Source organism: Miscanthus floridulus, chromosome 11, assembly GCF_019320115.1.
Source record: "Miscanthus floridulus cultivar M001 chromosome 11, ASM1932011v1, whole genome shotgun sequence".
NCBI lineage: Eukaryota > Viridiplantae > Streptophyta > Magnoliopsida > Poales > Poaceae > Miscanthus > Miscanthus floridulus.
Genome location: NC_089590.1, coordinates 22,247,132 through 22,391,310, shown reverse-complemented (window position 1 = coordinate 22,391,310; position 144,179 = coordinate 22,247,132). Strand labels below are relative to the sequence as shown.

Sequence of the window (144,179 nt, the reverse complement as noted above, 5' to 3'; positions counted from 1 at the left end):
GTAGAGCATTAGAAGAGGAGCAACTTTGCTATAGGCGCCAAGGTCCAAACTTGCATGGAATATGCCAAAAATGGTCTCCAAGTCGGGCTCGTTCGCGCATGTGGCATGTTTGACAGAATGCCTACGTGGTGACCATGCAGCAAAGTGCACCCCACCATTGCTATTGCGCATCCCACCTCTGCGCCATGCACCCCTACCTTCCACTCATGTCAATGCGGTGGCAGACGCTCCCTCCTCACTCACGCTGAGCTTCCCCCTCTCCCTCCTTCGCTCTCTGGCGTCGTGCGTGCACTCCTGGACGCGGCAGCCATGGACGCCACCGCCGAGCTCCACGGCCACTCCTCCACTCGTACTTCAAGCTCCCTCTATCTCTACCATCCACCGCGGTGCCTTCGCCATCGTGCGCCACTCATCCTCGCACGTGTCTGCTCACTCATAGGTGGCCAAGCCACCTAGGGCCACCTTGGGCCAAGCCGAGCGGTCCCCTAGATGCTCGTGGGCTCGCTGGTGCTCGCGCTGCTCTTCTCCATCGCCGCCGGCCCTCCTCCAGCTAGGTTCTAGCCTCCCCACCGGCCATCCCCTGCTCTCTATTGTAGGAAGAAGATGAAGGACGGCGGGCTTGAATAAGGGAAAAGGAAGGGGGTTAAGTGAAGAATCCGTGACTCAAATGAATAGTGCCTTAATGGATCTATTTGTTCGAGTTTAATTTGTGGCAACTACAGGTTCCCCGATGCAAGATCTACATCCCTTTTCTTTGGTTTTTTGCAGATTTGAATGATCAAATTTGGAAAATCATAGTAAATTGTAGAAAAATCCAAAAATAGAAAATTAGGACTTTTTTGAATCCTTGGGAAATTTTCTATGTATTAGATCTATAATATGGCATGCTTTAGTTTAAAGATTTTTCTATAAAAATCAATTTATGCAGTTAAGTTTTTAATACTAGTTGTGTCTTGTCTTTTTCATAACTGCAGTTGTTGTGCTCAAATAAATGTGAAATTTTTATAGAGTGCGACTCAGGTGATGGTTGATATCTAGTAAAAATTGTAGGATTTTCAGCTTGATAGTTTAAGAGCTATAAAAATAACAAATGCCCTGTGTTGCTTTGCTCCTATTCTGAATAGGCCTGCATTTTTGTATTAATTGACTCAGTTAAGTTATGAATCATGCCTTGATGACAGTACAAGAGTTATAGTACTTTTATTAATATTTTCAAAAAGCTAAATAGCATAATTTTTGGTTAAGGAGATTTTTAGTTAAAGTTACTTAAATTTCGGTGGCTGTTTCTGCCCGAACCCAAACAAGGTTTCCTTGTTGGTTCTGAGGGGCCTTTATAATAGTGGAATTAGCTCTAGATGTTAATAACAAAGTTGTTTATAATTTTCTAGGCTTTCTAAAAAGTCTAGAAACACATTTATTGGACATGTAGAACTTTAGTAATAGCTGTTTAAAATAGCATGTCAGATTATGTCCTTGTTTTGGACATAGATGCATTCATCGGATTAATTAACCTTGTTAGCTGTAGAATCATCTTAAGATGATAATAAGAAAGTTGTAGGTAACTTCATAAGATTTTCAAAAAGTTATAATTCATGTTTTTTTGGAGGTCTTGATCTCCTATTACGCTTCTCTGAAGTTCCTATCAGTTTTCTGTACCACTCCTGTTTGGCTGCATGTGCAGTTTTGCTTCTGCAATTATTTTCATGGTGTAAATGATGTTCTATGTGGTTATAGTGAATACCAAAGTTGTATATAATTTCATAATCTAGCTTGTGATAAATTTTTATGTCCATAGGCCTGATAATTTAGGAGCTATAGATTTTACAACTTCATTGTCAGATTTTAAATGCTCTCTGTATAGATCTAAAGGATTGTGTTGTTTGACTTAGCTAAACTTTGAATCATGTCTTGGAGATAATATAAGAATTGTAGTGATTTTCATGAGCTTTCCAAATTGTTAAAGATCACACCTTTTGGCGGACTAAATCTCTAGTTATAAGCTTGAGAATTTGCATGGCAGAATCTGTCCAAGTTTGGACAGAGGTGCTCAATTGTGATTGATTGGCCTTGTTAATTGTGGAATCACCTTCTGATGATAATAAACATGTTTTGATAATTTAATATGCTTTGTATAAAGTTATGGTTCATGCCTGTTTGATGTCTATAACTCCAGTTATATATTTTTGAAACTACTACTACTTCTCTGTCCTAGTTCTATGTAGATCTGAAACATTGGCATGTTTGACCTCGTTAGCTTTGGAATAAGCTTTTGGTGATAATAACAATATTGTAGCCAATTTCATTAGCTTTCCAGAAAGTCAGGGTCACCCTTGTTGGATGCTTATGTCTCTAGTTATGGTCAAAATAAGTGACTGTTGTGCTGCTGTTCAGATTTCTATACATGCGCTAGGTGATTGCTTTAGCTTACTCTTGTTTGGCTAAACAGGTTGGTTAGTTCTTGATCGATGCATGGGTGCAATATCTGAACTTAAGTTCACTTGTGTGCCATGCCTAAAGTGACCCCAATTTCCGCGAAGGAAAATCCACAGCATCGAAGTGTAATAAGATCGTTATAGATCATATTACCCAAATTCCAGTCGAATATCACATCCATACAACGATAATATCAGAGTACAAATAGTGCGGAATTACATAATTTTTTACATCGCCGCATTGGCGGAATCAAAAGTAGCATTCATTCAGAATAGCTTGAAGATAAGATCACCAAACTCGAGCGTAGGCACAAACCCCTCATCCATCAAACTCCTCGGAGCTATACTCCTCAGCAGAACCTGTGTGCCAAAATTTATCAGTATGATTTGTACTGGCCACTCCCATCCCTATGAGCATTGCTTTGTGGAAATTGGATGCAAGTGGGACATAGTCAAAGGAACCTATAAAGCCGGGGTTTCCTATGCAATAGCATATCAAGTAAATAGTATTAGTTTGTTAAGTTTTAACACCATTCCCACACATTCCACTCCATTCCCTTTTCTGAGCCAGGTTTCAATCCTGGGATCGACATACCTCCATCTCCATACCATAACCATACCATACTATCACTCAGTCAACAGGCCAACTCCCTCTTGGCACTGTCTCAAGGCCCGTAGCCCCTGGCTATGACCGACACTCTCTCACGGAGGAAGAAGAGAAGGACTCATCTCACTATCTAGTTTAAGCGAAACCCAGGAAAGGTCCATAGCCGACAAGTCAGCACATGTATCGATCGATCAACCATACACTATGCAGAGGTTTTACATAACCACAAGATCCACCTTCCTCACTGACAGTCGTCAACTAGGCTGATTCTAGCCGCTTGCTAGCCTAGGATAATGCCAATCTACCATTCAGCCCTAGTTCACCCCAAGTCAAGTCTGGGGTGGCTGAAACTGTGAGTCATGAGCCGGGTCTACAAGGTCTCCATGAAGTCTCGGAAGGGTGTGGGGGGAAATCCTCCATGCCCCGTACCTCCTTACACTGTCCGCTATCAACCTAGCAGTAGTGGTAGTATTCTACCAAGTAGTCCAGCCGTCCCGCACCATATAGGGCGAGTGGTACGTAAGGCTTCTCGGTGAATCTGAGTACTAGTAAGTACTTAGGGATGACCAAGCTAGAATGTCTCCATCAGGGTTTTCATTTACCGTGCCACCACAGCACCTCCATCCCGGGCTCCACCCGTCACAGGTTCACACCCAGGTCCACCTCATAGACCATTTTACCCACCACAGGTATCCATTCCAGGGGTGCCCAGGTAGCACCCCGTGGCAAGACTTGCCCTAGGCTCGTCGTATACTCCAACTTGGTCGACACAACCCTCACCCTCCACACACTCGAGTCACACACGCAGCACTCTCCCCATGGTCTAGATAACACCAGTATCCACCACACACGTAGTATAAGCATAGTAGAAGTATAAGTAATGAAATGTATAGCAGTAAGTGTGTGTCTAGCCTAATAGCAGGGTATGCAGGGGTAAGGTTGCATCAAGGTAAAGGCTTTCAAGCAAGCATACTACCATGCAAGTCCTAGCATAATATAATTGTAGCAGTAAAGTAAAGCGATAGCAGTTCTATATTAGCCATGCGTAATAGGTGCTACGAGATTGGGTGGGATGTGGCACCTTCAGTGTAGTCATCTCTATTCTCCTCACAGTACTCACGGTCCTCATCCGTTTGGTTCTCCTCCGAGTCTGCAAACGACCGCATTATAATCGCGTTAGCGACGTCTATAGAATAGCACAAAGAAGCAATGAAAATTCAAAAGAACCAAATGCACTCAAACATGGGTCCATTGCGTAGAGCTTGATTTTAGATGAATCTTGGTCCTAGTTTCGTATTTTTCTAAGGTCGTATGAATTAGTTATGAATTTCTGAAGATTAAATCTATTTCTGAAAATGGAAAAAGGCTGAATTAGTCCTAGGCTGACACGTGTCATGCTGGGGTTGGTCCATGTGGCTTGCTGACGTCAGCATGACATCAACATCATGGTTCTGAGCTGACTGGTGGGGTCCGGATGACGTCAGCATGATGTCAGCATGACATCATCAACGTCATGCTCACTAACAGGTGGGTCCGGTCAAAGTGGTCAAAGTCAACGGCGAGTCAATAGTCAACATCTTCGATCAACAGTCAGGGTCGCTGACATGTGGGGCCAGGGCTACTGAGGTCATCAGCTGATGTCAGCGTGACGTCAGCATGACATCACCTCGGCTGTGCTAGCTTCTGACATGTGGGTCCCGCGTGACGTTATCACGACGCTAGCATGACGTCATCATCTGACGTGTGGGTCCAGCAACACTGTGTCACTGACATGTGGGGCCAGGTCAATGGTCAACATTGATCAGTCAATGGTCAATACAGGCTGGGTCTGAACTAGGCCAGTTGGTCTTCAGGTTGGGCCAGTCTGGGCCAAGCCGGGCCGAACACGTGGCATGCTGTGACGCTGCCACATCACGGCCGTGGGCTCTTATTAGGCTATGGTCCATGGCTGCGGTCTACGGTGGACCAATTGATGCTGGTCCATGGACCACAGACCGGTCTATGGTGGACCGAGTCCATTGTCTGTTTCTCTCGGCTCGGCTCATATGCACCGAGTTCACGTAGGGGTGTCAGCGAGAGGGGGAAGGTTTCCCCTGTCTTTCTCCCACGGCGGCGCTCCTACCAGTGGCGAGCTTCGCTGATGAGCCTCCGTGGTGAGGCTGGTGCCCAACTGGGAAGGGGAAAAACTACCCTAGGCCATGGCGATCATGGTCCTAGGGCCCTAGTGGTGGCCGGGGTCTTCCAAGGCATTGGCCATGGCGGCTGGTGGCTCAGTGGTGCCCGCTGGTGGCAAGGTTGCGCACACCGGCCCTCCAGTAACTAGGCTGGGTAGACGATGGCTCCGGTGGGTTCGTGGGTGCACGACGAAGGCGTCCAGGGATCAAGCGAGGCTTCGGACTCCCCGGTGGCCGTTAGGGGCTCCCCGGTGGCCACGGCGACCATGAAGATGACGGCAAGGCATATGGGTGCGCTACAAGGCTCCAGTGGGGTGGTCACGGTGTGCGTGTGGGGGCATGTGTTCCTAGTGGCTGAGGCATGGCACTGGCCTACACGCTCCAGGCATGGAGCGCCATGGCCGGCGGTGGGGTTCGTCAGCAGAGGGAGATCGGAAGAGGGGAAAAAGAACTCACTGCGGGTGGCATGGAAGACTGGATGGCGATGCCGTGTCGATGCGAGGCCATGCAGCTCTGGTGTGGCCATGCAGTGCCGTGCCGAGCTGCGTCGGTGATGAAGCACCGATGTCGTCTTCGGCTTCGATGACCTCCCCCTCTGCGGTGGCTTCGAGGCTTTCTTCCTCTCCTTCCTTCCCCTTCTCCCTCCTCTCTCTTGGTTCTGGTGTGCAGCGTATGGCCACCAAATGGCGGCGGGTGATGGACAATCGCTAGGGCTCCGAGGCTAGGGCTCTTATAGCCGGAGCTCTGAGCTCCACGGTGGATGGCTGAGGATTGCACCGAGCGCATCGAGTGGCTTTGCGGGCATGGGCACTGCGCCAAGGGGGGGCAAGGCCATGGCCTAGGCATGACGCCCTAGCCCACCCTGCCATTGCTGTCGGGGCTCTGTCACATGGTGGTCGTGCACGGCGTGGAGAAGAGGAATAGTAGGGCTGACTTGCGGGGTCTAGCGGCAGCGGCTGCAAGCGGAGGTAGGGAGACGCGTGGGCGTGGGCGTCGTGCGGCTGACATGTGGGACCTAGTGGCAGCAACTACAAGTGGAGGTAGGGAGCGTGCAGGCGTTGCTGGGCCGCAAGCTGGGCTGCGCACGCACTGGGGTTGGCTGGGCCGAGCTGCTTGGGCTTCCGAGGCCTTCTCCTCTTCTCTTTTCTTTTCTATTTTTCATTTCTTTTCCAATGTTTAAATTCAAATTTGGTTTAGAATTCGAATTTAAAACTGAGGTAACTTGTTCATTGGAGTTTAGGGAATTTTGTTTAATAATAAACTTTATAGAATTGTTAAGCATAACATAAAGCAATGAGAATCCAAATCACAATTTAAGTTAATCATGTATGCAACTTCTAGTTAATAGAAATTAAATAATCATAATCAACATATGACATGCTATGCTTATGTGTTGACTTAGGTTGGGTTACTTCTAATGCAACTCCTGGTTGGGTTACTTTACATGACACTCATCATCACATGGAAGTTTTGAGAAAAATTTTGTAGTTGGTATTTTTTTGGTGTGTGGATTTTTGGGTTGTTACAGTCCTACCCCCTTAACAGAATCTCGTCCCCGAGATTAAAGCGTAACGTACTCTTCGAAAAGGTAGGGATATCGTAGCCGGAGGTCAGACACTTTTTCCCATGTTGCTTCTCTCTCAGTATGATTACTCCATTGAACCTTGCACATAGGAATAGTCTTGCTGTGGGTCTCTTTGGTATCTCTGCCTAGAATTCTAATAGGATGTTCTTTATACTCAAGTGTATCTTGAATGTCAAGTGTACCAGTTGGGATTGCTTCATCGGGTACTCTTAAACATTTGCGTAGCTGGGATACATGAAATACGGGATGTACACACATCAATTCCTTAGGTAACTCAAGTTTGTAGGCGAGCATTCCAATTCTCTTGCAAATCTTGTATGGGCCAACAAATCTAGGGGCAAGCTTGCCTTTCACATGGAATCTGACCGTTCCATGTAGCGAGGATACCTTGAGATAGATGAAGTCCCCCACATTGAACTCCAGTTCTCTTCTTCGTTTGTCAGCATAGCTCTTGTATCGACTTTGAGCAATTCTCAAATTCTCTCTTACTTGAGCAACTCCTTCTTCGGCATCTTGAATCTTGGCGGAGTCAAAGAATGATCTTTCTCCTAGTTGGGACCACATCAAAGGTGTCTTACAAGGTCTGCCATATAGAACTTCAAATGGCGACATCTTGATACTGGCTTGGTAGCTGTTGTTGTAAGAGAACTCTACATAGGGTAGGCATTTCTCCCAATCAGAGCCGTAATTCAGTACACTAGCGCGAAGCATGTCTTCTAAGATCTGATTTACTCGTTCTATCTGTCCATCTGTCTGTGGGTGGTAAGTGGTATTGAAATCAAGTTTGGTTCCAATAGACTTGTGTAGAGCTTCCTAGAATCGGGACACAAATTGAGGACCACAATCAGATACAATACTAGAGGGGGCTCCATGCAGTCTGAGAATATGCTCAACATATAGATCCGCTAATTTCTCGGCGTTGGTCTTGGTCTTTACTGGTACAAAGTGAGCAATCTTGGTCAAGCGATCAACAATCACCCAGATGGAATCATTGCCTTTCTGTGAATGAGGCAATCCAACTATGAAATCCATGGATATGTTCTCCCATTTCCACTCGAGTACGTCAAGAGGCTTTAGCAATCCTGCAGGTCTTTGATGTTCAGCCTTGACTCTGTTGCAGGTGTCACAATGTGCTACATGTCCTGCAATGTCCGTCTTCATGCCTTTCCACTAGAAGTGTTTCTTCAGGTCTTGGTACATCTTTGACCCTCCAGGGTGAATACAGTATTTGGAATCGTGAGCTTCCAACAGAATTTCCCCTCATAGTACTCAGTTAGATGGAACGCAGATTCTATTCTTGAACCAGATGGTTCCTTGTTCATTTTCTTGGTGGTTGGTCTTGTAGCCTAGTTTCATCAGACCATGGAGGTACTCAATCTCTTCACAACTTTTCTGAGCTTGACGGATGCAATCTGTGAGATCATACTGTATCCGAAGCTCATTCAGCAAGCCATGCAATAGTATCTCTAGTTGGAAATCATCAATCTCTTCCTTGAGCTCAGGTGGTACAGATTCAGTGATCAAAGTGTGACAGTAGCTCTTACAGCTATGAGCATCTGCGACTACACTAGCTTTCCCTAGATGATAGTGAATTTCTAGATCATAGTCCTTGATCAACTCTAGCCATCGGCGTTGCCTCATGTTTAGATCTTCTTGAGTGAAAAAGTACTTTAGGCTCTTGTGATCGGTGTAGATATCACACTTGTTGCCTATCAAGTAGTGCCTCCAAATCTTCAAAGCATGCACAACTACTGCTAACTCAAGATCATGAGTAGGGTAACGGTTCTCATGTTCTTTCAACTGTCGAGAAGCATAAGCTATCACTCTCCCATCTTGCATCAGTACACAACCAAGTCCTTGATGGGATGCATCATAATAGACCATGAAATCTTTGCTGATATCAGGCAATGCTAGCACAGGGGTTGTGGTAAGCTTCTGTTTCAATTCCTAAAAGCTTTGTTCGCTCTTGGGCGTCCATTCAAACTCCTTAGTCTTTTTCAGAAGGTTAGTCATTGCTCGGGCTATCTTGGAAAAGTTCTTGATGAATCAACGATAATATCCAGCTAGTCCCAAGAAACTTCTGACTTCTGTCACATTACGAGGTTGTTCCCATTCTTTCATAGCCTCAATCTTAGCTGGGTCAACTACAACACCTTTAGCTGATAGTACATGGCCTAGGAAGGCAACTTCCTATAGCCAAAACTCGCATTTGTTGAACTTTGCGTAGAGCTGGTGTTGGGCTAGTTTCTCAAGTACAGTTCTTAGATGATGTTCGTGTTCTTCAGCGGTAGGTGAATAGACAAGGATGTCATCAATGAATACTACCACAAACTTATCCAGATCATCCATAAAAACCTTATTCATCAGGTTCATGAAGTATGCGGGAGCATTTGTGAGTCCAAAGGATACCATAGTGAACTCAAACTGCCCATACCTAGTCACGAAGGCTATCTTCGGGATGTCACTCTCTTGAATCTTCATCTAATGATAACTAGATCTGAGATCAATCTTGGAGAAATACTTGGCACCTCTAAGCTGATCAAGCAAATCATCAATCCTTGGTAGGGGGTACTTGTTCTTGATGGTGACTACATTCAAGTTCTGGTAATCAATGCACATTCTCATCGAGCCATCCTTCTTCTTAACAAACAGAATAGGGGATCCCCAGGGTGAAGCACTGGGTCTGATATATCCCTTCGAGATGAGCTCATCAAGCTGTTTCTTGAGCTCGGCCAGTTCATCGACTGACATGTGATAGGGTCTCTTGGCAATGGGTCCTGTTCCCGGCAAAAGATCAATGATGAACTCTACATCATGGTCTAGTGGCATACCCGGTAATTCTTCAGGGAATACATCGGGATAGTCTCTGACCACAGGCACATCATGAACTGTCTTTTCCTCTTCTTGTGATTCTGAACTTGCTTTAAGGGCACATAGGATAGAGGTGGATTTTCCAGACTAGGGTTCACATCTAATAATTTGGCCTGATGGATGGGTCACTTGGATGTATCTAGGTGAACATAATATGATACCTCGGTGAATGGTTAGCCAATCCATGCCTAAGATGACATCTAGGTTTGTTGAAGGTAATAGGGTTAGGTCGGCTTTAAAGGTAAGACCCTCAATGGTAAGACTCACTCCCTTACAGATGTGGGTGCATTTTAGGTCTCCTAAAGGTGAGCTGGTGATGATAGGCTCTTCATGTGGGGTTACAGATAGGTCATGATCTCGTGCAAACTTGGATGATATGTAAGAACAAGTTGCTCCAGAGTCAAATAGAACTGATGTAGTATTGCCATTAACTAAGAACATACTATACACAACGTCAGGGGCAGCTTGTGCTTCCTCGGTGTCCAGATGGTTGAGACGTCCACGAGTAGCTGATCCCTTGAACTGAGACTTTTGTGTAGCTGAGTTCTGAGGGCACTCAGTGGCTTTGTGACCTGGTTGGCCACAAGCAAAGCAGGTGAAAGGCATACCGCCTGTAGGGGTTGACGCGGGTGCTTTCCAGTTTCCAGTGCTTGGTGCAGAGCGGTTCTGTGCTAGGCGTTCATTCACTGTGCGAGGACAGTTGAAATGGTCCTAACTGTTGCGGTCCTGAGCATAACGGTCCCGGGTGTAACGATCCTGAGCAGGGCGGGAGTATTTGGTGGTGTAGCCTCCACTTCCCCTACTCGATCCAGGGTTGTCATCCCTGTTATGGTAGGAGCATTTCCTGGATGGTGCATCTCTGTGGAACCTCTTGCGATCACGACCACGGAGAGACTCCTCAGGCTTACATTTCCTATCCCTGTACTCTTCTCTAGCTTTAGCACGGTCCTTCTCAATCTGGATGCAGCGATCCACTAGAGCACATAATGTGTTGCTCTCAATACCGCCAAACTTCAGCTTGATGTGCGGGTTAAGTCCCTTGCAGTAATAGTATAGCTTCTCCTTCTCAGAGTTCACAACATAGGAAGGGGCATAGCGAAGAAGGTTGGTGAAATGAGTAGTGTACTCAGTCACCTTGTCCTTTCCCATCTTGATGTTGCAGAACTCCTCAGCTTTGGCCTCCATGATACCCTTGGGAATGTGATACTCAGTGAATGCTTCAGCGAACTCATCCCACGAGATGTGGGCAGGGTCCTCATGGGAGTCACTAAAACTGTCCCACCAGGCACGTGCTGCACCTATGAGCTGGTGTGTGGCAGCTCCAACACACTCATCATCAGTGAAAGTAGTGAGGTCAAGCTTCTTCTCCATTTCCTTGAGCCAGTCATCGGCTACAAGTGGGTTAGGGTCGGTGCCATCATAGGTAGGTGGCCTTAGCTTCAGAAATCCCTCTAGCTTCCTTTGGAAGTCGTTTTGCTGACCTCCCTGGCGACGGTTTGCTCCTTCAACAAGAGCTGCAAGAAGCTAGGTCTGTTGTGCCATCACTTCTGCTAGGTTCGGTGGTGGTGGTGGAGGAATGTTCTCCTTAGGTGGCGGAGTATTCTCTAGGTGGAAAGGTATCCCTCCATGTCCACGACCACAGCCATGACCATGGTTGTTGCCACCACGTCCCCTATTGGGTTCAACTGGTTTAGGGGTGGGCGCACGTCCGTGGTTCATTAGGCGATTAGATCGGCGGTTCAGCATCTGCAACACGGATCATAGGAATTTTAGTGCTCATGCCGTAAGTGCTTATAGTTCAATATGATTACCTAATTTTGATAATTTAAAGGAAAAAACATTTATACTATCCAACACTCATTACAAAGAAGCAATAAGATCCAAAACATTCATTACATGGGTTTTATTACATAACATCATCTCCAGTAGCTACACTTGAAGACGTGCGAGAATCGTACTACGCATAATGTCTCATAATACATCTCATAAGGGGTACATCATGGGGTACACTTATGGAAGCCACTGACATATCTCATGACCACGCAGGGTCATCTACTCTAACTCGTACACCGCAGCTAGGATACGACTGTTCTTGATCTCGATCTCCTCGTCAGACTTGTGAAGTCAGGACATGTACTTCAAAGCCTCAGTGAGCTCCTTAGTAGGCTTGGCTCTAGGTAGGGTAGGGCAGGCGTCTAGGTTGAGGCGAGTCGGGGCTAACTCAAACTCCTCTATCCTAGGCTTCGTCTTGCTACAAATCTCCTTGGGTAGCTGATCCCACATACCCTTCATCTCCCTGAGGCGCTTCCTGTTAGACTTCTACCAAGCCTGCCATGTCCTCTCACACTTGTCCTGTAGGTACTCGGTCTGCCTGAGTGCCTCGATCAGGTGACCCTGGTTGCGAACGGCCTTCTTCCTGAACTCCTCTAGTTCCTGAGTCGGGGTCTTGTTCTAAGATTGGATCTTCAGCATATCAATCCCTTGGATCTCTCTCTGTCTCCTCTGTGGTTGAACTCAGCCTTCTTGTCATCCCACTCTCTCTGCAACTCCAAGACCTTGCTGTCAAGGTAGCAGTTCTTGTTGCCTAGGTCATCTACTTTGTCCTGTAAGTCAGTGACCTTGGCTCCATGGTCCTCCTCATGTTGGTTGAGCTCGTCCTGCAGCTTGGCAACTGTCTCCAGTAGACTAGCTCGCTCCTATGCTCCTTGCGAGTCTCACTCCTGGTACTCCCACCAGAGGGCCTGGTCCTAATGTCTCCTCTGCTCTAGCTGGGTCACATACCTGTCCTGCTCCAGTAGGTGGATAGCTGAGACACGAAGGCATCTATCCTCCTCGGCAAGGATAACTCTACCGGCTGCGAAACTCTGCTCACTAGGGGTAAGGCTGAGGTCAAGGGACTAGGGAAGTAGACAGAACTCTATGAAGTGCCTTGTGTGAGATAGCTCGCAGTCCCTCCTTGACTGTGTCCTCTATAGTCAACTCAGTGAAAGCTGGGACAGAAGGTAAGGTAGTGCTAGCTAGGAACTCCACTGAGGTGACAATCGGTCCTTCGATTCCTCCTTTCTTAGTTGGCTTCCCGGTGTAGGTGACCTTGACAAGCTCGTCGGGGACACCTAACGTGACGAGAACTCGGCAGAGGGTCTGTGCAAAACCACCGAGCTCACGTAGGTCAAAGGTAAGCTTGGCGTGGTCTAGAGGTAGCGGTCCTAGTGGCGGCCAGTCGACATTTGTTGCCATCTGCATGTTTCAAGGGGACATGTGTTAGTAGGTCAATAAATAGATAAGCCTTGCATAAAAGTAAATGCAGGGTCGGTATATAACCAAAGGAAGGGTTGTCCACATCCTATTCTATCGTCCATTTCTTAGGGTTTTGTCCTATGGTCAAGTATGGCTCTGATACCAACTAAAACGACCCCAATTTCTGTGAAGGAAAATCCACAGCGTCGAAGTGTAATAAGATCGTTATAGATCATATTACCCAAATTCCAGTCGAATATCACATCCATACAACGATAATATCAGAGTACAAATAGTGCGGAATTACATAATTTATTACATCGCCGCATTGGCGGAATCAAAAGTAGCATTCATTCAGAATAGCTTGAAGATAAGATCGCCAAACTCGAGCGTAGGCACGAACCCCTCATCCGTCAAACTCTTTGGAGCTATACTCCTCAGCAGAACCTATGTGCCAAAATTTATTAGTACGATTTGTACTAGCCACTCCCATCCCTATGAGCATTGCTTTATGGAAATTAGATGCAAGTGGGACATAGTCAAAGGAACCTATAAAGCTGGGGTTTCCTATGCAATAGCATATCAAGTAAATAGTATTAGTTTGTTAAGTTTTAACACCATTCCCACACACATTCCACTCCATTCCCATTTTTGAGCTAGGTTTTGATCCTAGGATCGACATACCTCCATCTCCATACCATAACCATACCATACCATTGCTCAGTCGATAGGCCAACTCCCTCTCGACACTATCTCAAGGCCCATAGCCCCTGGCTACGATCGACACTCTCTCACGGAGGAAGAAGAGAAGGACTCATCTCACTATCTAGTTTAAGCGAAACCCAGGAAAGGTCCATAGCCAACAAGTCAGCACATGTATCGATCGATCAACCATACACTCTACAGAGGTTTTACATAACCACAAGATCTGCCTTCCTCGCTGACCGTCGTCAACTAGGTTGATTCCGACCGCTTGCTAGCCTAGGATAATGCCACTCTACCATTCAGCCCTGGTTCACCCCAAGTCAAGTCTGGGGTGGCTAAAACTGTGAGTCATGAGCCGGGTCCACAAGGTCTCCATGAAGTCTTGGAAGGGTGTGGGGGGAAATCCTCCGCACCCCGTACCTCCTTACACTATCCGCTATCAACCTAGCAGTAGTGGCAGTATCCTACCAAGTAGTCTAGCCGTCTCGCACCATATAGGGCGAGTGGTACGTAAGGCTTCCTGGTGAATCTGAGTACTAGTAAGTCCTTAGGGATGACCAAGCCAGAATGTCTCCATCAGGGTTTCCATTTACCATGCCACCACAGCACCTCCATCCCGGGCTCCACCCATCACAGGTTCACACCTAGGTCCACCTCATATACCATTTTACCCACCACAGGTATCCATTCCAGGGGTACCTAGGTAGCACCCCATGGTAAGACTTGCCCCAGGCTCATCGTATACTCCAACTTGGTCGACACAGCCCTCACCCTCCACACACCCGAGTCACACACGCAGCACTCTCCCCATGGTCTAGATTACACCAGTATCCACCACACACGTAGTATAAGCATAGTAGAAGTATAAGTAATGAAATGTATAGCAGTAAGCATGTGTCTAGCCTAATAGCAGGGTATGCAGGGGTAAGGTTGCGTCAAGGTAAAGGCTTTCAAGCAAGCATACTACCATGCAAGTCCTAGCATAATATAATTGTAGCAGTAAAGTAAAGCGATAGCAGTTCTATATTAGCCATGCGTAATAGGTGCTACGAGATTGGGTGGGATGTGGCACCTTTAGTGTAGTCATCTCTGTTCTCCTCATGGTACTCACAGTCCTCGTCCGTCTGGTTCTCCTCTGAGTCTGCAAACGACCGCATTATAGTCACGTTAGCGACGTCTATAGAATAGCACAAAGAAGCAATGAAAATTCAAAAGAACCAAATGCACTCAAACATGGGTCCATTGCGTAGAGCTTGATTTTAGATGAATTTTGGTCCTGGTTTCATATTTTTCCGAGGTTGTATGAATTAGTTATGAATTTCCAAAGATTAAATCTATTTCTTAAAATGGAAAAAGGCTAAATTAATCCTGGGCTGACACGTGTCATGCTGGGGTTGGTCCACGTGGCTTGCTGACGTCTGCATGACATCAGCATCACGGTTTTGAGCTAACTGGTGGGGTCTGGATGACGTCAGCATGACATCATCAACGTCATGCTCACTGACAGGTGGGTCCGGTCAAAGTCAACGGCGAGTCAACAGTCAACGTCTTCGGTCAACGGTCAGGGTCGCTGATGTGTGGGGCTAGGGCTACTGACATCATCAGCTGATGTCAGCGTGACATCAGCATGACGTCACCTCGGCTGTGCTAGCTTCTGACATGTGGGTCACGCGTGACGTTATCACGACGCCAGCATGATGTCATCATCTAACGTGTGGGTCCAGCAACACTATGTCGCTGACATGTGGGGCTAGGTCAATGGTCAACATTGACCGGTCAATGGTCAATACGGGCTAGGTCCGAACTGGGCCGGTTGGTCTTCGGGTTGGGCCGGTCTAGGCCGGGTTGGGCCAAACACGTGGCACGCTGTGACGCTGCCATGTCACGGCCATGGGCTCTTATTGGGCTGTGGTCCATGGCTATGGTCTATGGTGGACCAATTGATGTTGGTCCATGGACCACAGACTGGTCTATGGTGGACCGAGTCCATTGTCTGTTTCTCTCGGCTCGGCTCATATGCACCGAGTTCACGTAGGGGTGTCAGCGAGAGGGGGAATGTTTCCCCTTGTCTTTCTCCCGCGGTGGCGCTCCTGTCGGTGGCGAGCTTCACTAATGAGCCTCCATGGCGAGGCTGGTGCCCAACTGGGAAGGGGAAAAACTACCCTAGGCCATGGCGATCATGGTCCTAGGGCCCTAGTGGTGGCCGGGGTCTTCCAAGGCGTTGGCCACGGCGGCTGGTGGCTCGGCGGTGCCCGCCGGTGGCAAGGTCACACACGCCAGCCCTCCAGTAACTAGGCTAGGCAAACGATGGCTTCGGTGGGTTCGTGGGTGCACGACGAAGGCGTCTAGGGCTCAAGCGAGGCTTCGGACTCCCCGGTGGCCGTTAGGGGCTCCCCGGTGGCCATGGCGACCATGAAGATGACGGCGAGGCATACGGGTGCACTATGAGGCTCCGGTGGGGTGGTCATGGTGTGCATGTGTTCCTAGTGGCTAAGGCATGGCACTGGCCTACGCGCTCTAGGCGTGGAGCGCCATGGCCGACGGTAGGGTCTGGCAGTAGAGGGAGACCAGAAGAGGGGAAAAAGAACTCACCATGGGTGGCATGGAAGACTGGATGGCGATGTCGTGTCGATGCGAGGCCGTGCAGCTCTAGTGTGCCCATGCAGTGCCATGCCAAGCTGCATCGGTGATGAAGCGCCGGCATTGTCTTCGGCTCCGATGACCTCCCCCTCCGTGGTGGCTTTGGCGCTTTCTTCCTCTCCTTCCTTCCCCTTCTCCCTCCTCTCTCTTGGTTCCGGTGCGCAGCGTATGGCCACCAAATGGCAGCGGGTGATGGACGATCGCTAGGGCTCTGGGGCTGGGGCTCTTATAGCCGGAGCTCTGAGCTCCACGGCAGACGGCTGAGGATTGCGCCAAGCGCATTGAGCGGCTTCGTGGGGCATGGGTGGTTGGCATGGTGTTGGCGTGGGCGCTGCGCCAAGGGGGGGCAAGGCCATGGCCTGGGCGTGACCCCCTAGCCCGCCCTACCATTGCTGTCGGGGCTCTGTCGCGCGGTGGTCGTGCACGGCGTGGAGAAGAGGAATAGTAGGGCTGACTTGCGGGGTCCAGCGGCAGCGGCTGCAAGCGGAGGCAGGGAGACACGCGGGCGTGGGCGTCGTGCGGCTAACACGCGGGGCCCAGCGGCAGTGGCTGCAAGCAGAGGCAGGGAGCGCGTAGGCGTTGATGGGCCACAAGCTAGGCCGCGCGCGCTGGGGCTGGCTGGGCCAAGCTGCCTGGGCTTCCGAGGCCTTCTCCTCTTCTCTTTTCTTTTCTATTTTTCATTTCTTTTCCAATGTTTAAATTCAAATTTGGTTTAGAATTCGAATTTAAAACTGAGGTAACTTGTTCATTGGAGTTTAGGGAATTTTGTTTAATAATAAACTTTATAGAATTGTTAAGCATAACATAAAGCAATGAGAATCCAAATCACAATTTAAGTTAATCATGTATGCAACTTCTAGTTAATAGAAATTAAATAATCATAATCAACATATGACATGCTATGCTTATGTGTTGACTTAGGTTGGGTTACTTCTAATGCAACTCCTGGTTGGGTTACTTTACATGACACTCATCATCACATGGAAGTTTTGAGAAAAATTTTGTAGTTGGTATTTTTTTGGTGTGTGGATTTTTGGGTTATTACAATGCCTAGTATGCTTGCTATCCCTCTATAATAGGTTGTGTGATGTTTAGTTAAATAACTCTAGATGCCTATGTCCTGCATGATATTAGGTTGCCTTGATTGCTATTATGTGATGCATCTCATATTACCATTCTTCATATTCATTCACTTGCATCTTGCATCTCATCTAGGTACGCTAGATGAACCACGTGAAGGTCGGGATGTTGGAGCCGAACCCAAAAACGGTGTATGGTGGACCTATCCCAAAGATGGAAGGACCCCTGGAGTACATGCCTGAATAGGAGATGCTCACCAAGCGAGTGTCTACTAACAAGCACTAACCTAGTGTTGTATCATTGGCAAGGCTCGGAGCATTCTAAGCCTCCTATGTTTTTACAAATATCACTTGAGTTATTTATGTTTGATGCATTAGGTTATAAGAGTTGATTGGAACCACTTGATGCATAGAACTACCTTGTCCAGAAATATACCTTGAACCCTATGTAGGTCTAGGTTCGAATGCATGCTTAGCAATGCTTAGATTAGTAGAAGTCGGGTGATTTCCTGTCACTTGCGAGATATAGGTGGATACCAAAGCACGGTTGGCTATATTTGCTATCGTGAAAATAACCATGTGTTAATAATGAATGGAGACTGGGCCAGATGTTGATAGAGAAGCAAAAAGACATGGAGGTCTTGGGTGTGGATCTATCCCTGTGTGTGTCGATTAAAGACCGTACCATTGTTGGTGCTTTTTGACAAGAATGAACGCATGCCTATCACTTAGCTGGCCGGATAACTCATTTCGACCACGAAGCCGAGTAGCTCAACTCAGGCGGGGTCCTGCTCTATCAAAGTGTGCCCTCTAAATGGTAGTAAGGATCTATGGGGAGCCATATGTGAGCCCAAGGGCAGGGTAGTCCTGATTGTCCTAGTAGCTGGTCATCCCTGATTGTGCGGCGTTGGGTGAACCCACAAAATGTGGACCTGAGTTGTACCAAAGGTGACTTAAGACTACCTTGGCGCAGGTATGTCTGGTTTGTGTTAGGAATAAATTCCTAGCTTTTTGAAATCGATTTGAATCGCCATCTCTCTCGGATAGTGAGAAGCATGGTTAGTCCCAACATCATAGTACTTGTATTATGAAATGTGATGGTTCAGATAAACATGAAATTACTACAATGGCTATGGTTACTATTGTATGCTATCAAATGATATACCACATGTTTGGCATAGGTTAGTTGCTAATCTAGAGATGAGTAGCTATAATTAACTTGATGACCAAAGTATAATTGTACAACCGAATTAGTCGTGTTTTATGCAAAATGTTGTCAAGCTAGCTCCACCTATAAAACCTTGCATGATCCATGGAGTCATTTTATTTTTGGTTTATGATGGGTATGTCTAGCTGAGTACATTCGAGTACTCAGGGTTGATCCCACCATGTTGTAGGTGAAGTTCTTGGCCTGCTAAAAATGGTGGCTAACCACCAGTGGGCTCGATGACTCTATATTTATTTCTCATCTATATGCTTTTATCTGAGGACGTCACTTATGCTAGCAATGTATTTGGAACTTATATTAATGTATTCATTTGAAAGCTATGTTGTTTTCACTAATCGGTTTTGAAACTCAAACTTGTACTATTATTTGTGAACCTATTTGTAATATTATTTCCACTACAACTCTACATATGTGATGTGTATTTGCTTAATCGTGCGATCTTGGTTGTGATGTTGATTTACCTTGGTCCTTCATGACACTTGGCGTACTACCAGGTTTATATACATGAAAGTATGTGCGTGTCAATGTGTTAGTAGGGATAGTCATACTTGATCTTGTATAAATTGGGTAGTTCTGTCACATGATCTACCTAAGGTATCTTATAAATTTGTATATAATGTTGGTCAAGCATGTAACTAATAAATGGTCATGTATGCATGTCGCCACAAGATGATCTTGATGCATGTTTTGCTAGAGCTTTAATTATGTTGGTGTCGTTCACCATAGCCCTAGTTCTTATTTGATGCTAGGCTTAATTAGTTCTTGACTGTTAAATTCTTGTAATAGTTTGACTTGAGTTAACTAGTGTGCCATGCTTGTTAAGCTTGCTACCCCTATGCTAGACTTGAGTGATAGTTAGTTAAATGACTTACTCTCTAAGTGCATATGTCTTGAGGTGTAACCTTATACTTGTCTTGAATGCTTTTATATGATGCATCGCATGTTATCATTCTTCGCATTCATGCACTTGCATTGTTGCATCTCATCTAGGTATGCTACATGCACCACATGAAGGACATGATGTTGCAGCTAAACCCGAAGGTGGTGTATGGTGAACCTATCCCAAAGATGGAAGGACTGAGCAAGTGCTAGGACTAGAGATGTCACCAAGATGATGCAAGCTAACTGAACTAACTTTGTTTTGGATCCTAGGCAAGCCCCGGAGCATTCTAAGCCTCCTATGTTTAATAAAATATCACTTGAGTCATTTATGTTTGATGGATTAGGTTATAAGAGTTGATTTGAAAACACTTGTTGCATAGAACTACCTTGTCTAGATATATACACCTTAAACCCTATGTAAGTCCTGGATCGAATATATGCTTAGCCATGCTTAGACTGGTAGAAGTTGGGTTATTTCTAGTCACCTGCGAGGTATAGGTGGTTACCGGAGCACGGTTGGCTATATTTGCTATTGTGGAAAATAACCATGGGATGTAATCTAAGTGGAGACCAGGTAGGATCTTATATGCACATGGTGTGGGTTGGCTATGTTGATCCTGTCTGTGTTGATTAATGACTGTACCGTTGTTGGCACTTCTATCAAGATTGAACGTATGCCTCTCACTTAGCTGGCCGAATAACTTGTTTCGACCACAAAGCTAAGTAGCTCAACTCAGGCTAGGCCTCATTCTATTAGAGTGTGCACTCTGTATGGTAGTAAGGATGTGCGGGGAGCTAGATGTGAGACCAAGGGCAGGCCAGGCCAAAACTTCCTGGCAGCTAGTTGTCCCTGATTGTGCGGCGCTAATCGAACCCATGAATTAGACCTAAGTTGTACCAAAGCTGACCTAAGACTACCTTGGCGTAGGTATGTCTGGGTTTGTGTTTAGGAATAACTGCCCAGCTGGTTGCAACCAATTCGAATCGTCATCTCTCTCGGATGGTGAGAAACTCGACTAGTCTGAGCATTGTAGTAACTGGACTATGGAATTTGATGGTCATACTAGACATGGTAATGCTACACCGGCTATGGTTATTATTGTGATGCTACAAAATGATATATCAGTCGGATGATAAATGGACTAGGATATTATGTCTTGTAATAGGTCACCTGGTACTCATGAGCTTCCTGTCCAAGTTCTCAACCTTCAAGTGCATAAGGATCATGCAAACAAAAACTGACCTTCTTCGGTGTCACCCCTTCTCGGCTGACTTGCATGGCGACTGTTTGTTTGCGCATCCACTACAATTCTTGCCATCAAAAAGGAAATTTTGGAGCTTTTTAACTGTTGAGAGATAACTAATTAGTTACCAGTAGGAAGGTTAATTTCTAGCAAGGTAATGACTCCTTGGTAGCCCTAAAGGCTATGTCTCACAGAACAATGTTAAGCAAAGAAACAACAAAGCTAGTCAACAATGCAAGTACTGCTTTCTTCTCTAGGCCCTATGTCGTCAAGTCAATTCCATCTTGGACAATCCTATAGATGGTGCAAGATGTTGTATCAGCTAAGTAAAGAGCTAGAGAAAGCACGTCCCTAGTTTCGGTCAGCATCGTTAAGTATATGGTGCTATCAAAGGATTTGTTCAGGACTCTATTGGATGAAGCACAGAAGGGTAGTTAGAAATGGTCCCTTATCTTTGCCGGACTGCCCCTCCACATGGACTATGCATTGTGTCCTGCAAAAATAGCCCACAAGTCTAGTGCTTGTGCATCGTTGAGTTGTGTCTAAATCAACGGTTGAGTTTGTTTCCTAAGAGTAGGGATGAAAACAGATCGAATACGGATGGATATCACTGATATTACATTTGTTTTTATATTTCTGTCCGGATTCGGATTCGAATACGGATAGTGTCAACCATGTCGGATAGGATATGATTTAATATCGACATCATAAATATGTGATTTGAGTATTCAGATACAGATATGGTGTCGGATGTTGAATACCCAGACTCGAATATGGACAGATCTGAATCCCTCTAAATGGATTCGGTCTCGAATACGGTCGGAAAATATCCGTACCATTTTCATCCCTACCTAAGAGGCATGTAAGGAAAAACCCTGGCCTCTCTCCTTAATGAGAAAGCTACTGCTGCTGTACAAAGAGTTAGAGAGTGTAGAACACACTCCACAATGTGTGAAGCAAAGGAAAAGAAGAGGTGGAGCTCTGTCCAGATTTAACGGCACTAAACCGGTTATCCTTAAGCCAGTGATTAGAGGCTCAAACATGGTTGGATTGTCACAAAACTTGATGAGCTCATACCTCACTTAGGATACTTTGATGTCTTAACTTGGTTTGAGGATTGGTTGAGTAAAGCATCGGATTTGAGAGATGTTTTGTCAGTTCGAGTCACTAAAATTTTAGAACAGAGCAGTTTTGGTAGATAATTTCTTTGGATAACCAAACGGTGTCAGTTTGAGCTGAATTTTGGTCAGTAGTTAGAGGACTCTTGGATCTATATATCTACTAAAATTCGTCCACAATGGAGCAGTAGTTTGTGAGATATGAATTGAAAACCAAGGTGTACAGAATCTATGATTTCTCTGTTGATTGCTATCATCCCTCACATTAGAAATGTTGTGTTTGTAATTGATGCCAAGATTAGCAACATGGTCAATGTTTTGTCGTTAGATAATACGTTAGATGCCCTAGAGAAGACTCCTTGCACCCCTTTGTGCCTTCCTTTTGCCCTCTCATATCAACAATGATTGAGCAGTCAAGGTGTTCTACAAGTCAATTTGTGCCATTGCGAGTCAAAAACAAATTGAAAATTGTTAAACAATAGATTTCATATTATAATTTTGAGTTATTGATTGACATTAGAAAGGAATCTTCAATGTCAAAAGTAGTTCAACAAGTAAGCTTTGCTAGATTGTAATTGTACCATCAAAGAAAGTTGTACTCAAGCTACTTTGGTAGAGCACTACTTTTTTAATTTTGTGAATAAATCTTCGACCACTGTTGTCCTTTGAGCGTCACTATTCTCTTTTTTAGTAGCAATCTTTAACATCGGCTCATCCTTGGGTACTTGCTGTGTGTTTTTACCCAAGGGGTTGCATCAGGTTTCAACCCATATAATTGTTATCGTTTGGATACAAATATCTCCTTAAATAATGATCATCGAAAACGCTGAGCTGACAGAGTCAGCTATCACATTCACCACTCACCCAATGGACTCAGATAATATAGTGTTAACAGAGAAAGAGAATTGCACACATGGAACATTATGTAGTTTTCCATCAGTTGGCATTTGAGTGATTGGACAGTTACGACCGGCATAGGCATGGCCTATTGGATTAGTCAGTTTTTCACCGCCTCAGAAGATGTTTACCCCGTCTATGATCGTATCCCTTATAGAAAGTTGTACATGCTATGCCCACTAGAGAGGCAATGGATGTGAGTAGGTCATTATGCTCTAAATCACCCTTCGTACACCAAGAACAAGTACTCAGAACAGTGTTGTCCTAGATTCCTCCCAATGTAATAATGCTTGATGGGAATCAATGAAGGAAATTCTACAGACAAAAATTTACAATGAACAGCAAGTATCAAACAGTGTCTTTGCCAAATTAGCCTCTCTGATGCTCAGAGCTAAGTAACCTCATGCTATCACAGATGTTGAAAATTGGATGACATGCTTTCCTTCCCTTAAAAGTCTTTTGCACCGAATCTCGGGGCGAGATTCTCGTAAGGGGGGAGGGCTGTAACACCGTAGGTGTTAGTCATGAGTTAAGCATCAAATTTGGATTCAAGTAGGATAGGTCAAGTAATGATCATGATCTCTAGTTCATAATCTTGGAAGTGATGATAAAGGTGTTGAGGTCAAATCTATGAAATTGAGTCCCAACTTGAACTTGGACAATACCTTTTGCTTACATGTGGACCCTTGTTAAGATTATGCATGAGTAATGTTAAACATGCTTATTTGATGTACATTACATCAACATGCATCCATAGTGAACTTTGGAAAAGTTTCATGAAGTTTGGAATCCAAAAGGTCACAAGAAATGATAGTTTATAACCTTTCTTGAATTGCTTCATCAGCTGAATGGGAATATGGGACATCGATCAAACCTTGCTACCTTGCCCAAATGACACTAATTGAACTCTACAACAAAAGTCATGAAGGGTTCGTGTTGAGAAAAGGTTAAGAAAATGCCTCAATTGGTCGAAAACCCTAATTCCAGGGTTTAATGAGGTACTGCTTTGACCAAGATGAAACTATGATTTTAGGACTAGATTTTAAGTTTGACCTTTAATAAAAGTTGAAGTTTGAGTGGAGTACAACAAACTTTATTTTTGGACCAAGCCTCGATTCAACTTTGAAGTGGCTCAAACAGTGGCCTCAACTTTGAATCTAGTGCTATTTTGGGTTCCACCAAAAATTCCCTAAGTCCTTAATCGGCAGTAGCGAGTTGATAGGTTTGCGACATTTTATCTTCCAAATTCATATGGTAGCTCAATTGGAGTCCTAAATATGAGTAGAAGTACACTTTGTGCTAGAAACAATGAAGCAAGTCTCTTCAAGTTTGGAGTTTATTTGGATCTTTGAAGTTAGTTTCAAAATCAACAAAGACTAACTGTTTCTAGGAGTTAACTGAATCTCGGTTTAAGTTTCGTGTACCCCACTTTGGAGCCTTGTATCTTCCTGACCCAGTCGAACCAATCCTGGATCCTTTAAGCAAAGTTGTAGTCTAGTTTAAGTAGAACAACCTTTGTTTAAGTACCAAGACCTAGTTTGACCTCTAGCATAGGCAAATAGTGGACCAAAGTTTGAATCCAATGTTGTTTTTTTTAGGTTCCAAAAGTCGGCTAAGTCTGGGACTCAACTTTTTAGTTTATAGTTTACAAGTACCCTACTTTGGCAATTTATATCTTGCAAACCATTTTGATTTGGACCAAACTCCTTTAATCAAAGTTGGAGTACTCATGTAGCTCTACAACATGGAGCAATTGGTTGAAGCAATCATCAAACGGTTAGAGAACTAGAGGAGGATGAAGATCGTTGTTTTAGTCAAGGAGATGCCTACTGGAACATCTTCAGAAATGGCATCATGGCTGACCGGTCATACGGGACATGCGCCACATGGCCTTTGCACTCGCTCGCATGCTCGCCACCACACCTCGCTCGCTCATCTTGGAGAAGCCAAGCGCCCTCTCTTCTCTCTCGCTCTCTCTCATTCTCTATCTCTCTCACTCTCTCTTCTCTGTCTCTCTCCCTCGCTCTCTCCATGGAAGACTGAGCAGAAGAGGTTGCGCAGCCGCTGCACCTCCACCACAGCGGCCTCCTTGAGCTACTCACACGCCTCTCCTCTAAGTCCGCCTCCCACTCCTACACCCTGCGCTAGTGCCTGTGACCCAAACCCAAGCCGAGTAGGTTGCTCCCGCCATCTACTGCTGCCATGGCCAGGCCGCCTGCCTCCTTGGCCGGCAACCTACAGGCCAAGCCAGGGTAAGGCACGGCCATGGCTGGCATCTATAGGGCCACGATGCCCAACTTGCTGCCGGCGACCCCTCCCTTGGTTGGCATCGTTGTTTCCCCGTCCGTCCTCTACTCTCTATGCGGCTCCAGGAAGATGAAGGGGAGATAAGAAAATAGAAACTTTTTGCTAGGTCCAAATGCAAAATACGTAGAGAGAAGGATTTTACATATATGGGCTTAATTAATTAGAGAAAAGTTTAGTGTTCACTTTGCAAAAATGCTTTTCCTTTTCTTTTTAAGATTATTGCTTTTAATCGGTTGAAATTTTGGAAATTCATAGTAAATCATAGAAAAATCGTAAAATAACAAATGAAGATGTTTTGGAATCCTTGTGAGTAGATATACACATTAGAGTCATAATATGATATGTGTTAGTAGAAGGTTTTTGCTATTTTTATTTATCTATGTTAATTAGGGTTTTCTAGGAATAAATTCATATCTAAAGTTGTGGTGCTCCAATTGCTATGAAATTTTTATGGTAGGCTACTAATGTTATGTGTGTGCTGTGGTAAACATTTCATGGTTATTGGATGTAGTATGATTGAGTTATTGATTTAACTGGTTTAATGCTTGATAAATGGTGTTAAATGGCTTATAAATAATTTATATGTGCAAAAATGTGAAATGTGGTTCCTTTGCCCTTGTATGGTCATAATGTGGCCTAGAAAACCCTAATATGGCTATATGTTTATAGAAAATAATGATCTTTAGATTTATCTTGTTCTCACATGTTTATTAATACACTTTTCCTATACTACACTCGCCTGAAATCTCTGTTAGCTTCAGGCGACGCTGCGTCCATTGATGGAGCTTGAAGATCCGTGCGCTCTATTGGGTTTGTATTGGAAAACAAACATGATCCACTAGAAGCCAGACCCGCTAACACCGAATAGGCCGGGCATTTGCATTTCGGAGTTTCTTGAGCTCGTCGTGGGACGGCGACTCTTGTGGTGAACTACATGCTCCTCCCAGTCGAGCCGAGTCGGAGCCTCCCCTTCGCTAATTCAGAGGCTCAGTCACCTCCGTCATTCCTTGAGATCGGCACCTACCTGTGTTCGCCGCACGCTCCATTGAGGTTTGTTGCTTGAAAATCCCTTGTTGCTGCTAATTCGATTTGGTCCTCTTTGATTTTGTTAGTGGTTTCGATTTGGATTGCTTGTAAGCAGTGGATTCGTAGCTAAGTTGGGCATTGCAGCTTGCTCATTTGAATTTAGGGGTTGGCTCAGATGTTTTTTCAGTGTGGTGTGGCTTTGCATCTCTGGTTTTGGATGATGTGGTTCATGTAGTAGTTGTTCCCGTTAATTAGGTTTTGCTTGTCTAGGATTTCATTGGTATGTGGGTTGGATTCATAGTTCATTTGCCGACAAAGCACATGAGACTACGACCTTGTCTAACCCAAGTGGCATGCTGCTGTCGTTGAATCTGACATTGAACAGATCCAATGCAGTTTTAGTGTCGTTGTCCATGACAAATTCTCTATCTTACTAGGTTCATGAAAACTGGAGGGGTTCCACTTCCATCCATCCCATATCTAAACATGGTATTCTGAACATGCAGTCTTGTTTCAGAGCAATCGGTGTTCTGATTTTGGACAGGGACACCAAGAAACTACATCCAATCTAAGCTCCTCTGTTTGCTAGAGAACATAAACTGTCCAAGAAGGTAATGAAGCTTGATCTGCTTTCTTCTACTTCGCTTTTTTTAGTTGTTCCTTTTTTGTTGTACCTTACTGCCGAACAAAGCCTCAGAGCTTGACTATCAGGCTAATATTGTTTCTACAGATTAGAAAACATTGAAGGAATTAGCACACATTTCAATACATGCATGCACTCTTCGATATTCTCTGATGCGTTTCTATCTAGAGTTTTAGCTTTAGGTTCTTGTTATTAGTCTCTTTTTGAAGTAACTCGTGCTGTGCGAGCATTCCTAAATTCTACTGATCTGGTCCAGTCATAGGCCAGTTTTGATTGCAGTAAGTTCAAAGTGCAGCTTTCAGACATTGAAACAAATAATAGCTTCCTTTTCCAACCGCATCACTGGTCTGGATTTATACATGAGTACACCCATATATCTTATCAGTTGCCAATTAGCAACTACTGCGTCGGTGAACAAATCACCAGCAGTTCAGCACCCTAGCCCCTAGGTGATAACAGTTGTTTTCTTGCTCAACATAATTTGTTCTCAATATGAATGCGGGCAGATCTCTTGGTCGGCCATTGTCCTGTGTTGCAAGCTTTTAATTTTCTAAAAACTGAATGCATGTGATGTGGTGTTTGTTTTTTTCCTGAAAATTGAATGCCCTGCTTCTCATCATCTGAAGGTATCTCAAATAGATGAACTCTGCTGATCCAAAAGCTCAAATAGATAAAGGCATCTGAATATTGTAGTCATGAGCTTAGGTGTTATATATGTAGCTTAACTTTTTTTTTTCTAAAAACTAAATGACAACTATTGCAAGTTCTTTGCACTCTGCATGTTTGCTTGTTTGAAAATGGCTGCTTGTGTTCATTAACCAAAAACGCGAAAGTGTATGTTTGAATGTGTTCTTGGAACAATACTATAGGCAGGAATAGGATGTACAAATAATTTGACATTGACATTAACCATTAGGTGGCCACACATTATTGTTTTTTACCATAAGGAGCCTCATCTTTCAGTTCTTACTGAATATATAGATTTATCTGAATTTTGATTGTTATTCTGCTTTTGAACCTTTTAGGTTATGCACAACAGGACTTCCTAGCAATGTCATCGTTGAGGTTATGTCACTGTTGAGGTTGGGGATATGTCTTTCCACCTTCACAAGGTATTGTGCTTTTTTCTATGGATGTCTATAAGCCATTAAGTATGCACTTCCTGTTAATGAGTCCTAGAATTAAAACTCTTTAAAGCTTTATTTATTTTAAGTCAAGAGCTATAAAATTTTTATTTATGAGGATACAAGTGGAATCACTTGCCTTGTGGTGAGACTAATTCCCTAGTTACTATATTGGTTGCATGTAGGAGAATGTACTTGCTCCCATCTGAAAAAGGACTGAGATGAAAACATAGAGGTGACAGGCACTTCGGTTGTACAGCACAAGCTCACAACCATCGGCTAGTGCCGCTGCAAAATTATTTGAAGCCATCTAGATATTGATCTTGGTCAGTCCATATGCTTCTTTCATTTTCCCATTTTCAATTTTAGTGGCACACTGTGTCATATGCCCAACATTGAAAATATATTTTTGGCAAAACATAGTATTGTATGGTTTTAATCTTCTTTTCCCTGCAGATCATCTTGCGTCAATATTGTTCCTTGTGTATTCATGGCAAAGACTCGAGTTAGATTGTTGGCCTATACTGCTTGAAGAGGTCCAGGCAAAGTATGAGATGAATGCTGCAAAGGTGAGTTTATATTACTGCCAAGCTCATTTATTTATTATTGCTTGATTTTTGGTTAAACAGAATATTGTTGTACTTGTGCAGCTATGATTTCCATTGCGATCGTTACTTACTCAGACTTCTGGTATTCCAACAGCTGAGGATTTGTCTATTATCAGAAGGTGTATGTATATATTTTTTTCTCTCCCTTCCTACAAACGTATATTTTCTCTAATGCAAAAGTGGTGTGCAGATTCAATGTTGATGAATTTGGTCAAACATCAAGTCTTAGAGAATACAAGAGACGCTTGAATATTGTCTTTGCCTTCCATGGTGAGATTTCTGCTGGTGCTAGCATGGGTGGTTATTCAAGGTGAGATAAAAACTTGATCTATATTGTTTGCTTTGTTTAAGTTAGTTCAGTGTAGCTGTTCGAATTATTTTGCTTTTCCCACTATAACTAATTTTTCTTATCCTGAAAATAGTTTTTTTACATTTGTCCACTCAGACAGTACTGCAGTGAAGAAAATCCAAAATATTTTGTACAATGTGTTTGGCTACTACATGCAGTTTTTGTCACTATAAGTCACTGTTGAATCTATGTGCAGTATTTCTGTTTCTTTTGTCCACGGCTGGTTCTGATAAAATTTCCAACCTCAAGTGTTCATGGGAAAATTGAAGGTAAAAAAACCATTGAGAAGGAGTTGAAAGATCACGTCAAGCTTTACAGCTAGGAGCAAGCGCCATAGTAGTGCTTCTATTGAAAAATTTAAAAGGACTAGGCAAAAGATTTTTAAGCTTCTGCATCGGTTCCTGTAATGTGAAACCAAACAAAATATATTGTGACTAAAACCCATGGCGTTCCTTTACTCTACTGCCCAAAAGAAAAAGAGCTTTTTTTACAATTTTTTTCTCTGTTACTTCCAGTTGGGAGATGAGCTGGCTGCACCAAATCCATTGTTCTTGGAGCAGTCATATGATTCTGTACATTTACTACAGGAATTGAACTCGTAGAAGATGTGCAAGGTGTTAGCATCAATCATTCCACACTATTGAGCACAAATAACTGGAAGCACGCAAATCAGCAATATTTCAAATGTTTGGTCAGTCTATCTGCTTGTTTCACTGGCCACTATTTTTTATGAGCAATTGCTCCTTACTTGTAGTGAGACTATGACTTGGTTCATAAGGCTTGTGTAGCTGGATCCACCCTGTGATAGAATTGTAATTGTAGTTACACAATTAAAACATTCAGTTACACAATTGCAATCACCAACAATGTAAATTGCAGCTATTGGGCACTGCAATTGTGGTTCTCAGCATATGCAATTGTAGGTCTGAATATAATTTAATTTAAGCTTATAACATCATGTTCATTGCATAAATTACATAAATTAATTGGCCACCCAAATTGACCGCATGCTCCTTTTCTTGTGATTTGTGCTAATTCACCTTTTTGTTTTGTTTATTGTGGTTTGTGCTTGCCGAAACCAAGTTTTTGTCCTTGTCCTTTCATAGAAAAAAATTGTCTCTTATGATTTGTGCTAACACTTCATGAACTTTGTTAATTCTGATTTGTGCCAAAACACATCTCATTTTTGTCCTTGTCCTTGCACATCAATACAATACAGACTCCAGAAGCTAAGCTCCTCCTTGTTATTTTCTGTAGGAGTTTTTCTGTTTCTGTGCATGATATTTTCTCTACAAAAGTGTGCCAGTGTGATCTCCAATAGCTGGAGCTGCTTGTGGCCACTCACTCACATGCAAGAATGGTTGCAGTAGTGTGCCAGTAGGATCTGCTTGTATAGATGAGATTTGTATTCTTTTTAGCTTAGCACTTTCCCTACTAATTTTCCATTAGTACTTAGGGAATCCTCATTACTTATTGATTTGTACTGATTAAACTATGGTCTTTTCATTGGTGATGTGATCATTCTTAGGGCCTGCATTGATAAGCAGGTTGGATTAGTGGTGTAGATGTCGCCCAAGCTATTTAGTTACCTAGTGTCGGGTTCATCAACCCGGGGTCCCCAATAGGACCGCTTCTCCGCAAACTTGGCCCAGCAGGCGGCACAGCGACAGCACGCATCTAGGCCGGTCTAGATACACAACGACAGGCCGAGACCATGATCTAACCGCTAACAGATGCCCTCGACCAGAAGGCCTGGTTGGCGCTCCGACCGGGAAGGCTAGCCGAGACCGCAGTCTGGCTCCGACCGAGTTCCCCAACGAGGAATACGCCAAATCTACTCACGCCGCACTTTCCTGACCAAAATGGTCGGTGCCGACTGGGAACGACCGACTGGGGATGCCCGGTCGGTGTGGGCCCAGGGAGCAGGTGGAGCAGCTAAAGGGAACATGCCAAGTCAACCACAAAACCGAGGAGGTACGTACATTGCCATGCCCTACGCACATGCTGGGCAGTGACGTTGTGTCGTATCAGGCGCACATTGTGCTGCCTGCCCGATGAGACTGAACTTGAACCAGGATAAAGTGTGGCGGCGTCTGCCGCACCAGACGAATAGATAAAGTATGACGTCGTCTGCCATGCCAGGCGACTACTGTGCAGCCTACCAGACGCTATAGCATATGAACGGGGATGGCGGCGGAAGCCATCCCATACTCGGAGGCATGAGCAACCAGACTAGGCAGCACTAGTACTCACTCTCTCTCTTCTAAGATCATCCGGTTACTTCTATTTTCCCCTTTACACTGGTGAGATTGTTTTTCTTGGTGATTGCGCGGTCATGTATTGGGTATCTGCTTCCTCAATGTGGTAACTTGTTTGTCATTGTGCGTAAGGTATCATAAGGAACCTTGGCACAGAAAATGGTGATTGAGCAGCATGCTAGGGCCATTTGGAGATGTGCAAGTACATTGAGGAACTAGGGTGTCATCCAAATATGGCTGCAGCTGGAGGATCATGTTAAGGTTCTTTCTACCTCTTTTGTGCTTCTGGAAATTGTATTCTCTCATTGTGTGAACCTTTGGCATCCGATAGTATGAGATATGTAAATTGTTCTCTTTATGTACACCATTCTATGCTGTTTAATCGTACTATCAGCAGGCTCCACATTCATGAGCTGGATTTTGTATTTATATACATATACAGTATAATTGCATTAACAATATGGAGTATTTGCACTATTTAAAACGTGCAATTTTCATATTCTTGTTTTGTAATTTTGAAGATCATATTCATTGTGTATTTTTTCACCGAGAACATCTCATTATGTGTGAGTAAATATTTTGTGATGTACAGCCTGTTCGCTTGCTCATATACAATCATGGATTATAAGCTGGAACAATATTTTTCTCTCACACTAAACGAGCTAGCAGTAAATAATCCACGATCGTTTATGGCCTGCCGAACAGGCTGGTAGTAATTTCTATCAATATAATGCATTACACTTAATTTGCATCTAAGATTGTGCAAAATCTAGTAGCATCTGAAATAGTTGGATGCACTGAGCTAAACAAATAAAATGGTTAAGAGAGTGGACATTCATTGGCTGCTACGGCAGCAAAAGGATTAGGTCGATATATGGAGCTGTAGAATAGTTGTTGTGATTTGTGGCCATACAGGCCACATTTTTGTGATTTTTGCAGCGGTAGAATAGAAATTGTACTCTGGTAATTTTGATTTGTGATAGAGTTTCTTTCTACAGCGGCAGAGTTATTATTTTGTCAGTAAGCTTGTACGTGTTTACTAGGCTAATAGTTGCATTCCGGCCCAAACGAGCACCACTTCAGTTAACGGGTATCGGTTTATCCACCCGTTAAGCTTTGGCGGGCCCGGTAACACCTGATGTGCCTAACAGGTTTATTTTCGCGGACCCGTTATGAGTGGCTACGTACAGAAACAACTACAACAGAATATGACCGTTGGATGCAGATCTGAAGGCTAGGAGATGTCGCCTGAAATGAAGCTACATTTTAGGCACCTGAAATATAGCAAATCCCTTATTAATAATTAAGATTTGTCTTAGCAATTAAATTATAAAACCTCAGCATATGAAATTTGTACAGTAGCCATGTTTTGATACCATATACCACTCATAAAATTCTTAGCCCCAAACTAGTTGTTCTCATATAGTACTAAAAACAATACATATGTTGCAATATTAAAGTAGAGGATCAATGTTGTGAGCATATACATGTATTTATTGCCATGTGATGCTTCTAGTAGCTATTCCTACATGCTATGATTGTTTGAATACGATTCCAAGATGTTTGGGGTAGCATATATGTCTAGAATATGTTAGTTTGTAGCAACTAAATGATAGATGAATGCAGTATGCCTCTACTGTTTGGGCTGTATGTATAGTTTTGATTAAGCAATTAATTTCATGGTGATAATGATGTTTTCTGTGGATATGATGAATACAAAAGTTGTGGATAACTCCCTTACCTTCCTTGTCCTAAAGTTTCATGACTTTAGGGCAACACATCTGAGAGTTATAGACTTTACAAGTCCCCTATTAGGTTTTGCATGAGATCTCAAAGATTGTGTTGTTTGGCTTAGATAAGCTTTGAATAATGTATTGGTGATAAATAAGAGATGTAGTGCTTTTGTTAATCTTTCCATGTTGTCCAAGAACACCCTTTTTGGTGGTCTAGAACTCCAGTTATAGTTGTTCAAAGTGGAATGGCAGGTTCTGTCCAAATCTGGACAAAGATGACTTCTTGGTGTTGTTTAACCTTGTTAGCTGTAGAATCATCTTAAGATGATAATAATAAAGTTTTAGATAACTTAATAAGATTTCTATAAAGTTAAGGATCATGCTTGTTGGATGAATAGAACTCGAGATATGCATTTCTGAAGTTACTATCAGCTTTCTACCCTTAATTATATAGGCTCTGCTTCATGATGTATTTTGACCTTGTTAGTTGTTGAAACAGCTTTTATAGTTAATAACAAAGTTATAGACAATTTCCTAAGCTTTCCAGAAAGTTTAGGATCCCACTTTTTGCATGCCTTGAACTTCGGGTATGGTTGAAACAAGTGACTATTGTGCTGCTGCCTAGAATTTGTGCATGTACCTAAAGTTGTTTGCTTCACTTTGCATTGCTTTGTATGTTTGTTAGTGTTAGTTCATGACACTACTAGAGTTAAATTGATCTACCAGAGGTACCTTACAAATGTGTATATAATGTTGGTCAAGCACGTAACTAATAAATGGTCATGTATGCATGTTGCCTCAAAATGATCTTGATGCATGTTTTGCGAGAGCTTTAATTATGTTGGTGTCGTTCACCATAGCCCTAGTTCTTATTTGATGCTAGGCTTAATTAGTTCTTGATTGTTAAATTCTTGTAATAGTTTGACTTGAGTTAACTGGTGTGCCATGCTTGTTATGCTTGCTACCCCTAAGTTTGACTTGAGTGATAGTTAGTTAAATGACCTGCTCTCTAAGTGCATATGTCTTGAGGTGTAACCTTATACTTGTCTTCAATGCTTTTATATGATGCATCTCATGTTACCATTCTTCGCATTCATGCACTTGCATTGTTGCATCTCATCTAGGTACGCTAGATGCACCACATGAAGGACGTGATGTTGGAGCCAAACCTAAAGACGGTTTATGGTAAACCTATCCCGAAGATGGAAGGACTGAGCAAGTGCTAGGACCAGAGATGTCACCAAGATGATGCAAGCTAACTAAACTAACTTTGTGTCAGATCCCAGGCAAGCCCTGGAGCATTCTAAGCCTCTTATGTTTTATAAAATATCACTTGAGTCCTTTATGTTTGATGCATTAGGTTATAAGAGTTGATTTGGAAACATTTGATGCATAGAACTACCTTGTCTAGAAATATACACCTTCAACCCTGTGTAGGTGCCGGATCGAATATATGCTTAGCCATGCTTAGACCGGTAGAAGTCAGGTGATTAGCTGTCACCTGCGAGGTATAGGTGGATACCGAAGCACGGTTGGCTATATTTGCTATCGTGGAAAATAACCATGGGATGTTATCTAAGTGGAGACCGGGTGGGATCTTATATGCACATGGTGTGGGTTGGCTATGTTGATCCTGTCTGTGTCGATTAAGGACTATACTGTTGTTGTTGCTTCTGTCAAGATTGAACGCATGCCTCTCACTTAGCTTGCTGGATAACTCGTTCTGACCACGAAACCGAGTAGCTCAACTCAGGTCAGGCCCCGCTCTATTAGAGTGTGCACTCTAGATGGTAGTAAGGATGTGCGGGGAGCTAGACATGAGCACAAGGGTAGGCCAGGCCTGAATGTTCGGGCAGCTAGTTGTCCCTGATTGTGTGGCACTGATCAAACCCATGAATTGGACCTAAGTTGTACCAAACGTGACCTAAGACTACCTTGGTGCAGGTATGTCTAGGTTTGTTTTAGGAATAACTGCCTAGCTGGTTGCAACCGATTTGAATCGTTGTCTCTCCTAGATAGTGAGAAACTCGACTAGTCTCAGCATCGCAGTAACTAGACTATGGAATTTGATGGTCATATTGGACATGCGAATGCTACACTGGCTATGGTTATCATTGTGATGCTACATAATGATATATCACATGTTTGGCATAGGTTAGATGCTAATCTAGAGATGAATGGCTACAATTAACTTGGAATCAAATTGTAAAAGGTATAGCTCAACTAGTGGCTTTTTATGCAAAATGTTGTCAAGCTAGCTCCACTTATAAAGCCTTGCATGATCCTTGGTGTCACTTTATTTTTGGTTTATGATGGGTAAGTCTAGCTAAGTACATTCGAGTACTCAAGGTTTATCCCAACATGTTGTAGGTGAAGTTCCTGGCCTGCTGAAGATGGTGGCTAACCACTGATGGGCTCACTGGCCCTATAGTGTTCTTATCTATGTGTTTTTATCAGAGGATGCCATGTATGCTAGCAATGTATTTGGAACATACATTATTGTAATCATTTGAAAGCTATGTGGTTTTCACTAATCGGTTTTGAAACCCAAACTTGTATTATCATTTGTGAACTCATTGTAAGTATTATTTCCACTATAACTCCATGTATGTTATGTGTATTTGCTTAATCATACGATCTTGGTTGTGATGTTGATTTATAAAGGTCCTTCGTGACACTCGGCGGACTACCGGGTTTATATAAGTGAAAGTATGTGCACGTTAACATGTTAAATGGGGATAGCCGTACTTGATCTTGTATAAATTGGGCAGTTCTGTCACACTGAGCTCGATGAATGGTGTGAAAAAGCATATCACAATGCCAATATATACAAGGAGAGAACAAAGAGATGGCACGATAAGAGGATCAAGAAGGAATTTGCCCCGGGAGATAAGGTTTTTCTTTTTAATTCAAGGGTTAAATTATTCGGGCATGGAAAACTTTGGAGCAAATGGGAAGGACCATTCAAGGTTATAAGCACTTTGTTGCATGGAGCGTTAACACTTCAAAATCACAAAGGTACGTATTCAAGGTAAATGGTCACCATCTCAAGATCTTTCTAGAACCTAAAAACCACCTAAGAATTTGGATGAGGTTGATTTTATTATTTTGCCAAAGATTTTCATCTCTACCCTCCTCCATACGATTCGTAACGCGATAGCATACTCTTTGGGATTAGTTAAACATTAGAAAATGTTGTGTGAAAGATGATAGTGAGGTGGCACTAGGTGGGGCGGACCGGCCCTACTATCAGGCCGGCCGGCCCACCAGTCAACTTCCCCGCCTCCGCTCAATTGTCTCATGAATCTTCTAGTGTTTTCTCACAAAAATCTCTAGATTTCTGAGCCATTTAGTTTTCTCTCATTATGACTCCCCTAATGGATAGATCTTAACCCCTGCTACCTGTTTTTCCTACCTATCTAAACAAGCCCCAGTCTACCTCCATAGCCATCCCAACAAGCTTCTCATCTCTAGCAACAACAAAGCTTTCATTCTTCCAAGTTCCAATGGCCAGTAGAGAGATTGTCCCCTTCGGAGTTGATCTTAACATGAAGCCCAACGCTCTAGCGCTGAGTGTCATTCCACCATGAGAGATAGCTACCATCCCTAGCCAGTCCTACTTCACCCAAGCCATTCATCGTCCGGCAATCACTCTGCCGCCGCTGCATCTACTTCTTCAAGACAAGCCACGCTAGTCAGAGGCGCCGAAGCCGATCAAGGTGCCTAAGGAGATCAACCTCCTTCCGCCAAGGTCGAATGAGACGCTAACAAAGGTGAAGACCAACAAGTTTGGGGATGTCGCATGTGCAAAGTGCAAGTGGGTCATGCCTCATGTGACCATAGATGGTGTTTGGGCTGCACCGGAGCAAGTCAAGGTTGTGCCGCCGAAGGAGAAGAAGAAGCTCATGTGACCATAGATGGTGTTCGGGCTACACCGGAGCAAGTCAAGGTTGTGCCGTCGAAGGAGGAGAAGAAGAAGAGGGCACCACCGGATGAGAAGCACCAATAGATGACTGTCACGCTTCTAAACAACAAGATCTAGAACCTTACCAAGTACACCCATGCTTTGCAGCATAGGACTGATAAAGAGCATATCTACGCAAGGATCTAGAATATGAGCTTACTATCCTTTGCCGCTATGTTGTCAATAAGGACAAGTACCAAGATTGAGAGTTAGATTGTTGATCAATAAGGCATGTTTAGGTCATTTGCTTAGATCGATTGTTTAGGTTGGTTAAAGTTTGTGATAGCTAGTTTGTCTAGGTTGGATTATAATAAAGTGCCTTATGATATCAATGAAATCTTAATGCCAATATCTACTCTCTACTTTTGTATATGTGTTTGTCTCCACATGTTGTGCATAAAGGTAAATAGGAAACAAGTGTGGGGGAAGCACACCGCGACAACAAAACAAGATCTAATCGTGAAAATAATGAAATTCAGAAAGCAACAGAACAAGGACCACGCTCGCCAAAGTTGGACCACAACGGTCTCCGGGGCAGGCCACCCGGTCAACCCTATGGGCCGGCTGGCCTAACCCAGTGTCATCCACGGTCAGGTTTGAGTCCCATAAGATCTATTTTCACCTATCTCGCTTTTTTGTTTCGAACTAAATTGAAAATCCTTTGATAAACAACTTTAAAACATGAGCAAAGATTATTTCATTCATGACTTGAAGGATAGATTCACATAATACTTTTCCTGAAAGTCTTGCTACTATTGGGAACGTATTATTAGGGACCCCAAGTTGCTTAAGTTGTTATGGAATGAGATATAGTAGAATAATGAGAACTTGATTCTTGATGTCTCGTGATTGGAGAATTTTATTTCAAAACTCTAAAAAGAATAACTACACCTCTCTTTTGTGGTAAGCAATGTCCTACCAGAGCCATATATGATATATAGACTAGGAAACTTTCTACATATATTAATTGCCATTGTATTGAGTTTGGTCAAACCTTGCGACCCTTGTTGAGAAACTTATCATGCTCTCAAGATCGAGATCACGTACACTCTACATATATCTGCTGCTCCTACACTGGGACTACACAAAAACATGTTTTCCATCCACCCAAAAATATTCTATTCCTACACTAGGAATAGACACAAAAATATGATTATTAGGATTCCACTAAATAAATGCTCCAAGTTCTTGCAAATATCTCTCTAGAAAAGTTTCAATTGCGGAAAAAGAGGCATGGGGCTATGCAAGAGTTATTCATAAAAGAAAAAGAAAGAATTGAAAAAATGGACATGTGTCCGAGATATCTAAAACAATGGGTACTTAGATGCTCGCCTGAAAAAAAGAGAAAGATGAATAAGATAGCCCATGACTTCTTGCAAAAGTGTTTTCAAGTTTAAACAAGAGAGATATGTTTCATGGAGCATAGTAGAATTAGGTTAGCCACCATATACATATCCACACACATGCACATCTTGATCTAAGAGTATGACATTTTTCTCCTAGGATCCTTGTTTTGACTTTACAATATATGCAATGCAAGTATGTTCTCATATTTATCCCTACTTGTGCCCCATATAAGCCTTTAGAAGTAGGTAAAAAGAAGGCAACACTATCTATGCCTTGGTGAGGATCCACAAATACCACATATATTGAGTGATTTGAGAGTACCACAAAAGGAGAAGGTAATCTATGTTTTGTTTTAAAAAATCTTAAATTGTTTCTCTGATTGACTTGACTAAAGGAAGATGGTGATCTATTTCAAGCTGTTCCATTCTTCAACCACCCAAAGTCTCATTGTAGACACTTTGAATCCTATAGAGCATGCATGACTGGGAAAAGTTTTATGTTGATGTCTTGTCCCAAGGTTATGTCTTAAGTAATCCATCCTTTTATCGAGGACGAGTAAAAGCCTAAGTGTGGGGGAGTTTGTTGATGGTACTTAATGTCAATCATAAATCATCAATATACCTTGCATAAATGACTAAAATGGATTACCAACATAGACTTAGGGGTTTAAACTAACAAATTCCACAAGTTTTGGTGAATCGGTGTTTTCAATAGGATTTAATCAGAAAACCATCAAGGAGGACTTATTCGCCAAAGATCACGTTTATCCATGACTGTACTGACTTGGGAAGACTCCAGAGGGCATTCCACCAAAGCAGGTCATGTGTCACTGACATGTGGTAGGCTAGCCAGCCAGTGGGCCCCACATGTCAATCCCTCCTTGTTACATCGGTTCTCCACCGCCTCAAAGATCAAATCTACGCTGATCTTTTAAGTCAGTTTGACCCAAAGGTCCAGGATGCTGAAAGCCCCCTATATAGACCTCCCTGTATCGCCCTCCTGAGGCAATGGTCCTAAGTTCTAAGAGCCAGAAACCCTAATTCATTTCTTCACCAAGATCAGAGCTAGCAATCAAGAGAAGATTAGTCTTCCATAAGGATCTAGTATTGTATTAGAAATAGAGAGATAGAGTGTGAGGGAAGAGTTTGGAGGAAGTGCTGGCCTGTTGGCGCTCTCTCTATGGCTTGTACCCTAGCGGAATTAAGTTTTTCTTGAGCTTGCTTCTGAGATTTCTCTGGTAATCAACTTCTAATTCAAGTAAGTAACATGTTTATATTGTTCTTTAGGTTTGCAACTCTTTTGAGTACTTTAATCCTTGTTGCTCTTTGGTTAGAGTAGTATTCATAGTATAAGTATGGTGCTTAGACTCGGTTACTTGTGGATGTACCCTAAATTCTAGATCGGTGGTAGATCACGAGGGTGACTCTTATAGCCTCGTTGAGTCTTTTGTAGACCATCTCCCATTTGTAGGCCAAGCAGGACCTGCTTACTAGGAAAACATATTATGCCTGTGTTTTTCCTTAGTAATATCCTTAGATTGAACAATAGAAGACATTGCTTACCAAAGTTAGAACTAGAAGACCTTCATAATCTTCTCTATACTCCTATTATCTTAAGTCTTGTTGCTACTCCGGGTTAAGTTAAACTTAGTTATTCTCACACATTTCCTTAGTTTCGATATTCTAGAATACTTTTTGGTGAAGTGCTACATCAGTATCCATGCGCTTGTGGATTATTCTGTGTGTGTTAATATATACTAAAAGGCCTTACATTCACTTATGATGACAGGAGTCTTAGGATCGTGGTTAAGAAAAGCATATTTAGGTCCAAAAGGGAGAGGTTTTAATTCGATTGGAGGTTGAGGTGGCCTCTCAGATTCATCTAAACAAAAACGTTCATCAGTCTCATCCTCTTCTTGGGTAAAGAACTGAGTGTCCTCAAAATCAGTCTTGGTTGTTTCTTGTGAAACACCCGTTATTGCCTGTTTGAGGGGGTTAGGATCGAAAGGTTGCTCGGCAATAGCATTTATTCACTACTATAGATTGACCTATCACCAACGCCACTATCACCACCGATACCATTAAAACTGTTACTCATAGAGTATCACCGCTGGTTCGTAAGAACATCTGGGTAGATAACTATCACCGTCGCTTCGTCTTACCAACCGGCGGTGATAGTCCATCAACACAGCCCGGTTTGCACCACCAACTAGCAGTGATGATGTGCTTCTCATCATTGTCGCCTCACCATATGAACCAGCAGTGAAGACATTTTCACCGCCAGCTTGTTGTATGTTACGGCAGTGATAACCATGCTACAGTGTAATAAAATTCATAATGTTTTCAAATAAATTTAGATGGAACCAAACTTTATATCAAAGTTGAAGATCTCGATGAGATCGACAACTTTGTAGTTGATGACTTTTTCATTGGAAACCATTTACGGTCCCAGAATTCTATTTGAAGTGCTCAAATTTTAAAATTCATTTTTTTCAATTGTACAAATGACATTAGATGGAAAAATGACCAAAACCGATGAGATCTATAACTTTGTAGTTGACAACTATTTCATTAGAACTCATTAATAGTCTCAAATTTGTATATGAAGTTTTAAAATTAAAAAAAAACAAATTTCTCAAACAACCTCGGATGGAAAATCAACCAAAACCAAAGTTGTAGATCTCGATGAGAACAACTTTGTAGTGGATGAGGTTTTCATTTGAAATCATTTGAGGTCCCAAAAGTCTGGCTAAAGTTTTGACGTTTTAAAATTCAAATTTTTCAAATGACCTCAGATGGCGAAACAACCATAATCAAAGTTGTAGATCTCAATTAGAACAATAAATTTGTAATTCATGACTTTTTCATTTGAAGCAGTTTAGGGTACTAAATATTCATTTTAAATCTAGAAAAGTGAATACTAGGTGAATGGATATGCTATATAAACACAAGTGATTTAGGGGTGGAGTGGTTAGAGGAGATACACGTGAGGACAAAGGTCTTAGGTTTGAATCCCAACACCAACGATGCACAGCCATGGAGCTGGATTAGCTTCTTGGAACCATGAAGCTGGAGCTAGTGGGAGGGGGCTTCCCGGGATTGAAACAAAATTTTTTGCTATTTATTTGGCCCATTTTAGAAATTTTTGAAAAGTCAATTCACCGCCGGCTAGTAATACGAACCAATTGTGATAAGTATTATCACCGCCAGTTGCAAAATCAATTATGATGAGAATGTCATCACCATCGACCACTTACTGCCGAGACCGAAAAGCATTTGTGATTGGCTTTACGAACCGCCTATGATAGGTCTGAATATAGTAGTGATTGCCCGAGTGATATGAATGTAAATCTCTCTCCTACCAAATCGGATGTCTAATTGGCCCTTAGTAGATCCTTCCGAAAGAAATTTGGTCCAGGGTTGTCCTATTATGACATTAAAGGTGGTAGTTTTGAAAACATAGAAATCCAAAAAAGCTTCCACACCATCGATGATGGCTGGAATAGTTTTAGCTAACCCATGACTTCTAAGAATGTTGCCCTCCGGGTCTCTAAGACATTGGTTTGTAGAATACAGAGGAATATAGGGTAGATTCCAAGCTATGAAAGATGTAGAATACTCTCAGGTGAAATGCTGCAATGGTATATTATCTGTGTGCTTGTAGACCCATTCATTTATATATATTCTTCCTAGTCACAATAAAATATCAAAGTACTCCTTAGTGTCATTTTAGTAGTGATGCTAAGAAGTACTATCAAGCATTTCTAGCACATTTGTCGGAGATATAAATTTGGTGGTGACTAAACAAGTGTCATGTTAATAAATACCAACACCAACCTGATGTCACCAAGCCATTTGAGGTATATTGTGATGCATCCAATGTCAGTTTGGGTTGTGTGCTTATGCAAGATGGACATGTGATTGCCTATACATCGAGACAACTGAAGGTCCATGAGGCGAACTACCCTACTCATGATCTTGAGCTAGCAGCTGTAGTTCATGCCTTAAAGATTTGGAGGCATTACTTGTTTGGTCAGCCATGTACAATTTATATGGACCACAAGAGCTTGAGGTATTTCCTCACTCAGTTAGAGCTCAGCATGAGACAAAGGAGATGGTTGGAGTTAATCTAGGATTATGATTTGAATATCCAATACCACCCTAGAAAGGCGATGTAGTAGCCGATGCCTTGAGTATGAAGGCGAGTTGTGATTGCATCCTAGTGGAAAAGGAAAATGGATTTTCTATGTCGAGATATACAAAAATTGGATCTAACCCAAGTACTTAAAGGTTCATTATCTATGCTACAAGTGACTTCTCCCTTGTTGAGTGATATCAGGGAAGGACAACAACTAGATGAAGATCTTGTCACAATCAAGGAAAGATTGGAGGATCTAGGGTATAAGAGCTTTCAGTTGGACCGCTCAAATACCTTATGGTTTGGAAAGAGGTTAGTGGTGCCTAACCAAGAGAAGTTGAGGAAGCAAATTATTAATGATGCGCATGAGTCACTCTTCTTTATTCATCTCGAAAGTAATAAGATGTATAGAGATGTGAGAAAGAAGTTTTGGTGGAAAGGCCTAAAGCAAGACATTGAGTGGTTTATAGTAGAGTGTTATGTTTTGTTGTAGAGTGAAGGCCGAATATCTTAAACCGGCCAGAACAGTCCAACCATTGCTAATTCTAGCTTGGAAATGGAAGGATATTACCATGGACTTTACTTCTAGATTGCCAAGGGCATCTAGTGGGTATGACTCTATTTGGGTGATAGTTGATTGGCTCACAAAGTCAGCACACTTCCTACCAGTCAATATCACTTACCCAGTTACTAAGTATTCGGAGTTGTACCTCAAGCACATAGTTTGTCTACATGGAGTTCCAAAGATGATAGTCTCGAACAGAAGTCCACGGTTTCCATCTCAATTTTGGGAAGAATTGCACAAGGCAATTGGAACATCTTTGATGTTTAGCACAGCTTATCATCCGCAAACCAAAGGTCAAACCAAGAGGGTCAATTGAATTTTGGAGGATATGCTTAGAGCTTGTGCTCTAATATATAGTAGCAGTTGGGACACTTGTTTGCCATTTGCTTAATTTGCCTACAACAATAGTTATCAAGCAAGTATCAACATGAGCCCCTATGAAGCTCTATATGGCTGAGATTGTAGGACACCACTCAATTGGTCTGAGGTTGGAGAAAGGAGATTGTATGGCAACAAGAAGGTTAATGAAGCCGAAGAAAAGGTTAAGCAAGTCCGGATTGCCTTGGAAGCAGCCCAAGGCAGATACATGGCCTATGTCGATGACCGTAGAAGGCATGTTGAGTATAACATTGGAGAGTATGTGTATTTGAAGGTTACACCATTCAAGGGTACTCAAAGATTCCAAGAGAAGGGAAGTTAGCACCGAGGTATATTGGACCATTCCAAATATATGGAAAAAGAGAAAAGGTTGCCTATGCTTTAGCATTACCGGATTCACTCTTAGGAGTGTACAATGTCTTCCATGTATCTCAACTAAAAAGATGTTTGAGAACTCCCACCTAAGAGGTCAATTTACAAGATGTTAAGATTGACAAGAATTTGAGCTACAAGGAGTATCCAATATCCATTCTTGGCTTTTCGGAAAGGAAAACTAGAACAAAGACCATCAAGATGGTAAAAGTGCAATGGAGCCGCCATACAACCAAACAAGCCACTTGGGAGGTTGAGGACAAGATAAGAAGGGACTATCCTCACCTATTTGAGCCAAGGTATCCTTTTTAGGTGGTTTTCAATTTGGAGAGGAAGTTGGGTCCTTAGCGTCTTGTAGAAGGGAATAAAATCCTATTTTCCTTGATTTTTATCCCTTGCTTGCATAAAAACTATTTTTGGAGAATCTCAGGTCACGATTCTTCTAAGGGGGGAGAGTTGTCATGACCCAATCTTGATAAGCTTGAAGTCATTAGCATCATAAGCATCTTTGCATTTGAAATCTAGTTCTAAGAAACCAAATTGCACTAAAATTTGCTTTCAGTCTATTCACTATTGATTTGATGGAGAGTCCGCCCAGCTCACCGGACTATCCACCACTTCATCTGCACGTCCTAATAGAGTTCAATCTGTCAGTTGAAATCCTAACACTATCGAACAGTCTGACAGGACATCAGACTATCCGGAATACCGACCCAAGCAACAGATGTGAGGTGTCAAGTGAGAGTTCACCTAGGTCCTACACTTTAGACCAGCTGTCCAATTCGTGTCAATGCCAACCCAGAGCCCTCACCAGCTCACCAGCTCACTCTAACACTCCCTCTCTCTCTCTCTAGTTCATCTCTCTCTACACTCCCTCACACACTCAAGCAAGAAAGATGAAGGGAAGGAGAAGGAAGGGAAGGGAGGATTGGAGCTGCAGCAGCAAGAGAAGGCTATGGAGATCACCTAGGAGCTCTTATCCACAAGAGGTTGGGTTTGTAGAGGGAGGAGCCCTCTCACCCTCACCATAAGGAGCTAGGAGGAGAAGGAGCCAAGAACAAGAAGATTTCAAGTCACCAAGGGGGAGATCCAGCTTCTCCAACTTCTTAGAGAGCATCACATCTCTCTTTTGAAGCCCTTGGTATGATTGAAATCAAGCAAACCCTAGGAATCCACTTTCATGAGCCAAAACCTAGAAAATGTCAATTTGTGACCTAGATTTAGTTTAGAACCCTTGTAGCTAGTTTTGCTTAGCTAGATATGTTCCTTAGAACACTAGAAACCTACCTTGGTGATGGTTTGCACATGCCTGAAGTCTAAGTGAAGATTTGTGTCGGTGCAGAAAGTGACCAACTAGTGAATATTTGTAGTTTTGCTGTACGTTGTGATCGGAGGTGTCCTAGCACTTAATGACACAGGATTTATACTGGTTCAGGCAACGTGCCCTACGTCCAGTCAGGGTCGGTTGGTGACTTTATTCCTGAGCCTAGGTGCTCGAAGTTTGCAGTGGGGTTACAAACTTGAAGGAGAAAGATGGGGTGTACAAGAGGTCTGGTCGGAAGGGCTGAGAGTGATAGGAACTTTGCTATGAACTAAGTGTTCAAGCGGGTGCTTGAGGTCCAAACCTAGCGGTTTTGTGGTTGTGAGCTAGTGAACTTAGGAATTCTGATCAACTGGAATTGGTGCTTGTTATCTTCCAGAAGGGCTCTCTCTCTTCTTGGAGGGGGCGCATCCCCTTTTATAGATAAAGGGGATGGCTTTACAAGTGAGAGGGTGAGGGTACGTATGCTACCGAGCCTTGTTGCCCACGCCTACTGAGCCTTGTTGCCCACACCGGCGGATACAAGATAATGGTAGGCGCCTACTACATTGTCGATGTCACTGTAGAATGTTAGATACATATGGGAGGTCGTGCTGCCTTTTTCAAGGATGTCACTATAGAATGTCAGATACATACGGTACCTGCAAATACTGTTTGATGCCTAGAGACATGTGAGGAGTCTCGCTATGTTCACCCGGTGCGGTAAATCCTGGCGCCCATACCGCTATCGATGCCCAGAGGCACGAGGAGGGCCTTACCGTGTGGGAGTTTTAGCAGCCCCTACAATACTATAGAGGGAGATGTCAGCGCCTATAATACTATTTGTGTCAGGGTGGCTGCAGAGTGCTATTCTTGACAAGTATGGGCTCTGGTAAAAATTTGAGGACCTGTGCTCCAACAATTATAGATTTTTCTTTTATAAATAGGTAATCCTTGTATGAAGTTTTATAAATTATTTATGAATCCAATATTCATGAAATTTGTTGGAGGTTATCCTAGTACCATATGGATGATAAGAAAAATAGGAAATCTGTTGCTTGACACTTTTCACTAGGGTTTTCTATTTTTGCTATTATAAGCCTTTCTGTCTTATCATTTTTATATAGAATGTTCTACTTGGTGAAATGGCATGAAACTTTTACAGTAGTCTTTTGGTAGCATTAGAAAGGCACTGTAAATTTTGGAGAATTTATGATGCATATTTAGTATATGTTTATTATTTAACCAAAGTATATAAATAAAATGATAAATGCATTCAAATAAATATTTTGGGCTTCACCATTATGTTTTCTTGAGTGTATTAGGTATGTTTGCACTGTTGGTAGACTTTGTGTTGTAAAAATTTGAATACTTATATGAAGTAGAAGTATTGTTGTTTATAATTCGAATTGAGTGGGATTTAGGACAGATTCTATAGTTTGATGTGTTGCATGGTAAAAATGGTGTTTTCTGTAAAAATGGTTAATAACAAAGTTGTAGAAAACTTCTTCATGTATCTTGTGTTAAAATTTCAGAGCAATAGGCCAAAGAGTTTGGGAGTTATGGCTGTTCAAAGTTAGTGTTTCCGAATTTCTTGCTCTCTGGAAATTCTGGACAGCACTGAGTTGTTTGTCTGTTTTGTCTAAGATAAATTGTGAATTAGCTTTTGATGCTTAAATAAGAGTTGTAGTCAATTTTATAAGCTTTCCAGAAAGTCCAAGATCATAGCATTTGGATAACTAGAACTACAGTTATGAGTAAAATAATTAGCTGATGTTTTGTAGTGTGGTACATGAACTGCTGAAGTGTTTGATTGAATCATTAAGAAGAGATATGCACCTACTCAGTAAAAACACGATGCACTTGTTATTACTTCAGCACCATGATGTTAAGAATACATACAAGAATGCTTTCATCACATATCATCATATTATACTTGTCATGCATACATTCGCAATACCTTATGCCATATTCATGCATCTAGGATCGGAGGAAGAAATAACGTTGCTGGAATTCGACGAAGTAGAGGAAGGGGACCAGTAGGAGAATCCTCAAGCCGTAGCTCCCGAAGGCGAGGAGCAGAACCCTGAAGAGCTTCCGGAGTGCTCTGATCACCGCCCCACGTCCTTTCTGAAAGGCAAGCCCCGGAGCATTTTAAGTCTCCTAGTATTTTACAAATGAATACTTAAGTACTTATGATTGATGCATTAGGTTATAAGGGTTGAATGGAACCACTTGATGCATATAAATCCCTTGTCTAGATATATACATCGTTAACCCTGTGTAGGTCCAGGATCGAACATATGCTTAGCCATGCTTAGACCGGTAGAAGTCAGGTGATTTCCTGTCACCTGCGAGATATAGGTGGATACCAGAGCACGGTTGGCTATATTTGCTATCGTGGAACAGAACCATGGGGTGATGTAAATTGAGGTTGGACGGAGTCTATGTGTAGGTTGACTCATGCGATCCCGTCTATGCTGGTTAAGGACCGTACCGTTGTTGGAACTTCTGACAAGATTGAACGCATGCCTATCACTTAGCTACGCCGGATAACTCGTTCTGACCGCAAAGCTGAGTAGCTCAACTCAGGTCAGGCCCCATTCTGTTGTGCGCTCCTTGCAGGGAACCAAACTGAGCCCAAGGCTAGGGTAGTCCTAAACATCCTGGCATTTGGTGCTCCCGACTGTGCGGCGCGGTACAAACCCGCGAAATGTGTACCTGAGTTGTACCAAAGGTGACCTAAGGCGACTAATGATCTGGTCTGCCTGGGTTTGTGCTAGGAATAAATTCCTAGCTGGTTGAAATCGATTTGAATCGCCGTCTCTCCCGGATAGTGAGAAACTTGGCTAGCTCCAACATCGTAGTAACTGTGTTATGGAACATGATGGTTCGAATGAATATGGAATTGCAATACCGGCTATGGTTACTATTGTATGCTTTTAAAATGATATACTACATGTCTGGCACAGGATAGCTGCTAATTTAGAGATGGATAGTTATAATTAACTTGATAACAGAACCATAATTGTATAACTGAGTTAATCGCTATTATGCAAAAAGATGTCAAGCTATCTCCACTTATACAGCCTTGCATGATCCTTGGAGTCATTCTATTTCTGGTTATGATGGGTAAGTCTAGCTGAGTACCTTCTCGTACTCAGGGTTTTATTTCCCATTGTTGCAGATGGCACTGTGTATCATGGTTATTGCAAGAGTTGCTTCTATCCCGCCATGGATGAGGAGTAAGCCTTGGGCATGCTTCTTTATTAATCCCTCTATTTGCTTTTGTGGACTGTGATCCTAATTTGGCACTGTATTAAACTATGTTGGAAACTTTACTTTCAAACTTAATTTGCTTCCGCTTTTGATTATCAACTCGGTTTGTAATAACTTGGTTCCATACTCTGATGATGAAAATGTATCTGTGAACTTTATGTAATATGTGACATGTATGTTGAATCGTGTACGATCTTGGTTGTTGTAAATCATTTATCGAGACCCGTAGTGGTACTTGATGGACTACCGGGTTAATATGGGTTCAAGTATGACAGTGTGACCGCTTGCAGGCTACCATTGTACTTGTACTCTTATAAATTGGTCGGTTCTACGACACCAGACTGGGAGAGGGCCACACGGGGCTCATCTATGGTTTTCTTCCCTAGCTCTGTTGGTTGCTCATGTTGAATGAGGCAACCGCCGCTTCATGACGCAACATGGAGAGTTGTGATGCATTTCGCTACACGTGCGATGCTTAGTTCCCAAGCCCCCGGGTAGTTCAAGGCCCGAATCATCCGAGAGGCACGGGCGTATGGAATGAATGTACGTATGGATGTATGAAATGATTGTAAGGAAATAGAGGGGGTTGGTAGTGCTCACCTTGATGGCTTAAGTGACGGGGTTCGGAGAGCTTCAGTCGGAAATGTCCGACCGGGACCTACGCTCGTCAATCGTGGGTGAACCCTTGTGTGACTAGTTTTTGTATTAATGAACACATGCTCACCTGGATGACCTAAGTGATAGGGTTCCGAGAGCTTCAATCGGAAATGTCTGACCGGGACTCGTGCTCGTCGTTCTTGACGGAGTCGACATGGCCTACATGGGGCACCCCTTCGCTTCCTTACCTATCTCTTGGTGTCTATCCTGAGTGATTCGATCGACTCAGGGGGTCGGATGGTTTCTCGAGGTCTAGCCTGGGGAAGCGAGGCGCCACCAGCGTGCGGTGTCGCTTCGGTTTTCATGCCCGACGTGCGGTAGTGGTTGGTCGTGTAGTAGTGGTGGGCCCGGCCCAGGCCACATCCTGTCTGATCAGGAGTCGTTCTGTTGGGAAGGGCACATCTCATCGGTCAGGGCGTGTCTTATCTGCATTAAATGGGAAAGAGAGAGAGAGAGAATTCCTCGCTCCGCTGTTCCATCTTCCCCGATCGGCGTGCCCTTCCCTGAGTGGTGTTTCCTTTTCCTTAAGTAGGGGAAGGGAGAGGGTCTTTTCGCCCTGTTCTTTTGCCTGTTCCTCGTCTACCGCTGCCTTTCCTCTTTCTTCTTGCCGTGAGCGTTCCTGAGAGCCGTGGAGGTTTCTAGGAAAGAAAGGGGAGAGAGCAAGGGGGAAGAGAAGAACTCACCAATCCTCTTGTGATCCCAGAGTGAAATATCAGACTGGAGGTCGTCCACCATGAGGAAGTCGGTGCTGGAGGCCTTCATCAAGAAGGGGTTTCTACCGCCATAGGAGGTGGCACACTAGAGGGTTCCCAGGGGGAGGAGTTTCCATAGCCTCGGCCCAACGTGGTGTCCTTCCTCACCTTCCTAGAGCGCGGGTTGGGATACCCCGTGCACTGGTTCTTGCATGGACTCCTCAATGAGTGGGGCCTAGAGCTGTAGGACCTTAATCTAACGGGGGTGCTACACATCGTTGGCTTTGACACCGTCTGCGAGGCTTTCCTCGGGATGGAGCCACACGTGGATTTCTTCCGGCGGCTGTTCTTCGGGAGGACCCTGACGGTGGGGAATTCGGCCGAAACCACGCCGGTGGGAGGTTTTGCCTTGTAGAGGAAGCGGAGTGTGGGAGGTTCGTACCCCGCGTACACCCCCTGTGACTCCAACCAAGGGTGGCACGGGGAGTGGTTTTACATCAGGAATCCGACGGCGGCGCTGTTCCTGGCATTCACCGGTGGGAGGCCGGAGAAGCGGGATAGCTGGTCGTGGGGTTGCACCCGCACGGAGAAGCACAAGGTGGGAGTCATCGAGGAGGAGCTTTGGGAGCTCATAAAGCGAGGCCTTGATGGGGTGCAGGTGTTCCACACCCTCTACCGCCGCCGGGTTGCACCGTTGGCGGAGAGGATGCGGCCGATATGGAGGTACAGCGGCTAGTCGGATCTGGACCATGCGTCGCCGGAGGACCTGCCAGACGACGAGGTCTAGAGTCGCCTGGGCTAGGTGCTGCAGCTGAGGCCCAAGGAGACAGTTGTGGGGAAACTCATACCGTTCAATGCCTCAGTCGTATCTAGACTGGTATGATCCCTTCCTTTCCGTTTGTGTCTCTTCCTCTGCATTTCCTATTTCTTGATTTCGGGCCATCTGTTCCGTAGGGGCTTGAAAAGTACAAGTCCTAGCTACACCTTCCTAAGGGACCAAAGGGCGTGGCCTGGTAGGCCACCCAGAAGGAGGTGGCAGATGCTAGGAAGAAGAAGAGAACCAGGGAGTTTAGGCGGAAGCAGGAGAAGGAGCGGGAGCTCACCCGACGCTATGTTCACCTGGTACCTACAAATATTGTTTTTAGGGATGGTGGACGTCGGTACCTGCAAATACTCTTTGATGCCTAGAGGCATGTGAGGAGTCTCGCTATGTTCACCTGGTATGGTAAATCCTGGCACCCATACCGCTATCGATGCCTAGAGGCACGTGGAGGGCCTTACCATATGGGAGTTTTAGCGGCCCCTACAATACTGTAGAGGGAGATGTCGGCGCCTACAATACTATTTGTGTTAGGGTAGCTGTAGAGTACTGTTCTGTGCAGGGTATGGTCCCTGGTATAGTGGTTTCGACTTGTGAGCCTTGCCTTGCCTTTCTCTGCATGTCTTCTGGTTCCTACCGAGCGGGCATCCCCGATCAGATGGCTCCAGTTGACTCTGAGTGCGCCGGTCGGAGAAGAGCGGTGAGCAGGGTTCCTGTGATCCCCGGTCGGAGACGCAGGGTCGGAGTCGGAAGTAGTATTTTGGGCCAGGCCTTCTGATCAGAGAGGCCGTCCGGTGGCGGCTGGAGTTGAAGTGAACGCTCCGGTCAGAGAGGTGGGCCGAAGCAGCCGATGAGCAGGCATTGTTCCTCTTCGGCCAGACCTTCTGATCAGTGACATGGCCACCCTTCCAGCCTGTTGTTTTAGACTCTTGGGCCCGCCCATGAGTTACATGTTGTCGGCTTGGGCCGAGCCTTGGCGTGGAAGCCGGTCCCCAAGGGACCCCAGGTTTATGAACCCGACAATTTGGATTTTGAGTTGTTAAGTTTGTTCACTATCAGTGGTTTGACGAAGGGTCCAACCCACTTGGTGGAGTGTCCATTAAACACTGATATATGTCTGTCTACACTTAAGTAGAGCACTCTATAATTCACTAGAGGGTCCGACACATTGATGGAGTGTTCGATGGATTATAAACTAGAGACAGAGAAGCCTAGGCTATAGACTTGTTCCAGTGGAGAGTTCGTGTTTGTACCAGAGTGTCCGTTGATGAACAATATAGATTTTTTAGAGAAACCTGAGAGCAGCCAGTTCCTATCAGACAGCTCGTTAGCTTCGGTGGAACGTTCCAATGGAACCTGAACACTTAGCTAGTTTAGTGTCACCTAGACCCAGTCTGATGGATGGTCTATCACCCTGATGGAACATTTCGATGATTTATAGTCAACCACAACCCAGTTTCTTAAGAGCACTGAGTTGGTACCAAAGTCCACTACCCACAGTGGAGGATCTGGTACTTCTAGTGTCCTTTGTTCACCAAGTCCCTGAAAACAGCAGAATGGTCCGACCCTCACGCGCGGATCATCCAATGTCTCAGACCAATAGTCCATCGGTGCTACATTTCAACACTTAATACATGTCATCAATTGCTAATCAACTAAATATCATTGCATGACATCCCATACCAGTTACCTTTATGCATTGTACTCATCAAGCATCATGCATGTATAGGTGATGAAGTTCCGGCAGAGCCCGAAGTTGAGGAGGAGCCTCAAGCGGTGGAGCCCGAGGTTCCTAGCGACGAAATCCATGGCAGCCCCTATGCATCCCTATGCTTTGCTAAATGCATAATGAACTATGGTTATCTACTGCATCGATATGTTACTATAAGACTAGATCAACCAAGAGTTACCTATTTGAGCTATCGTACCTTGATGATGCCACAAGACTCAACCTTTGTCTGATTTTCCTTTATTAATTTATGCTTAGTATGCTTAGATCCTATTGTCGAGCAAATGATGGGTTTCTCATTTCTCGCGTGATATTAGGCATGTTTGTCCACTAAACAACATCAATGGAGAATGACCTAAAATTTGAGCAATGATGAATGGATGTTGTTGAATGGTCGGCGAGGGGTTGGGTCATGGCAAGAAGAGGGTGATTCTTGAATGACATAGCTTGCTAACCGATTAAGGATTGTGTATCCATGATAGTGGGTTATCAGCATAAAATTACAGACCACTTGTAATTTTATGGGAGTGACAAGCCAAGTATCTAATTGCGACCGTTATGTTTGTGAGGCTGGCAAGAAGATGGCACCGGTTAGATGGTGGTAGCATTAACCGGGCACTAGTCGAACCTTTTGTGAACATCTTGGCTGGATTAGTGGAAGGTTGAAACATCGAGTTATCCCTTTTGTACCAACGGGTCTTATGGGCGATATCCCTTGTTTCTGCTGGGGACAACTTGTACCCCTATGCAGAGTGTTTTATTTGAAGGCAATTAGTTCAAACTCCTAGATACATACTAGAGTTATGTAGGCTCAGGACTCGTCGAAATTGAGCTCCATTTGCTAATCGCTTAATTCATATTCCTATGCTATGCTTGCAATGCTAAGTTTTAGGATTGACTTGTTGTTTATGATTCAAAGGCTTCTATGCAAAATCAAGTATTCCTTGCTACTACCCAAAGGCACTATCCTTGTTTGTTATATTGGGTAAGTCCTACGGAGTACAATTGTGTACTCGCCCTGTGAGATCTTGAGTTTTGCAGGTGACAAGCCTCCTATTCATGGATTCTTCTATACTCCTGATCCTTCTTAGGACGCAGTACGGTGAAGGATCAATGTTCTCATAGATACATAGATGTGACATGCCCATGTATCGGTTATCATAAATAAATGTTATGTTGAAAGACTTCCGCTAGACTTTGTTAAGATGTAACGTGTGACATGTGTCATGACTAAGTTTGTGAACCATGGTGTGTAACCTTAAGTACTTTGAACTTGTAATGTAACCTATGCGTGGTTGTGGTGTGTTCTCTCTTGGGCTGATCCTAGATGAAGGCTGGCGACTTGTACATCTTATGGGAGGTGTACTAGGATGACCTATTAAGGGGTGTGTCCAGTCTAATAGTCTCTAGCAGACTATCATATTGGGTACCCACTTAAAAGGGCGTTGATCCTGACATTTATTGCATATCACTCACCCCCACTTTAGTCTAGTCGGTATACTAGTTAGTAGATACGTGATGGTTCACTATCACCATCTTTAATCATTGCTTCCCTGTGGATAAATACGATACCCTAGAATACTCTCGGGTGAAATGCTATAACGATATTTTGTGCACTTGCGGAATTATCTACTTGAGCATAAGAAATATCAACAAGGAGTATGGAGGCGCGAAACAAAAGAGCATCCTGATGATTGCACATCTTCTGTTAACAGAAGATCTAAAAAGAAGATGTGCAATCATCAAGGTGCTCTCCTATTCAGAATCATGCACCATGAGTACTAGGCTGCAGCCCGGGAGAACAAGGATGAGGAAGAGTGCATCTGTTCTGTATCTATTCTGAAAGATTGAAGGCGGAAGAGTGTGTGCAATGAGGCCAAGAGGTGCACCTAGACCCAGCTTAAATAGGCTAACCTTCAAGATGGAGAAGCAAAAAGGAGCAGTTAAGATGCGTGATCTAGGCATACACATCATGGAAGACGAGGTATATGGCGGTTCCCGGTGGAAATGGTGAGATGGTATTGGAAGTTGGGACATTCAACACTCACGCTGAATTTACTATCGGTAGACCAAGCGGTCATGTAGGGTCGGCGGCCATAACGCGTGTCTCAGTCGGCTCGGCTTTCCAAACGATGGTGAAATTCAACCCCACTAGCACCGCCACATTGATGGTTCAACCGTCGGTGCTAGAAGTTTCATCTACCGGCTTGATTCCTTTCTAGGCCTCGAAATCGATCCAACCGACAGTGGAAGTATCACACCATCGGTTCTGTCTTCTATGGCAGTGAAAGTGGCGATAGTGGTAGCTCATTCTGTAGTAGTGAGACCCAATTATTGATTCAGTCATCATTGCGTGAGGAGGTGAGAGAGATGTCGTCTATGTGTTCCATAGAAAGCTAAGGTGAAGATGGATATTTTAAGGGAAGCTCATCGCACTCCATATATAGTTCATCCATGTGAGACGAAGATGTATCAAGATTTGAAGCAGAGTTTTTCGTGGAAGCAGATGAAAGTTGATATTGCTAAGTATGTGGCTTCGTTTGGTATTTGTTAGAAGGTGAAGGCTAAGCATCGGTGGCTAAAGCCATTGGAGATCCTTGAGTAGAAATGGGGTAATATTATGATGGACTTTTTGGTTGAATTGTCTCGCTCTCCTTGAGGCAAGGATGCTATTTGTGTTGTTATTGATAGGCTCACCAAAGTTGTTCACTTCATTCCAATGAAGACGACTAATTCAGCTATAGTTTTGGTTCCATTGTTTATCAAGGGGATTATGAGGTTACATGGTGTGTCCAAGTCTATTGTGTCAGATCAGGACTTTAAGTTTGTGTGTTAATTTTATGGCAAAGATTGCATAGTGCTTTGCACACAAATACTCGACATCAGTACTTCTTTCCACCCTCAGACAGATGGTCAGTCTGAGTGTACTATTCACACCTTGGGGATATGCGTGCCTGTGTGCTTTCATGGAAGGGAAGTTGAGAAGATCACATGGCTTTGGCGGAGTTTGCTTACAACAACACTTACCAAGCTAGTATTCGTTTGGCACCATACGAAGTGTTGGGCATAGATGTATTTGTCCACTTTGTTGGGATCTGGTTGGTGAGCGATCTTTAGCTGGTCCACATTGGATACAACAGACTCATGATAAAGTACATGATATTCGACAAAACTTGTTGACTGCTCAGAGTCGGTAGAAGAGTTATGTAGATATTAGACAAAGGGCTTTGGACTTTGCAGTGGGTGAAGAGGTGTTCCTGAAGGATTCAACGACAAAAGGCATTGTTTGTTTTGGTACCAAAGGGAAGCTTAGCCCAAGGTACATTGGACCTTACATGATTATCACTCGTGTTTGCGCATTGGCATTTCGGTTGCAGTTGCCAAAGTCTATGTCATGAGTACACCCAGTGTTTCTATCTCTATATTGAGAAAATACTCGAAAGACCCTGAGTAGATGATTGAAGTTGAGCCAGCGATGCCCATTAAGCGAGCAGGAAGCCCGCTCCACCTCCTTCCTCTATGCTCTCACAGATAGGCGTGGCTTGCCTGTTATCCCCGACCTCCGGACTCCATCTTCCATCCATGGTGTCAGTGCACCAGAACCGGCCAAGTGCACCCTGACCCCTCTGTCCAGTCGGAACGCCATCACCGCACTTCACACCGCAATCACCGACTCCTCCTTCCTCTTCTTTCCAAGCGCAATCGACAGCCACCATTACCGCCCCAAATCAAGTCTGCAGCCCGGCCCTCCCCCTCACCTCCTCCCAAAAGCCCCTAGAGCTCTGCAGAAGCACGCAGCCGCCTTGCCACCCCTTCACTTGCCCTCTCTTTCCATCTCCAGTGCCTTCAATCACCGCAACCGCCATTGCCGAGCTCGATTCAAGCTCGTCGATCTCCACACACTCCGCCCCAAACGCGTACCCTTTTCTTCCGCTGGCACCACAGGGAGACACGGCATCCACCCAACCACTCCTTGGCATCATTCCACACACGCAACACATGCTCCCATGCTTGCCGAATCTCACCACCACCTCCGTCTGCCCCTCGCCGTCTTACGTGAACTCCAAGCCGCCTGGGTCCGATTATTAAGACAGTCCAAAAACATAACACAAGGCAAAAATATATACTGATGCTGACCTTGAACATAAAGCCTTCCATGTTCAGGCACGACCACGTCTTCCTTCGAACTAAAAATCCCCCCTAACTACGAAACAATAGCCATCTGATTCTTACACTGGCAATGGAGGAAAATCTTATCGAATGGTGCCAGAAGCAAATCAAAAACTGGCAGCGATCAGCAAGAGTATTAATCAAATGCAGTGTACACAGGTAATCTACAAAACTGCTGCTCTAAGAGACAGTCCTTCTGGATTGTGTGCCTCAATGTCAACATGTTTAATCCCAGGCACAAGCTTTTGGATCTCAGACTCCAGCCGATCCACTTCATATCCCAGAGCTTCAACTACATCCTCACCTGTCGAAGCAGTGTAGTTTCAGACCAGGGTAGCAAAGCTTAGATCCATCTAAAGAGCAACATGTATTTCACATACCGTAGTTAGCCATGACCCTTAGTAATTCCGTATCATCCTTGGACATTGCAGCTTCCCGGAACTGTAGAATGAAAATGATAAGAAGTCAGAGAGTAAAATGTGTTACCATTCGCCACAGTATGTTTGAGATATTGGCAGTCTTTTATCGAGGACAAGTTGCCTAATGTGTTGGAACAGCTCTCTTAATGTTCTTTGTGAAAGGTATAGTGGAAGAAGGGTACAAGACCACAAACTCAAACTGTCAGACAACTGCAATAAGATGAAACTAGGACATAATCTGCTTCCTTGACATCATTCTTTTCCAGATTAAACTAGCCAAACATCAATAAAATGGCAGCTAGAATTTTAGCCACACAATTTGAACAGACTAATAATAGGGCAATAAATCACCTAGTTTAAAGGCTGAAAATTTTGCAATTATTTCACCACATTACTGACAGAAGAATACTGAATATCAAAATGCACATCAGTTAATAAAAAAAAAACTCGACCTGCGGGGGGTTATGACGGCCCCCGGGTTTTCCGTTAAGAAGGATCTTCTCACACAGATCGCGAAAACCCCCGAACCCCCGCCCCCATCCTGACGCGGGAGGTGCCGTCACCCTGTGAGAACCAGGCCGGAGCCTTCCACTGCGCTTTGGCACATGGGGGACGGGCGAGGGGATTTTTTTAACCTCAGCCTGAAATCCGCTCCCATAGGGAGTCGAACCCAGGACCTGAGGAGTGCTGCTGGGTCACCTAACCGTTTGAGCTAGGCGCCCTTTGGCAATGCACATCAGTTAATGACCGTAGATAAAGTATTTTCAAGGTAAGGCACCTGTTTTGCCCAAGTCCCACGTCCAGTCCTTTCCAAATAATTTTGTACCAGAACAACTCCATTGAAATCTGTAAGACGATTTAGATGACAATAAATATCAGAATTTTTTGATGTGAAAAAAACATCTATTGCACTGGGAAATGAATTGTAACAAGGATATAAGGCCATGCATGAGAAGACAAAATAATTGACAATAAGTAACCTAGGTAGGGATGCCAATGGCAATGAAGCACTACCACCTACACCTAATTCCTACCCCCATAAACTATGCTAGTGCCTGCCCCCAACAAACATGCAGAAAAGCTGACCCACAGAGAAAAACCATGATATGTTGTTGTGATATAAAATGTAGATTATCTCCTAGTGCCTGCCCCCATGCTACATGTAGATAATCTCCAACCCAAGTGAGTGTACAAGTTTATCAACTGAATTAGAGCAAAAAAGAAAGATGTCTGCAGCATGTCTCAAACTCAGCACCTTCCATATTTAAACCATTAATGCAAGGTGTGACAACTCTTTAGATATAGATCAAATCAACTTGATTAAGTTACAAATCAAAATTCACTTCAGGGAAAAGGGGGGAAACAAGATTAACCATCTGAAATGTTCAATAACAAGGATTATCCAAAAGTTATTCAAATTGTCTGTCTCGGTTAACAGGACTTCAGATGACAATATCACTGGATGCTAACTGGTCCCAACTTCACACCATCTACCAGCAGAAGATCAAGACTGTTAAGGATATTATGTCATAGATTACTGCATACTGGATGATTTCACCCATAACCATGGAGCATGCCTCATTCTGTTCCTACTATTCCAATAGTACTACATTCTGACAAGTAGTAAACAAGTCTAGTTCAGATTAAGTCCAAAAAGAGCCATTCCAGGATTAGAAATAATGTGCACAAATTTTCAATAGCACCTCTGCGCAGAACTGGCCATGCTATCACACATAGGAACTGAAAGTGATGAAAATGATGTAACTGTTTTAGATATATGGTGAAATGCCAGAATATAAAGACTAACCAATTTCAGCCTTGAATCTAAAAAAACCTGGCCCAATCACCTCACTTTTGCAATCATAAAGAGCATCTACAACCTGCAAGAAGATATCAATTAGCTTCATGAAAAAGCTTCTAAGCAGTTCCGAAATTATAATGCCAAAGCTCACCGGATCAGACTTAAGAAATTCAAGGACTCGCTGCATGTCATGATCATCAATGGCCCGGCCAATTAAAGCATGCCTATTCCTCTGAATGAGAAAAATAGCAACCTACACGGAGAGCAAATCTATTGAACAGCTGCTTTCCAACAAGACATGGACAGAAAATAATCAAAACCATCAGCAAACATCCTGAGGTTCTAACAATGTCAGAATGAATATATATATAAGCTATCTACCATAATGTTATAGTAAATCACTAGGGCTTTGCAGAAAGATAAATTTTGTGCAAGTCTTGACCAGAAATGGAAACATTTGACCGAAGTTGGATATTCAACAATTTCTAATGTGAATCCATATAAATGAAGAACATGAGCTTTACATGGTTGGACTCTTAAAAAAGTTTAACTGATTTTGTTCCTCAGAACTCAAGATCCAAACATTTAGATGGTTATTCTCTAAAAAAAATCACAATTTTATTTCTTTCATAACTCAAGACCCAAACAACCCCTTCAAACATTAAGTATAATACCACCTAACAACTGCCACATGCATAGGCCACATTAGCATGACTTGACAATGGCACATCCCTGGTGTGCAAACCCAGAGCAGGGAAGTCATAACCCACCTTCTATTATATGCCATGTAACAAGGTTCAGTGTGGCAATTAGAGATGGTCCAAATTGTGAAAGACGTGACTTTTTGCTTCACTGCTAAAGCATTAAAAGTATTCACTAAATTTGTTTCACAATTGATCAGGGTTATATGGTTGAGACACCGAAGTAACTTAACACACAAGCAAATACAACACAATCAGCTTTGGATTTACATCAATTATTCATTTATAAAACAGAACTATGAACCACGTGTAAGAAGTATGAAGCACAAACATACAATGAATAGCATACCATCCCCAGTAAATTGCCAACAATGATTGACCCAATTGGATCATACATAGCATTTCCTGTCATTTGAACAGCCACCAAAGATGCTGCAGCAATAGCAAGGCCTGTAACCGCAGCACCATCCTGTAGACCAATATCCGATGTAAAAAATTGAGAATGAAATCAATACAGAAAAGTACTAGGTGATGAAAGGTAAATGAACAAGAAATCAATTAAGAAAACTATGAGATAATAATCTCCATTAAAGTCAACCATTACAAATGGCAGAAATGAAAATGAGTATATGCTGTGATTGAACTACATAAAAAAACTGTTAGGTGGTCATATTACTGACTTCAGTCATAACAGCAACGGAAGTTGGATCGTGACCACGCCAAATATAGTCCCAGATACTCATTCCCTCTGCTTCTGCACCTTTCCTAACAGCCTTTATAGCAACAAGCAGTGAAGCACCTAACAGACAACAGGATTTCTCAAGTAAATTATAGTTAGAATAGACACCCCAAGAAAAAATGAAGGGGTGAGAGAGGTAGCAGCAAGCGAGCAACACCTTCAATTAGGAAGGACCCACCAATCACTAATGCAGCCCAGTGAATATTCTCTGGAGGCTGTCAAACAAAAGTATGGATATGAGCATTATCATACTTGGATGGTGACTCATGACATTTGATAATAAAAATGTAATTTTGTGCATAAAGTTCTCATGACTCAAATGACACTTCGGTGACGTACTTGAGAATTCCATAAATTTTGAACTCCATGCACAATGGTAGCACCTGAACCCAAGCAAAATATTCCAACTGCAGATATGAGGGACCATACAAATCTTTCCTTCGAATAACCATAGCTGCAAAAAAGAAAGCCAAGATTAACATCTGTTGATTCAAAACATAAGGCTTCATTGCAGCTTATGGTGTATCATATTTAATCCCATCACTGGTTGTCTAATGGCTATTATTAGATTGCAGTGATAATTAATAACAGGCTTTCCTAATCTTGAATCCATCATATTTTACATCAAAGGAAAGGAGTGGTTCTCATTCATGAAAAAGAGGGAATAAATTTACTTAACCAAATACTCCCTCCATCCTGTAATATAGTGCATTCTAGCATTCAAAATTTGTCCTCAAATAGTCAAATATAAGGGATTCTAGAAGACAAAAACCAGTTTTACATTTAATTATTTCCATTTATTAGCCAATCAGCATTAATCAAGTTGATGATAGCATCTAATTAGGTAATAAAATGAGGGTGCATGCATCTTTTATGTTCTCTCTTATTTTGTCTTAAAATTTCTATAATGCACTATATTACAGGACAGAGAGAGTGTAGTACGGTAAAGAATTAAGAACGTTCCAATTATTTTCTGACAAAGCATATATTCTAGAAGAACTGATTATCATACGGGTGTAGAGCATCTGGAGCACGTCTTGAGCTGCTCAAACCATAAGCAAGAAGAGCCTGAAAGTTGATGAACAATTAGGCCTAAGATTCTTTGTTCTTGGTCATGAAACAGAGAGGAAAGGTATATACATCAACTGGCATAGCAAAAAAAAAAAAAAAAAAAAAAAAAAAACTTACCTGGTTAGCGAAGTCTGCAACGGAATGCACTAGCTCAGCTAGCATGACATGACTTGAAGTTGAAATCCACACTCCAAACTTTAGGGAAAAAACGAGGAAGTTGCACCATAGTGCCGTGTTAACCGCTCGATGGCTGAGGTCACATTCCATTACATTACACAGAATGTACATCACAAGATAACTTCATGAGCAATCCAAACAAGTAGCAATGACACTATTCAGTTGATAGCAAAACACTGGAGCAACTGGTATAGGTTATCCTTTGTAATTGCATTTCTTTACCACAATGACAAAAAATAAAAGGGTAGTGTGCAATGAGTATTTATCGTGCAGCATCATGATTCAGACTCATAGTTCAACCTGAAGCATATTCGAAGTGGGCTTTTTTCCTTGTCTCATCAACTAGTCCAGGAAAGGGGTAGGTCAATGACCCTATCCTCCAAAGCTACATTCTCTCATGCCTCCCACCCAAAAAATTATCCAGATCCTCATTTGGTAAGAGGAATAACATATCCCCTACTGCGTACTGTCACAACATCAAGGCAAGAGCATTTGTGTTCCATCACAGCACAGAATCCACAGATGCATATATACCAAAACTATCTCATACTCACAAAGTCGCAATTTATATGATATAGAGGGTACGAAGCACTGTGTTGAGCATCTTTTATATCGCAATGTTTCATTCATAGATAGCCTGATTAGATTTTGCATGAAAACAAAGAATATCAATAATCCATGACGAGAACACAACTTCAGAAATCTGTTTTACTGAATAAGCAATGTTCTGACTTCTGAGGGAAATGTTAAGTGTATGAAGGTCCATCGTCAAAATGTGACTTCTGAGGGAGATCAAGGAAGGGGAATTACCTGTGTTCATCGTCAAAATGTGCCTTCTTCTTGCCCTTGGCCACACGCAGAGAATAACCTGCATCAGAAAAGCAGCAGCACCCAACATAAGGCAAGAGCTAAACAAATATAAAAAAAAGCAGGGACAACGGGGGAATGAAAGAAGGGGCCAACCCTTCCTTACTGCGGGAGATGGTGAGCCGTACGGGAGCCGCGTCGGCGACGGCGCCGGGGGGCCGCGACGCCGCGGGAGGGAGAGCCCTCCTCCACCACCGGCCACGGAGGCTGAAGAGGCCCGCGGCAGCTGACGCGGAGAAGAGGAGAGGGCGGGGCGAGAAAGCCGAGCCAGAAGGCGGGAGCGGGGGCAGCGGCGACGAGGGGCCCTCGCGGCCGTCGACGTCGTCACGGCGGGATAGGAGGAATGGGCAGGGCGAGAGGAGACGAGTAGGGGAGGTGGAGGAGAGGCGGCGGAGGCGGAGGGCCGCGGAGGCGAGGGGACGACGCATTTAGGCGTGCCGGCGTCGCCGGTGCTGCTGCCGCGGGTGGGGCGCAGCTCCCATTCGTCGGAGGCTAGGACAGGGGATTGAACTATATGTGAAAAAAAAAATCCAAATTCCATGTTAGTCATTAAAAAAAGTTTTAGGGACCCCCTCAAAAAAAAAAGTTGAAGTTCTATTTTTTTCTTCTTCCTCAACTGCAACTCAAGTCAGTCGGAGTCCTAATTTTCTTATCTTTCCTCTGGTGCCACTCCATCCAAATTTTTGTGATGTCAAAATCGAAATTTAATAAAGCTTTTTACCAACACTAATTTAACTGGTATTCAAATTATTTGCAATGATTTTAAGTTTTGAACATCACAAATTTAAAAATCTCGCAACTCTATTGCATGAGAGTACATAAGATATGTGAAAAGAAATACTCAATGAAAATCGAAGGGAGAAATTAAAACAGTGAAAAAAGGTCGCAAGTGGCTTAAGGTCACTATCAATCTCTGACACCAGAAATTCAAGAACAGCTAACAAACCATTAGCTAGTAAAGCTAATTACCAAATCGAAATTAGATGGAATCTGGCTGTTCGAGAGAGGAGAATTCAATGTCACAAAGACAAATTAGACAATGGAGACAACCCAAAGGAACGTTTTGCGTGCGTGTGCATACATCTGCCATGGAATTTGTCCACTGGTCGCCGCCGGGGCAGCAAGAAAGAAAAAACCTCGTCTTTGGTGTGATGGCTGCAGTACCACGGAACTAAATCAGAACTGCCCACAGAATGAAAGAAAGTTTTGTTAAGGTTGTGGAGAATGCCTAGAATACTCCATGTTCGCTGTCCAGCAGTATTGATATTGGGTATTTCAAAATTAAGACTCTTAGGGATTAGTTAGAGGTTGGGCCATCAATGAGGTGGCCAGCCTTATAATAGATATAAATCTGAATTAGCTCTAGAATTTAATGATCTGGATACGGAGATAGAAAGTAGGAGTTTGTTTAGTGCAGAGAAAACTAGAATGGAGTTAGTGGCTAGTGAGTTAGATAAGATTTGGGCTTCAGAGGAAATTAAATCTAGACAAAGATCGAGAGAGAGAAATATCTTAGAGGAGGATAGGAATATGGTGTATTTTCAGGCTAGAGCAAACCATAGAAGTAGAAAGAAAAGGGTGGATGCTTTAAAAGATCCTAATGGTCTTGTGAAAGATCATAAACGTGTGATAGGCATTGAATTGCTTCAGCCTTTTATAAAGACATGTTTAAAAAGGAAGATAGACTGAAGACATCCTTATGATTTTTTTGGAAACAAGACGAGAGAGTGTTAGACAGTGAAAATGATTTGTTGATAGCTCCTTTTTTTGAGAATGAGATAAAGGAGGGGGTTTGGAGTTGCTATGCTGAAGGTGCTTCAGGACATATGGGCTTTCCTTTATGTTTTATCCTAAGTTTTACGATCTTATTAAGAAGATTTGTTAGCCATGCTTGAGGATTTCTTTAAGGGACCATTTGAATCCTTTTATTTTGGAGGAATCGAAATCTATTTAACGGGGGTATTTAGCTTGAAATTTGACATTCTATAACTTTTCAAAGTTCATATATAAGCTTATCTCAAATTTATACGATGGAAGATGCAAATTGATTATATGGATCATTGTGCTACTTATAGCTAGCTCTTGAGCTCATATGGCCCATGGTAGTATACAAATATATTCCACATACAACCATATTAACTTAATTGATTTATACCTAAATTATGATTATTAGAATGGATTTCAATTTCAAGGATCCGAACGGGACCTCAGGGTAATTTAGATCTATGTAGATTAAATTTCGCTATGTTATCTCATTCCAAAAGTGGAGGAGGCATAAAGAACTTTAGATCCATTAGTATTATTAATTGTAGTTTTAAAATTTTCTCCAAAGTCCTTACTCTTAGGTTAGGTAAGATCATAGATAGATTAGTGTCTGACAACAAAGTGCTTTTATTCAGGGTAGATATATACTAGAGAGTGTTGTCATTGCACATGAGCTTGTGCATAGTTTAAATTCTTCTAAGGTGGTTAGATCTTGTACTAAGGATTGCGGGTGTGTAGCATGCTCGTGCCGGTCCAGAAAGAAGTAATAATTGATGGATTCGCCGCGCGTTGCTGTAGAAAAGTTAAGAAATATATTTCTTTTAATTTATAGAAGACCAAATATCATATTTGATAGGAAAAGACCGATGTTTTTTTTCATACTAGTATAATGCCCGTGTTAACGTCATGGCTTTATTTTAGAGATGCACATGAAAATAATCAAACGATGATATAATAATAACATGGATTTATATCTAATCTTACAAGAATCACCAGCTACAATTGAGGGATCAAGAGAACAAACTCAGAGATGCTTCACTTTAGAAGAGGCTATCGATACAATTCTCTTCTATAGTTCCATTGCCCGTGAAATTGCATACAGGGCTGCGACAATTGGACTGGAGCATGAGCAGCAATCAAAATTTGCTTCTGATCTTCACCCAACAGTTAGCATGGTAGGACAATCCATTCCAAGGAGTGATGGTTCACTGAAACCACCCCGCAGACGAACGTCAAGACATAGAAACAGTCACAGAAACTGTAAAGATGGAAGGGGTCGGTAAAGATCAAGTACTTGTGCGGCCAGTTCCTGAATTTTGACATCAGGCAGCATGAAGCCTCCAAAGGTCGAATCAAGTCATTTGGTTTTATTTTGTGCCGAGTGTGCAATGTCAGTTCCTCGCAGAGGGAGCTGCAAGCAAATGGACATAGTTCAGAACCATACAAGAAGTGTTATAGCTAAATTAAACAATTCACCAAATTATAGATTCAGGTACCAATACAACAACTGTTAGCTGCAATAATTAAAATATAATCATCTTATTAGCCCGTTCATTTTGTGTGCCATGTTCGCATAAGCTTATTCAGCACTACTTTTCAGTCATGGAACAATATTTTACTTTCACAATATTTCAGCAAAAGCATCAGCATAAGCCAAATTTCAACATAATATCAGCCAAGAGAAATGATCTATGCATACAAACTACAAATCCATTTACTGCCAGATACAGTTGCAGCTAATACTGAATACTTTGCCTAACTTTTTTGCAATGCTACCTCATGCAAAAATGTGAAATATAGCCACTGCATAGTATATAAATTAACTACATATATGAGTGCCCGGGTTACCGCTACTAGCCATATTAAGTCCAAAGTTAATTCTAGAACAATATTGGTCTCTGCCGTGCTAACGCAAGCAGTGTGCCCTTGCTATGGACTACAATATTGGTCTAGCTGTGTCTCATTTCAACATAAGGCAATCATTTTTCCCTGAGCCATCTTCCTCTAATTTTTGGTATAAAACTTAAAAAATGATACCATAGTGCACAGTTGAAAGGTCCTAATATGGCTAGAGAGGGATAAATAGCCTATTTAAAAATCTACAAATCAACTAGAGCAATTTAATTAGTATAACAAATAGCGAAATGTAAACTTTCTCTAGCTCTAAAAGGATTGCAAGCCACCTATCCAACAATTCTAGTTGCAATGATTACTAAGCACACAACTTGCAATGTTACTACTCACTAAGAGCTCTCAATCTTACTACTCTAAAGAGCTCCACTAGATGAACTTAAAATAACAAAGCAAGCTCTCAATTCCAATTACACTAAAGAGCTTGCCACAACTAGTTTGCAAGAATATAAATGAGTGAGTAGGGTGATTATACCGCCGTATAGAGGAGTGAACCAATCACAAGATGAATACTAAATCAATCATCGGGAGAATACCAAAGGGCAAGAGACAACCAATTTTTCTTTCGAGTTCACGTGTTTGCCGGCACGCTAGACCCCGTTGTGTCGACCAACACTTGTGGTTCGCGTGGCTAAGAGGTGTTGCACGAACCTCGTCCACATAATCGGACACCGTAAGAACCTACCCATAAGTGAGGTAACTCAATGACATGAGCAATCCATTAGAGTTACCTTTCGGCTCTCCACCAGGGAAGGCACAAGACCCCTCACAATCACCATGATCGGAGCCGGAGACAATCACCAATCTCCGCTCAACGATCCTCGCTGCTCCAAGCCGTCTAGGTGGCGGCAACCACCAAGAGTAACAAGCGAATCCCACAACGAAACACGAATGCCAAGTGCCACTAGATGCAATCACTCAAGCAATGCACTTGGATTCTCTCCCAATCTCACAATGATGATAAAACAATGATGGAGATGAGTGGGAGGGCTTTGACTAAGCTCACAAGGTTACTATGTCAATGCAAATGGCCAAGAGAGTGAGCTTGAGCCGGCCATGGGGTTTAAATAGAAGCCCCCATGAAATAGAGTCATTGTACCCCTTCACTGGGCATAACTCGGGGTGACCGGACGCTCCGGTTAGTTCAACCGGACACAGGACCCAGCGTTCGGTCGCCCGATGCTTGCCACGTGTCATCGGCTTCAAACGTTGATCGCCTGATCTCAACGGTCAAGTGATGACCGGACGCGTTAGTTAGAAAGTGATCGGACGCAAGACTCCAGCGTCCGGTCGTTTCCAGTAAGGTTCCAAATGCGAAATTTCACGACCGGACGCGTCCGGTCATGCTTGACCGGACTCACCCGGCGTCCGGTCACTCAACGTTTCCTCTGTGCGCCTCACGCTAGCGTATGTCAGCATTGACCGTACGCACCCTGCCAGCATCCGATCAGTTTACACATCAGCGTCCGGTCACAAGACTGAGACCGTGTGCTTACTGCTATCACTAAGCGGACTCTAAACCCAGCGTCCGGTCACAGCACCACCAGCGTTCGGTCACTCTATGAACCCCTGTCTTTTCTATATAGGGTGCCGGTGGCACCGTCGGACTGTCCGCACTCTACGGGCGGACACTCCGCCGGTGAAGTTTCTAACCCTTGCTCACATGTGCCAATCACCAAGTGTATCACCTTGTGCTCATGTGTTAGCATATTTTCACAAATACTTTCAAGGGTGTTAGCACTCCAGTAGATCCTAGATGCATATGCAATGAGTTAGAGCATCTAGTGGCACTTTGATAACCGTATTTCAATACGAGTTTCACCCCTCTTAATAGTACGGCTATCTAACCTAAATGTGATCACACTCGCTAAGTGTCTTGATCACGAAAACAAAATGGCTCCTACTATTTATACCTTTGCCTTGAGCCTTTTATTTTTCTCTTTCTTCTTTTCAAGTTCAAGCATTTGATCATCACCATGCCATCACCATCGTCATGATCTTCGCCATTGCTTCATCACTTGGAGTAGTGCTACCTATCTCATAATTACTTTGATAAACTAGGTTAGCACTTAGGGTTTCATCAATTAACCAAAACCAAACTAAAGCTTTCAATCTCCCCCTTTTTGGTAATTGATGACAACCCTTTCACAAAGATATGAGTTGAAATTTAATTGAATCCATGTTGCTTGCCCAAGCATATTTACCATGTGTAAAGGATATGGACAAGTTTCATGAATCCCAAATGGTAGCAATTGCTCTCCCTACATATGTGCTAAGAGTTTGGATTGTAGCTTGCATGTATGCTTAGATAGGAAATATAGGAGACAATTTCTACCGTATGATGCTAAGGTATAAGAGATGGACCTTTAAAGCGTGATACCAATCGGAGTGCACCAATATACCATCCTTAGCACCATTAGTAACTATATATATACACAAAAACTAGAATATCTCATGAGATCAACATTACAAGCAAGGGTCTAGTTTCCATAAAATGAACATAAGTCTAGTTACTTTAGCCTATGCATGCTAGTTTTTCATTTCACCATTCAAGCATATAACTAGCATACACCACACAAGCATGGATATTAAAATTTAGAACTTGTGCTATGCAAGCAAATATATGAAATGCACATCAAAATGCAACATACAAGTTTATGAGCTTGCTCCCCCTACTTGTGTGCATTTTTTATTTTTCCCTTTACAATGTCATTTCATTTGTTTGCTTCTCCTATCTTACTATCTTTGTGAATTTCTCTCCCCCTTTGTTAACAATTAGCACAAAAGGTGAGCTCAAATTATAGAAAGGTTGGGGGTGAAACCATATGAAATGAGGATTATTTTCCTAATTTAGTTCAATCCAGATTACTTGCAAAAGATATTTAACTCGGTTTGATCCAAGGACAAGCTTCTTCACACCTCTAAATAAGGGTTATCTTGTACCATGTTGAGTTAAACACTTATAACTTATTTTCTAGATCAAATACTAGGTTACAAGCCCACAAACATGCCATATGTTACCACTAGATCATTTCAAATATACAAGCAATAGTGGTACCATACAAGCATCAATTTCATTTGATTTTAATGAATGAGCCTAGAACATGATAGGAATGACTAGATGCACTAAACAAGTCCTTAGCAATGGATGGATGACACGTCAATCAACTTTACCTTGCTTTGCTCGAAGGAGAGGTATGTCATATAATAGGGGGTGCATCAACACATATTTGAGAAATCAAGTATGTTCAATTTATTCCTTAGCTTGCAAAATCTCTTCTCATCAAGTGGCTTGGTGAAGATATCGGTAAGTTGATCTTCGGTGCCCACACTCTCAATGCAAATGTCCCCTTTTTATTGGTGATCTCTTATGAAATGATGGCGGACATCAATATGCTTTGTTCTTGAATGTTGAACCGGGTTGTTGATGAGCTTTACGGCACTCTCATTATCACATAGCAATGGCACTTGCTTGAATTTAATTCCAAAGTCACTCAAAGTAGCCTTCATCCAAAGTAATTGAGCACAACAACTACCAACCAAAATGTACTCTGCTTCGGCGGTTGAAAGTGCTACACTATTTTACTTCTTTGATGACCAAGACACAAGTGATCTTCCCAATAGTTGACATGTGCCCGATGTGCTCTTTCTCTCAACTTTGCATCCTGCATAATCAGAGTCCGAATATCCAATCAACTCAAATCTTGCTCCTTTGGGATACCACAATCCAACATTTTGTGTATGCTTCAAGTACCTCAATATTCTCTTTGTTGCTTTCGAATGAATTTCTCTTGGTGAGGCTTGGAATCTAGCACACATGCATACACTAAACATCACATCTGGCCTTGATGCGGTCACATAAAGTAGGCTTCCAATCATAGACCGATACATCTTTTGATCCACCATGTTGCCACTAGCATCATTATCCAAGCTTCAACTTGTCCCCATTGGTGTACTAATAGCTTTACTATCATCCATTCCAAACTTCTTGAGCATGTCCTTGATATACTTGCCTTGACTCACAAATGTCCCATTCTTCATTTGCTTGATTTAAAGATCAAGTAAGTAACTAAGCTCTCCAATCATATACATCTCAAACTCAATTGCCATCATCTTGCCAAACTCCTCACAAAAATCTTGATTTGTTGACCCAAAAATGATATCATCAACATAGATTTGCATTACAAATAAGTCATTTCCAAGCTTCTTGGTGAAGAGAGTGGTGTCAACCTTTCCCATCTTGAATCCCTTAGAGAGTAGGAAATCTCTCAATCTCTCATACCATGCTATAGGTGCTTGTTTTAATCCATACAAAGCCTTTCTCAACTTGTAAACATGATTGGGTTTCTTCTCATCTTCAAAACCAGGAGGTTGCTCAACGTACACAAGCTCATTGATGTACCCATTAAGAAATGCACTCTTCACATACATTTGGTACAACTTGATATTGTGGGCACAAGCATAGGCTAACAAGATCCTAATTACTTCCAATCTTGCAACCGGGGCATATGTTTCTCTAAAGTCAAGACCTTCAACTTGAGTGTAACCTTGAGCCACTAATCTTGCTTTGTTCCTTATTACTATCCCATCTTGATCTTGCTTGTTCCAAAAGACCCACTTGATTCCAATCACATTATGATCCTTAGGCCTCTCAACTAACTCCCATACTTGGTTTCTTGTAAAGTTGTTTAGCTCTTCATGCATAGCATTGACCCAATCAACATCCTTCAAAGCTTCATCTATCTTCTTAGGTTGAATAGATGACACAAATGAGAAATGCTCACAAAATTAAGCTAATCTTGATCTAGTTTACACACCTCTTGAAATATCACCAATAATAGTGTCCAAGGGATGATCTCTTGCAACATTGGTTGGTTGAAGCACTTGCACTTGATTACTTGCATTTGATAGATCACTTGGTTGAGATGATGAACTAGCCACTTGTTGTTGATCTTGCACTTTGTCATCACTAGTACTCGCTTGAACTTGATCATGAGAACCACTAGCTTGCACATTTGAGTTAGAGAGCACTTGATTCTTGTCATCTTCAACATCAATCACCTCTCTAGGCCTTATATCACCAATATCCATGTTCTTCATTGCATTGACAAATTGAGTGCCTCTTACATCATCTAGATTCTCATCTTCCACTTAGGAATCATTTGTTTCATCAAACTCCACATAATGAACCTCCTTAAGAGTACCAATAGCCAAATTCCAAACTCTATAAGCCTTGCTAGTAGTGGAGTAACCAAGCAAGAAACCTTCATCACATTTCTTTTCAAACTTGCTCAATCTAGTGCCTTTCTTCAATATGTAGCATTTACAACCAAAAATACGAAAGTATGCTATGTTGGGTTTTCTTCTACTCAAAAGCTCATAAGGTGTCTTCTCCATCATGGGGTGACAATAGAGTCGATTGCTATAATAGCAAGCCATGTTGATTGCTTTGGCCCAAAATAAATGACTCACATTGTACTCACTCAACATTGATCTTACCATGTCAATCAAAGTTATATTCTTCTTTTCAACTAAGCCATTTGATTGAGGAGTGTACTTGGCCGAGAATTGATGTCTAATTCCAAATTCATCACACAACTCATCAATTCTAGTATTCTTAAATTCACTACCATTATCACTTCTAACTTTCTTGATGGTTGTTTCAAACTCATTGTGAATGTCCTTGACAAATGATTTGAATGTTGCAAACACATCACTCTTGTCAACAAGAAAGAATACCCATGTGTATCTAGTGAAATCATCCACAACCACAAATCCATATTTGTTTCGACCAATGCTTGTTTATGTGGTTGGTCAAACAAGTCCATGTGCATCAACTCAAATGCCTTAGATGTGCTCATCATGCTCTTCTTAGGATGTGTGTTACCAACTTGTTTTCTGGCTTGACATGCACTACATAGCTTATCCTTCTCAAATGTGACATCTTTCAAGCCTCTAACTAAATCATGCTTAATCAACTTGTTCAATTGTTTCATTCCAACATGACCAAGCCTTCTATGCCATAACTAACTCATACTAGACTTAGTGATCAAACATGTTGTCAATTGAGCTTCTCTAGCATTGAAATCAACCAGGTATAGATTTTCATATCTAAATCCTTTGAATATCAAGTTAGAGCCATCTACACTTATAATCTCTACATCATCCACACCAAATATGCACTTGAAACCAAGATCACACAATTGAGCTACTGACAAAAGGTTGAAGCTCAAGCTCTCTACTAGTAGCACATTGAAAATGCTCAAGTCATTGGATATTGCAATCTTACCAAGCCCTTTGACCTTGCTTTTGCCATTGTCACCAAATGTGATACTATCAATCCCATTGCACTTGTTTTCATTGATTGAATTGAACATTCCTGGATCACCGGTCATGTGTTGTGTGCACCCACTATTAAGCACCCAATGCCTTCCTCCGGCTTTATAATTTACTTACAAAAGAAGATCAATTCTTTTTAGGTACCCAAACTTGCTTGGGTCCTTGAAGGTTAGTTACCAAGGTCTTTGGTACCCAAATGACCTTCTTCTTTGGGCCCACAATTAGTGTACCAATGAACTTTGCCTTCACACCACTGGCACCCTTAACAAGCATGTAACAAGAATCAAATTTAATTGAGGATACAATAGGTAGCTTGTTCTTGTTAATCTTGCAACATTGCTCTACATACCCAACTTGCTTGCATCTATTGCAAAATCGACCATTGCCCTTCACAAAGTTAACTTTGGGAGTGACAAAGGCCGCCTTGCCTTTCTTGGGGGTATAGCCTAATCCTTCTTTGTTGAGAGAAAACCTTTGGCTACCCAAGCACTTTAGCAAGTGGGCATCTCCACCATAGGCATTGCCTAAGGCACGAGTGAGCTCATTCACCTTCTTCTTGAGAGTCTCATTTTCCACCATTAGTGAGGCATCACAAGTGAGACAATCACTCAAAGGTGAAGTAGAAGTAGTAGTGCTACAAGAAGTGTTAGTGAGAGCAACTACAATGGGCTTATAAAAAGTTTCATCAATAAGATCACATGTTAGTCCCACATCACAAGACACGATCACTTGCTCCTTCTTGGCCTCCTCCTTGACTTGCTCGATGAGAGAGGAGTGAGCTTTTTCAAGCTTAGAGTGACCTTTGCAAAGCTTCTCATGGGCTTCCATTAGCCTCTCATGAGTGGCATTGAGCTCATCAAGAGATTGCTCAAGAAATTTGTCTTTCTTGTTTAATTCTTTGTACTCCTTTCTCTTCATCTCAAAGCAAGTGTGCACTTGCTCACACATGTCCATGAGCTCCTCCTTGGAGTACTCTTCGTCATCATCATCACTCCTACAAGCATCACTTTTACATTCATCATCATCACTCATATCATATTTTACCTTGGTAGGCTTTGCCATGAGGCATGTCGATGGAGTGTCGAAGATGGAGGGCTTGTTGTTGATGGCGATGCTTGCTAGTGCTTTCTTGATAGATTTCTTGTCATCATCACTAGAGTCATCACTATCCAAAGAGCCATCACTATCCCAAGTGACCACATAGCCTCCACCCTTCTTCTTCTTTTGGAAGGTCATTCTCTTCTCCTTCTTTTCTTTCTTATCCTTCTTGTGCTTATTCTTCTCATCCTCATCATTGTCACTATTGTAGAGACAATTTACTACCACATGATCGGGGCTCTTCCAATTGTAGCATCTTCTCACATATTCTTTGCTTTTGGTGTGATCTCTTCTCTTTCTTGCACCATAGCCCTTCTTCTTTATGAATTTTCTCATCTTGCGTACAAGGAGGGCCATAGCTTCATCATCAATATCACTAAGATCATCATCATCACTTGATTCTTTCTTGGACTTGCCCTTGTTCTTGGATGATGATGAGCTAGCCTTAAATGCTATACTCTTCTTCTTCTTGTCTTCTTCTTCCTTCTTGTCATCCTTGTCACCCCCTCCCTTTCCACATGGTATGTCTCTTGGGTCATGACATCACCTAGTACTTGGTTAGGGGTAATCTCCTTCAATCCTCCTCTTATGATAAGCAATCTCAACATCTCAAATCTTGGAGGTAAGCACATCAAGAACCGATGAGAGACATCATCATCCTTGATCTTCTCTCCCAAGGCCTTCAAGTCATTTACAATCACTTGCAACCGATGAAACATTTCTAGAATGCTCTCATCTTCCTTCATGTTGAAGCTTGTCAACTTATCCTTGAGAATGTACAACTTAGCACTCTTCACCGCCGGTGTGTCCTCATATGTTTCCTCCGATCTCCTCCACACCTCATTTGCTCTTTCACAATTCTTGATTTGCTCAAACACCTTGGAATCAATGACATTGTATATGGTGTTGAGAGCCATTGTATTGCATTGCTTGTTGGTCTTGTCTTGGTTGGTGGGGTCATCGGAATCAATGATAGCATAGTCATTCTCGGTCACCTCCCATACTTGATCATTGATTGAACCAAGATACATCCTCATCTTTCTCTTCCAATAATCATAGCATGTGCCATCAAAGAACGGTGGTTTGCCCCCCATATGGTTGAACAAAACTTGAGCCATAATTTGACACCAAGGTTGTTAAGCCTTCAATCAAACGGTGACCACGACTCTAATACCACTTGAAAGGTCCTAATATGGCTAGAGAGGGGTGAACAACCTATTTAAAAATCTACAAATCAACTAGAGCAATTTGATTAGTATGACAAATAGCGAAATGTAAACTTGCTCTAGCTCTACAAGGGTTGCAAGCCACCTATCCAACAATTCTAGTTGCAATGATTACTAAGCACACAACTTGCAATGTTACTACTCACTAAGAGCTCTCAATCTTGCTACTCTAAAGAGCTCCACTAGATGAACTTAAAATAACAAAGCAAGCTCTCAATTCTAATTACACTAAAGAGCCACAACTAGTTTGCAAAGAATATAAATGAGTGAGTAGGGTGATTATACCGCCGTGTAGAAGAGTGAACCAATCACAAGATGAATGCTAAATCAATCACCGGGAGAATACCAAAGGGCAAGAGACAACCAATTTTTCTCCCAAGGTTCACGTGCTTGCCGGCACGCTAGTCCCCGTTGAGTCAACCAACACTTGGTGGTTCAACAGCTAAGAGGTGTTGCACGAACCTCGTCCACACAATCGAACACCACAAGAACCTACCCACAAGTGAGGTAACTCAATGACACGAGCAATCCACTAGAGTTACCTTTTGGCTCTCCGCCGGGGAAGGCACAAGACCCCTCACAATCACCACAATTGGAGCCGGAGACAATCATCAACCTCCGCTCAATGATCCTCGCTGCTCCAAGCCATCTAGGTGGCGGCAACCACCAAGAGTAACAAGTGAATCCCGTAGCGAAACACGAATGCCAAGTGCCAGTAGATGCATCACTCTAGCAATGCACTTGGATTCTCTCCCAATCTCATAATGATGATGAAACAATGATGGAGATGAGTGGGAGTGCTTTGGCTAAGCTCACAAGGTTGCTATGTCAATTAAAATGGCCAAAAGAGTGAGCTTGAGCCGGCCATGGGGCTTAAATAGAAGCCCCCATGAAATAGAGCCATTGTACCCCTTCACTAGGCACAACTCGGTGTGACCGGACGCTCCGGTCAGTTCGACCGGACGCAGGACCCTAGTGTCCGGCCGCCCGATGCTTGCCACGTGTCATTGGCTTCAAACGCCGATTGTGCGATCTCAATGGTCAAGTGATGACCGGACGTGTCAGTTAGAAAGTGACCGGACGCTGATTGGACGCTGATCGGACGTAGGACTCCAGCATCCGGTCGTTTCTAGTAAGGTTCCAAATGCGAAATTTCACGACCGGACGCGTCCGGTCATGCTTGTCCGGACTCACCCGGCGTCCGGTCACTCAACGTTTCCTCTGTGCGCCTCATGTCAACATACGTCAGCACTTACCGGACGCACCCTGCCAGCATTCGGTCAGTTTACACGCCAGCGTCTGGTCACAAGACCAAGACCATGTGCTTACTGCTATCACTGACCGGACTCTAAACCCAGCGTCCGATCACAGCACCACCAGCGTCCGGTCACTCTGTGAACCCCTGTCTTTTCTGTATAGGGCGTCGGTGGCACCGTCGGACTGTCCACACTCTACGGGCGGACACTCCGCCGGTGAAGTTTCTAACCCTTGCTCACATGTGCCAACCACCAAGTGTATCACCTTGTGCTCATGTGTTAGCATATTTTCACAAATACTTTCAAGGGTGTTAGCACTCCACTAGATCCTAGATGCATATGCAATGAGTTAGAGCATCTAGTGACACTTTGATAACCGTATTTCAATACGAATTTCACCTCTCTTAATAGTATGACTATCTAAGCTAAATGTGATCACACTCGCTAAGTGTCTTGATCACGAAAACAAAATGGCTCCAACTATTTATAACTTTGCCTTGAGCCTTTTGTTTTTCTCTTTCTTCTTTTCAAGTTCAAGCATTTGATCATCACCATGCCATCACCATCGTCATGATCTTCGCCATTGCTTCATCACTTGGAGTAGCGCTACCTATCTCATAATTACTTTGATAAACTAGGTTAGCACTTAGGGTTTCATCAATTAACCAAAACCAAACTAGAGCTTTCAACAATTCAAAAACTGAATGAGCGATAGAAATAAAATATTATCATATAAAAATCTGAATATGTACAGTCAAGTATAAACTAACAGCAAAAATGGTACCTTAACTTCTTGTGAGATCATGTGATGAAAAAGTGGTTTGATATGAAATTGGCATTGCAAAGTGATTTGAATTATGGCATAGGGTGATATGCATGTGATACTTATTTATGCTTGTGATTGCATGATGATTGGATACACTTGTAGTATGGTGATTTGGTATTGTTGCATGACATGCTCGTGTGAGGTGTTGTGCGGATTGACTTGAGTCAAGTCCTGGACTTGGGCTTAGATGCAGTTGCATGTTTCTTCATGTGCAGGTGTTGCTTAATGCGGAACGTGGTCGATGACGGACTGGAACTAGGTTCAGGAAGGAACTGAGGTTTCGGGACTAAGCTATGGGAGGAACTGAGGTCCTATTGGTCAAGGATGTCATGCGAGATGTTTGGGCTAAAAGAACAATGTACGTGAAGGCGGCCACTCCATGAGATGACGTACATGGGAGATGTACGGGCTATGGTGTGGTGTTGGTTCTGGCTGGTGCGGCTAGGACGATGTTGTGCTTGGTGCATGCATGGGTTTATGTGTGTACGTTTGGTTTGGTCAAGTATGGCTCATGTATGGAGGCATGGAGCCGAATGCTCTTGGTGCTAGACGTGTATGTGTGTGGTGCTGCATGCACGGGTTGACCAGGTGCTGTACGTTGGTGCCGTGACTTGGTCACGTGGGCATGCAGGCCAGTGTATGTACGTTAGGACTAGTGCCATGTTGAACACGTTTTGGTGCTTGGCTCGTGTTGGCCGATCGAGCAGGCAGCTAGTGCCGTGATTGAAGGAGGACCATGGCTGGTTCGGACTTGGTCCTGGTGCTGCGTGGCCAGGACACGGTAAGGGCACATGCAGCCTTTTGCGCTGGTGCCGTGACCGAGTAGAGGCCCATGGCCTGGTTCGGTTTTGGCCGATAAAAATGAGACCGAGGACAGGTCTTGTGTGTGCGACGTGAGACAGACGGCAGAGGCGGCGGCTTCTGTTTTCGAGAGAAGAAGAGAAGTTCATCTCGGGTTTTTGGGATCACGGAGATCATTGAATGGATGCTTGTGTATGCATCTTTTGAAGATACTATCAGAGTAATAAAGTTCAATTCTCTCATGTCAACGTGTTGGTAATCTTGTTCTCCTAGATCTCTGGCTGTTTTACTTGCATGCCTAGTTCTTGGTTTTAGATTGAATTATTGTTCAGCGTGGTTAGACTTGTTTCGATTCATCTAAAACTGTACTAGGGCATCAGCTACTGGTTTGACAAGTTTGATTGATTAAGCTTTCATTGATTTTGTATAATCACGAAAATCACCATCAGACACAGCGTACTTGTTATTTTTATATCTCGAGTTCTAGACCTCCGTTTGACATGATTCCAGTTGGGTTAGTTCAAGAATTTCATCTACTTTGATCTATAATATTTTGAGGTCAATAGGAGCTACCGTGTTTGGTCGAGATTATTTTTAGTGGAGTCTCACTACTCTGTCCCGAATTGAAAACGTGGCTTAATTTGGTTTTGTATTTAGGGGGAAGTTTTAAAATTATTTTTTTTGCTTCCGCAATCATTCACCCTCGCCCCCCTCTGATTGCCTATCTAAGTGTGAATCGATCCTACACTTCTGGTGACCAATGATCCAAGGTTGTCAGGGCATATAGAATGACTAACCAACTCAATCCCCAAGCTTAGGGTAACTTACCAGAAATACAAAAAATAGAAACTGAAGTAAACATACCGTGTCAGGCACATGTAGTGAATTGTAGGAGTGTCAGATGCACCAAAAATGAGATGCAAAAATTAGGCATTGCATAACACAGGCTGTCCCTTCCACTGAAATGTCAGGCAATAAACAAACATTCCAATAAGCCCAAAGTTTCAGAAACACACATGCTTGAATAAGCATGTATGTCCGAAATTAAAGGATCTGATCTTTTGAAAAAGAATTAAAGGATCTGACATCTTTTAGTTCTGTCAAGCAACCAAATGACTATTAGTTGTCATGATACATTAGACAGATAAATTCACCTTGCAGTTTATTCAAGTCATGCAAAAACCTGCTTTTCCATCTCTTTGGTGGCCGGCAGACAAAGAACCTATCTGCATTTGCACCAATCTGGTTATGTTTCCTTTTCCATTGTAATCTCTCTGTGATTTTTTTATTTAGCTAAATAAACTGACGGTTCATTTCAGAGTGACATTTATAAACATAGTATTCAGAAATAGACTTTGGTACTATTGAATTTATATAAGAATTCAAGTATCCAAAACTATTTCATAAAAGTATTCTTTTAACAGCCAGAAAGAATGCTGCCTGTGTTCTTCAGGTACAGCAGGTGTTATCATTACAAGCTGATCTCCAGTATTTCAATATCTGTAATTTTGTCATGAAGTTTAAATTAAACTATCCTGTTTTCTTGAGGTACATGGCTATCTCTGATCAATATTCTAAAGGATATTTTGACCTATTAATCAAGATATCTTCAAAAAAAAAATTCTATAATCTCCACAACCTTGTATTTTCCTACAAATCATTAGAATTCTAATTTAAGACGGTCTGAAGTGGACTTAGGAAACAGTAGGATAGTTTTCTTCCATTTGATATATGATTCCGGATGGTGTCCACAATTTAGTATTTTTTTTCTTTTACATATTGTGCTCGGAACACATAGTTGAATCCGGAATAGCAGTACAGACATTTAGAGCATAGATGGAGGAACACATAGTTGCATCTAGAATAATCCACACACAAAATAAAAGACAGATTCTAGAGACTAAAGAAAACCCAGAACTCCTTAGTTATAGACCAATCAGAAATCACATGCAGGTAAAATGCATACATTTGACTACACGAAAACTGGATTTGATTCTTTAATCCCTAACGATAGCAAAAATTGAAATCAAGAGCATGTGAGAGACGTCGGCTTGCTGCGGGTGAGGTGGGGGTGGTGCCGTCGATCGATGCCGCTTGCTATAGGGCGAGAAGGGAGGCAGCGACGTCGAAAATCCTATGTCGAAGAACTGCGACTGCCCCCGAGGCCCCGATGAACGACGCCCACGATGAAATCCCTCCTATGCCAAAGCACTGGCGGGCTGCGACGACTTTCCCCGAGGTCCCGATGAGGCGATGAACGATGCCCACGATGAAATCCCTCCTATGCCAAAGCACTGGCGGGCTGCGGCGACTTTCCTCGAGGTCCCGATGAGGCGATGAACGATGCCCACAATGAACTCCCTCCTATGCGGAAGCACCGGTGGGCTGCGGCCGGCCACCGGGCAGCGCCGGCAGGCGCATCAGGTGGGGCGGTGCCCAGGAAACCCTAGCCACTGGACGGGAAGGAGCCACGAGATGGGAAGGGGAGAGGATTGGGCGTGAGGGCCTTGATCCTTTTTTTTATTCCGTTTTTGTAGGTCTCGAACGCTGCTCGCGTGGGGGAAGCCGCACGGCGTGGAACGCGTTTGAATCCCTGCGTGATGAGGCGGAGTGCGCGTGGGGTGCGGCTGTGTGAAAAGCCTGGCATCACATCGAATAGTGGCCATCGGATTTGGTTTGAGTGTTTTATTAGCCCTTAACTTTAATGGGGACGAATTCTTGTATGTATTTTTCTAGGTGCACAATGGTTGGATGCTCTCAGTGGGGGGCGTTTTCATGGGGAACCTAGTATAATTTTGATTGGTCCATTATAGTAGAGATTGATGGGAAAAGTGTAATATTAATTTGACATGAGCCCATGACAACTACTTTTAGACATGCTATTGTCCCGCTCGTAACTGGTCCTTGCACAGGGCCATCTCAATAATTTTCTAGGGCCCATGGGTGTAACACCCTAGGTGTTAAGATGCATTTTGCACCTGCATTTGCATGAACATGAGCATCATTCATTCATTCATTCATGAGCTTGAGCATGAGCATAGGAGAATGCATTCACTTGCTTATATGTTTACTCCATGTGATGCCTTGTTTCTTTGTATCACTACTACAGATTGATACACCACTGCCACTACTTTCACTGCCGTAGCGATAGAAGCGACGGTGTGATACTTTCACTATCGGTTGGAACAATAACAAGACCTCCTTGGAATGAAACCAACAGTTCAGACTTCTACCACCGATGGGTTAACGATACATGTGGTTGTGGTATTGGGGTTGCATTTGCTCTGTCGCATGAAAAACTGGGCCGACTGGGATATGCGTTTTGGCTGTCGGCCCTAAACTAGCGTTTGGTCAAGCAGCGGTAAATTCAGCATGAGTGTTGAATTGCCTCAACTTCCAAGACCGTCTAATCACCATTACTTCCGCCGCCTAAAGCCTAAGAGCCGTACCCACTGCTCTACATATACTTCAAGCCCGGTGCCCTCTGAAACCACCCCTCTTCTTCATCCATCATCCCCTTATCTTTCAATCTACAAAAAAAATGTCGGACAGCCCCATCAAGTTTCCAAGCAGCCCATCATCCAATGAGGATGGCTTGCCTGCCCACCACTCTTCCGAGGTGGATGTCGTCCGATTATAGTCCTCCATGGAGCTCCGAGAAGGAGGAACCGGTGGAGGAGGATGGGAGGATGAGGATGAGGATGAGGATGATGCCGATGCCGATGCCGACACCGAAGATGACAACGATGATGACTTCGATGACTCTGACTTTGACTTGCCTCCTCCCAAGCGAGCGAGGCGAGCATGATCCTCTCTTATATTTAGATTAAGTAGTTTATAGTTAGTATTAGTTGTTTTAATAGTTAGGTTAGTTGTTATGCTTTCGGACGAGTACAATCATATACTCGTCCAAATTGTATCGATATGTTAGATATATATAATGAATCAATGAAAAAATTATATTCGCCTAGATTTGATCTCTTGAATGCCACCTATTTTATATGAAATGCAAAGCAAGTTCTTTCCAATACTACTTCCAAAATGCTAGTGCATGGATTTGATCTCTCGACGAATGTTTTTTTTGTTTTTCTATATATTTGTGAATGAAAAGGAAAAAAACTATCATGCATGGTTGTGGTTGTTTCTAGGAGAATCTAAAAGCAGTTTAACCACTGACAATCGTCGTATTATAGCATTGGATTAGCGTGGCAATGGTCGGCTTAATACGAACATTGTTTAACTTATCCCGTGCCGTCCGTTTTCGCTGCTGATCAATCCGGACCATCCATTTGGTAACAAACCTAGAAGCACCCGACCCGTTCCCAACTCCCCTCGGGTCCTGTCGGTGCCTTAGTGGTGGTTCGACCAACTAAAAAACCCCAATACGAATCCATTAGTTCTCCCCACCTATTGTTGCTTGATCTTCATTCTTCCCACCCATTGCTTCATCTTCATTTTGACCTATCGCCTATACTTGCCCTGCCTCGAGCACCTTGCATTGTCATCATGGACAACGCCCTGTGAAGGTTAGATGGATTTGGTCACCCCCTTGTTTACATTTGGTTCCAATTGGTTTTGGGTTCGGTATCAGTTTTGTTCATATTAGGAATTTCTTCATTGCAATAGATGTCTTACTTCAGAAGAAGCTATTTCAATGAGAGCAACCTTGCGTTTTGGCGGCTAGGGGTGGCACCAGGACCCAAGATGATGTTGTTTGCTACTTGGGGACAGAGCATTTACCCGGACCGACTATTGATTGTTGAATCCACTGTTCGTCACCTTATCAGACCACAAAATTTGACAAGAATCATTCAAAACCCTATTTGTGGTGAGATTTTTGTGCTTTGTAGGACTGGATAGGAAGTAGACATACTTTATAGATACAATGTGTCCATGGACGGAGATGCTATCATCTTCGCTACGGTTCACTACCTCTGGCTTTTGGGACCGCATCAACCAATTGAGTACCTTATTAACTGCCTACCCATCTGACATTAAGTCTTACAATTTGTGAAACTTTTATGTTAATGAATTTTATATGTACTGATGAAACCTTTGGATTAGTATGTATGAGTACTGCATAATCGTTGAACTATTACTTTGGTTGAATTGTTAATTGAATCAGCTGGTCTTGATTGTGGTCCATGTGTACACCTTTATGTAAGCACAGAGGATCCAAAACATGCCTTCTTCTACAGGTGGATAGTACCCTAAACCACCGGTGACACAACATTTCATGGCAGGAGTGCAAGGGTTTTCAAGGATGCTTTGGCGCCTTGGCGCAAGACAAAAGCGTAGATAAAAGACCCGGGCTGACCTCTTCACTTAGAGTGTGCAACACTTTGGACCCTGACTGCTCCATGGCTACATCTAGCTCCAACTTCTCCTAGTGGTCGGCACCATCCCAGGGCGCCATCGCGAGAGGAACACCGGCTTCCAGTGGAGGAGGCTACAATAGGAGGGGGCTGCCCATCCTGTGTCGTGTCGAGAACCACCCCTATGCATACCAGCCACCACTTTTGTGTCGCTGTGGCTTGAAGACATTGTTGATACTTCTTAACGACTAGTGGAGGAATTCCGCAAGTGCACAGAACTATCGCATAGCACTTTGCTCAATGAGTACCGAGTGTCAAATTTATATTTTTCCCATAGGAAGGTGAAAGGCTAGAACTTATATTTTGGTTAGGTTTGCTAAAGGAAAGCCTAAGTGTATCCTAGGTAGGTAAATGATAATGGTGGTTGAGTGTGTGAACTACCTAAACAAAACTACAAAATAAGCTACACTAGAAATAGCTAGGTGGAAGGGCGAGTGATATATCTTTCAGTAACAAAGGGTAAACAAATGACTAGGAGAAATGTGCTAGTACTTCGGGGCACAACCCGCCTACCAACTAGGAGAGTTAAATAGACAAGGTCTGCCATGAGCCCTACGATTTAATAATTAGACCTAACGTGGTGGAATACATAGGTTGGACAAGGCTGTCACCACTTGTCAACTACCACAATCTATCCAGAGGCCTAGCCGCATCCACCGGTAATCTATAGCCTAAGCACCTTGCTTAATCTATAAACATACTACTTTGATCTAAGCTCCGATGAAATGGGATCAAAGCACCCTAACCAGACAGTGGAACAGATACTAGTGAAAGACTACAAATTAAAAGATAACCTGTGCTACTAATGCCAAGTAACAAGCACCTAAGCTCACTAATGATGAACAATAATGAACTAGAAGTTGAACTAAGTAGAGCAATAATACTAAATAAAGTACTAAATATAAAGTACTGAATAAAGTAAATGCTAAATGAAAGAATTACAAAGGAGCTATACCAGACCCAGAAGACTCTTTCAGACTCTAAGAGAAGCTCCGCTCTTGCTCTACTCCACTACTAGACTACTTCTACTACTAAGCTACTAAGCTATAGAGCTTGGAGAAGCTTAGAGAGCTTGGAAATGAATGGGGCACTTCTCCATCGAGCTCCACACCCCATATTTATAGTGTAGAGTGAGGGGGGTACTTGTAGGCAGCCAGGAGGTTAGTGACCACCCCAAAGCACTGGGCTGTAGCATAGGTGCGCCGACTAGTCCTTGGATCCACCGCCTCTTGATCCTAGCGCCTTGGTTGCATCTCAATGGCGGTTGTGAAGCTGTCACGTGCGATGATTTGGATAGGAGGTCAGTTTGGCGGTCGGTTGGAGGCCTCTAAGCCTATGACAGTGGGTCGGTGGATCTGTGGCAACTCCATCTTGTCCATCGGTACAAACCGACTTAGATCAATGCTTTGGAAGGCTTTTGGAGCAGCTCCCATGGATCAGTGGTGTGGCAGGGGCTAGGGTGGCACCGAGCGGCACCCATGTGGGACCAACTGGCGTGGCATGTGGGCCCTTGGCCCCCTTGCCATGTCCACTTGCTCCCTATGTCCATATTTGTCACCATTTTGGCCCATTTTTGCTATAATTTCCTGCATACAAATAATTCTACAATTACAAGTAGAACTAGGTGAATTATAAACAAAATGTAACACATGTTATGATGTTTTACCTCACTTTGTCATGCTTTTGGGTGGAATGTTGATGGTCAAAATAGGTGTTAGTGACCGTCAACAAGCTCCCCCAAGCTACCCCTTTGCTCGTCCCGAGCAAAGATGCAGGTTTAGCATGGTATAGGTGTTAGATCAGGAGTTGCTACTATGTAACGCCCTACAAAAACTTATATACAAACAAATACTATCTCTTGAATGGAACATGTTAGCATATAAAAATCCATCATCAGTTTTAGCAATGTGGGGCTTATAGCTTTCACCTTGACATAAGCAATTGCAAGAATGTGTAGCTAGATAGATACTTCTTTCCCTACTTTGGTTTAGCTCAAACTTCCTAGAGGTTTTCAATAGATTTTAAAAAGGAAACTTGCCTAAGTTGCTTAGATGGTACACTCAAGTCACTCAATGGTGTTTGAAACCTCACAAAAGGCCATGGATCTTAGCCTTAACATCTATCCTAAAGCTTATGTGGAGCTCAAGGTAGGGGATAAAAGCATAGCCTACTTGAATTGAATATATTGCTAAGTGAAACACTTGGATCACAAGGAGCAACAAATCATACTAATTGATCAAGATGTGCATGTGTGTGGTATATCTGGTGGAAGTGGTACTCCTTTGAGAAGTTTCCCTTCTCTAGCTTTTTTTGAGAGGGCATGGCTACTTTTCTCTCTCTTTCTCTCTTTTTTTTGAACACTAGAGCTTTTTGCTCTTTATTCTCTCTTTTTTTTCTTGTAGCCCATGCCTCTCCTTTTGATAAAAGATAGCTAGAGAGGTAACTTTGATTCTCATAGAGAAATAATGAATGGGAAGCATATATGGTTGCGTATTCCTAGTGTAGGAATAGCATAAATATGTGGGTGTACGTGATCTTGATCAAAAAGCATGACAAGTTTCTCTACTCAGATCAACAAGGCTTGAAAAAGCTTAAAACAAACAAGCAACTTTTATAATGCTTTATCATGTATGAATGTGTACGTATTTGGCTCTGGTAGGAATTTATCACCATTGAGGAACTTCTAGCAAGACAGTTTTAGCATTTTGCAAAATAAAACTCTAGGTTGTTTTTACCATTCTAGATAGGTTCAAAGATTTACTCTAATCTTGGCTACAACATATCTCACAAGAACTTAGACTCGGTTCTAGCATTTGCATCCCACAAAAGCATTCAACTTAAGGTGAACTCTAAATTATCATGCTCAAAACTTAAGAAGTATCAGGTTGTATGACAAGCTTTTGCAAAGTATCACAGGAGCAACTATTCATCATCTCCAAATAACTTTATCATCATTTATTTATTAGAGCAGAGTTTCTTTAGGATAAATTTCGAGGCACTCTTCTCTACATTCTATGATCATGGATATTGGCCTATAAAACAAACATGAATGTAAAGAGAGGGTTTAAGATTTTTCATACCTAAGTGGGGAGAGATGTCTCCCCCAAGCTTGCCTTTTGCATAGGTTGGAATGTCTTCTGGTGGCTCTTTTATTCTTTCTTTATTGACTAACTAAGACTACTACTAGAATGCATAAATGACTAAATGACTAAACATATTACTACTAGATAACTTATTCATTATTACTAAATATTTTTATTTATTTATTATATAGGGGTTTTTTAGTTTATGGTTTATTTTATTTGAATGCAAACCCTATCCTATCATGCATAGCTACTACAGACTTTATTTATTAACATAGAGTAGCTAAATGCAACTAACTAATCATGCAATGCAAAGCAAATTTATTGGAAATTGAAATATGAGATGCAACTACTAAAATGTAGTAAATATGCAAGGGATAGAAAACTTACCTTTTTGATGAGCTCAAGGTCATTCTTCCTTGAGTGGAGGTGTTTCCTCTTGTTCCACCTCAGAGGCCTTGTCAGGATCAGGGGATGATGAATTTGAGGATGGATCTTTCTTTTTACGCCATCTCTTTCTATTCTTCTTCTTCTTGACAGGCTTCTCCGGTTCTTCAATTTGTTTTGGTTTCTTCATCTTGATTCTCTTCGGATGCTTCTTCTTTTCCTATTTCTCACTAAACAGGGGTTGTCTGGAGGCAAAAGCAAATATTTCTTTCTTTCTAGCAAAGTGGAATTGGATTTGCCCAGAAGCCACATATATGCAAGCATTTGTAGTATTAAGGAAAGGACGACCAAGGATTAAAGGTGTATCCTTGTCGTTGCCCATGTCTAAGATCATAAAATCTGTAGGAGCATAAGCACTCCTAATCTTGACTAACAAGTCAGTGGCTACTCCCTCGAGATAACAGATAGATTGGTTGGCTAGCTGTAGGTAAATTAAGGTTGGAGCTAAGGTAGTGTAAAACAATCTATCATAAGTTTACTTAGACATAATGTTAACACTAGAGCCGAGATCACAAATGGCATTATGAAAAGTGTGAGGTCCTATGGAGCAAGTAATGACGGGGTTCCTAGGATAACCTTTCTTAATATGAAATCCCTAACCATTTTTAGAAAAGTCATACCTTGCCATGACAAGGTTGGCTGACTCCATGGTTCCTTTAGGTTTGCTAGGAATTCTATCTTTTTCATAGGATGGTATAGCAGCAGCTATTTAATCTAATTGGGTTTCTATCATCTTATTGAAACTAAGTTAATTCTTTAAGGCAGAACAAAACTCATCCAATTTAGCATTTATATTTTCCAACATCTTGTCATGAGAATGCAACTTTTTATTAATGCTATCAGTCATTCTACCATTGCTATAAACAAGATCTTTGAGGAAACATAACTATTATTACCTTGATTATTCATACAATGAGAAGAGTAATAATTGTTACTTCCTTGATTGTTGGAGCAAGGATTCCATCCTTGATGTTGTTGTGGATGAAACCCGTTGTTGGTGTTGACAAAGTTGAGGTCTCCTAGGTCTTGGGACAGAAATTTCCCAAGTGTCCAACATCTCCACAGACTTCGCAAGTCATGTGGGAATCCATGGCTTTGAGTGTCTCTTGGGCACTCATCTTCTCATAATGTTCTACTCGCTTTGCGAGCAGATCCATCTTAGCTACAAGCTTGTCAACTTCTTTAATTGAATGCATACCTCATTTATGGTATTAGAGTCGATCATCACTCCATCCTTGGTTGGAGACCATCTTCTGGATCAGCATCTTTGCATCTGCATCACTTAGCAAAAGGAATGCTCCACCAGCAGCAGCATCTAAATGGCTGCTATCTAATGGCACTAATCCATGGTAGAAGTTCTGGATCAAAGCCAGTCTTCCATGCCATGGTGTGGGCATGCAGAGACATACTCTTGCATTCGTTCCCAAGCTTCAGGAATCAACTCATCTGCTAGATGTTGAAAACTAGAGATCTTGGTACGAAAAGCATTAGTCTTCCCCATGGGGAGAAACTTGACTAGGAAAGCGTTGGAACACTTGTCCCATGTATCTACAACGTTGCGGTTAGAGTAAAACCATTGCTTAGCCTTTTCTAACAAAGAGAAGGGAAAAGGCGAAGACATATAGTCTCTTGGTTGTTGATGGTCCTTCACACCTCATTTTAGACCATCAACCATGCCTAAATTGGTGATATCAATGACATAAACCATAGTCATAGGGCTTATTTCTAACCATTTCCACAAGTTGTGATGACTATGTGAGTGTAGGAACAAGGTGGCAAAACACATGCAAAAACACTTCATCAAATGCTCATTGTGAATACACCATGTCAAAGAGCTCGTTGAGATACACTAAATCAAGTTTTGGTTCACCCAATTCAGAGTTCGGATGACAAAGTTATGGCTTCTGGAAGATCGCAAGACAGGACGGGCTGGATTGTGACACAGGGCAGTGTCGGGCGACCAGGACTGGCGTCAGGCGACGTGGGACCTTGTCCAATGGACACCAAACTTGGTCAGGGGCCTCTAGACTCACCTAGGAGCTCAAGGTAAGCCCCATCCACCCCTGGGGGTGTCGGGCGATGGCCCAAGGGCATCGGCCGATAGTCCACTTCCACCAAACCAACTTATCTTTGGATAGCAGGCACACTAGCACAAATGGAGCAATGTGGTGCATTGATTTAAGGCGGTACAAGGTCGGTTGCATCCAAGGGTGGATAAGCATGATCACGTGGATCGCTGACGTGGCACTAGAGTAGCCCCTGCTCCACCTCTCCTATAAATAGGACCCCTCTCCCTCATTTGTAAATGCACCATCTCATTCCATCTCACTTCAAGTGAGAGTAGTATCTAGGAAAAGCTATGTAGCTCTACTACTTAGAAGTAGAAGATAGATAGATAGAGAGAGAGAGTGAGGAGAAGCTTGGGGAGGATCCAGGGCCATCGGCATCCTCTCCACTTGCGCCTTGGTGGATGAAGCTCTTCTTCGAGTGAAGTCCAGCATCTTCTGTGGTAACTTTGCTCTGTTGCATTAATAAGTATTATTTATATTATTATTGTTTACTAGTTTCACCGCTTGGTTAGAGTGCTCTAATCTTGTTCCATCGTACGTAGGATTAGAGTAGTAAGTTTATAGATTACGCGTGGTGCTTAGGCTATAACTTACCTGTGTTTATGGCTAGGCCTCCGCATAGATTGTGGTAGGTGGCAAGTGGTGACAGCCATGTCCATCCTCTGTATTCTACCTCGGTAGGTCTAGTTATTAAATTGTAGGGCTCGTGGTGCTATTGTGTGTAATCAACCCTCTGGGTGAGGTTAGGGCAGGTACGCCATGAAGTAAACAACCGTGATGTAGTCTCCTTAAGTCTTGCCTTAGTTCATAGAAACCATAGATATCCTCTCTACCCATTATCTTTACCATTGTTCTATCCTTGGATAAACTTAGTTCTTACTCTAGTTCACTTTGCATTCCCCATGGAAATTTGATACCTTGGAATACTCCCTGGTGAAAACTACATTGACATCCATGCGCTTGCGGATTTATCTTTTTGCCATATCTAGTTTCAACAAGCTTTCTAGCACCGTTGCCGGGGAATGATAGCTGTTCTAGTTTATAACTGAGTCATCCAAGTGTCTTTTATCCTTTATATTTCATATAATGGATCACATTCCTATCATTCAATTCGCTGCTCTAAAGGGCACTAGTTTGGAGTCACCTCCATCATCAAAACCTATCCTCACCAATAGTTATGAAATTTGCCCTTGTTTCATAACTAAAGTTCAGGAGCTATCTTTTGCTAGGGAAAAATATGAAAATCCATATGCTCATCTACGAGAGTTCAAGCAAGTGTTCATGCTTTCACATTTTAGGCATGTCACACAAAACCCTTAAGTGGAAGCTATTTCTGTTCTCTTTGACAGGATTAGCCAAACTATGGTATACTCGAACCGTAGAGAGTGCACAAGGCGAGTAGGAAGTTCTTCAAGCCAAGTTTTGCTTAACCTTCTTTCCTATCCCCTAAGTAATTCATCTTCGAATAGAGGTCCTAAGCTTCAAGCAAAAGGAGGAATCTCTTGGTGCTGCATGGGCCCACTTGATGGATCTTCCCACATCTAGTCTTGATCTTGCTATACCCAACCCCATGCTTTTGCAACACTTTTATCTAGGTCTTAGCAAAGAATCTGCACAATTCCTTGACATCTCTTAAGGAGGAACCTTCTTACATCTTTCTGATACTGAGGGGAGAGCTATCCTTGATACAATCCTTGAAAACACTCCCTACACTGATGCTCATGACTACTCCCCTAAAATAAAGTACAATCCAAACCCTATGCAAGAAGAAGTTTCGATAGCCAAATCCATGCTAATTCCATCTAATTCTTTGGCCATCAACCCAATTCCTGAACCATTCCTAGGGACACCAAAGGAAGATGGAATTCATCCTTTGGAGTTTCCCTTTGAATTTTAGGAGGATCACTTGCCCACTGTTGGAAACACCCTGAACCATCCAACCCAACATAGATCTTTGGCATCCTTGACCCCAAATCATCATCTTATCTATCCATTTCAAGATTTGGTTGCCCAGGAACCCCTCAAATCAACATCATTTTCCACCTTAGACTTTGATCTCCCTAATATCCATCATTGTTTCTTTATTGATAATTCAAACCAAGGAGGCACTTCACCCCTTTTGGTTGACACCAAATGGGAGCATAAATCATCTAAGGCAAGGATCCCCATCCTAATGGAGGATGAGGATGGGAATCCTCTCGTAGAATGCCATAGGCAAGAGATGCTTGACGAATATGTTTGGTCTATGGACATTCTCGAGGAATCAACTTTAGAGTCCAAAAAGGAGGATCATGTGGACGAACATCAAAGCTACATTCTAGTAGAGCCACAAGATCCACATTTTCATGAGAAATCTCGAGAGTCAATCTTTCCTTCTAGCAACTGCACCTACGAGAGTTGCAACCATCCTATGCTTTTCTTTTATTAAATCCTTGAGAGGATGGTTGTGGATGCTTTTGTTTACCATAAGTATTCCAAAGCTCATAGTTGCCTTGGCGGAAGTTCTATAGCTCAAACTGCAAAGGTCGAGCTTATGACCTAAAACAAAGCACTATCGGGAGATAACCCATTAGCTTGCTATTTTTAATTCAATAAAGTTTGTTTAGTTTCTAAGTAGTAGTAGTAAACAAAAATAGTTTATCTTTAAAAAATTATGCTTTTCCCTTCAAATAAAATAGAGCGAACCCAATGAAGATTGAGCTTGATTGTTGCACCAGCCGATGTGCTCACACATCGGTCAGGTTTGTAGTATCACCTTGCATGAGTCTTTGTTGTAGACATCAAAATCATGAATCAAGACTTTTGAGCAAGCATAAGGAGTGACATCAAGAAGAAGGAATTCAAGTCAAGGACAAGGTACAAATGTGCAATTCAAGAGTGAGGCTAATCTAGCATGGAAAGCTTGGAAGCAAATGTGATGGTCCATTCAAAGTCATCATCATAAGTCGTCACGCTTTAAAACAATAAAGGTAACATCTCTAAGGTATGTGGTTAATGTCTAAATCATTAACTTTGACCCAATAAGCATGAAAATAAAAAAAATTGATATGATTGAACTTGTTTAGTTTTGCTAACACAATGTTCAAGCTTAGCTTTTCAATCATGGCTTCTTTCTATTCATGATCATAGCCAACTCTTTTAAACTCTTGTCACCTTAAGCAGTAGAAGTGTGCCCAAAATGATTGTGTGTATGTTCTTCTATGTTGTCTTGTCTAAATCCAACATAGGAAGAGTGTAGATTGAGATGTTAAAATTGAATGATCTTGTTCTATTTTTATGTCCTCAACTCTAAAAGAAATGCTTAAACATGAATCTCTTCTTATGAAACCTCTTGTCATGTTAAAGTCTGCTAAATTTTGTGACCTTATGAAGTAGTGGCACTTCAAAGATCTGATCTATCTCCTCCACATTTATCCTTGATTGCTAGCCTTCCATCATGTCTAGTAGTGCTAAATTTCTCTTTGGATTCAAGCATTCCATTATCAGACATTCCTCCACTTAACCAACCCCATATGCTCGACACCTATCCTATCCACCAATATGGTCTCCCAAATTAAATACCCCTTTGTACTTTTTTGTGAAGAGAGACATGGAGCTAAAAAAATGGACACATGAAGGTCCAAGTAAAATAAAAAAAAGTTGGACACACGAAGGTCCAAGTAAAATAAAAAACAAAAAATATGGGCACATGAAGGTCCAAGTATATTAAAAGTATATTATATATATATATATAAAAATAATAGTTCCATGATCTCAAATGTTATCTTGTGGGGGTCAATCATATAGAGATCCACTCATGACCATATTCCTCCTAACCACATTGCTTTGGTGTGATGAATTGCACATATCACATACTATGCAATATGAGTTTATTTCCTCCTTTTCCATCATATATCATTTCTTCCAATGACTAGCTTGAGAAGTGTCACAACCTTCACTAGGAACATTGTTTAACATAACAATATACATGACATGGGTATGTGTCAGATTGTTTTGCTCTGGTAATATCTAGCAATGTGATCACGTAGAGGGAATCAGATGGTAGCACACGAGACAGAGATTTATACTGGTTCAGGGCGCGGTGTGCACTAATCCCTACTCTAGTGGTGCGGCATCTCTTATATTTGTATGCTCAATTACAGGGGCTGTTGCTCCTAGCTACATAGTAGATTGGAATGGTGGAAGATGGATCCCAAGCCCGAGGTCCCTACCTTCCTTTATATAGGCAGGAGAGGTAGCACTACTACAGATTGACTTATCAATATTGCCACTTTCACTGCCATAGAGATAGAAGCGACTATGTTATGCTTCCACCTCCAGTTGGACCAATACACTACTAGAAATATCCACTTCTATGACAAAAATGTTAATGATGAATCCGAAATCGTCATAGAAGATTGCTTTTTATGATGAATATTTTTGTTTCATCATAGATCAGTGGTGACGATCCTATAACCCTCCCTTTCTATGATGAAATCAGGCATCATCACAAAAAACATCATAGAAGAGCATAGGGTTTCATCACATATCACTCATGCGACTCATCTATGATGATGTCATTTAAACCTATGACAAATAGGGCTCCGTCATTGAAGACCCTTCTCCATCCGACGTGTACCTGTGGGACCTGTAGTTACTCATCTGTGACACTTGCAATTCTTCATTGAAATCGCTACTTGGTCCTTTCTCCATCCAACATGTACCTACGGGACTCTTCAGCATCTGACCTGTGGGACCCGACGGCTTACGTGTCACGTGTACCTATGGGACCGTTCTCCATCTCCATTTGACCTATGGGACCCGACGGCTTGCATGTCACATGTACCTATGGGACCATCTGACCTTTGGGACCCGATGACTAGTGGGACCTTTCACCATCTCCATTCGACCTATGGGACCTGACGGCTTGCGTGTCACTTGTTGCTGCCGAGGTTTAATAAATTCAAACTAAAAAAACCATGAGACCTAGGAGTCGAACCTGGGACCCAGAGCAAGGAATAGACCATCTTCACCATTGTGCTAGATGCTTGGTTGTGTTGACATGTCTTTGGAGTAGTATATGTTCTCTGTGTGGATATGTTGACTTATATATTGGATATATCCCTATCCCCTACAAGTGGAAACAAATTTGTGCCTGTTGGACTTGCGACGGCGGTGGTGGTGGCGACGACGATGGACGATCCCTAGTGTGCTATGGTGGCTTAGGCTTCCTTTTGGAGGCTAGGCGGTGGGTCTTCTCGGTGGAGCGTGGTGGCATTGGTGTCTGTGTCCATCGTGTGCCATGGCAGAGGCGATAGATCTGAACCGCAGGTCTCCTTTCTTGCCTTTTCCTATTTGCTTCACTGTTTTGGTCCTTGCTTGAACATGAGGTATACAAGAAACATTGTTGTGTTGTAGATCTGGTAGGAGGTGGCATTGGTTGGTTTTTTGTTGGTGTCTTAGTTTTCTGCATATGTTCAGTGTTCTTACTATAAATGCCTATGTGCAACTAGGCCTGTTAATTGTCAAGTGCTTGCTTGATTATACCTATCCATCTAGGAAACATATAGGCCCTTTGCTTTTGCCTTAAACTATTTTTTTCTATCTAGTGCTTGCTTGATTCTACATTTTTGTTTCGTATGCTCTAGTGCCACCAGTGAGTCCTTATAGTATTTTGAACTTGTAACATATTTGAGGCCACATTTATGTGCTAATGGTGTCTACATGGTTGTTGGATGTATTAGGATGCAACTCATATGTTTGCTTTCTGTCTTCTCCATGTTGACAACCAAGTTATCCATTTGGTTCCAAACAAGTGGAAGGCATCAAAAGCAAATCAATGCTTTATGTCCATCATTCACATAACTGAGGCCAGTAATGTTTAAGCTGCACATGTTGCTACTATGCCAATGATGATAACTACCACTTGTTAACTAACATTCTACTTGTAAAAACTGAGGAAGCTCAATTAACTACTAAAATTGTAATGGTTACAGCTCCATTAACTACTACTCTAGTTTGAGAAATATATATCTATGTGGTGCTACTCTAAATTTACATGAGGTCATACCATGAAAATTGTTAATGGTTGTTAAAGTTGCACTTTGGTATGAGTTGTGGACTTCACTGATGGATCTTTGTTGGATTATTTTCCTCTTTAGTGATCTCATTACTGAGAAAGCTCTTATTGTACTACACACTGACAAAATGGAGGAGGCCCCCAACAAGAGGAATGCACTGGCCAGCCTCACGAAGGATGTCATTTTTGAGATCCTCCGCCGCCTCCCCGCTTGCTCCTTGTTTTGCTGCAAATATGTCTGTTGCTCCTAGAAAGACCATCCTAGGAGTTGGATGAGGCGTGGCTCGGCCCCTAGGGGTCGGACAAGGTGGAAACCTCGTACTCGGAGTTGGACGAGGTGTGGCTAGGCCCCTTGGGGTCGAACGAGGTAGAAACCTTGTCCTCGGAGTTGGACGAGGTCGTAGTTGCATTCTTAACCAATGGATGAGCCAATGTGACACTCATTAATCCTTTGGCTCGAATACCTAGGTATAAATATCTGACTGTGGGGCTGTAAGAAGACATGATAGGACTAAGCCAGAGTGACCTAGAGTGCATGAAGATCCTTCTTCCTGGATTGTATGCAGAAACAATGGTAAGTGCCCATTTTTTATATGTTGAATCCAATCTCCTAGGGTTTGCCTTTGGGAATGAACTTGTCCCTCTATCTAGCTATGTTGATCATTATGCACGTAGAAATTGCTGGTTGCAATGGCCCGAGCCATCGGAGGTCACCGGAAACTCGAGCTTTGTTTGGATGACGAGCAAAGCCTAGCCCGGTGGAAGGTGGAGGTGTTCCCCGATGGTGGTCACTTATACCTCCATCGAGGATGGAAGCACTTTGCCTAGGCCCTCGACCTCCAAGATGGGTTCTCACTTGTATTGTGGTATGACGGCTAGTCATAGATTAATGTCAAGGTCTTTGACCTTACCACCTGCTGCAAGTAGTACCCGCACGACTTCAAGGCTGGTGGTAGTCAGCTCTTCCTACCCATCGCGGAGCCAAGAAGTTTTGTAGTGATCCTAAAGAAGTACAACCTCAAAGCGAAGTATCTGGTGAGCACTCATGTGAGACATAGAATGTACCAACGATGTCGTAAGTTACCATTGTCCTCTTTGTCATCAGTCTTTTTTTTGTGTGAGGCGAAGAACGTGCTAGCGAACTTTGAGCGAGCACACGACTACAAGTAGCAGTGCATGGTTGAGCTATAGATGGCTAGGTAGTCCTAGTTCATGGGCTTGGAGAGGACCTGCACGAACAAAGTTTTGCAAGTGTCGTTCTAGTACGGGTGGGGCGCCTTCTGTGCTGACAACAACATCAACATTGGCGACACCTACATCTTCAACGTGATCTACAAGGCCACCTGCAGCAATGATGATGATGAGGAATGGGAGGAGGAACTAGAGGACGATGAAGCTAAGATCTAGGTGGAGGTGCACAAGACAAATGGTTTGTGGAGGTGGTGAACTCAGCGCAAGAGTTGACATGATCTGTATTTTGTTGCTTCATCAATACTATTATCCGGCCTCTCAATAATTCTAAGTATCGGACTATCTTAGGCCCTATTTGGATGAACTACGACTAGTTAGCCATGGCTAAAAATTAGCCAATTAGTTGTTTTATTAGTCCATACCTGTTTGTATTGTGAACTAATTGGTGGGTTCTATGGACTAGTTGGATGGCCCCTGATAGTTGCCATCACTGTATTTCATTGTTCATTGAGTCACAGTGATCTGGATCATTTATATTTCCTTGGATCGGACTATCTTAGGCTCCAAAAAATTTCAACATCTATACGCCCATGTTCTTCGATCAAAAAGGGCGAACACCATTAGTATACTACAGATAAAAAACAGAACCAAAAAGAGAACTGCAGGCAAAAGCAACCAATAGGGGCTAGACAGAGTTTAACGCACCTAATACAAAGTTGAACAAAAGTTAATGCAGACATAGCGATTGTGTTGGTTAAACTCTGTTGAGCGTGGTCTAGATCAGGTCCTTTGGTCATTTGGTAGCCGTTTTCTTGCCCTTGTTGGTTGGTTTTGCCTACTGGTTCTCTTTCTGATCTGTAGTATGGTAAATATGCATAACAGAATTCATCCAATCAAGTCTCCCATCGATCTAATGCCTAATGGAGGAGCCACATATCTATTCGAAGTTTACTGCACACAAGAAAGTCAGAGCATTGCAAATCTGACCGGGCCAAACATGTCTCACGTTATACAGGAAAACCTATTTTGTACTAGTACTTTCATTGAATCCCTAAGGCCTTGTTTGGATACGCATGTATTCATCTCAATCAATTATATTTGAGGACAAATTTCAAATGCCAGAATACAATACATTTGAAAAGAGTGAATTACTAGTTTCTTATTCCAATTTCCCATTCAAAAAATGGATTTCTTGGCAAAGCCTATAGTCCTTGCTACAATACAGAGCCCTTCTTTTCCATCTGTCTACATAGCTGTAGACGCTGCCTGCACACAGAAGATCACCGTGCACCTATGTCGACGATAGTGGTGACAACTTGCCCCACGTTGTTCGGAGGACCACCTCGGCAGCCGAGTGGTGGCACATCACACACCCCTTGTTTCTTAGCCACATACTTGTTGGTCCACCGCCGTCGCCTACCGCCACCGCCCGTGATACTTCCTCACCCTTGACCTGTTTTATGTACCGTCTTATAGTGTCATCATCACCGGCATCGCCATTGTGTCTATAGAGCAATAGGGCAACCAGATAGGCCGCTAGATTGTGCCCGCCATTAGCGACGCAGGTGAGATCATCGAGGCTTGGCTGGAGGCTATGCTTTTCTAAGAATATAGTTTGTATCCTGGTGAGGAAGCAAGCCTCTGGGTTGCTGACTTGGGTTAGGCTAGCAAGGAGGGCTTCATAGTCGACGGGGTCATCCCATGTCCTCCCATGTCTAAACCGATCCAGTGCTAGACGCCGACCGATGGTGGGGTCACCGTAGTTGTGGTGCATGGATGAGCAAGTCTCCCATAGGCTTGCGAAGGTTTTCCATGGGCCACTCTGAGGTCACAACGAGGTGGCCCACGATCACAATATGCACCTTAGTACGAAGCACCATCAGTGACATGATTGTCGCAGGGATTGAGCTATAGCGTGTGGACGACGGCTGTAACACCCCAGGTGTTAGCCTTGCATAACTTGACTTGCATAACATGAGCATGATCATAAAGCATTCATATATAAGCTTTGACACTGGAAACATTGGATTGAAACATCTGCAACGTTTGCTTATTATCGCATGTTTCTTAAACATATGCAACTTTTCTTGTTATTTCATGTCTCCATGTGTCTATGCATATGATCATGAGTGGACACATGTACTTGGTGGATGTGAGTCACACAAACATGTAGCAACACCTAGGTTAGCAAATAGGACTTTATTCATGGTCACATTTCATGAACCAACACTTAAACTTTCATGTGATTACACTAGCTAGCCCTATGAGTGACTACTACATGAAATGATTGAATGACCTTGCAAATGGCTTAAACATGTTTAGAGTATCATTATGAACAACTTTGATATTCATGGTTAGGGGTAAATAGGTCATTAAGCCATGCTTTGATGTGTATCATCATTTAAATGTGACATGTTTGACCAAGTTTGAACTAGGTGTTAGAGACCTTGCATGGAGAAGATCACTAAAGAAAAGTTGTAGTGTTTGACATAAGGAACAACTTTTATTTTTGGGTCATTGACTGATTTAGCTCCTAACATGCTTGAATTTGGATCACAAGAATCAGCAAAATCAACAAATCAACACTTAAGAAATTTTGCTAAGTCTTGGTTCACTGACAGTCTGACAGCCTGACTTTGGAATGAAATAACTCAAGATTGGTTGAGAGTTTGGGCATGAGTCCTAAACAAGAAATGAAGATGGTACATCGGTCTACAAGTTCCATTTAGATGGTTTATGCAATAGAGCTACGGGTTAGCAGTTAAATCATTGTCAAAACACGCTGTTAGGCATCACATTTCGGGTCTGAACCGACTGAATCAAATTCTTCAGTGGCCGACCGTTTTAGGCGCTGATTGCCGCATGGCGTGGAGTGTGGCCGCGCGTCACTGGCGCCCTACCCACCATGGCCAGGCCGGCCAGGGCATGCCTTTAACTCGCCCACGTTCGCCCGCAATGCCCAGCGCTCATTTTTTGTTTTCCCAGCCTCCTTCGCCCACAACAGAGCCGCCTCGGCACCGTAGTAGCCGCCGTAGCCATCGCCGGCTCCAGCTCGACCTCACTGTTTCTCCATCACCGCAACAGCTCCATCGCCACCATAGCAACCCACTGCCTCCTCCTGTGCCCACTGATAGCACTTGGTAAGCCACCGTAGCGCGCAGCACCTCACCGGAGCTCCACCGCCAGTCCTGTCACCGTGGCCACGTCGCCACCGACCACCCCAGGTCGCGATAGGGTGTTAGCTAGCTCCGCCACAGCTCGGTGATGCTCGGCATAGCGTTTGATTGAGCCGCCGTAGCCTCCACTGGCGTAGCGCCGTCGTCCAGCGCCACCAGTCCGCCATGAGCGCCGCCGCTGTACATAGCCCCGACGAGAGGTTCTACCGAGTAGCTCACCCGGTGCGCTAGGTCACGTAGGTCGCTCGATGAAGACATCACCGCTGGCGGACTCGCCGTCAACGAGCTCTAGCCACGCCGTGTCGAGTGGCACCATCGTGCTCTATTTTGTCTCGCTGACCGGTGGGGTCAACTGACCAGTGGGTCCTGCTTGTCAGCGACTCCATGTATTAAAGCTAGTTCATTTTGAATGCAGATTTCATATGTTTTGTAATTTTTGTATCTTTAGTTTGGTAGCTTCAAAAATTGTGAAATAAATTTGTTAGTGTTCCTTAGAAGTGTAGTATTTAGGAAAAATATGTTCTTGACATTTATAGTAGAAATTTTTGGAGATTTAAATAGAGATTTGAAATGTGCTTTTGAATGCATTCAAATTTGTTTATTTTACATCTAGAGTTCCTGTGCTCCAAAAATTATGAAATTTTTGTGGTAAGCTAGTCTTAGCATATATGAGCTCTGGTAAAAATTTTAAGACCAGTGCATGTGTAGATTTATAGTTATAGATTTTTCTTTTATGAATAGTTAATTCTTGCATGAATTTTTATAAATTATTTATGAATCCAAAATTCATGAAATTTGTTGGAGGTAATCCTAGTACCATATGGATGCTAAGAAAAATAGGAAATATGTTGCTTGACACTTTTCAATAGGGTTTTCCATTTATGCTATTTCAAGCCTTGTTGCCTTGTCATTTTTGTATAGGATGTTCTACTTGGCAAAATGACATGAAATTTTTATAGTAGTCCTTTGATAGCATTAGTAAGGCACTATAAATTTTTAAGAATTTTTTTAAACACATCTGGTATATGTTTATTATTTAACCTAGATATCTAAATAAAATAATAAAGGCATTTAAATAAATAGTTTGGGCTTCACCATTATATTATCTTGAATATATTTGGCATGCTTAAACTGTTGGTAAGCTTTATGTTGTCAAATTTTGAGTGATTACATGAAGTAGTAGTATAGTCGCTTTAAAATGCAAAATTAAAAGGGTTCCGGATAGATTCTGTAGTTTGATGAGTTGCATGTTGAAAATGATGTGTACTGTAAAAATGGGTAATAACAAAGTTGTAGAGAATTTGATAAGCTTTCCAAAAAGTCTAGGATCACTAGATTTGGATTAGTAGAACTCTAGTTATAAGTGGAACAAGTAGCTGCTATTTTGTGGTATAATCGATGCATTATGGAAGTAGATAATTAAATAATCGAGAAGAGATATGCACCTACTCAATAAACATGATGCACTTGTTAACATATATGCATTCGTAATACTTATGCCATATTCATGCATCTAGGATCGGAGGAAGAGATCACGTTGTTGGAATTCGAAGAAGCAGAGGAAGGGGACCAGCTGGAGAATCCGCAAGCCGCAACTCCCGAAGGCGTGGAGCAGAACCCTGAAGAGCTTCCAGAGTGTCCTGACCACCGCCCTACTTCCTTTCTGCGAGGCAAGCCCTAGAGCATTCTAAGTCTCCCAGTAATTTACAAATGTTTACTTAAGTACTAATGATTGATGTATTAGGTTATAAGAGTTGAATGGAACCACTTGGTGCATGTACATTCCTTGTCCAGATATTACACCTTTAACCGGTATAGGTCCAGGATCGAATATATGCTTAGCCATGCTTAGACCGGTAGAAGTCGGGTGATGTCCTGTCACCTGCGAGATATAGGTGGATACCGGAGCACGGTTGGCTATATCTGCTATCGTGGAACAGAACCATGGGGTAAAAGTAAATCGAGACTGGGCGGGAGATCGATAGAGAAGCAACAAGGCATGGAGGTCTTGGGTGTGGATCTATCCCTATCTGTGTTGATCAAGGACTGTACCATTGTTGGAACTTCTGACAAGATTGAACGCATGCCTCTCACTTAGCTGGCCGGATAACTCATTCTGACCGCAAAGCCAAGTAATTCAACTCAGGCCAGGACCCATTCTGTTGTGCGCTCCTTCCGAGGAACGATCAGACTGAGCCCAAGGGCAGGCTGGGCCTGAACATCCTGGCATCTGGTGTTCTAGATTGTGCGGCGCGGTACGGACCCACGAAATGTGTACCTGAGTTGTACCAAAGGTGACCTAAGGCTATCATGGCTGGTAGACCTGGGTTTGTGTTAGGAATAAATTCCTAGCTGGTTGAAATCGATTCGAATCACCGTCTCTCCCGGATAGTGAGAAACTTGACTAGCTCCAACATCATAGTAACTATGTTATGAAACATGATGGTTCGGATGAATATGGAATTACAATACCTGGTATGGTTACTATTGTATGCTTCTAAATGATATACCACATGTTTGGCACATGATAGTTGCTAATCTAGAAATGGATAGTTATAATTAACTTGATAAAGGCATCATAATGGTCCAACTACGTTAATTGCTTTTATGCAAAATGTTGTCAATTTACGTCCACTTATACAGCCTTGCATAATCCTTGGAGTCATTTTATTTTTGGTTCATGATGGGTAAGTCTAGCTGAGTACCTTCTCGTACTCAGGGTTTTATTTTCCCATTGTTGCAGATGGCACTGTGTATCATGGTTATTGCAAGAGTTGCTTCTATCCTACCGTGGATGAGGAGTAAGCCTTGGGCATGCTTCTTTATTAATTCCTATCCTTGCTTTTGTGGACCATGATCCGACTTGGCACTGTATCAAACTATGTTGGAAACTTTATTTTCGAACTTAATTGCTTCCACTTTATTTATCAAACTCAGTTTGTAATAACTTTTATTCGTACTCTAATGATGAAATGTATCTGTGAACCTTATGTAATATGTGGCATGTATGTTGAATCCTGTATGATCTTGGTTGTTGTAAATCATTTATTAAGACTTGTCATGGTACTCAATGGACTACCAGGTTTATATGGGTTCAAGTATGACAGTGCGACCGCTTACGGGCTGCCATTGTACTTGTACTCTTATAAATTGGTCGGTTCTGCGACAGCGGCGAGCCGAAGGGCTAGAGAGGCAGAGTGTCATGACGTATGTTGATTAAGGAGGAGGTGGGGTAGGCCACCGAGCGGGGGCAATAGTAGGAGTCAAACACTAGGAGTGAGGCCAGGCTTTGTACACATAGGGACACCAGGGCTCGAATAGGCTTCTGATGTGAGCGCACCACGTTCATCATTACTAGTATCCGAGTAATGAATATTTTAGTCGGGACGGACCTTCTGTCATCTGGTGAACTATACCATGCAATCCTATCCAAGCAGTCATAGGCTCACAGCAGCTGAGGGGTAGCAACTAGCTAGAGATGGCCACATTACATAGTTTCATAGGTTCTGATTGCCAGCACTCTGTCTGTTATGTTTGAAGCTGCCGCTTCAGGATTCATGATTGTAGCCACAGGTGGTGCAGCACCTATTTGTAGCACAGCCGATCAGGCAAAAGTTCTACTCATAGCTATACAGGAGTTACATGTCTGTCCCGTTCAAATTTACGCTGCTCAGACTATTTGGCGAGCATACGGTTTATAAGAAACATGTAAACGTCATTTCGTCTAATATACTAGAGGGACGTGGTCGAGGAAAAGTTGTGGTCGATTGTTGTAGAGTACACATCCCTAGTATGGTAACTAGTTGCCATCTGTAAGCATGATTTTAGTTAGAATAAATGTCAATTAAGATCCTCAAACCAGCATGGAACACAATAATAAGTTCATACAAATAGTATGGTTTGATATGAGGCACGTTACCTTTATCTAGATCCTCAAACCAGCATTGAATGCGGTTGGGAAAATGCAAATGGGTGAGGGAAGGGGGAGCTAGAAGGTAGGCAATTGATGCAATGTGCGCTAGTCGATGAGGGAAGGGGGACGCTCCTTTCATATAGACCTTGCATGACTGATGAGAGTGAAGCGAATACGGCAGGAAAGCTCAACACAAGAAGTGAATTGAGAAAAAGAGTGCAGTTGTGATAGGTATTTTATGTACTTATTTCACTACAATCCATGTAGTCACAGTAGTCGTGGGGTAGACTGATTGCTATGGCACTTTGTACTATCCTACGAGATCAAATACACAACGGGCGGACTTTCTTCCGTTCATAGTAAAAGTCAATAGCTATGGCTAATCCATTCTGCATTTGATCGAGGCGAGACTTGTTCAGATGAACTTCTCGCTATATGGCTCTTTCAAGTTCAACAAATTTTATTAAAGAAAATTTCAACATCTATACACCCACATCCTCTGATTAGAAAGGGCGAACACCATTAGTATATTACAGATTAGAAAGATAACCCAAAAGAAATCTGCAGGCAAAAGCAACCAATAGGGGCTAGAAACAAGTTACCAAATAACATAAGGAATTGAGCTACACCATGCTCAACAAAGTTTAATAAACCTAATATGAAGATCAACAAAAGTTAACACAGACATGCATTCAAATAATTAAGACTTCACATGTGGTCGTCCCACAAACCAAACCTAGTCATGACTTGTACTACTGATACATCCCATGTTTCAACGGTAGAGGCAGTCATGCAGGATCTCATCCATGTTCACCTTCACTAGGACGGTGTTGGTGACTAGCTCAACATGCTTGAACATATCATCAACATAATCTTTGTCTTCTGGTGTCGGTGAAAAAGCCTGTTGTACCACCTGGACTTTCACCACTCCACCAAACTCAAGCTGGGCAGCGACCAGCGCCATGGCAGCCCCTTGATAGATGGCTTTGGATGCCATGGCCCAAATGCAGGCTGGCAGGGCTTGGAGGTGCTACTCTGGTGCAGTGATCGGATCATCCACTGTCTGCACTGGGAAGGCAACGTTATAGGCAGTAGTAGCATTGACAAACAGGTTCTGGACCTCCGCCTCAGTGGCTGCCTTCTCATCTCATGCCTAGGCGGCTTCTTGTTGGGTGATGCTAAGTGTGGCGCATGCGGCCTTTAGCTCATCACGCTGCTTGTCGGCATCCAAACTGGCCGTTGAGTACAAGTCTGTGACCTTGAGGTAAGCCTCCTTAAACTTAAAGTATTCTTTGTGGTTTGACAATGCATCACAAAAAGACTATTCGGGGTCAGACGGGACTTCATGGTTTGATGATGCATCACCAGAAGATTATCTAGGGTTGGACGGGATCAGCGATGATGTGTGGCAATGGGACGTCTCTCTACACAATGCAAGCAAAGTTCAAGCCCATAGGATAAGGGGGAGAGCGATCTAATTGAGAAGGCAAATGACTCACTGGATAGTCTAGAGCAGCATGGGATAGAATCGTTGCTGGTGGCTACGCCTACCAAGGGATGGTTCCTAGGACCACTTTTCGAGCACGGCCATAGATGAAGAACCCAGCTCTAGGGCCAATGATCTTTGAGGCGCCGTCACACCCACATCCACCTATTGAGAAAGTAGGCAATTTCCAAATACTAGTTATATTAAGCATCATCAACACAAATACTAGCATGAGCATTTGTCAACAAAAGATGCTCAGCAGTCCACCAAGGGGTATCCCGTGATGGTAGATTGATCAGTGGAGGTGCGCATGATCAGGAACTGGATGGTGACACAAGGCATAGAGACAACGATTTAGATAGGTTTAGGCTGTCTAATCGACGTAATACCCTATGTCTTGTGTCTTTGGTATATTGTATTGATCTAGATGACCATGTAGATTGATGGAGCGTGTCGACTAGGAGACCCCTGCCTCTCCTTATATACTCTGGAGGGGTAGGGTTACAAGGAAAGTATCATATTTGGTACTATACAATATCTTGCAGTGCACGTCGACCAGTGCCATGCATGCCTTGATCTTGTGGGCTAGGCCACCTCTGATGGTGTGGTCCATGTCTTGTCTTATGGGTACCAGGGGCCATACCCCCATAGCATTACTTGTAGACTCTAGTTAATTTAATGAAGTGAAACAACATGAACAATGGTACACAAAAAAATCACCTCATCAGGTGGAACTAGTGGTGGGTGTGAGACTACGCCAATGAGAGGTCCGTCTATCGGTGGAGGATGGCCAACACTAAAGGCCACTAGGGACTCCCCTGACCATGATCCATCGTGTACTCTCCCATAACCTTCATCACCCATTGGTCTAGGTCATCCTCATGGATGGTGACCCTCGACTCAATTGTAGGGTCTATTGGGCCTCGAAACTCCCACTAGGGGTGGTGCCTCATCTTTATGGGGAGGACCCAATGGCCGATGAAGGTATGGATCACCCTTGTTCCCATCAAGCTCTGGTCCTTTAGATCCATGATCACATCCAACAAGTTGGGCACATGGTGCCTATAGGTCTCCAGGGGCTATAGTTCCTCCCATGACTCTGGGAGGTCACCACGTAGCGGGTCTGGAGAATAAGACGGCAGTGGTGGGCTCTCATTGGGGACATAGATCCATGACCTTTGCCACCCCAAGTCCATGAAAGGGTAGCGGTCAAGGCTCAGGTACCTATCCTCCAATCCGGGACAAAGTTGAATCAAGGCGCCCCCATCCGAGGAAGATGGACCCCCTGGGCACTGAGTGAACCACCTGGAGTAAAGATCGCCATAGCTCATAGTGGGTAGGGACTTCCAAGAAGCCCTCGCATAGCATGATGAAGATGAAGAGGTGGAGGATCCAATCTAGGGTCAAGTCATGGAGGCAGAGCCTATAGTAGTACAACAACCACTGAGTAAGGAGTGTGTTGGCACCCTGAACCCAAAAGAGTAGAAGTGGGCAAAAGAGACGACCTCATTATCCTCTGGCCTCGGCTCTACTTCGATTCTCGGTGAGACTCTCCACCTGATCACGTCGACAGCCTTCGAGATCATCGTGTTCAGTCATAGCTCATCGAATGCCCTATGGTCGACAGATGACTTCATCCACTATGTGGTCATGGTCCTCGTAGGAGGCATCGACGGTGCAAAGGGCATAGTAGGTGGAGGGCAAAAGCTTTGGGATGGAAGGAGGAGATCTAGGGGTGGGAAGGTAGATGATCATAGAAGGCAATAGAAAACCCATGGAACCACCCCAAGACCCACGACCCCTAACATGTTTGCGTGGGTGGGTGGTTCGGCTTCACCCCTTCACATCAATGCGACGGGCAGTGAGGCAACGTCCCTGCTAGAACAGCCTATTGACGCCACCCATGCATGCATGTCTGCACAAGAATCTAGGAGCCTACAAGATGAAAACAAAAGCCACACGTCGTTCATCAATACTATCCTAGTAGTTAGATTTCAAACTACCGGACCTTCTGTGATAAACCTTATCGCTCCACTAGTGTCCGGCTAGTGAAAATTTTAGATGATCGTTCTGTCTATAGGGTGCACAAACATTTCAATGATTGTGCATCTGTCCTTTGACATTTGCGATCAGCCTAAATCTGAATTCAAGTACTCACTCCGTCCCAAATCGAGGAGTTAGAATTGTCAAATGTGACCAAATAAAAAAACTCAATGTAATAAGAATCAACTGAAGTATATGAAGTATGAAAGAAATGAAGGAAGATAAATATAGTTGGACCAACATAATAACTTCATTCCTTTATATACAAAAGTACATTACGTAGTATTTCTCTAATCTCTAATATCTAAAACATCTCATCTTCCAAGTGGACTCATGTTAGATGGTTGACAAATTGCATTCAGTCGATCAACATGAGTGAAGATGATAGAGTCTCCTCCCACAAACACCGTAACACTACTAAGTCTTTTCATTTGCTCAAAATTCCTAACACAGACAAAAATCTCGCCACTATCATTATCTTTGACAACTGTAACAAAGCAATCTTTACCAAGTATATAATGAACTGCAACTTCAACAACGATCAGTCGGGGTTGTTGATGAACATGACATCCCCAAGTAGCAAGCACCCCTTCTATGCTACCCGGCAACACTCCTAGCCGCCAAAGCGCAAGCTTGCTAGTGGAGTAAACATGGGTGTTGTGGTACGATGACATCTCTCTGTATATAGAACAAAAAAACACAAGGAAAAAATCATTAGAAAAAACCACATATGAAAAAACACTACACCTTGAACAAGCAAGAACGAGTACAAAGCAACAAAATATTGCCTAGGCCATATCTTAGCCTCAATTGAGATCTTGATTCTGACTAGAATAAAATGACAAAGAAACTAAAACTCACCTCAACAAGGACAATCACTATAGTTCTATGGGCAATAACTGCTAACGAAGTTGTAACACTGCCACCTTTCCTTGGCTAGCAACTTTCAAGTGAAAAGTAAAAGAGACCAAGAAGGATATTTATACTCGACGCAGACGATAACAAACGTTAGAAGACATGAGTCCCCATAGCGTTACTCATTACTAATAAAATAGATTAGGAATACGAGCAGTCAGAGTAGTAGTCGAGGGGTGGGCGCATTTTCCTATTCTGATTATGAGAAAGTCTGTCGCATTAAATACACAGTGCTGCAGACTTTCTCGTTATCAGAGCAAGAAAACACATCAACCCCTCGACTACTACACTAACGAGTTGAGTAGTAATGATGATGAGAAATGTGAACGTACTTGAGCTATGACAAAGTACATCACCGACTGTGACTCCAGCGAGGAGGAGGACGATCTGAAGTACTACGACTCGTCCAGTGAATCGTCAGAGCACTAGCGAGGAGGAGGATGCTTTTTTTCTCTTTCTCTAGAAACTCAAATCCCCTTAGAATCCATGACTTTTTCCAAGTTGAGAAATTCATGGGGATATCAATAACCCATTTAGTTATTTATGGAGGGTTTTCCATCCCTAGGCCTGTCTTCCCCTTGCTTCCAAATTATAGGCCTTAGTTCAAACAGGCGCAGATGCAGTCACACAAATAAAAAAAATAATCAGTAGATGCAGCGCAACAAGCTACAACGAGTAGTTTTATGTTTATTTATATTATTATGAAAAAACCAAAAAGGCAATAACTAACTCATCGGATATATAAATAGGTGCATAGGAGAAAAAAATGAAAAGACGGATATTAGGTAAGTAACATTTTGTCGTAATCATTTCCTATTAAAACACGGAATAAAATCTGATCTCTGCTGAGCACCACGCCGAGTAGTCCCACCAACATGTCCAAAAAAATTGATTTCACACCGCACTGAGCAGTCCCGCCAACACGCATCGAAAATTAGATGTCTCTCTTTTGCCCTCCGCGTGAAAAATAGGTTTACCACGCCATCGATTTCAGACAAGGGCATTTTTGGTAATGTGATGGCCACATAAAAGCGCAAAGAGTCATCGTCACTGCCTCCATCTCCATTCTCCAGCCGCACTGTCTCTCCTCTAGCTCCAATTCCTAGTCCCATGGCCTCCCTCTCTACTCTCTAGCCACCCCCTCTGCCACCCTGCTCTAGACCCTAGACGTCATTGGCATAGCAGCTCGACTCCCTCTCCAATCTCTAGCCACACCCTCTCTCATACATTTTCGAACCCTAGCCTTGACGATGGTACAAGCTAGATCTAGATCCCCTACCTCGGCACCTACCACAACCGATCGGATCTAAACCCTAGCCAGAGCTAGATCTATTACCCATTCATCAACGTCGGCTGCACTAGCTCCGCGACCACGATGACAAGGCCAGATCTGATCACGGACATGGAGGAAGAGGTACCCAAATTCCTTTTATGATGTGTGCTCTACTATAGAGGCTGAACCAAGGCTATGTAGATAGCGATGGGGTTACATATTTCCTATAGTTGAGTGTAGCTGGTATGTGCTTAATTAGATTAATGACTTCCGTATAAGCTATAGTTACTAGTTAGGCACTTATTTGCATACTCTTGCTCTGTTGTGTTGACATTCTGTAGAAGCTTTAGTTAATACGAGTAAATGCCTTTGTAATCTAGAAATATGGAACTTGGAATAAGTGTGGGCCCAAAACCTATGTCTCTAAAGGCAAAAAAGTCAAGCACAAAGGGTAGACATGGTGAAGATTTGGAATATATCCTTGAACCAAGGGAGGTAGTTGAGGGATTTGATGTTACAGATGAAACAGATTTAGATTTAGAAGATGAGCCAGTACCCCTAGCAATTTAGGTGATTGTTCTATCTTGTATTTAGTTCTAGGGGGGTGTAGGTAGCACTACAATGCTTCATATTTGGATAGCAATGCAATTTGTACATGCTTGCTGCTTAAGTTTGTATCTCCAATTTCTATGTTTAGGTCGAAGGAGCCATAGAGGAGGCTCTGCTAGTAGGACAAAAGGTAGCGCTGCCATGAGTCCTGGGCAAAGGCACTCCAAGTGTTTGAATTTAACATGACCAGGAGAGTTTGCTCTTGGAGTTGGTACTCGGAGGGCCACCGCTGGCAAAAGGGTGGAGGTATCGGCAGTAGGTGAACTTAATTCTCCATCACCATGGACACCTATACCCAGGGATCAATTCAAACTTCATGAATTGACTGGAGACATTTGTCGAGATGATAGCCTGCCTAGCCCTATGAGAGACTGCCCATGGCCAAATGATGATAGCCATTTTGAAGAGGAGCCCGCTGAGCTACCTAGCCCTATGAGAGACTGCCCATGGCCAAATGATGATAGCCACGCCGAAGAGGAGCCCTCTGAGCTACCTAGCCCTATGAGAGACTACCCATGGCTAGATGGTGATAGCCATGCCAAAGAGGAGCCCTCTAAGCAAATTCCTGTCTCCACCCACCTACAGAACAATGAAAGTTCCCTAGGTTGGTATTACCTTATAGATGTCTATCAATCAATTCACAATAGCTATTTGATATCCATGTTACTTTCCTAACAATCTAAATGTATGAAAACTTTGTAGTACCATTGCCGAGAAGTGCGAGGAAGCTGAGGCCTCGAACTCATGGAATTTTGCTACACAAAATGAGCAAATAAATGGGAGGATTGAGGATGCCCATCTCTGTTGCCGAGGGGAAAGGCCACATGATCTAGTGCAAGCTGCCAAGTTTGCCTCAGAGGCAGGTGTAGTAGTCAGGCATCAAATACCAATTTTAACACATTGGAAACATTACAAGAAGCCCTCAGGTGTCATCTATTATAGGAATTTTGTGGAGAGGCTAACTGTATTTATGGGTATCCTCTCTTGACATTCAACTCTACTTTGATCAACTTTAATAGATTTACTTTTCATTCACACTACTGTGTGCAGTCATGGCTGGACATTGACAAGGCTCACCCACCAACACAAGAAGCTTGCTGGAATGTATTGCAGTGTGGGTTACGGTAGGCATGCTATAGGTTGAAGCAAACCTACTTCAATGGCGTCCCTCCTAATCAAATTCGTATGACCTCTCCTGTCCCATGCATGAGCGATGCATAGTGGTGTGAACTTGTTGAGACTTGGTCAAGTGCTAAGAACAAGGTGTGTGTGAACCCATTGATTTCCTATCTAGTCTTGCTATGGTCTACTTATGCTGCAGTCTAAAACAAATGAAGCTATAGGAAACATATGAGATGAACAAGCAAAATCGTGCAAAAGTGAAGTACCACCAGTCTAAAGGATCTTGCTCCTATACTGTCTAGTTGTAAACATTTGTAAGTGTTGGTTGTGTTTTATTGTTACTCTTGCCTTTGTATAAATATAAACAGAAATTCATGTGCAATGTGAACATAAGGAGAACAAGAGAAAGGCCGTAGAACATGATCAAGGACTTTATGAACAACATGATGATCTAGGACTTGAACAACATGGTTGACCATATGAAGATGTTAATGCTGTGGAAGTCTTCAAGGACTTCCATACCAGTACAAAAAAGGGCCTAAGCGATGCTACAAGAGCAGAAGTTGTAAGTACCTTCATTTGCTTTCCTTGAAATCTACTGAACCCATTGCCATAAATGAAGGAAACGTAGCAGGAGCCTAATGTGGCAACATCATTTAATTTTGTAGTTGCAATTTTACAGCAATCAATATGGTTCCTATACATTGTGCTTATGTAATCTCTATCGACAGTAGGCTATATAAGACCTATGCATTGTGCTTATGTAATCTCTATTAGTAGTCGTCTAAGGAAGTCCTATGCATTACTTGTTATGAATTAATCTCTTGGGTTTTCAGTTGAAGTCCTCTTCCACTATCTGTAACCTAAATTTTTATTGATTGAATTTCGCTATAAGCTATGGAAGCTATGCGAGCAAAACCTATTGCTAATGGGCAGCAACCAATGACTACTACTGATGTTGTTTCGAAGGTCCTCGGCCTCTGCTAGGGCAAGCGCTCCTCCTAGGCAAGCAGCAAAAACCTTTTTTGAATAACGCTGGTATCCTAAGAAGCTCCACTAGAGTAGAGACATCAGCAGAGATGACACTTTGGGAGCATCTTGCTAGTTAATAGGAAAGTACATCTAAGCTCGTCAAACTAGTGGATGAACTGAAGGTGAGGATAGAAAAGGCTAAAAGGGAGCTTGAGGAATTCAAGCAACAGCAACAGAAGGAGTACAATAGGCTCTATGCACTAGTCATGTGCTTAAGCTGTCCTGGTAATTAACTCTCAGTCTTCAACTCCTTCGGCTTGATGTGGTGAACATTTATGGTCTACTATGTGGATGCATGTGATGGTTTGATGTTGTGATACTCTATCTATGGTTCGCTGCTGACGTGTCAAATGTTAATTGTGGTTCTTTGATTGCCAGGCTGAATTGTTATGTAGTCAATCTATGCAGTAGTGACGATCTCAAATTACTTCATGCGGTAGAACCAAGACATGCCATGTGATCCAATAAAAATGTGACACGTAGACCAACCAATGCATGACACGTGAATTGGCTAGGGCACGACACGTGGGCTACTAAAAATCCAACACATGGAAGGAAATCGTCAAGCCTCATGGTCGAATAAAATATGACATGTGGATGAATAGTGCCATGACACGTGGTCGAATAAGAAACGGCCATGTGGACCAATAAAAATACGCCACATGATTTAATGATTAAGTGACAGGTGATCTGACCGCAACTCGACATGTGTGCCCATAGAAAACTAACATGTGGAACAATAGGAACATGACACATGGTCCAGTAACAACTTGAAACAGGCAAGAACCAGAGATGGCCACGTTGTGCAATAAGAAGATGACACATACCCGAATCATCTCCAATGCAACCGGCTATAGCAAGTACATGTGGAAAGCATCTCTAATGAAAGCACCCACCAGCATGGCAGCCCCCTACCATGCATGCCAAAACAGTTCTATGATGTTCTATTTTGGTCACAGATCACACCACTTCTATGACGATTTGCAAAAATCATCATAGAATTTCAAGTATGACGTGACTTCTATGACAAACCGATTTTCATCATAAAACTGAAATTATGATGAATTTGGCTCCTTCAGTGATGAAAGCAGATCCTCATAGAAGTGGATATTCCTAGTAGTGGATAGCGAGGCCTCCTAAGGAAGGAAACCGGTAGTTGAAACTTCTACCACCCATGGGTTAACAATAGATGTGGCAGTGGTATTTTCTCCATCGCATGAAAAGCCGAGCTGACTGGATAGGCGTTCTGGCCACCGGCCCTATAGGACAGTTTGGTCTACTGGCGGTAGTAAATTGAGCAAGTTTTTCCCAAGTACCCACAACATAGTTCCATCATGATTCCACATCTCCATCTTCAAGGTTGGCACATTGTTTCTCTCTCCTAGTTTATGTGAACCATTGCATGCCTCATGCAGTGCCACCGCCACCTCCCACATGGCCGGTGCATTGTTCCTCTTGTAATTTGTGTGAACCATTGCATGCCTCGTGCCGCATCGCCGCTAGATCCAAAGGCAAGGATAATGCTTTCGCACAGCACTAATGGATCTTTGTCACATTATTTTCCTCTTTAGTGATCTCATTACTAAGGAATCTCTCATCCTACTGCACAATGATGATCGTAGGCTCTTTGAAATGGAGGTGGCCCCTAACAACAGGAATGCACTGGCTAGCCTCAGAAAGGATATTGTTCTAGAGATCCTCCGCCGCCTCCCCGCCCGCTCCTTGTTGTGCTGCAATTGTGTCCATCACTCCTGGAACTGCCTCATCTCCAACATCTATAAGGTGCTGCCCCAGACTGTGGCTGGCTTCTTCTACGATGGCGAGAAAGGCGAGCAAAACTTCCCCAGCATCACCGGTGAATGCTCTAACTTGTCCTTCTTACCCTTCCCCATTAACAAAGTAGCTATCTTAGATTGCTGCAATGGCCTCGTCCTATGCTTGTGTGTTGAGGCTGCTGGATCCTACTATGTCATCTACATTCTAGCAACCAAGAATTTGTGGGTACTACCGCCTAGCATCCATGCTATTGGTCAGGCTCGATTGGGGTTTGATTCGACAGCCTCCTTGCACTTCTATGTGATTGAATTTGTGGAGGAGGACATTGAGTGCCTAGGTGTGAAGATCTACTCAACTCAAACTGTAGCATAGATCTATTAGGAATCTGAATGGGGCCAGGACATTGATGATGTGATACATTCAAGATCAGCAAGTGTGTTTTTTAATGGTTGTCTGCACATTATGGGGTACTCTCTAATACTTGATGTGGATATGGAGGGAAAGACATGGAGGAAAATTCCTAGACCTCATGGTACTCTACCCTCCATCCATCAAGCTCAGGGTCACTTGTGTGTATATACTGTTGGTGGTGTTAGTGGTCACAATATGTCCCAGCTTTCAGTCTGGATCCTTGAAGACTATGCTACTAATAAATGGATATTGAAGCATACTATCAGCACACTGAAGGTGTTTGGAAAGACTAATATTCAATTTGGTTACGTGGATTATGATTCAGCCTGCACAGCGATTATAGTTCACCTAGAATAGATTTTGATTTTCTTTGTTGGGGCAGAAAGAACAATCATCACATATGACATGGTCCGAAGAAAAGTTCAGGTCATCCCTTCCAGTGTCGACCATAGCTATGGTAGACATAAAGTCCTAGCACGGTTCATGAGCAGACCTTACTTTCTTCCTTATGTTTCATTGTTCTTTTTCTTGGAGTCATTAGCTGAGTAGTGAATAAAGCTCCATTTGATGTATCTTTGTGTCACGACATGTTCAAATGGACCAATGTTGTTTGATTGTCTATGGCCAAGTTAATTTCGTCTAGGATGGATATTGTCATTATTGCAGCTAAACTAGTGTGCCATCTTAATTTGTTGTGTTTCCAAATTGTTTTATTTCTCTGGCATGAACAGTATGTTATGGTGGTGTTGCAGCTCCCGTTGCCATTTCATATAGTGATTCAGCATTAGTGTGACATCGCCCTACTCTAAGAGGAGGAAGGCCTGCGTGACAATGAAGAAGGAAGAAGCATTGTAGTAGTAGAATACTTATATTGATTTCTAATGTTTTGGGTACATGGGCAATGCTAATGAGGGCACTCCAAAATACTACACAAAAATGACACCTCAAACGCACTACAATGCACCCACGTTATAGATGCGCCTCAAATGTGGTAGCGAATAAAATGGCCCATGCCGTCTGCCCTATTCTGTCACCCATGTGACTAGCGTGGGTGGCCATGGATGTCACGAACCTTGACTGTTGCCTTCCCCGCTCGTGTCATATCATACGCTTGAGTACATGTCATCATTAAGGCCAATTTTAGATGAGGATGAAATGTGGCAGGGAATCAAATGTGCTAGGGAATTTGAACTGCATCGTGTTCATCGTTGTGTCACACGTGAATCGCATGGGTGGCCACGGATGTCATAGACCTTGACTATTGCCTTCCATGCGTGCATCTTGAGGTAGGGCTATTTAAGCCAAGTTAAGCTAGTTTGCCATTAGTTGTGCTCATTCCACACACATTTTTCCTCTAAGAACCCCCTTTAGTTTTAGTGGAAGAAAGCTTTTGATCCTATCATCCATCTTCATCGCCATGGTGCTCATTCTTCAACTTCTCCGATGGCAGCACTAGTGATGGGTTAAGGCCTTGAAGATTGGCTTTCTTCCGCGTTTGGGGTGCAATAATGGCTGCTTGTCTAGCCTCAGTGCTAGTGGAAGTTTTGCGAAGATATAGGGAGGATCACCACCTTTGGTATGTTTGGGGGTGATCCTCTCTTCTATTTTTGTGGAGGAGTCGGACATGGGTAGGTCTCCTCGTGCTTTCCGCTGCAACCCTTGCCTACGGGGGGATGCAAGTGGAAGCTTTGCGAGGTGGGTGTCGCATTGGCTCTGTTCATCGAAGTAGCCTATGACTACAACTATGTCATTTCAAACTCTGTTCCATGCCCCTTCTTGGGTGATGTTAGTGGAATTTTTGTGATGTCGTAGTTGAGTATAGGTTGTTTTATGTACTCGATAGGTCTTTGTTATTGTACACCCAGTAGTCTTTGATACACATCTTTGTTATTGTACACCTTTCGAATGTAACCTGTTGGACTTATGAATAAAGGTTTACTTTTTTAACAAAATATTGTTTCATGTCATTGTGGTACTCATATTCCAATTTTTATTCGCTCTTTATCCTACTCCTATAGCGGGCGACCAGGTGGATGAGACACTTCAGATGAGCTGTGTGATGTAGTCAATTTTCTCCATCCAACTTCCAATGCCGTTCTGGGAGAAGCATGCTCCACTAAGATCATGGGAGATGTGGCCTTGCCTTAGCTCCTACTTTCACTCGGTGCAATCGTAGGGAAATCCAATGGACGCTTAGCTCGCCTATATATCCTTCGATAAAAGGGGGTACCAAGTATGATTGCTTTCTAAACTCGTTACACTTGATTACCACCCACACACCTCATCTTCAAAATGTCATCCAATGGTGGAGCGGTCGAAGCGCCCAAGGGAAGACTTGCCGAAGGATAGGGTGTTTGGAGGTCCTCCCCTCCTTTGTCACAGTTTGCGATGGGAGCACGAGTAATTAACTATGGATCTTGTACTTTATCTTATGCTAGTGGTCTTGATGCTTCCCCTTTGTACAGTGCTATCTCCATGGCACATCCAGTGCAGCCCTTCCTTGCTAATGGGGAAGGCACCTCGGTGTCACCGCAACTGGTGCCCCGATCCACCCTCAGGGAGGAGAACCGGGAGGCGCACCGGCTGCAGCTTTGCCTTGATGCCTTGCAAACGGCGCTTGTTGCGTCAGAGCACAAAATGGTCATGGTGGAGGTTGCAACCGCTGAGGCTTATGCATGGCTTGCTGGTAAGTCCTATTGGGCATGATCTTGTTCTTTCACTTTGTGCGAAGCGATGTCGTGTGTTCAGTTGTAGGGTTTTGTTGTCACCTTTTTTAGCTATCGAGGAGTAGCTCCACGGCGCGTACGCCGAGGCAGTGGAGTTGCGTCGGGCCAATGATGACCTGGCCCAGTGTTGATGGTAGTTAACAACCATTATAAACCATCAAAGAAACATGAATAAGGGTATAAATATGATCACCAACAAACGTCTATGGGTTGAAACTAATAAATTCCATGAGTTTTGGTGAATCTGTATTTTCTGTAGGGTTTAACCAGAAAACCATCAAGGTGGACCTACATGTCAGATTTAATTGTGCTTATCTGCCATGAAATGGACACTAGAAAGTTCTAGAAGACACCAGAGGACACCATGCCATGGCAGAGAGGTAGAGGCTACCAGGTGGGGTTGGCTAGCCCCACCTGCAGGTCACCCAGACCCTAGGCCCACCTATCAGTCTCTACATTGCAATGTCGGTTCTCTACCACCTCCTAGGTTGGATCTACGCTGTTTCTTAAGTCAGTTTGATCCAAGGGCTCATGTTTGATGCTCTAGGCTATGTATACCAGACCCTGCTACCCCCCTAAGGCTTCAAGTCATTTGAGAAGATAGAAACCCCAATCATCATCAGAGCTCTATCAATTCTAGGGCATAACTTGTTAGGTTAGATCTAGAGGGAGGCAAGTAGGCTTTGCTTGGATTCCCGATCATGTCAAGAGCGTGGTTTGGTATAATCCTTGTACCCCTGTCTTTTGTATGTCCATTATTTTTATATGCTTGCAACAATTGTAATGACAATATTAGTATTCATCTTATTCATGTTCTTTGTTATAATGTTCATCATCTAATTTGATTATATACTTAGTGTAGCAAGTTTATCATTATGTTTATGCATAAATTCATAAAGCACTCACTCCAAAGTACACGGGGTGAGTGGTCGACATTGTGTAAGTGTTGTGCTTATACGTTGTTTACCTGCAGATACATCCTATATTCCAGGCCTTGTAGTAGATCGCGGATGTGACACTCCCATTGAGTCCTTTGTAGTTCACTACCCGATATAGGTAGCACGTAGGATGTGGTTATGAAGGAAGGGCAAGCTTTGTTCTTAATCTTCCTTAGGAATATCCCTAATATGTAGATATAAAGATGATCTTAGCCATGATTACTAGGTGTAATATCACTAATCAATGTACACTTTGACTTGTAATTAAGAATGACTTAGGAATTATTCCTCTAATATTCAACCTGACTATGCTAATGCCATAGAAAGGAGTACTTTGAGTGATTTATCATCATCATCGATCAATACTTATCATATCTCTTATCCTATGACTTACCCCTGTTATGAGTAGAATAATTGGTTATGGTTTACTTCTCCATCAATAGTATAAGTTATCAATACTTGTCCATGCTAGACCATCCCTATGATAAAATATAAATAACAATACCTAGAATACTCCCGGGTGAAGTGCTACAATGGTATAATTATCTGTGCGCTTGCAGATTCTTTTTCATTCATATATCTTTATATTCTTTCTAGTCACATAAAATGATAAAGAACTACTTAGTATCATTCTAGTAGTGATGCTAGGTAGTACCAACAAGCATCTCTGGCACCATCACTAGGGATGACAACCTAGTAAAATAATGTTAGGAGATGTAGGTAATTAGTAGGTGGTTACTAAAACAAGTGACAAGTTAATAAATACCAACAAGCATTTCTGGTGCCATTGCCGAGGAATGTAGCTAGACAAAAGAAGTATTGATAAACTTATGCTTATTGATGTTATCGAGATAAACCACTAACCTCTGCTCAAACTAGCTTACCCTTGTTTTGTCTACTTGTGTATCTTATGTAGGGTAATGTATGATCGGTTTTAACCTTTCGACAAACTACGTTGAAGATCCCGAAGCATTAATCAAGAGAACTAGAGCCAAACTCAAAAAAGTCCCTACTTTAGAATCGGAAGACAACTAGATAAGGCAAAGCTTAACAGTAGAATTTGAAGCCATGGCTGACAAGACTTTTCATGAATTCTCTGCTCCAACAACTACCAACATCTGTACTAGACCTAATGTCAATGTTGGAGACAATGGATTCGAGCTTAAGCCAGCTCTTATGAGCATGGTGCAAGCTAGCCAGTTTTGTGGAAAGGCACATGAAGATGTGAGTGCACATCTCCAACACTTTCTGTAGATCTATAACACTTTCACCATCAAAGGAGTAACCAAGGATGCCATACTACTTCGCCTCTTCCCATTCTCACTTTTGGGGAAGGTGAAGAAGTGGTTCTATGCCAACAAAGATAGAAATACTATATGGGATAACTACTCCACTTCCTTCCTAGCAAAGTTCTTTCCCACGGGCAAGACCAATGCTCTACGTGGGAGAATTTCAAGTTTTTAGCAACAATATGAGGAATCTGTCCCTAAGGCATGGTAACGCTTTCAAGGTTACATATTAGAATGTCCTCATTATGGGAAGGAAAATTAGCTACTCATGCAGACCTTCTACCATGGGTTGACCAATAGTACCCATGAGACTATGGATGCTGCTACCGAAGGTGCATTTCTGTCACTCATGCTTCCAGCTGCAACAACTCTTGTAGAGAAGATGGCCTCCAACCAAGGTTGGAATGAAGAATGAGTTCAGACTCATAAGAGGGCTGGAGGTATGCATCAACTCAAGGAGATAGATATGTTGTCTATGAAGATGGACCTGCTGATCAAGAAGCTCGAAGACCGAGCTAATGAGAAGAAAGAAGACATGCACATTCATGATTCCCGCATGACATGTGAAGAGTGTCAAAACACTAGGCATTTAGGGAACAACTGCCTTGAAACCCATGAGGATGTGAACTTTGTCAACGACAACTACTATCATCCTCAATAAAATCAAGGATGGAACCAGCAACAGAGGCTGAACTACCAAAGTAACTACCAGGGTAACCCTCAAGGTAACAATTATAATAACTTCAATCAACCACCCTTGAGAGAATTAATTGCTAACCAATCTAGACTCATGGAAGGATTATCTAGGAAAGTAGCTACCAATGATAAAATTCTAGAAAATATAAGTAATAGAATGGATAGCTTTGCTTCTGCCATTAAGAACTAGCATAGCTTTAATAAAATGATAGAATCACAAATAGCTCAGCTGGTGGTGGCTGTTCCTCCATCTAACAAAGGTAAGATTCCGGGGCAACTAGAAGATCTAGAAACTTCAAATCTTGTCGATATTCATAATGCAGCTTACTACTACATGGAGTCATTGACGGGAAGGTGGATAGATTATTCCCTACCTAACAAGAAGAGCGACCTAGGGTGACCTATCATCCACGTAGCCATTGGACCTCACATCTTCCAAGAAGCTATCTATGACTTTGGAGCAAGTGTCAACATCATGCCTAAGGTAATTTATGAGAAAATCCTAGGAGATCCTTTGTTGTACACAAATATGCATTTGCAGCTTGTAGATCAGTCACTCTGCTACCCCAAGGGAGTTTTTTAAGATGCCATTATTTGAGTGGGACAATCATATATTCATGTAGACTTTGTGGTCATGGAAACAAGTGAGGATGAAAGGGCACCCATCATCTTGGGCTGACCTTTCCTAAGTACCACAAAGGCCATCATCTATCTGGATAGTGCAAAGATCTGCTCCACAATCAAGGATAGAAAATAGAACTTTCTTTCAAGAACCGCATCCTACAATCTCCTAGTCATCCACAAAAAGCATACCTACCCAAAGAAACAACAATGACCAAGAAGAAAAACAAGAGGAGACGGAGGAAGAACAAGACCAGGAAGTCACCAGAAGAATTAGTCAACATGATCAACACACTCCGATCAGAGTATGACCACCTCCTCGCTTCACCATTACTTGCCAAGAAGGATGATCCTAGTGTACCGACGATCGAGTGTACCATTGGACAAAGAATCTTCCACAAGACCTTCTATGACATTGGATCAGGTGTCAACATAATGTCCAAGGTAACATATGAATATTTATTTGGTAATGAACCCTTGTACCCTACATATATGCAGTTGTAGATGGTGGACCAATCAATCTGATTCCCGAAAGGAATAGCAAAGGACGTTATGGTAAGAATATATGACAACTTTGCCCCTGCTGACTTCATGGTTTTGGACATGGGAGAAGAAGATGATGATACACCCATCATCCTGGGAAGACCATTCGTCAACACCACCAATGTGATCATCTACGTCGGATCTGGATAATTCCACTTCCAACTCCCTAGAGAAAAGGTACGTTGTTATTTCAATAGTTATACTACTTATGATCAGCCGAAGAAGAACCACTCTAGGAGGAGACATCGATCATCCTAATGTCAAGGAAACCAACCCCTATGGAATGATTGGGAGGAAGATGAACAACCTGAAGAATTTGTGAAAAAGGAACCTACACCGCCTAAGTCGAGTCCATCGGTCAAGCAGGTGTGGAAGGAGAAGGTGACATCATCAGAATCACATGAGGTGCAACCATCAGGGTCTCCATCACTGAGATTGGATGATGCACCCGAAGAATGAATAAGACTAGAGTAAAGTCCTGTCCGGAGGACTTAAAAATTCGAACCCTCGAAGTGAGATAATATCAGTAGTTATTCATATTTATTTTCAGTATTGCATGAATTGTTCTTACTTTAGCATATGCACTTTTCTATATTAGCATTGCATTAGTTTAAAATATATGCATACATCTAGTTATATTTCATATAAAGAAAAACAAAAAGTTTTATTATTGCAGATCATCATCGCATAAGAAAAGAAAATAAAAATATTATTGCATCCTTAAGCCCCATGTGAATAATTTTCATGGTGTAACAAGCCCAATGAATATTCATCGTGGTGGCATAAAAATAATATATATACTATGCCTACATATTTTCTTTCTTGCATATATAAAAAAATAGAAAATCCAAAAATATTAGATAGACATCTTGTTAAAATTCTACCATTAGAAAATCTATCTAAACCCACAAGAACAAATCTCTAAATGGTTGACTGCTAACCCCTTATCTTAATCGAGCCACGAGTTTGTTCTTGTTGAAGTATTTTGCAGGATGATTCACATGATCAAGAGCAAGTTCACTCAGTTGTCTTCATCTCCTCCACTCGTGGATGAGAAGGACATACACCGACAAACCCGCTTTGAGAAAGATCAATGAACATCCAACAATCGACCATGGAAACATCTAGCTTGGGGGAGGAGCATCCCCCGTGTATCTAGCTAAGTATTTTCTTCCTTTAGTTTTACTATTAGTAAGTTTGCTTTATATTAGCTAAAGAAATAAAAAGATGCATAACAAAATAAAGATGTATCTTAGCCAGTTATATATATATATTATAAGGTGTGATCTAAAAAAATGATGAAAACAAAATAAAAATTGTGTCTAGTCTAAGTTTTCTATTTTTAAGAGCTGCATAAATAAAAGGACTCTAAAGATAATCTCTTACAATGGAAATGATGAATAATTGCTCTGTCGTAATTTCTTTCAAGTACCTAGTTTTCAGCCTTGAATTCTACCGAGTTTTGGAAAAGACTGTTTTGATATAAGAATTTACTCTGAACTTGAAACTCGTGGGTAGCATATGCTTGATCTGAGTCTAGGTAATTGATGGATATGATATGAGAAGGTCTGAGCTATTGTTTATCTTGTTCCAAGTGATACTAGAGTTCTAGAGATTTATCTTTTGAAAAATATAAAAATGTTTCATGATGAGTTCCTTGTATGACAAAGCTTGAATTCCAACCAGAGCCATAAATGATATTTAGACTAGGAAAACTTCCACTTATATATGCTGCTTGCATTGCATTGAGTTTAGTTAAGCTTTATTGACCCTTATGAGAGATTTGTCATGCTCTTAAAATCAAGATCATGTACACACCACCCACATATGCACTACTCCTACACTGGGGGTAGGCACAAAAACATGCCATTCCATTTAGATCCACTCCAAAAAAAACTGTTTTACTCCTACACTAGGAGTGAACACCAAAAATATACCCTATAGGATATCCCTCAAATAAATGCTCCAAAGTTCTTATTGCTATCTCTCAAAAGTTTTGTTGCAGAAAAGAATCATGGGGCTATGCAAAAGTTATTCATAAATTAAAGAAGAAAGAAGTAAAAAAGAAAGAGTATTGAAAAAATGGACAAGTGTCCGAGATATCTAAAACAATGGGTACTCAGATGCCCGCCTGAAAAAAAGAGAAGAAAGAAAGAGATGAATAAGATAGCCCATGTTTCCTTGCAAGGTTATGTTTCCAAATTCTAGAAAAAGAGATAAGTTTTCAAGGAGCAAAGTAGAATTAGGTTAGCCACCATATATATACCATACATTGACACATGCACATCTTGATTTGATTGTATGACTCAACTCCCTTTGGATCCGATGTTTGACTTTACAATATATGTATTGCAAGTATGCTCTTTCATGCTTTTCACTTCTATGAGGTCCATATAAGCTTTAGTTGTAGGAAGAGAAAGGCATAACACCACAACTGCCTTTGGTAAGGATCCAAAAATACCACATATATTGAGAGACTTGAGAGTGTCATAGAATGGAAGCTCTGAGTTTTATTTTGAAAACTTATAAAAAACTCTGGAATACTAGTTTAACAAAGAATTTGAGACATAGTGCTTGACTTGATCGTTCTGTCTTTTGATTGCTCAAGACCTAAGTGAAGGCTAAGAAGCCTCATGGTTGAAGGTAATATGGGTGAGTTTGAAAGTCAGATTGGTTTATTCTAATCCAAAGGAGAATTCTTGTTTGAACGCATGTGTACTTTTGAGGAGTGAAAGCATTGAAGCAACTCCTGATCCAATTTTTGCTAAGTTTAATTTTGCTAAGGGACTAGCAAAGGTTAAGCTTGGGGGAGTTTGCAGATGGTAGTTAACAAACATTATAAACCATCAAAGAAACATGAGTAAGGGCATAAATATGATCACCAACAAAGGTCTAGGGGTTTAAACTAATAAATTCCATGAGTTTTGGTGAATCTGTATTTTATGCAGGGTTTAACCAGAAAACCGTCAAGGTGGACCTACTATCGGATTTAATTGCACTTAACCGCCGTGAAACGGATACTAGAAGGTTCTAGAGGACACCAGAGGACACCACACCGAGGCAGAGAGGCAGACACTGCCAAGTGGGGCCAGTCGGCCCCTAGGCCCACCTGTCGGTTTCTGTGTTGCAATGTCGGTTCTCCACCGCCTCCTAGGTTGCATCTACGTCGTTCTTTAAGTCAGTCTGATCCAAGGGCTCATGTTTGATGCTTTGGGCTATATATACCAACCCTTGCCACCCCCTGAGGCATCAAGTCACTTGAGAAGATAGAAACCCTAATCATCCTTAGAGCTCCATCAATTCTAGGGCATTGCTAGTTAGGTTAGTTCTAGAGGGAGGCAAGCAGGCTTTGCTTGGATTCCTGATCGTGTCAAGAGCGTGGTTTGGTATAATCCTTGTACCCCTTCTCTTTTCTATCTCCATTATTTTTATATGCTTGCTACAATTGTTATGACAATATTAGTATTCATCTTATTCATGTTCTTTGTTATAATGTTCATCGTCTACTTTGATTATATATTTAGTATAGCTAGTTTATCATTATGTTTATGCATAAGTTCGCAAAGCACTCACTCCAAAGTTCTCAGGGTGTGTGGTCGACATTGTGTAAGCGTGGTGCTTATACGTTGTTTACCTATGGATACACCCTATATTCTGGGCCATGTGGTACATCGCAGATGTGACACTCCTGTTAAGTCCTTTGTAGTCCACTCCCCGATATAGGTAGCACGTAGGATGTGGTTACGAAGGACGGTCAAGCTCTGTTCTTAATCTTCCTTAGTAATATCCCTTATGTGTAAATATAAAGACGATCTTAGCCATGATTACTAGGTGTAATTGCACTATTCAATGTATGCTTTGACTTGTAATTAAAAATGACTTAGCAATTATTCCTCTAATATTCTACCTGACCATGCTAATGCCATTGAAAGGAGTACTCTGAGTGATTTATCATCATCATTGATCAATACTTATCATATCTCTTATCCTTTGACTTACCCCTGTTATGTGTAGAATAATTGGTTATGGTTTACTTCTCCATCAATAGTATAAGTTATCAATAGTTGTCCATGCTAGACCTTCCCTGTGGTAAAATATAAATAACAATACCTGGAATACTCCCAGGTGAAGTGCTACAATGGTATAATTATCTGTGCACTTGCAGATTCCTTTTCATTCATATATCTTTATATTATTTCTAGTCACATAAAATTATAAAGAACTACTTAGTATCATTCTAGTAGTGATGCTAGACAGTACCAACAAGCATCTCTGGCACCGTCACTAGGGATGACAACCTAGTAAAATAATGTAAGGAGATGTAGGTAATTAATAGGTGGCTAATAAAACAAGTGACAAGTTAATAAATACCAACACCCGGCAGACGACGGAGGCAATCCTCCTTTGCCAGGATGCCCAGTTGTCAGTGAAAAATAGCCGCTACTTCAATGCCCTCAACCAGGTAGCAGTCATCGCCGTTCGTGATGTGGCACCTATGGGGGCGATAGCGAAGGAGCATCTCCACTCCTTGCTGGAGCTTGTCGTGGAGGTGACCAACTACTACATTTGCCAAGGTGCCGCGGTGATGAGGACATCACTTCTTCATCACATAAAAGCCAAGGAGAGGAGGAGGACTAGCATGGGCATCCAATTCATCTTTCTCATGGTGGAGGCCCTGTCCAACTGAAGTTGGAGCCCATCTTGGGTTCTAGGACCAGTCTACCTTAAACTGGTCACCCTGGACGCATCTAGACTCTGTTTCCGATGATCTACATATGGTTGGAAAGCTAATTTAATAAGGAAGCCAATGCAAGTAGTCTCATGTCAAAATCCTTTTAGAATCAATAGGAATCATCGAAACAAGTCAGCATCCAGAATCTACCAGGGTGCTGCGACACTATCTTTTGGTCCGTCGGACCGTGTATCGTGTTTGGGCCCATTAGGGGGTGTGTCCAGGGGGGTGACACTCAAGACTCTATAAATAGCAGCCATTGCTCTCCTTAGGGTTTGAGTTTTGTTTAGTTCTTGATTTCCTCGTGAAATAGACATCTTTTTACTGCAACTGTGCTGCCAAGGCTACTTGCTATGAACTAGGGCCCCAATTCTTGATCTTGTTCACCTGTGACGATTAGTCCTTTTGAATAAAGACTTGACCTCCTTCTTGTTATCATAAGCCTCATATTTATTTGCAATTTCAGATTGTGAACATCCTGTTCTTGCTTGTGTTCTCGATTCGCTTGTAGGAAAGCCTTCTCGGTGAGGTCAATCGCGTTCGCGTGGTTGATAACCAACGGAGCAGTGGTGTAACGGTTGTGGCAGTCTGTATCAGTCTTGGTTCGAAGCCTAGATCATGAACATAGAGTCTCCACTAGTCGACGCTATGATATCTTTTGGAAGATCGGCCTAGTCTACATCAAGTGGTATCAAAGACCTTGTTGCTCGTTAGGTGTAACTTTGTTTTTCCCTATAGTCCACAAAAAGCCAAAAAAAAAAATACACTACCACATATTCCCTGTCCTATAGCCTCGTTGTGCTGTGCAATTTTGTCTCTATGTCGTGTGGTTGAGTTTGTGCCCTAGGTCAAGCTTTGGTTGCTGGTTTTAGATAATTTTTTAGTCCAGTTCGTGTTTTTCCCTTTGTTTTTCATCATAATCCGTGAACACCTTCAAGTCTTGCTGTGTTTCTTTTATATCCATCAAACCCTAGTCCATGTCATCTAATTTGTTATACTTGTCTTCACTGTTTCCATCAAATCCTTGCTGCCGATACCAATTTTGCGCGCATTGTTCCTATTTTGTCCTCTAATTCAGAGTCAGTTCGTAAAACTGGTCTAGTTTTCGCATACGAACTCGGATTTCGATAGTTCCATATATCAAAATCGATCAAAAAAATTTGGATCCGTCCATCCCCCGCATTGTCAGGGTTGGAAATTTTAATCTTGGTCAAAAACTAGTCACAAGATCCTCTTTTCGTGGTCACAAGCTTTTTGTCGATTTTGAGCACATCTTCTGAAATTTCCACAGGCCATGTCTTTCACTTGTTTAAGCTCATATTTTCTATGGTTACTTCTTTTGTGCTCCTAAGTGAAGAAAAAATATCAAAAAAATAAAAAGAAAAAGTCAAAGAATCCCAAAAAAACTACGATAGCCCAAAAATAGAGAAAAAGAGAGAGGCAAAAGTGGAACAATATCTAGAGGAGCACATAGAGAGCGCCATTTGAGTTGTGTTTGTGTGTGCTGATTTTTGCCTTGTTCCTAATCATATTCCTGCTATTCACATCACTTAATACATCTGGTACTTGGAACGTGAGTAGGCCAGCAACTAAGACAAGTACTTGGGATACTTATTCAGCTTTGCTATTCAGTTGTGAATTTTGCTATTCCTTGCTACTATATTGTGCCTGTCCAAGCTTCACTTTCTTCTAACCAAGTATAGGTTTGCCTTGCAACTGTTACACTCAAGTTACAATGGTATCACAGTCACCGACCGATTACACCGCCTGTTGCTTTGGTAAGAACACTTGTAAGACCGTGGTAAGATGCTTGAGAGTTAAGTGCCTTGTTTTTACTTGTCCACAACCTAAGTAGTTGGTAGAGATAATACTATTTGTGTTGTCTTCTTCTTTCTACTAACATGTTAGGAAAAGCAGAAGGCAGCAACAAAGGAAATAGGGACACACCTACAGATTTCAATGACTGTGTTTCTAAGAATGAGCTTCGTGCCGTTCTTGATGACAAGTTCAATGAGATCCTACAACAAATCACCAACTTGGCCAAGAGGATTGAAGATGTTGAACAACGACATCCTGATCCACGTCTTGAAGATGATGATGATCTCTCTGAGGAGGATGATGGCGACACAGAGGCTAAAGCCGAAGCTCAACGACGTGCTGAGGATGCACATAACTGTAATTAGTTGAACTTTAACCAACATGGTATGGGAGGTAATAACCAAGGTAGTAATGATCCTTTCTCTAAAACCAAGTTTAAGATACCTCCTTTTTCTAGTTCTGCTGATCCTAAAGCATATTTAGATTGGGAGATGGCTGTAGATAAAAAATTTAGCTCCCATCAAGTCCCTGAAGAATATAGAGTTAGACATGCTACTAGTGAGTTTACTAGTTTTGCTCTTTTCTGGTGGAATGGTATTTGCAATAATGTTAATGCTAATGCTAATTCTCAAATACCTCAAACCTGGACTATAATTAAACAACGAATGAAATCGAGATTTGTTCCTCCTACTATCAGCGTGATCTGCGATTAAAACTGCAATGTTTAAATCAAGGTAGTAAGACTATTGAGGAATATTATCTGGAGCTTTTAATTGGTTTAGCATGTAGTAACATACAAGATGATGAAATGGATAAGTGTTCTAGATTTTTTGGAGGTCTGCGTCATGAAATACAGGATGTTCTTGACTATAAGGAATGGACTAGATTTTCCCAGTTATATCATTATGCTCTTAAAGCTGAAAGGGAAGTATAGGGACGACAACCTAGGCATTCCATGACTTCGTCCACTCCTTCACGTCCAACCGAGGTGAGTAAATTTTTTGATGTGCAGACACCACCAGCGCCTGTAAAGAAGAGTTCTTCTATCACATCTTCTTCTAGTGGATCTACTTCACCTTCCTCTAGTAGCTCTTCTAAAATTGTTTGCCATAGCTGCAAGGGCATGGGACATATTGCTAAAGAATGCCCTAGCAAACACGCATATATTGCTACTGATGATGGTGGGTATGCTAGTGCTAGTGATGAAGAGAATGAATTTGCACTTGCAACTGATCTTTATGTAGATAAATTTATGGATAGTGCTGAAGATCCTGATGAGGTAATTAATAGTGTGACATGCACTGCAAACTACAAATCAATCCTTGTTCAGCGTGTTTTGAGTACACAAGTTGAGCCAGTAGATAAGCTACAACGCCACAATTTGTTTCAAATGTTCCTCATTGTCAATAATTTATGTGTTCGTGCTATAATTGATGGAGGGAGCAGCAATAACTTGGTAAGTTCTGAGCTTGTCAAGACCCTTGGTTTATCTACATGTGCTCTTCCACATTCATACCATGTTCAGTGGTTCAACAATAGTGGTAAGGCAAAGGTAACGCAATCTGCTCATGTGCATTTTTCTATCGGATCATCCCATGATTATGCTGATTTTGATGTCATGCCTATGCAAGCTTGTTCACTTTTGTTAGGCTACCCTTGGCAATATGATAATAATGTTCTACATCATGGTAGGCAAAATGGATATACTTTTATATTTAAGGGAAAGACCGTTGCTTTACTTCCTTTAACTCCTACTAAAATTATGCAATATGAAAAGGAAATTGTTGAAAAGAAAAAGAAAGACCATGATAAAGACTTTAGCAAACCAACAAATGAACCATCAAGTAACATGAAAGAAGTTTTATTTGCTCTTAAATCTGTTCTTGCTGATCATGATGAACCTTGTTATGCTTTAACTTGTACATCGCCTATATGTCCACTTGGTCCTACTTCTAGTGCTATGCCTCTTGTTGGTACTAACCTTTTGCAGGAGGAGGATGAATTCCTAGCAGGGAGGCCACCATGGAAGCTGCCTTTGTGAAGGATTGGGTGCCAAGATGAATGTCTTCTTTCGGAGCCATCGTTGCTGTCATCCAATGGAGGAGACGATCTACTTCAGTCGAGGACGACTTCAATTCAAGAAAGGGAGGATGATGAGGACATCACTTCTTCATCACATACAAGCCAAGGAGAGGAGGAGGACCAGCATAGGCGTCTAATTCATCTTTCTCATGGTGGAGGCCCAGTCCAACTAAAGTTGGAGCATATCTCGGGTTCCAAGACTAGTCTACCTTAAACTAGTCACCCAGGACGTATCTGGACTCTGTTTTCAATGATCTACATATGGTTGGAAAGCTAATTTAATAAGGAAGCCAATACAAGCAGTCTCACATCAAAAGCCTTTTGGAATCAACATGAATCATCAAAACAATTCAGTGTCTAGAATCTGCTAGGGTGATGTGACACCATCTTTTGGTCCGTCGGACCGTGTATCGTGTTTGGGCCCATTAGGGGGCTAGGGGGTGATGCCCAAGACTCTATAAATAGTAGCAGTCGCTCACCTTAGTGTTTGGGTTTTGTTTAGTTCTTGATTTCCTCATGAAACAGACATCGTTTTGCTGCAACTACGCTGCCAAGGCTGCTTGCTATGAACCAGGGCCCCAGTTCTTGATCTTGTTCACCTATGGCGAGTAGTCCTTTTGAATAAATACTTGAACTCTTTATTGTTATCATAAGCCTCATATTTATTTGCAATTTCAGATTGCGATCATCCTGTTCTTGCTTGTGTTCTCGATTCACTTGCAGGAAAGCCTTCTTGGCGAGGTCAATCACGTTCACATGGTTGATAACCAATAGAGCAGTGGTGTAACGGTTGCGGGGGTTCGAATCAGTCTTGGTTCGAAGCCTAGATCGTGAACGTCGAGTCTCCACCAGTCGACGCTATTATACCTTTCAGAAGATCAGGCCTAGTCTACATCACGCGGGGTCCCTAGCTACCACCTAGCTTCGGCATGGGGGGCTGTGTGGGCTAGAGCTAGGGTTCCTGCCACGGTCGTCCTATCACGATCGAGAGGACCTCATCATCTACTTTCAGCCTGCAGCCATGACCGTCTCGACCAAGATGGATGTACTGGACATGATTCTTAACGCTCCCCACGAGTAGTTAGATTGTAATCTACCTCTGCATCCTATACAAAAATTGTTCACACTACTACTATTTACTATGAGTTTGAACTTTGAACATATTTGTGTTTACTATTGCCTAAAACCTTCCATTTGTGCGCCTTTGACATGTATGACACTGTATGACATGACCATCGTTATTAGGTGGTAACATCTTCATAGGGCCCATTCACCAACGTCAGTAACCTTCACTGCCACCTGCAGATGGTGTGGATGGTAACACTTTTGTGTCAATTTCCAAGCCTGCACGTGAGTCCCGTGTGTATCGTTTCATTTTTTTAACAGTTGCTATTGTCATGCAACTCACATTCCTATTTTTATTCTATGCATTAATTAAGAAAAGGCCACTAGAAATCAAAAGCTACAAACTACACTATATTTGAGGACAAATTTCAAATGCCAGAATACACTAATGGTGTGAATTATATTACTAGTCTCTTATTCAAAATTCGTATTTGAAAAAAATGGATTTCTTGGTGAAGCCTACAGTCCTCATTGCAATACAGAGCACTAAGTTCCAATTCATCTACAATATTGCCATAGATGCCACCTAAGCCGGCAGTGGCAACGACAACATGCCCGACGTCGATTGGTAGATCAACTTGATGGCTGGGCGGCGGCACAACACACACCCATTGTCTCTTAGCCACCTACTCATTGGTCCACCACTGCTACCGGCCACCTTCGCCTATGATCCTTCCTCGCCCTTAACCCGTCTCATGTATCGCCTAGCAGTGTCATCATCATCAGCAGCACCATTGTGCCTATAGAGCAATAGGGCGACCAGATAGGGCGCTAGATTGTGCCTGCCATCGGCAGCGTGGGCGAGATCATCAAGGCATCACCGGGGGCTATGGTTTTCCATGAATAAGGTTCATATCCTAGTGAAGAAGCAAGCCTTCGGGTTGCCAACTTGGGTTAGGCTAGCAAGGAGGGCTTCATAGTCAATGGGGTCATCCCATGTTGTCTCGCATCTAAACTGAACCAATGACAGACACCGACCGATAGTGAGGTTGCAGCAGATGCTGCGCATGGATGAGTAGGTCGCCCATAGGCTATGGAGGACATCCATGGGACACTTTGAGGTCATAGTGAGGTGGCCGGTGATATCAATGGCCTGGTCGGTAGGGAGCGCTGTCAACGACATGGGGTGCTGCTTCACCACCATGATTGCCGGCGTCGACATCACATGATGCAGAACGCGATGAGGGCAATAAAGGGCTCATGCAGTGGTGTGATAGAGCTATGGCATGTGGATGATGGTGAGCTAGAGGGCTAGAGAGGCAGAGTGGAGTGATCGACATACGTTGATTGAGGAGGAGGTAAGGGGAGGCGGCCGAGCGGGGGCTAAATACCCTCTTTGAAGTGGCATGGAACTCGCAACTGGCCACGTGGTGTAGTCAATTTTCTCCGCCCAAGTTCCAACACCGTTCTAGGAGAAGCATGCTCCACTAAGATCATGTGGGAGACGTGGCCAATTTAATGAAAATGAAAGTCCCACTGAGACTGGCCTTTAGATAGATTGAAATGTGCAAGTGAATATAAACCACCTCATTTTCCACTTCCCGTCATCTTGGCCACGCCGTTAGTCATGACCCACATGGGTGACCGCGCAAGTCATGGATTTTGATGGTTCCTTCCCCGCTCGTGTCTTGATGTGGGGCTATTTAAGCAAAGGTAAGCCAAGCCTCTTAAGCGCACTCTGATCCCAACCTTCTTCCTCCCTTACCATCGGACAAACTATAGAAACCCTTTAGTTGCTCCTAGTCTCCTATTGCCATGGCTACCCTAGACCTCCATTGACTCTGGTGCTGCTTGGAGAAGGCCTTCAAGATTTGCTTCCGCCATCACCTGGGCGCAGTTATGTCCGCTCATCCTGGGTGTTACAGGATGTTTCATGAAGGTAGGGAGGAATGCCTCCATGGTACGGTCCCACTACTAATTGCCATCTATGGTTAGAGCATGCGAAATTGAAACCATGGAGAGCTTTCATTGGAGCAAGGGTTCTGGCGCTGCTGGATCTTCTAGAGCTTTCACTAGAGCAAGGGCCCGTGCATCATCTGGATTGGTTTTGTGAGCCAGAGCAGTTTTGGCTCACGAATGCAATCTAGATGTGGGAATACATATCCTTGTTGCTCTACTTCTCTTCTTCCTCCCACTGCTCCTAGGGGGATGTTAGAGGAAGTTTTGCAAGGCTATTCCCCATCTCCATTCTCCTATTTAGTCAGGTGTGGGTTACCCCCATACTTGTAAGGTCTTTGCAAATGGAAGAATATTGTTGCATCTAGCTCCATCATTGATTGAACGTATTAAGGAGATAGATGCAAATGACCCTTATCCAAAGCAAAGCAAGTTATGAGGATCATTGGAATGTCGTATTTCAATTCCTAGACTCGTAGATTGTATGTAGAGTATAAGATATTAATGGAAGAATTATTGTTTAATGTTGGACTCAGTTCTAGTTTATTTCATACTTAGGCCAGTCTTAGTGGAGAGTTTCATTATGTTGTTTCCAAGATGGCCACATCATGTAGAATAAAATGAAATATGGATGAAGCACCCCTTCTCAATGGAGAGTTTCATTCTAAACTTTAGAAGGAGGAAACCAAACAGGCCCTTAATCTAACATTTTTTCTAGTTATAATCGGGTAGAACAAGTGATGGTTTACAATCCAGTAGAACGAATGATGCCTTCAACCAGGTAGCAGTCGCCACCGTAGTGGTGCGATGGCTCCTAGAACATCTTCGTAGGACCCATTCACCATCGTTGGTAGCCTTCACTGCTCCTACATATGATCTGGTTGGTAATACTTTCATCAATTTCCAAGCCCGCGCATTTTTTACAAAGTTGTGCACAATTTCCATTCCTGCATCTAAAAGGGTTGCTTACAAAGCATGCTCCCCACCCTATGTGTTTCTCCTTGCCCATAGCTTTTGTTCCTCATCACCGCTGCTTGCTCCCTAGTGCTGAACCACATGACCGCCCCTACTTAGCGGGGTGCAAGCCGCCACTCACCATCGACATGCTAGTACCCCATGGCGGTATGCCTCATCGGCATGGCCCGCACAGATCCACTAGTGACCAGGCTACTACTCATCACCACCTTGGTTGCCAATCCCACAAGATCCAAAGGCAATGGTAATTCTTTTGCACTTCTCTCCATCTTTCTTGGATTTTTATTCCCCTCTTCACTCATCTAAGTATGAAAACAAGCTTCCATCTGTTTACTATGGAGCTCACAATCCAATCTCCATAGGTGCTCCTTCTCTGATTTAGGTGACAGTGCAACCACTTTCATTGCCAGTCCTGCTCCACCAGATCCTAGTCAAGAACTAAAGATGGAGGAGGAGGCCCCCAACAAGAGGAATGAAGTTGCCATCCTCATAGCCCATGTCTTCATCCTCATCGTCTAACACCTCACTGCCCACACCTTGTGAAGCTGCAAGTGTGTCTATCACTCCTGGAACCACCTCATCTCTAAATCCAAGTACCATAAGGAGCTACCCCAGATTGTCACCGGATTCTTCTATCATAGCTGGAAAGGCAAACGCAAGTTCATCAGCATCAATGATGAATACCCCTCCTTGACCTTCTTGCCCTTCCCCACTGAGGATGTTGTGATCTCAAATTCCTACCGTGGGCTCATCCTATGCTAGTGCGTTGGGTTTCACTATGTTGTCTGCAATCCAGTGACTAACAAACATTCTTTTGGTTCAGCTCGCTTGAGGTTCGATCCGACAATCTCCTCACACTTCCATGTGATTAATATGGGAAGAACAGGGCCGATGAGTCTGTAGGTGTGAGCATCTACTCATCTAAGAGTGCAGCATGGATGTTTAGGGAATCTGAATGGGGCGAGGGTGTTGTACGCATATATTTGACAAGTGCGTTTCTTAATGGTTTTATGCACTGGCTAGAGTTGTGCCAGATAGTTGCTATTGATATGCAGGGAAAGACATGGAGGAAAATTCATAGGCCATGTGGTGAAGCAATCTCCATCCATGAAGCTCAGGGTCAATTGTTTGTATTTAATGCTAGTATGCTTAGGAAGTATCAGCTATCATTCTAGGTCCTAGAAGACTATGGTGCTGATAACTATTCATTGAAGCATATAGTGACAACGCTGGAGATATTTTGACAGAACAATATTGAATTTGGTGACAATGTTTGTGATGCAGACTATAGAGTGATTGCATTTCACCTGGAATGGAATTTGATTTTCCTTGTTGGCGAGGACAAAAAACTGATCGCATATGATGTGAACCTCGAAAAAGTTCTTGTCCTCCCTGCGTAGGTCATGTGGTATCATAGACCTACCTGAAGGCTATGTCCAGAGGGACCTCACTATCTTCCTTATGTTCCCTTGTTCATAGAGTTAGTAGGAGAGTAGTATAGTTGCATATGCTATTCTTTCTTCAGGTAGGGAGTTGTTTTGATTCTATATACAATCCAATTTTTCCTACATAACTAAAGCAATTGTATGTTGAATATTATTAATGTTGCTGCTTTGTGTAGGTTGTTGAGTTTGAGTGCTTTTGAATGATTTTCTTGCAATAGCTAAGGGAGGAAGAAGAGGGGTTCCATGGTGCACTAGCTACCAAGCTAAAGGAAGCTTTGCCTTGCAAGCAGGAGTGCCAATTTGAAGGAGCGGAGCACATCTACCTCTTTTTTGTTATGTAAGTCTATAGGGAGCAGAACCTTTATTCTCCTATCTATGTACCGCTTGTGTTAATTCTTGAGTTAACACAGTTGTTATGTTAGTGTTGCTTCTTATTATAAAAAGTACTCTTCGTTGTGGACATGATGAATGATGTGTAATGATTATATCTATATGGTGTGTGTTCAGTAAGTTATTGAGGCCCATCTAAATTAGTAAATAAATTGTGAAAACCGGATGCAATTCAGTCACCATAGGATGTAAGGGCCATTGTCTATTTTGTCATCACCGCCGTATCACTAGCCATTGATGAAGCAGATGGGCCAACACCAGCGCTATTCATCTTATGCAGCATGGGTTAATAGTGTATCACCACCGCATCATACTACAATGCAATAGTGACCATTACCAATGACCAGATGGTTCATACGCTGAAGTGACGATGATGTCCACCTCGACACAGATGAGTTAGGTGCCAAAGCGATGGTGAACACGAACTGCACACAATCAGGTCATTGTGCAAGGCGATTATGATCCTAATCATTGGTAAAGATAATGTTGTTAGTGTACACCCACATAGGTAGGTTGTGGTACAACGCTATAGAAATAATGACCTGATCATGGATGGATCAAAAGACAACACAGTGGTGCTGTGTACACCAACACAGGTGGGACGTGCTCCCATGCGATGGAAACAACGACCTGATCACGGACGGATCATAAGCCAACATGGCGGTCTTAGTGTTTACCAACATAGCCGGGTCATGCTCCAATGCGATGGAAGTAAGTACCTTATCATGGGTGGATCATAAGCCAATATAGCGGTGTGAGTGTACACCACAGACAGTCTCAGATAGCGACGATGATGACTATGACTATCACTGCCAACAGCTTACTACTGAGGCCGAAATTGCACTATGATGGGGGTTACAACGTGGCTCTGAAAGGTGCGAGTGTAGTAGTGTAGGGTTATAGAGAGGGCGATTAGGTTAGGAGATTGAGTTCCTAATTTGTTATATGATATGCACAACAGATTGATCCTAGCTATCATCTAGATTCACCTGCCTTGACCTCCACGTTGGTTGATCGCATTAGCCCTTGTGGGCCTCCTCCTTGGTGGCTGCTAGGCTAATAGCCTAGCAGTGTCACATATACATGCAGTGTAGGTACCCCTATCCCATATATTTGAAAGTAGCTCCCGTAGGACTTAATGATAAGCTAGCTTGTAGCTCTAGCCCTTAGGACATCGCGATTCCCCTTGCAAGTTCTACATATTGTAAGTATTAGTTAGCACCTCTAGATTATCAAAGTTTTGAGCAGTGGAACTAGATATACCCAAGTATTTGGGGAGCTAGTATGTTGCCGTTCGAGTACTAAAAGCATTTATCGGGTAGCGAGAATCTTCTTCAAACATCGAGTGGGGCGGCGGTACGCCATACATCAAGGAACGTGGTTCCCCGATGACTATAAGTGCCTAGCTTGGGTGGTAAACCTTATATCAGGAAACATAGTTTCCTGGCATAGCCCTCAGGATGTTGTCAATGTCACACTTGAGTGGTGGCACCCGATAACCAGAAGCGTGGCCTCCAGTACATCCGTAGGCGCCATGTTAGGGTGAAAACAATGATGTACTCGAAAAGTCAATTGCCGACATATTCTAGTGTATAGTTAGTGGTTGTGCATCATAAGTCCTAGTCATAGAGCAATAATGAGGATGGGGTAGATGCACCTCCATCACTCGCGCATCACTATGCTAGTTGATTTTAAGGTGATCTATCATAGGTCATTTGTTAACGGATACTAAGGGTGTCACGTTTTTCTTTGAGACCCTTTAAGTAACATGATCTGAATTTTTGTCAACCTCATTAGTGGAAAAAGCAAGGACTTTGTCTTGAAGCCCTGAGGCCAATATAACAGTCTCCCGGGTTGGGAACCACTATGGACGAGTAATGAACGCGTGAGCAGCTGGTGGCAGTTGCACATATTACTCATAATGGGTAGAATGAGTGAACATCCGCTATCACTGAAAGGAAGTGGTAGGACAAAGCCTAACCAGTGGGGGCACATCATAAGACTCTTTTTTATAGATTCTAGGAGCTCATACTTTGGTTACAGCCATGGGCCAACTAGTTTTCTGGTTTCCCGCAAAGGGCCACACATATGCTAAAATAGGGTACTTCGAGCTTGTTTAGGTATTGGGAGATTTATGTGACACCGATTGTCAGAGGTTTTAGGGTCAAATTGGCAACCCTATTGAATACCCCCTGACTGTAGAAGGGATAGGGTTGATAGTGAATGAATCACTATCGCCTATAACTGCTGCAATGGTGAGCCGGGCCTAGTACACGATCTAAGTGTCAGATCACTCGCCTGCACCGGCTTAGGTGACAGTGTGTCGAGATTAGGCTACTGGGACCTATGAGTGAGTTGGCTTATTAGAAGCTGGAGTATCGGTGCCCATGGCTCATTTTCCCATGTGCAAGCGCGTGAGGTTGGGATGCCATTCGTGCGCCAGTTCCTACTTGTGTAAAGAAGGTAGAGGCATAAATGGGCATAATTTCATCTGTTCATTATTGGGCTCACCTCCCTTTCTTTAACTTTTTGACTTCCTTTGCCTCTATCCCCTTAGATCTGATTTGATGGAGAGCGTGGGGAGCTCGAGGATGGAGGTTTCTAGTCAAGTGGCGGCCAAGCGATATTCACCCATCTGTCCTGCTTTTGTCAGGTAAGTCCGTTGACAAACCTAAATCAGGTGATCTTGGGATTTTGTGTTCCTTCTCATTGGGTGTTCTTCTAGGCTTCCTGTGCTTGATGACATGAGTCCTCCTCCTTCTACCGAGTCATCGGGCGGCACCATGGCGGTGGAGGCTGTGGCTCCGCTAGCAGGCATGATGGTCGAGGATTAGGTGGGCTGTCTTCGAGCATAGCTAGAGGCCTTGCAAGTGGCCATGGCTTAGTCAGAGTAGGAGGCGGCTGCTGCTAGGGCATCCCATGCTAAAGCCTAGGCATAGCTTCTTGGTAAGTTCCTAATGAGGTTTCCTATTTGTCTTTCTAGAGGTGTCTTGTCTTGATGAGCGGTTGCTCTGCTTGTGCTTTCTAGCCGCTAGAGAGCAACCGGCCGCTACCCGAGGTAGGACGGCGAGGCTTCGTGAAGCCAACACAATCTTTACTTAGCAGGTAATGGAGGCAGAGCATGACCGTGATGCTGCCATGGTTGACTCATCTACCATGGTGGTTAAGGCAGGTCAATATCGAGACCTCCATGCTGCCTTATTGGAGGCATGCAGAGGTGTTATTAATGTGCTCTCATCAGTGGGGGTGAGTGTGGAGGACCGTCTCAGCAACATCCTAGGGCGGTTTAGAGAAGTGATTCATCATGTGGTTCGTCATGGAGCCAAACTAGCGTTGGCGGCCGCCTCCCTCTAGAGCAACAAGGACCATTGTGACATGGCAATCGGGTTTCCACCGGCAAAAATGCCTGATGATGTCGGTGCTCTAGCCAAGGAGTTCAGGGGTGCGACAGGTGCCATTGCTGAATCTGAGAGAGTAGAGGATGTAATCCGCTCTGCTCCTTATGATGTGTAAATTGCATTAGCCTTGAAATAAAGACTTTTGCATTTTTTGTGTTTTGTGTTCTCCTGAGTAGTTGCTTCGTGGCTCGCATAGTATTGGTTATAGCCCCCGGATCAGTGGACTAGTTTAGCATAACATATCACGGTGATCTTTAGGACTCCACAATATGCATTACCCGATCATAGTATACTCTCATAATTGTTTTTGATCGTGTAGCCCCCGAGTGCCTTGGCGGTCAGCATGACCTGCTAGGGTGCTTAGTTTAAGCCCATGGACATACCGATTGACTTTTCTATTGTAGTCTACTGTCTTTGTGATGGGTTGGTGGTGACACCACCCATGATTTATTCCCTAGTATAGGGTTGCTTTTTTACACGTAGAACCACCATAACAGGTCAACGTTGCAAGCGTTTGAGTAGACTTCACCATTCATGTTTGCCAGCTTGTATGTTCCCGATCTTAGCACTTTGGCCATGATAAATGGTCCTTCCCAAGGGGGTGAAAACTTGTTTTCCCCTTGGTCGATTGTACCCAACACAAGACTAGATCGCCTTGCATGAAGTTTAGTGGCCGAACGTGCTTCCTATGGTAATTGCACAGCTGCTGTTGATATTTTGTGAAGTGAACTAGTGCTATTTCACAATGCTCATCGAGCCTATCTAGGGAATCCAATAAGGCTTCCTCTGTTGTGTCCTCATCGTAGGTGTGGACTCAGGAAAAGGAGTGTCCAATCTCCTTGGGTAGTACCACATCTACACCATAGATGAGGAAGAAGGGGTGAACCCTGTCGGCCTAGTAGGAGTGGTTCATAAGCCGCATAGAACTGGTTGCAGCTCCCGAACCCATCTGCCCTCTAACTTCTTGAGTTTCCTAAAAATTGAGGTTTATGGTCCTGAAGGATGTAGCCGTTTACTCTCTCTACCTATCCATTGGTCTACGGGTGGGCTATTGCAGTCAATCTTATATTGATCTTTTATTCATCATAGAAGTTGACAAATGTGCTTCCTGTGAATTCGGTGTCGTTGTCTATAATGATTGTGTTCATGACCCCATACTAGTTTATGACCTCCTTGATGAACTCGGCTGTTGCCACCGAGCTAGCCATGGCTACAGGCTTAGCCTCGATCCACTTGGTAAACTTGTCAACCATGACAAACAAGTGGTCAAAGGCCCTAGGGGTAGGCGGGAGTTTCCTAACGAGGTCGAGTCCCCAAACGGCGAAGGGCCATGTGATCAGGATTGTTTGGAGTTCTTGAGAGGGAACATGCTTTTGCTTGGCAAAAAACTAGCATCCCTCACAAGTTCTCACAATGTGTTGCGCATCTTTGACTACGGTTAGCTAGTAAAACCCTTGTCAAAAAGATTTACCCACCAAAGTATTTGGCGCCACATGATGGCCACAAGCCCCTGAGTGGATATCTTGTAAGAGGTTTATCCAATCTTCCATGGGTATGCACCATTGCAGGATTTCGCTCATGCTTTTGTGATGGATTTCATCATTCCTCATGATGTAAGATTTAGCTCTCCAATGTACCCAATCAGCTTCGTCCCTTTTGATGGGAAGGATGCCCTGTCAAAGAGAGTCGATGGGTTCCTATGCCTAGTCTAAGTTGGAGCCTACAACCCTGGTGATGATAAGCACGTTTGGCTTAGGAGGCTGAGTTTCAACTTCCTAGCAAGCTAAATGTCTTGTAAGCTCATCGAGGAACATGCTGCCTAGGGGCATCTCTTAGGTTGAGACGATCCTAGTGAGGCTGTTAGCCTCCTCGTTGTCCCTTCAAGGGATATGGCATAGTTCGAATCCATCAAACATTGCCTCAAGTTTTCTGACTTTAGCGTAGTAAGCTTCCATCTTGCAGTCGCGGCACGCTGAGGCCTTCATTACTTGCCCGATGACAAGTTTAGAGTCCCCCAAGGCGACAAGTCTCCTAACCCTAAGGGTGATAGGGGTTCACAGCCCATGGAGGAGGGCCTCGTACTCTACTATGTTATTGGTAACACCCTCAAAATTTAAATGGAGCACATACCTCATTTGGTTCCCACTAGGGGAGACCAAGACAACTCCTGCTCCCACACCTTGCAGCATCAAAGAGCCATTGAAGTACATGTTCTCGTACTCCAAGTCAGCTACACCTGGGTCGACATGTGCTTCTATCCACTCGGTGATGAAATCCACCAGGGCCTAGGATTTTATGGCTGTTCATGGTGCATACATGATGCCATGTGCTTTAAGTTCTAGGGCCCATTTGGCGATCCATCCGATGGTGTCCTGGTTGTTGATGATCTCTCCTAGTAGGAAGGAGGTGACAATGGTAATCGGGTGTGGATCAAAGTAGTGGACTAGCTTCTTCTTTGCCAAGTACACCCCACAGAGTATCTTCTGGATGTGTAGGTAGTGAGTTTTGCTCTTGGCTAGTATTTGACTAAGAAAATATACTGGCCGCTGGATGGTTTGGATGTGGCCTTCTTCCTTCCTCTCGATGACTATAGCCATGCTGACCACCTGAGTGGTAGCTACAACATATAAGAGTTAGGGTTCTTCTTTGTTGGGAGCCACCAAGATAGGGGGCTTGGTGAGGAAGTCCTTGATATCATCGAAGGCCTTTTGAGCTTTTGAGGTCCATCGCTAGTCTAGCATCTTGCACAAGAGTTTGTAGAGGGGGAGTCCTCTTTTGCCTAACCTAGAGATGAATCAGCTTAAGCAAGCTAGACACCCCATGAGTTTCTGGGTGTCACTTAGCACTCAAGGAGGTCCCATATCGAGGACGGCCTTAACCTTCATTGGATTGGTCTCAATCTCGCGAGCTAATATGATGTAGTCGATTAGTTTGTCGGATGGTATGCCGAAGGTACATTTCTCTGGGTTGAGCATGATCTCAAACTTCCAGAGGTTGTTAAAGGTTTTCAAAAAATCTTCGATAAGGTCCCTAGCCTTTGATGACTTCACGATGATGTCATCGACATAAGCCTTAGCATTTCTATGGATCTGCTTGTGAAGGTAGCGCTTCATGCAGCGCTGGTAGGTCGCCCCCACATTCTTCAGCCTGAATGGCATGTGATGTAGCAGTATGCTCTGATCAGGGTGATGAACGAAGTAGCTAGTTAGTCACACTCTTTCATTTGGATCTGGTGATATCTGAAGTAAGCATCGAGGAAGCAGAGTAACTCTGATCCTACAGTGGAGTCGATGATCTGTTCTATATAGGATAAGGGATAAGGATCCTTTGGGCATGCCTTGTTAAGGCCCATATAGTTGACACACATTCTCCACTTATTGTTCTTTTTGGGCACTAGGATGGGGTTTACAAGCCAGTCTAGGTGCAAGACCTCCTTGATGAAGCCCGCATCGAGGAGCTTAGATATCTCCTCTAGTATAGCTTTGCAACATTCATCATCAAACCATCTCAAGCATTGCTTGACCGGCTTGGTGTTGGCCTGGATTCTCATGGAATGCTCTGTGATTTCTCTTAAGATCCTAGGCTTGTCTGAGGGTTTCTAGGCGAATGTCCTAAATGTCAGTCAGGAATTTGATGAGTTTGTCTTGTTGTGCCTCGTTCAGGCTCCTCCCAATTCATGGTCTTGCTTAGGTTAGTGTTCTCCAAGCAGACCTTCCTCGAGTCTTCCCTGGGCATGAATGACGGAGCCATGGTTAGTCCTGAGGGTGTGAATTGTGCTAGTGACATCCTATTTTCTTTGGGAGGTGAAGGTTGGAAATTGAGGCGCAGTGGCGCTCGTGTTGGAGCCCCTAATTCCTAGCTCTATGTGAGGACATAGTCTAGCTCATGCTGCACTGAATCCAAGTTTTAGACTAGGTTCTTGATAGCGAGTAGTTTGCATTGGTAGGCATTCTAAAGGTCTTCAGAGATTGTGATGACACCATAAGGACCTGACATCTTCTTCTTTAGGTACGCATAATGAGGCAAGACCATGAATTTAACAAAACATGGTATGTTGAGCACAACATGGAAAGTGTCTTGAAAATCCATGACCTCGAAGGAAAGTGTCTCCTAGTGATAGTTTGCTGCCTCACTAAATGTGACCCATAGATCTATGATGCCGATGGGCGTCACCTGTCTCCCTAGCACTATCCTAGTGATCAGGCCCCTTGGTGGGCGTAGTTTATCCATACGAATCTTTAGCTTTTTGAAAGTGTCCCAATATATGAGATTGGAATCTATTACCTCCATCCATGAAGATCTTAGTGGTGCGGATAGTCTCAAGAACAACGCTGATAACCAGGGGAAACCTGCCAACATCAATCGAGTGCTTAGTTTGGTCACTTTTATTGAAAGTGATCAGGTGCTCTAACCAAGGTAACTGGGTTGTTGCCACAGGTGCCGCAGTGTAAGCCCCCTAAATGATAGGTGGGTGTCCCGTATCTGACCGGTCCCAATATGGGCCCAAATAGTCATTACTCATTTAAGGGTTTGTTTCGAATGTCCCTAGTGCCACCGACTGTCCCAGCAAGGGGTGCCCTATGAAAGAGTCACTGTTGTGGGTATTGCACAGTACATTTTACAATCTTTGGCAAAATGAGCTACCGGGTATCCATGGTTCTAGCATGGAAGATTCATGGCGTAGCCAAGATTTACCCAATAACTCAGTTTTTGACTTCGCTTGGGGCTAACCAGTTGGTTCCACAATTTATCTTCATTATCTAGGGTGCCCTGACCCTGTTAGGGTTGATCACGGTAGTTAGGAAGAGTTCCCATGCATGTGCCATCATAGTGCTTTTGATCCTATCAAAGAATCTAGGAAAAACAATGTCTATCGACGATGGTGGTTGTGCATCATTTGGATGGTTTGATTTCCACCAGATTTTGCATGCGGTGTTGAGGAGGTACTCCTGATAGAATTGAAAGAAAGTAGACTCAGCATAGCGACTTACATGGTGTGCCAATTAAAGTGGTCCTACCTCGATCGTGTCTTCGAGCTTGATGAGGTAGAGTTGATCAGGCGATGATGATGTCGAAGCCTGCATGCTAATCTTGGGGTTGCCATGTCATGGGTCCCATGATTGCACGAAGGTGGCGGTGCCACAGCCATCCTTCTTTGATTGCCTCTTGATCATGGCCTTACTAGACCTACAAAGAATAGCCATCCAAAACACAAAAACAAATCTAAACATGAAAGGCCCCTACCTGGCGTGCCAACTGTCGGATTGTTTTGCTCTGGCAATATCTAGCAACATGATCGCACAGATGGAATCGGATGGTAGCATATGAGACATAGAGATTTATACTAGTTCAGGGCATAGTGCGTGCTAATCCCTACTCTAGTGGTGTGGCTGCTCTTGTATTCATATGCTTGATTACAGGGGCTGTTGCTCCTAGCTACATAGTAGATTGGAATGGTGGAAGATGGATCCTGAGCCTAAGGTCCCTACCTTCCTTTATATAGGTAGGAGAGGTAGGATTACATAGAGGGCAATCAGGTTAGGAGATAGAGATCCTAGTTTGTTACATGATATGCACAATAGATTGATCCTAGCTATCGTCCAGATTCACCCGCCTTGGCTTGCCTTGACCTCCATGTTGGTTGATTGCGTTAGCCCATGTGGGCCTCCTCCTTGGCGGCTGCTGGGCTGATAGCCTAGTAGTGGTCACATATACGGGCAGTCTAGGTACCCCTGTCCCATATATCTGATAGTATGTTTCTCCTTCAACTTGATTTCCCCTTTTGCATGATAAATGTTTAGGTGCTTTTGTTTCATTTTCAATCATGCTATGTGCCCCTATTTTCTTTTCAATATGAGGAATAAAGTTTTGGTTCACTAGTACATTTGTTCTAGTAGAACCTGTTGCTTTCACTCTTTCTATCTTTGAATAAGAATGGATGCTAAAGGGACAGGTGTGGGGGTTGGGCAACCCAACCCCAGCTTAAACAACTTTTCCTCCGATAAAAAATGCCGAGGCTATACATAGAAGCACTTCACACATCAACATCAACTCACTGTACTTCATCTTAATATGAGACGCTAGTTTTTATCTCGGTACCCCTCTCCTACATATATCTCCTTGAAAATGAATGCATAAAAAGCCAATTTCTTCATGTTATTAAAACTTGATGAACTCTAAAACATGACCCCAAGATTTGATCATGACTAATCTTATGTGAATGGCTTGCATAATTTTTATTCCTTGTCTTTCACTTAATGCTTGTGGGAACCTTACTCAATTAAGATAACATTACCTAAGTTGTTGTGAAGTGTGATATAGTGATGACAAGACTACTCTTTCATTCTAATCAAGTGTTTTGGAGACTTTTATT

At 42.8% G+C, this 144,179-nt stretch overlaps 2 protein-coding genes, 1 long non-coding RNA gene and 2 other non-coding genes across 5 annotated transcripts; 3 read left to right on the top strand and 2 right to left on the bottom strand.

The window, feature by feature from the left end:
* Positions 1-56,109: 56,109 nt before the first annotated feature.
* On the bottom strand, positions 56,110-62,434 carry LOC136494629 (metal tolerance protein C4-like). The gene is made up of 13 exons (XM_066490803.1): positions 62,039-62,434; positions 61,876-61,933; positions 61,006-61,138; positions 60,830-60,885; positions 60,157-60,271; positions 59,975-60,032; positions 59,759-59,877; positions 59,428-59,547; positions 58,529-58,630; positions 58,384-58,456; positions 57,355-57,422; positions 56,538-56,598; positions 56,110-56,461 (listed from the first exon to the last, which is right to left on the bottom strand). Exons 1-13 carry the CDS (start codon positions 62,358-62,360, stop codon positions 56,322-56,324), a joined length of 1,425 nt encoding a protein of 474 aa, XP_066346900.1. The 5' UTR covers positions 62,361-62,434; the 3' UTR covers positions 56,110-56,321.
* A 14,812-nt stretch (positions 62,435-77,246) lies between these two features.
* Positions 77,247-101,536, top strand: LOC136490799 (uncharacterized). The gene is made up of 3 exons (XR_010767869.1): positions 77,247-77,408; positions 100,070-100,222; positions 101,296-101,536. It is a non-coding gene; the product is annotated as an uncharacterized lncRNA (long non-coding RNA).
* Positions 87,438-87,546, top strand: LOC136495015 (small nucleolar RNA R71). Its single transcript, XR_010768810.1, has one exon. It is a non-coding gene; the product is annotated as a small nucleolar RNA R71 (small nucleolar RNA).
* An 11,041-nt stretch (positions 101,537-112,577) lies between the features above and the next one.
* On the top strand, positions 112,578-113,093 carry LOC136491709 (putative F-box protein At3g10430). The gene has a single exon (XM_066487967.1). The coding sequence runs from the start codon at positions 112,578-112,580 to the stop codon at positions 113,091-113,093; it is 516 nt and encodes a 171-aa protein (XP_066344064.1).
* Positions 113,094-118,229: 5,136 nt separating this feature from the next.
* Positions 118,230-118,337, bottom strand: LOC136495027 (small nucleolar RNA R71). The gene has a single exon (XR_010768821.1). It is a non-coding gene; the product is annotated as a small nucleolar RNA R71 (small nucleolar RNA).
* Between the last annotated feature and the right edge of the window lie 25,842 nt (positions 118,338-144,179).

What these genes read in the sequence shown, in the direction of transcription:
- LOC136494629 (XM_066490803.1), bottom strand. Translation starts at nt 62,360, where the DNA reads ATGCGTCGTCCCCTCGCCTCCGCGGCCCTCCGCCTCCGCCGCCTCTCC. An exon ending in TTGCAGACTTCGCTAACCAG is followed by an intron (nt 60,886 to 61,005) that starts GTAAGTTTTTTT and finishes ATCAACTTTCAG; the next exon opens with GCTCTTCTTGCTTATGGTTT. An exon ending in CCGTTGCTGTTATGACTGAA is followed by an intron (nt 59,548 to 59,758) that starts GTCAGTAATATG and finishes ATTGGTCTACAG; the next exon opens with GATGGTGCTGCGGTTACAGG.
- LOC136491709 (XM_066487967.1), top strand. Translation starts at nt 112,578, where the DNA reads ATGGAGGTGGCCCCTAACAACAGGAATGCACTGGCTAGCCTCAGAAAG.